This window comes from Trachurus trachurus, assembly GCF_905171665.1.
Source record: "Trachurus trachurus genome assembly, chromosome: 4".
NCBI classification, from domain to species: domain Eukaryota; kingdom Metazoa; phylum Chordata; class Actinopteri; order Carangiformes; family Carangidae; genus Trachurus; species Trachurus trachurus.
Window position 1 is genome coordinate 17,198,923 of NC_139898.1, and position 134,739 is coordinate 17,333,661.

The 134,739-nt window shown below is 42.4% G+C and overlaps 6 protein-coding genes across 10 annotated transcripts; 4 read left to right on the top strand and 2 right to left on the bottom strand.

Moving 5' to 3' along the window:
• Positions 1-498: 498 nt before the first annotated feature.
• On the top strand, positions 499-4,912 carry loxl5a (lysyl oxidase-like 5a; the record flags this gene model as incomplete). Its single annotated transcript, XM_083969842.1, has 7 exons — positions 499-1,501; positions 2,626-2,734; positions 3,387-3,524; positions 4,024-4,180; positions 4,367-4,462; positions 4,580-4,695; positions 4,804-4,912. 7 exons carry the CDS (start codon positions 499-501, stop codon positions 4,808-4,810), a joined length of 1,626 nt encoding a protein of 541 aa, XP_083825968.1. The 3' UTR covers positions 4,811-4,912.
• Positions 4,913-11,114: 6,202 nt separating this feature from the next.
• Positions 11,115-20,574, top strand: mydgf (myeloid-derived growth factor). The gene is made up of 6 exons (XM_083969492.1): positions 11,115-11,357; positions 14,212-14,262; positions 14,367-14,428; positions 14,722-14,803; positions 16,892-16,955; positions 18,564-20,574. Exons 1-6 carry the CDS (start codon positions 11,205-11,207, stop codon positions 18,641-18,643), a joined length of 492 nt encoding a protein of 163 aa, XP_083825618.1. The 5' UTR covers positions 11,115-11,204; the 3' UTR covers positions 18,644-20,574.
• Positions 20,575-35,483: 14,909 nt separating this feature from the next.
• On the bottom strand, positions 35,484-50,808 carry tnfaip8l1 (tumor necrosis factor, alpha-induced protein 8-like 1). 2 transcript variants are annotated; one of them, XM_083969500.1, is made up of 3 exons: positions 50,581-50,808; positions 39,338-39,617; positions 35,484-38,033 (listed from the first exon to the last, which is right to left on the bottom strand). In XM_083969500.1, exons 2-3 carry the CDS (start codon positions 39,607-39,609, stop codon positions 37,745-37,747), a joined length of 561 nt encoding a protein of 186 aa, XP_083825626.1. In that variant the 5' UTR covers positions 39,610-39,617; positions 50,581-50,808; the 3' UTR covers positions 35,484-37,744. The 2 variants fall into 2 exon arrangements, with proteins under 2 accessions (XP_083825626.1, XP_083825625.1); XM_083969499.1 differs by having other exon boundaries at positions 50,508-50,808.
• A 1,279-nt stretch (positions 50,809-52,087) lies between these two features.
• cope (COPI coat complex subunit epsilon) lies at positions 52,088-58,200 on the top strand. The gene is made up of 10 exons (XM_083969679.1): positions 52,088-52,205; positions 52,386-52,448; positions 52,567-52,667; positions 53,008-53,160; positions 53,507-53,560; positions 53,787-53,868; positions 54,317-54,472; positions 55,920-55,988; positions 57,070-57,144; positions 57,877-58,200. Exons 1-10 carry the CDS (start codon positions 52,104-52,106, stop codon positions 57,928-57,930), a joined length of 909 nt encoding a protein of 302 aa, XP_083825805.1. The 5' UTR covers positions 52,088-52,103; the 3' UTR covers positions 57,931-58,200.
• Positions 58,201-59,246: 1,046 nt separating this feature from the next.
• Positions 59,247-87,995, top strand: cers1 (ceramide synthase 1). The gene is made up of 7 exons (XM_083970181.1): positions 59,247-60,575; positions 78,273-78,432; positions 80,759-80,939; positions 81,725-81,886; positions 82,138-82,285; positions 82,426-82,580; positions 84,377-87,995. Exons 1-7 carry the CDS (start codon positions 60,315-60,317, stop codon positions 84,417-84,419), a joined length of 1,110 nt encoding a protein of 369 aa, XP_083826307.1. The 5' UTR covers positions 59,247-60,314; the 3' UTR covers positions 84,420-87,995.
• Positions 87,996-89,595: 1,600 nt separating this feature from the next.
• On the bottom strand, positions 89,596-99,821 carry ncln (nicalin). 4 transcript variants are annotated; one of them, XM_083970180.1, is made up of 15 exons: positions 99,506-99,821; positions 98,576-98,766; positions 97,975-98,119; positions 97,706-97,800; positions 96,814-96,894; positions 96,497-96,600; positions 95,071-95,159; positions 94,424-94,563; positions 93,860-94,038; positions 93,141-93,228; positions 93,002-93,040; positions 92,376-92,536; positions 92,081-92,134; positions 91,738-91,816; positions 89,596-90,730 (listed from the first exon to the last, which is right to left on the bottom strand). In XM_083970180.1, the coding sequence occupies exons 1-15, from the start codon at positions 99,678-99,680 to the stop codon at positions 90,668-90,670; spliced, it is 1,683 nt and encodes a 560-aa protein (XP_083826306.1). In that variant the 5' UTR covers positions 99,681-99,821; the 3' UTR covers positions 89,596-90,667. The 4 variants fall into 4 exon arrangements, with proteins under 4 accessions (XP_083826306.1, XP_083826305.1, XP_083826304.1 ...); XM_083970179.1 differs by having other exon boundaries at positions 92,376-92,539; XM_083970178.1 differs by having other exon boundaries at positions 93,812-94,038.
• Between the last annotated feature and the right edge of the window lie 34,918 nt (positions 99,822-134,739).

Consider the following 134,739-nt stretch of genomic DNA (forward strand, 5'->3'; position numbering starts at 1 on the left):
TTGTGGGGTACAGTTCATTCATTACTGCATTCCCTTAAGATGTAAATATATTTTATCCTGGGCAGGACTCACGTGTTAAGAGTTTATCACATGCACCCCCACATGGATGTTTCTTATTGTTGAATAGCATTATTTCATCAGTTAATGACATAGGAGATATGGGGGTTATGGTTGTTGAATTCAATGCTTTTAATATGAAACTCCTCGTGGCTGGAGGCCATGCTACAATCTTGCATCCTAATTGGCTTGAATACAAAAAGAGTGCTGCAGAGGTTTAAAGGTGGCACCTCTCCTGGTTGGATAAAAGCTGCTTCTTAGAGGAACTCATATTACAAACTTTGGGAGTGATGCTGTGCGCAACTGCATGACGGAGGCAAGTGCATGGAAAACACCTCCTCATCAGAAACCATCACCTCATCACACATGTCAAACTCCAATGTTCGTCCTCAGTGTCTCAGTGCTGAGGATCTTTAGACAGAGACACGATCACACTGAACCATGGAGAAGTTTTCCTTCCTGTTGATTGTTCTACTTGATGTTCTGGTGCGTTTGAGCACCGGTCAACAGCATTTACGCGCAGGTGTCGGACCATGGAGACACCGGATTCAGTGGGAGAATAACGGGCAGCTGTACAGTTTACTGAGCACGGGGACTCAGTATCGCTCCCCCGTACAACCGAGAAGACGCACACAGCTTCTACTGACATCTAGGAACAGTTTCAATAGAGTTGATCCTCCTGTTGCGTCCAGTAGAGCCGCCAGAGCCAGATTAGACCTGGAGGAAGCACCTGGGGTTCACACTCAACAAAACGACCTCAGTCCAATGGATGCATCAGTTCTCGGTGCTGATGCTGGTCCCTATTTACTCACCTCTGGACGAGCAAGGACACCCACTGTGTCCCCGCCGCGTGCCACCTTCCCTGCGGCTGTGGGATACCGGTCACGCCAAGTTCCGACAAATAGCAGCGATGCCGGTCCCTCTGCCATCCAGGAGTTCTCCGGCAGCGGAGTCCAACGAGGCGGCCGGAGCGCAACCGGAGATGAAGACGGTGCGTCGCAGGCCGCGGCTCCAACTGTAAGATCACCGGACTTTACGCACATCCGAGGCGGCGGGATCAGATCTGAGAACTCGGATTCACTTGCTCGGCCGCCACCCGCCACATCCGGACGGCTCACCGGGGCTGAGGATAGTGAGAGCGCGCGTCGCCTCCCGCAGCAGACCACTGTGGGTGACGCTCGCGGTGCGCAAAGGGCGCAGTCACTGACCAGAGTCGCCCCGGAATCAAACGTTTCCCCTACAGCGCTGTCCAATAATGCTGTAGAAATACACTTTCCCCGCTCAAGGCAGGATGCAACACGGACGGAAACGAGCGACCCGCGAGATCCACACAGTATTTATCACAGGAACTCAGTTTTCTATAATGTTTACCCACCAGACCGCAGGAACAGGGTCACTGCGCGCCCTCCAGGAACCGGCTACGGCACCAGGTTCTTCCACAATGGTGAGTCAGGCAGAGAAACCAGAGTGTGCACTAACAGCACAGTAGATTACACTGCCTAAAAACGGCCTAAACCCTTTAGTCATAAAAAAACAAGCACGTCTAACTAATCTTAGTGGACCCTGAGTGGAGCTCCGAGGTACAGATGCCTCGTGTTCATTTTCACATTCATACGTTTAATCCATCCTATTTATGCGAGTTTTAATGTATTTTTGATGAGAGCTGGATTTAATAGCCCCGATGATAGACGTAATGTCTCCGGTATGAGAGCCTCTGTGCAAAGTTAAAATAAATAGCTGCCTGGGAGCGAGTCATTAGTGCTTATCCAGTAGTGATGGAGAAACTACATCAAATCCTGGCAGTGAACTCCACGCATCTCCATGTAGATTACTGCATGCTGTTTATGAAATAACATCTCATATGTGCACTCGTGAATGTTAGAATTTCGTTTACAACACTTAAAGTAGCAGCTGGTGTGCACAAATCCACAGGAAAGTTTAAAGCAAAGTTTTTTTCACATTATATTCTCTGCCAGTTTTTTATCTGAAAAATTAAAACTCTGCTGTTTTTTTCCCCCCTATCATCAGTTATTGACATGTGCAGATCTCACTGACACTGTCAACATTTTTTCGGTGTGATGAACAGTGTGTTTATGTGTCTGACATGAAATGAAAGACAAACTTAATTTTGTGATTCCAACCCTAGGTCTTTTCATTTTTGGAAAGTCTAATTTATCTGTCAATTTAGGCAGAATAAATCACTTGTCATGTCTAGCCACATATCTTGACAGGTTTCGGCATACTAAACATAATGGTTTGTTATTAATGGTTTAAAGTATTTGATATTGAATAGTCTGGTTTAAAAACCAAATTATTCCTTTAGAACGCACCCTCATCAACATCATTGAGGTGTTTTCATAAGTAAAAATGTGTTATATTTTTCCCTGTTTATAGGCCTACACATATATCACCATATATCATATATCATCAGATCTTATACTAAGCAAAAGATACACAGTTGTGTCTAACATAACAACACAATGCCCTGACTTTCATAAACTTTTAGAAACCACCTTAGTTCTCACACATATCAATGACTCATCAATATCCATTGATTCTTCCCTGCAGGTCTCCCAGACTTGGTACCAGACCCTTTTTACATCCAAGCTGCCTCTTACATCCAGAGAGTGCAGATGTACGCTCTCCGCTGTGCTGGAGAGGAGAACTGTCTGTCCAGGTGCTTGCCTTCATTTTATCTGTTATTCCAGCATCTGATCACATAATCTACATATCAATCAGGATTTCTTTGTTGATTCTTTTGTATCTCACTGTGATATGACCTGTGCTTAACATTATGAGATGCATCAACTCTTTGCTGTGACAAGTCATATTTTTAGAGATAAAAATCAATGGGGGTTCACATGTATGAATAAAACACAAGATAACCATTAAGAATTCCTTTGAGGTTGACACATTAGGATGTGTGTTGGCCACTGTCCCGTTTGGAAGCTACAGCTGAGTGACAGAGTGGCTGGACGCAAACCTGGCAACCGCCCGAGATTCTCTCCTCTGATCTGAGCAGCCACTCCGCCAAGTAAAATAAGCCCTGAAATGAAAAGGCAAAGCATTCCTGAGGTGAATGCAAAAGCTTGTGAGGCAAGACCAGAAACCACCTCTGTCACTTTGACACTGGATCATCATTTGTCTAATGGCCAGTGAAAGGGCGAGAAAGAGCCCAGTGTGCAGAGAAGCAGATGCAAGGTATAGATGCCACAAACAAAGTGGTGACCCCGGCTCTATGTTCAGCAGCTCAGGTTCCTTCACATCGTCATTTCAGCCCAGAGTGAAAAAACCTGCCTCATTCCTTTCCTGTTTCCTTTTCCCTTCAGGTCTGCATATCATCCAAGTGTGAGCGACCTCGACTACAGGGTCTTGCTGCGGTTCCCACAGCGAGTGAAGAACCAAGGAACAGCAGACTTCCTCCCAGTGAAGCCCCGGCACGAGTGGGAATGGCACAGCTGTCACCAGTGAGTTACCACAGCCCTGCACATTGCTGCAGACACTTGATTTCAACCACATAAATAGTTTGAAGAACTATTTAAACTGAGTTGATGAAAGGAAATTAAAGTTTATACTGTAGTTGTATATTCTGGGCTTTAAATCAGTGGTCCTGAAGAGGAGCTGGGTCGCTCCCCAGCATCTGTTGAATAATTGAATACAAGCAGCCTTCATGTGGTGCTCAGAAAATGAAAAATGAATGGTTGATTTCTCAAAGACAAAACATCATTGAAATATATATCTGAAGAAGTCACATTGTGTTTGATAACTCGTAGCTCTGTTTTGTGACAGTTACACGATGTTCAGCTCCATTTAGATGTGAGCAAATAAGCAAGTATAACTTCATTCAGAATAGTAAATGACATAAGAAACACAAAACCTCACCATTTAAAAACTTTAAATCATTTTAAGGCATCAGCATGATCCGACCAGGACGATAAGACAATGACAGTCTCTGTGTCTCTCCAGGCATTACCACAGCATGGAGGCCTTCAGTAACTACGACCTGCTGGACGTCTCCACTGGACAGAAGGTGGCTGAGGGACACAAGGCCAGTTTCTGTCTGGAGGACACTTCATGTGACCCAGGAGTACGACGGCGCTTCGCCTGCACCGCTCACACACAGGTTGGGGTGCACTGCTATGATTTATTTATTTTTCAATCAATCCATTCATTCATTCTCTTTTATTATTATCTTTTTATAAGTTTTCTTTTTTTTTTTTTCATGTGACTAGATTATTCATTTGTGTTTTTTCCTATCACTGGCATATTAAGACATATATTTAGAATAATGAGTGTGCATTTTTCTCAGGGGCTCGGTCCTGGTTGCTATGATACATATCACGCAAATATTGACTGCCAGTGGATCGACATTACTGATGTACCTCCTGGAAACTATGTACTCAAGGTGTGGAGCAGCTTTATGAACAATACAATTAAAAAAAAAAAAAAAATCTTATCTGTAACAATAATAAAACAAACGTTATTTTTTAACAATTTAATGGCTATTTCTCCTGTTTTTCAGGTGACAGTGAATCCCTCTCAGCTGGTCCCAGAGTCGGACTTTTCCAACAATGAGGTTCTCTGCGACATCAGATATACAGGGCTCTACGTCCAGGCCAGAAACTGCAGGATCACTACGTAAGTGAAAGACATTCGCTGCTCTCACCCTTTAAACAGAGACATGAGAAACACAAATACACACTCACATCACATCACATCGCTCATGTCTGTTCTTTGTTTCGACAGAAGCTGACCTGACTGAAGACAAATATTTTCCCACATAATTATATATTTAATAACTTGTTGCTCTCAGCGCACAGTTGCTACTTCTTCATGCAGCTGTTTTACACTTAAATGTTTACTACCTTTATTTGTTTGTTCATATTTATAACATATAATATATTGTACTTACAGCCATGCTGCCTATAGTGTCTTTGTTGTAAGAATATCAATTTTCACTGGGTTTTAAGCAATGCAAGATTTTAGCAAGTTAACAATTCAAAATATTGAAAAAAAAAATGATTTAAAAAATCCTTTCATTATTACTAAATGGACTGGACTGGTGCTTATATTGAAGGAAACTGTGGTGATCTTATCCTCTAAAATGTCACAAAAATGTCATTATATAAAAATTCCTATGATTAGCACAGAACAAATGGTTTAGTGCTATCACAATTAACTAAATAGTTTTGAAATGCTTGAAAGTTTCTCTGCGTTTTTATTGTATTTTATAATAAAGTTGGTTTTTTGAAAACAAAAGTAACATTGAAGACTAACAGCATTTTTTCTTTTCTCGTGACGTGACAACCTGTCGATCAAACATTGGTTTAAATAATCACCAGCAGTGGGATAATTTGAACAAACACATGAAGTCATTCTATGGCCCTGCCTATTAAAAACAACTTGAGTTAGTGCTAAATGTCTTAAATGTTTTTGGAATAACACGCCTTGGAGAAATACGTGACAACGATTCCACTTTGCATGTTTATGTCGCTCAGAAATAGCAGCAGGAGACGTACGAGTTCACATTGGGTGCCTGCTGTTGTTTGTCATGTTGTGTTACAGCAGATGAGTGATCAGGAAAACATTTATTCACCTGGCTCCATGTGAGGTGTCTGAGAAAGTCTCGTTCTATTTTCACTTTGTCAACAGACTCATTAGAGGCACTGTGTGAGTGGTACATGAAGGTATAAATATTCACAGCTACATTTTTTTGAACACAATTCATCAATTCATTTTGCTCTTTTACAACAGTAGGCTACTTTTACAGCCCAGCACAAATACATCGCCTCACAGTCTTCCCATGTTAAATATGCAGTAAACCACAAAAAGTAAGAGGCTTGTCTGACTGTTTGGACTCACATTTGTTTCAGCGTTTTCTTTCTCTTTCCCTGTAAAAGATGTCAGCTTGAATCATTCTGTGTGAACAGACGAAAGAGCTCCTCTAATGTGTTTCACTTAGTGAAGCTACAAGGCTGTCATGGTTGTCAAAACGAAATATAACAACTGGAGAGATTTGTGCCTCGACAAAAAAAAACCTGTTATGGTGTTTTGGAGAGTGGGAGATTTCAGCAATTTCTGTGAAAAGCCTTGATGAAAAATGAATTGGTTTCAGGATGTTTATGGAGGCAGGTGGGAGCAGAGGTCATGGAGTCTGTTCTCTACCACGCAGCATCTGTTACTATACAGCTATAACCACAGACACATAGACATGATCTCCACTCTCCTGTCACAGCGATGCTACTCTGTCTGGCTTCTTCGACCACATGTGCTGTAGGAGTTGTTGACCATCTGTTTGTTTTTCATTATCTTTATGAAACCATCCAGAAAACCTTCCAGTGGTGGAGGAAGTCTTCAAGTCTTTTACTTGAATAAAGGTCCAATAAAATAAAAAGCCTATCATCAGCAAAAAATATGAACTCAAGTATTAAAGTTTAAGTATTTGTTGTGCAGAAATATTTCCATGTGACTGAAATGACATCATCCAAAAAAACATTTGATTACTAATGCTGTTGTAGCTAGATGAAGTGAAGTCAGTTTAACCACAGTTGTAGTGGTTTCTAACCATTTGGTCGGGCTCGCACTCCAGATGACTGATAAGGCACGGAAGACAGAATATTAATGAAATACTGGATCATTTCATTTATTAAGGCCTTGAACAATTATTTTGATATAATGACACACACATTTAGAGAAATGAATCTAAAACATGATAAAGAGCTTTAATACTTTTCTTGAAAGAGAGCCAAAAAAAGTTGGAAACCACTTCACAAATCTTGTGTGGTATTTTATAAGCGTATTACTCAGGGAAAATTTTAATCTGAAAAGTATTCAGTGACTATAGCTATCTGTTATAAATGTAAAAGTCGAGTAAAAAGTATATTCCTCCCAGAGGGTTGTGGAGTAGAAATATGTGTAGCATTATAAATTCTCTTTCCAAGATGCATGAATGTAAAAGTATCAGAAATTCACATCACACGGGGCTTGAACCCATTTAACAAATCCCCAGATTTCACTCATCTCTATCCAAACATGGCCTCCCTGTGGAGCAAACACTATCTTTGGTCAGAGAGCCTCGGAGGCGAGGCCCCCTGATGTGAATTTGAGTGTGACAGAGGGTCAAGACAGAGCCTCCTCTGCCGCTGCAGGTGCTGTTTGCTCAGGGCAAGCCGACGTGCTAATCCTGCAGGGCGTGCAGGATGCAGCCGAGCTGTCAGTCGCTGCTGCCTGCATCTTGTGGAGATGACGAGGAGGAGCGAAATTCCACAGATCCGCAGACGGCCAGCGAAAAAACCCGACTGCAAACTGCTGACATCAGCAGCACCAGGGCTAAAGCGTCCTTATCACGGGCTGACTGTGTGTGAGGCCGTGCCCAAAAGGCCTGACTGTCTGAGATTCCCAGTCAACAAGTGTCAGAGCCAACAGGCGAGACTGCAGTGACACATGGTTTGTTCCATGTACAGACACAAACCACCAACATTGACTGTTTTAGCTCACGCCTAATGTTTCCCTTTATTTTAGCCCCCAAATAAAAAGGTTTTAACACTGAAACTATTTCACCTGAAAATCGTTTTTATTGTCTTCAAACACTGAAAGTGGCCCCCTGTCTTTTACACACTGCGCCCAGCTGGACTGGTAATGCACTCTGTATTGCCTTCTCACACACGCAGCAAAACATCACGCACCAACCTCAACATCACTTACCCAGCTATAAGAAGCTATACTAGTTCACTGTTCCCAGTATGTTCCTCATGTCAGTGCTGTCGAAGTGACAAAGGAGGGCATTGTTGGAGGAAGAGAAGAAGGGAGAGTAGCCGGACAAAGGACCGGACAAGGATAAAGACTTGTTGTTCCACTGTCAGTGAGTGGGGCTCAGTTAACAACTTGTATTTATGACAGTCCTGTAAGAGGGAATTAGACTTACACACTACAACTGGCCACTATGAATGGCCTTAAAGCTGCATTCATTACAGGCCCTTAATCACAACACTTCAGCATCTTATGATTTCCCATTTACAAATCTAGCACACACTGAGGAACTTTATTATTTTGAGTCATATTTCTGGCCACCTGAAGAAAATAAGTCCAGTATTCACTCTCTCTGTTTTGTTCTTCATGAGGATCATACTTGTCTCTTCAGCGTGTTACATCTCCCAGAAGCTTTAGTCACAAACTTATTCTGTCTGCTGTTTGGAGGTGGGCTGACACTGTCCAATAGGTTATTTTAGTTGCTGAGAGAAACTCCAGAGTCTCTGGGGTTGGAAAAGCTAATCGAGTTCTGACAGTGTGATCAACATTATGCCAGTGTTTGAGTCAACATCCATCAGAGTTAATTTTACACTTTGGGAGAGGTTTCAGCTCATCACTGCTGCGACTAGATAAAGAACAACACAATCAACATTTTGTCATCTATGACTAATCAGCCAGTGATGTCACACCGTGGTTTTTATCAACCAAATAATCAGAGTGTGATTTTCCAGTGCTGAGTTTTCATCAGTGCTTTATTTTGGGTTGACAAGAACAGATTGGAAAGTAGTTTTCTCCCCACAGAAGCTGATTCAGCTCCGCAGCAGCTGCTTAGGACTAATAAAAGTGTTAAATTAACTCTGATGTGTATAAATCTGCACATATATCACTAGTGACACACTGAAGTGTTAGTTTCAAACACTCCCTGTTGTGTGTGTGTGTGTGTGTGTGTAAAGTCTGGAATATGAGCTTGTATCATTAGCGAAATGATTTGAACGCCTCAGCGCTAATGTGTTTCACTGTCTGGATACATGGTCTGTGTTTACTTTTTAGATCACTGTTTGTGTATAGCAAAGAGAAGAAGCTATTTGTGTGAGCACAGTGGAAATGACTGAATATTTTTCTCTCCTCCTTGGTAATAGAAGAAGGAAGAGGAATCTGTGCTTAATGACCCCTGTACTTTCCCTCCTGGAGCTGCTGTGTAAATATTAAAAGAGTCAACGGCCTGTCTTGGTGAATACATGCTGTTATTAATCCTGTTATTGTATTATTTTTGGGCTGGGAAGTGGGAATGGGCAGGGAGGAGGTCCGGATGAGACTGCAAACACAGGAGGAGAGGGGGGATGAGGGCGGACAGGTTATTCAGCTGAAACCCTCCAGTTATTTTGGGTCTGAATCTGGTTCTAAATGCCCGTATTGTTTTATGGTATTTTTACACCTGAGTGTTAGACAATGTTTAGGGGTGTCTCCTCTCGTAGCAGACATATGTTCATCTGTCAGGCTGCACGAGGAGGATGCTTCACGGCTCCAGACACATATAAAAACACACACACACATACATTCAGAAGTGCAGGAGCAGACATGAGACTGTCGTTTTCTCCTGTAACACAAAATGTTATTCTACTGTGAAAACAAGAGGAATGTACATGTCAAGTGGTTGTTTTTAAGATTGGACAAGATTGGACAGACATGTTCAAGACTTGCCAAAGATTTCCATGCTGATTGAGGAATTTTAATAATTCAATACCAGCTAAAACCGCAGAATTTTAAATTTTCTCTGTATTCTCCAAATAACACTAGTTTATAATTAATGTGTGGTGTTATGAACATTTAATATGGTCTATTTAATAATAATCAAACCAAGACTGCAGATAACAGACTGTGGAGGAAAAACTCAACACCATATGATGAAGCCTTCAGTGCTCTGAGAACAACCTCAATTTATCTGTTTTCATCCAAACCATATATAATATAACCATATAATCCATATAATACCATATAATATATTATTTGCACCTCATTTCAGTGACGTTACAATACACCTCATAAATGTAGGAGGACAAGATGTGACCTCTCCACTTTACGCCTGCATATCACATCCTGGGCTGCAGCTAGGCCGTAAAAAGGAGAGAAGGAGGGTGTGTTTGTGTGTGTGTGTGTGTGTGTGTGTGTGTGTGTGTGTGTGTGTGTGTGTGTGTGTGTGTGTGTGTGTGTGTATGCGTGTGTGTGTGTGTGTGTGTGTGTGTGTGTGTGTGTGTGTGTGTGTGTGTGTGTGTGTGTGTGTGTGTGTGTGTGTGTGTGTGTGTGTGTGTGTGTTATTTTTTGATTAGTACGAGGCTATATTTTGTATTAATCATTTGAACTAGCAAAAAAAGAGAGAAAAGCAGTTAGGCTATATAAATATGATAGAATAATAAGTAGAATATTGGTCCCCAAAATGCAGTGTACATGTATAAAATAGCATAACATTTAAAACTCAAGTAAATTCAGATCTATTTTCCTCTCATGTTTATCAATACATAACAGCTTAGGCCTACCTACTTCAAGATTTCCAGCCAAGCCCATTTTCAGTCCCGGCCTCAGTCTATCCTGACGACCTTGCCTATAACCACAAACACAAACTTTAAATGTATCTAGATTCAGCACTTGAGTAAATGTGTGTAGTCAATTTAAATACAAATAGCCTAAATAAATACAAATTTATATGCTCCATTAGTGGTCATACTGCCCTGTCACTGTAACCAAGCCCACTGCATAATATTGGTTGAAAGGGGACGACACTGTGTGGCCGAGAAAATTACTGCACGGTGACAATCCGGTAACAATCAAAGCTTTTCACGATTACACTTTTATTTATAAACTCCAACAAAGAGGGGCGATTTTTCACATGTCAAATCATAGGGGAGAGATTGTGGATGCAATTTTATTATACGTTAGTATTTTTGTTTATTTTTATTTTATTTTTATTTTTTTATTTTTTTTATATTTTTATTAAGGCAAATTTTATTGACAATTCAGGTATTACATTTAGTAAAACATACAAAACAAAGAACAATACAATGCCAGGGGGTCGCAGTATTCAAAATAGCCTAGTATACAAAACATTGCTATTAATCCAATAAAATATATAAAATGCATAACTCAGTGGTTTTAATAGCTTTTTTGTTTGATGAATATTGAATAGTTGTTAAGTATTGTTTGAGTTCCTTCTCAAAAATTAAAAACAATGGATTGTGATTAGCGAATTTGGATTTAGTATTTTTGTTTATATTTTGTTTTTGTTTGCTGTGTGACGCGCGGTGTGACGACATTCTCGGGCGACGAAGCACCTGAAAAGCAGGAGCTGCCACTTTCAGTCAGCGCTGCCTGCACCATCTACCAACCAGAGCAGGAAGGAAGAGATGGCGACTGGTTTTAACTTCAGTGTTGTTGTGAACCTGGCGGTTCTGTTCGTGCTCGTCTCGGTCTGTGCCTCCGACCCGGCCGAGCAGGTGAAGACGGTGGAGTTCAACGTCAAACCGGGAGGAGTGGTGCACACCTTCACCGAGGCGATTGTAAGTGACTGAGTCAAAGTAGGCAACACATTTTACATTTTACACTGTTAGCTCACGTCTTTAACCACCTGCTCATTGACAGCGGCACTGGTGCTGCTCAGTCTGACTCGTCACCGTCCTTTTTAAGTTTTAATATAGGCTAATGCAAACCATGTTGCTGTTGTTGCTGTGCTCGCACCTATGGCTCGCACCAGTGTTCCTCATTAGTCAGCAAATCTAATTCTTACAACTGCAGCGAACATATTAGGAGTTGCACAGTGTTTAACAATTGAGTTTCTGTCATTCAGTTGTGGTAAATTTGATATATTGACCGTGAAAAAACGCATAAAAGGAAGAAACTACATTCACTGTGGTCGCAGTGTGATGACGACACAGCCCGTGAGAGGCTGACACGTCGCTGCCACAGCGGCTCCGCTGATTGGTTCACGGTTCAGATGAGTGAGAGCTGCTGTGTTTGATGCAGTCTATGGTGTGATGGGATGTTTGTGCTGAGACTGATTACTTTCATTTTTATTTTCTGAGTGTCAATTAATAATTAGTATTCACGTGCTGTGTAATTGATAATATATTTGTCCATATAGCCTAATCTAAATTAATTAGAAATCTCCATCTAATTAAGCAGACATTTTGACTTGACAAAGCAAACATTAATGGTGGCACTGGGTAGGGCTTCACAATATGGTGTAAGACACTATTATCATACTAAAAAAAAAATTGTACAGTCAGAGTTAATCAGACAGACACATGATCATCTCTCTCTGAACATTGACATTAAGGAGCTGTCAACCTGTGTGTGTGTGTGTGTGTGTGCGCGCGCAAGCCTTCTCACACTTGCAGAACTATGTTGTGTGTCTTATTTGGTAGCCTACATTTTTATAGGAGATTGAAGTTCACAGTGGGCCCCTCTGTGCACTCCGAGTGCTCTCAGTCTATTGTCACAGCTACATGGTCATTAGACCTGTTCAGGTGGTGGAGCAGGTCTATCACATACCCTACACACCTACACTCAGGTATAGGACAGTACGTCACACTCACATCCTCTGATTGTGTCAGCCGATAGCGACTGGATGACATGATGGCTGCCTGTCTCATAATTATAAAACAATTATCAGCAACATTTCCTATAGTAGTAGTACCATCCTTTATGCTGCAGCAGTGCAACCATTAGCCTACATGTTGCCTCTTTGCTGGTGGTTCTTTTCAGTATAACATAATTACCATGAATAATAATAATTGCCAAGATAAAAAACAAACTTACAAAGTTTTTACAACAGAAACTGAAATGTTGCCTAACAGCTGTCATTTTGCCGGCAGTGAGTAACATCTGTCTGTCTAAAACACCTGTGTCAGCCTGCCGTCAGAGGTTCTCATGGTGATTTTACCTGCTTAGTTTTTACCGAAAACTCAGGCTTACAACTTATCCTAACTTTGATCACAGAAAGTTACCCGTGTGTGTGTATTTGTAGGTCTATGTGAGTGTTTGTGTGTCTGGTTGTGCTTCACAGAGACTTAATACAAATGTATTGGGGGGGAAAAGGGGTCAGAGATATCAGAGGAGTTGCTGTTCACTGGGCTCAGCTGCCTCTGGCCTGAAGCTCAGAGGTTGCCAAGTGGAGAAAGAGGGTGATTTTCTGCCTCGGTGAGGGTCACATTATGATATATATAATTTCCCTGGGTCCTCTTAAAACTGTAGGAGTAGCGAATTGAAATTTGGTACAGAAGATGAATAATAATAAGAAAGAGGAGAATAAGAAGAAACACACAGGATACCAGTAGTGCCTTGGAGCAGAGCCCAATGCCACTGATTACTGGTAATAAGGATGTTTTGTGATACTGATAGGCAAATATATGCAAAATTAACCTAACATTGGAAGCAATGCCCTTCATACCCATTACACCAGACTAGACTAATTTACATCAGACTTTGTGGAAGTTTTCAAAGCTGCTTTCAAAAACAAAGCGAGGTTTTTATTTTATACCAAGTGCAGTAACCAAAAAGGAAAATTGAATCAATAGTTAATGTGCTCAAATTCAGAACGACCACTCCACTCTGTATACTTGTTGGTTATTGGCTGGTTGTTCCAGTGTCTCGCTGAACTTTCCACAGTTGTCTGTCTGTGGGTTTCCGCTGTCTCACTGTCTTCTGTCTCTTCATGTGATCCCAGACCGACTCCACGGCGCTGAGATCAAGGCTCTGCGGGGGTCAGACCATCTGTCACATGAATCCTTGTTCTTCTTGTCTCTGAAGATAATTCTTTATGACTCTGGCTGTGTTTGGGGTCATTGTCACTATGATGAATTTGATGCTAATCAGACGCTACCCTGATGGCACCAAGTGATGGATAAGAATCTAAATCTGATTGATTACCCAACCCTGTTTTAGCATTGATTCTTACTCACGATACCAGGGATGTGAAACTGGCACACATAAATTAAATTTGCACTGCGACTAACGACATATTTAATTATAAAGTAATCTGTTGAGTATTCTTAAATTATTCAATAAATAATTGAATCTACAACATCTGTTTGAAAAATAGCTTGAAAAATTCATTAACAAAATATTATTTTTCTGCCAAATGATTAATCAGCTAATCATTTCATTTCTAAACAAAATGCAGCCATGCAGAGTGACGGTGGTTATTTAAGTCGTTTTTAACAATCTACACTCACAAACACGCACACACTTGTGAGATTGAGCAGCAGGCTGTTCAGGTAAAGCTGTGTGGCACAAACCAGAGGTGAATGGAAACTACTACTGAATACCATGTCAAATGGATTGATATGTTAACAATGGATTTAATACGCAGGCTTAACCACTACCACCATGTTATGTTGCGCTCTTTTATTACAGGGGGACCATGAATGCTCATTCACTTACGCTTCACAAGGGGGAACCAATGAGGTGAGTCTATCTCACTGTCGGGCGATTAGTGACTCATCATATCATTGATTTTTAATCACGGCAGGTTTGAAGCATGAATGTTCCTTTGCTTTTGTGTCAAACAGCAATGGCTGATGAGTGTGGGGCTGAGTGACGATGACAGACTGTTTTCCTGCTCTGTGTGGAGGTGAGACACACACACACACACACACACACACACCACACAGAGAGAACGAGACTCTCCTTCAGTTCAGTGACCCTGATGTTCAGTGTCTTCATTGAGAAAACTGACCCATCTGTCTCTGTTTACACTGCGCTTAGCTCTTTGATTGTGATTAATTGTGACAGTCACAGGAGTAATACAAAGAGAAACAAACCAACAAAGTTTCCAACATCAAATGTATTCAAGTCTGCTTTAATAAGTTAATGAATATATGCAAATAACTTAGTTGATAACATTTTTTTTTACCTTTCTGTCAGGCCTCAGGGGAAATCCTACCTGTTTTTCACTCAGTTCAAAGCTGAGCTGAAGGGAACCAAAATTGAATATGCCAACGCATATGTAAGTATAAAGAAACACTGTTTTATGCAAATGTTTTTTATGGCCTCAGCTTGTCCTCATTCTCAACACACAGTTTGACCGAGCACACAGTTCGAGCTGAAAGCTTTAGTAGTTTGGATAAGTGGTGCATTCAGAATAGGAATTAAGGTAACCGCACACAACAGAGCTGCTGCATGATTCAGTTGAGTTTATGTTTTTGCCTCTTTCTGCTGACTCAAACTCAAACCTCCATTTTCAGTGCAGGTTCCTCTTAATACCAGTCTGACCCACTAACCACTGTGTAGTGTATCTTTAAAAAATGCATATCCCTAGTCCTCAGTGTTGTAATTTGTTGGAAGCCAAATTGCACCACATGCCTGCACAATATAGTTATTAATACTCCTGGTGTAACGCATGATGAACGCTCTCTTGTGTTTTTGCTCTTCAGCTTTTCTCCCACTGAGTGATTAGTTGGAGTGGAGCTTGTGTTAGACAGCAAAAAAAAAGAAAAGCTCACAGGACTTTTACCACCAAACAAAGACAAAGTGTGGTAAAGCGTTTTTCCTTGATATTACCCTGCAGTTTCTGGCGCCCTGTCAGAGTGGAGATTAAAGCTTCTTCAGAGCCCAAATGATTTTAGAGGGTAGAATTTAAAGTGTCTGCACAAATGTCAGAAAATCAAGGCAAGAATATTGTTGATGATCATTTTTTTGCATAGCCTGCAAGTAAAAATCCCCCCACCTATGCACCAGCAATACAGGAATACATTTACCACTAGAGTTAAGGGCTAAAACTCATGGCAGATTTTTTTAGCCGTGCAGTTTCTCAAGTAAAAACAGCTGTCACCATCTTATCTCGGTTTTTGAGACAGAAAAAATTGATTAACATATTACTCATTTTCCTGATGCTGATTCTGTCCTTAAAAACAAAACATGCATTTTAATTTCCTAACGCCCAAGCAGATCTCTGCTGATTTCTTATTTTATGTGTTCAACCAGGGATATTCAGTTTACGATCGTATAAATCAGAGAAAAGCAGCAAATGTTCCCATTTGAGAAGCTGAAGCCATGTTAACGTTCACACTTTTCCCTGATAAATGTCTAAAACAATTATTCCCTTATCAGAATAGTTTCATCTCTAGATTTAGATTTAATTGAATTTCTTTTTTTTTTTATCCAACCATATATTCGTGTTATCAAACTCACAACTTGCCAACAAAGTGTCTGCCTCTAAAAGTTTTTACTTTCCCAAATTATTCTGATTAAATTTTCTGCAGACGTCTGGCTCTGGGACACAACGTGTCACTTCACATCATCGTCTCGGAGACGGAGCAGTGCAGAATCTGGCTGACTGTAACGTCCTGAGCAGAAATGAATAAAATTCGCTGTCACTTGTACTTTGGACCTGTTTTTTTTTTTTTTTTTTGCTTTACCACAAGTCCCCTCCGCCTCTATACTCATGTCTCCATGGAAACCATGCGAGCGAGCGTCACCCGTCCTTGCCCCATTTAAGTGGTGCGAGCTGCACACCCCAGCCCAACACATCAGACACAACAGAACAACCAGAGTCAGGCAGGGTAACACCAAAACTTTTTTATTTGTCCTGGAAGTCAAACTCAGAATCGTTGTGTCTTTGCACATAATGTTTCATGGAAGGTTAATGTCTGAGCTCCGTCGCTTAGCGGAGGTCTGCCGTGTCTGATGTGGTCGTCGGTGAAGTGAAGCACACCTTGACACGCCTCCTTCCCCCAGCAAGGACAGTCCTGACATTCGGTCATTAGTGAGAGCACATGTTTCCTCCTCCCGCTCTGTCTCCATGCCCTGCAAGAAGAAGACAAAACACACAGAAAATAACCTCACCAAATGATGGGACAGGAATAACCTCGCATACACAAACGGAGACACCTGCCACCCCCACGCAGCATCTCCTTGACCTTGTCGTCACATCCTCCCAACTTTTCCTGGCCCGTCTGCTGTGAAAAAAACAACAACTAATATATAAAGAATTGTCATCTGCTGTGCCGTCTCTCATCCTGTTTATTTTTCTCTCTCCTTGTTCCTTTTTCCTCCCATCCTCCTCTTTATCTCTCCTGCTTGTTTGTGTCGCCAGTCGCAGACAGGACAGAGTGATGTGCCTTTGAAGCCGGAGGAATTTACCGTAGGAGACTCAACAGGTGAGAAATTGATTGTATTTCCAAGTGTTCAATCAGCTTTCTCTGCTTGTCAGGTCAATCTGTCACCCCCCCCCCCCCCCCCTCTCTGCCTCCCTCTGTCTCTCTGCCTCCCTCTGTCTCTCGTCACGTTGCGAGTTCCCTGCTGGTTCCCTCTAAAGCATATGCTCCAGCTGCGAGTGGGTTGCCATTTGTCCCCGTAGCGTTATTTGTTGTTATTCAGTTTCGACAGAAAATCCCCACGGTGGCTTCGGTTCCAGACTGTGATTAGCAGCAAGTCACACCGAAACAGCAATTGACTGTAACTTCCATTTTCAGCAGATTAGACTCTACGGTGCAGAGGGCTCACATACTCAAAACCTCTCCAACTACGGCACTTCATAAAGATAATCCCACCTCTGGAAAACAATACCAGTCATAATTCCTAGGGATAGACTCCTTAACATTTGTGCAATGGATACGTTGAAAAAAAAAAAAAAAAGATGCGATAGAAGTAACACCAGGGAACAAACTGTTATTAGGAGGTTGCAGATTGTCCACAAGGGGGAGCTGTTTAGTCATGTACAGACTGGTTTTCCCACACACAAACCAGCACCACCAATCGGAAAGAAAAAACTTGTGCGTTTTAGAGCCGACAGATTGAGTTCGCCACCTACAGGCAAAGAAAGTCAGAGCTGTTGAGTATGTGTTACGACAAAAGATTTTAGATCCAACACCACGTCAAGCTAATTGTTGAATTTAAGGAGTTGGTAGCTGTTTTGCTGTTTTGCCTTGCTCCTAGCCGTGACCTAACCACGATTGATGCCGATCTTTTTTTTACATCACTCTTGGAGGGCATCGTATGATGCCGGTACTAAAGGGTTATCACATTGCCCTGGTACAGTGCTCTGTTTTATCAAGACTGGTTGTCTGAGATTGAAGGTTTTCTGAAAAGAGGTGCTGTGTTTCCTGAGCTGCATCAGTGTGTGACAGTGGGGCAGTGTGTCTCTGCTTCCACTAACCATGAAGGTGACAAAACGGGAGCAATGGGTGCAGGTACAGATGCTCTTGCCAACCGTTCACAGTTTGTCAACAGAGCAGCTGCAGGAAATGAAATATGGGGTTGTTAGGCAGGTGTCGTATCTGCTCGGAAAGAAAGCAATTAAGTGCTTCTCCAAAAATACTGAACTATTCCTTGAGCATTTCCTAGACCAGTGTTGTTGTGCTACTGGAATAACCATCCATCCACAGACAATACCCAGTTCCTCTACTTAACAACAGATGTATATAAGATAATACAGAACTAAGAATAACATAGTCGACCTGTGCTGCTAATTTCTTTCTCTCTCTATCACACACACCTGTTTCTCTTTCTTTGGACAAACAGTCCAGAGTAATAGAAAATTCACCGTGAGCAGAATAAAACCCTCAGGTCCTCTTTAATCTGCTGGTACTTTTCTTGCCAACAGGCAGTGCAGGTTGGACTGAACCGCTACCTCTGCAGCTTCCAAAGCTTCTGCAGTCAGACAATGCTGTTTGGGCTCAGCTGCTTTGCATCACTGTCAATGTTTCTATCTATTCTTGTTAATCTACTGTCTGTGACAGCAATTAACTCTGCCTTCTGACTTCTAGTGACCCACAACGATGGAAAGTTCAGCGCTCAGCTCTCCAAACTGACCGCCATCGGACGGACACGACACGACGAGCTGTAATTGATCAGAAGTCGGACTCGGCTTCGGGGTCATGTTGTGACCAATCAGAGCAACTTGTTGAGCCGAGTCGGCCCACGTGTTCCAGCTCAGTAGCCAATGAAGGATGGATGTCCGAGACTTTTCCCTGAGTGACAACCACAATTTGAAGTAGGATGATACTGATATCACAGCACAGAGTCAGTACCTTAATAACCTGGTATTTTCTTACCACAATGGATTTATGTTTCTTGGGACAAAAAGAATAAAACTGCAGGGTGTTGGCTGACTGTTATGTTGGGTTTTTAAAAAAAAACATATTATCTTAGTTTAATTCCTGCCATAAGATAAAGCGCTTCCATAGTTATTTCTTAGTTTCTGAGGCTCAAAGATTTACAGAGAATAAATCTGCCCTGATCAAAAGGAGTCATATGTGAATGCATAGGGGATTGGTCTCTGGGGGTTTTACAGTATAGATAACATATTTAGAGTAGGGGGGGATTTAGCCATCTTGTGTAATCCTGAGAGGAAAGTGAGTAATCCCCAATATCGTCATCGCACAAACATAAACAATTACATTTTTTCCTCAGTCTCATTCTGTTGTGAGCTGCTGTCAAGAAGTCGCCATCTTTCTCTGTTTCTCTTCATCTCTTCCACATAAGTCACAGCACTCATCTGATCCTCCCAAATCACAAATCGGTATTATTTGTGATAAGATTTTGTGGTGTTCTTGTTTTTGGCCCGAAGCAACACTTGTAATTGAGCAGATTGCTGCATCATCATATGGTGCTAGGAGAGTAATAATAAACAGAAATACCCTTAAGATCATGTTTTTGAACACACTGTATCGTATACTTGGTCAAATCTCAAAAAATAGCGATGGAAATTAGTTGTAAAAAAGAAGGAATAGTCCTGAAAAATCATATATTTTATGTGCACACAAGATAGCAAACTGAACACAGCTCATACACATCATAAAGTCTTATTGATCATCACATCAGATCAAAGACTCCGATTGCACAAGCAGAGAAACCAGTCCCTCTGTTGATCACATGTACTCATTTTATGTTTTCATCCTTAGACCTTTATGAAGAGTAATATGTACATTTCACAGAAAATCTGAGGACTCCAAATTGATTATCAATACAGTGATCATCAGCAGTGTGTCTGAATTCCTGCTGCTTGCACATTATATGAAATGTATTTTTGACACAAGGGCAAACATGAATTAGTTTAATTTAATTTAAAACATCAAAACTCCCATATAAACACAAAACTCCCTTATTTCTCATATCGTTTTTGTTTTCCAATTTTAGGCTATTTGAGTGAACTTTCTGTGGCACGGTGTAAAATGTAAAACCAAAAAGCTAAAAGGGTGCGTGCCACAGACGTGCCTCTTGAACCCTTTTGCTTTCATCCCTCACAATCACATGTGGATCAGGGAGGATATTGTGCATGTTTCAGAAGTGCATCATCATTATAGGTCTCTCTCCTCTCCCTGCTCTTATGTAGCGAGTAGGATTGCCTTTATCTTCCCCACACTGATCCAACCCGCTTAGATCCACACGAGGTGTCCAGAGGATGAGTTCTGGGGATTGATTTCAGATTTGAGGATTGTGCTGATTTGATTCTGCGCTCGGATTAGTTTGTGTGATTCGTACCTTGTTTGGTCTTGGTTTGATTTCTCTCATCTGTCTAGAGGTGATCCTCTGGAGTTGGGGGGGAAATGCTCATCAGGGATGTTTGTGTGTCCCTTTTGTCACCATCAAGGGTCCCTCTGGGATAGCAACAGGAAATAACCACGTCTAGATCCTGACCCGGAGTGGAAAGAAAAAAGATGTTACTTATTTTGTACATGTTTTCTTTTTTTTCTTTTTTTTTTCTACTTCTTGATTGTTTCGATTCATGACGAAACGTGATGGATGTTTCAATAAAGACATGTTGTCACTGTTCTGGAGATAAGTCAGTGTTTTCTGTCTTGTTATGTCAGTCATAATCTGATTGAACCACCCACATGTTCGTTAAAGGGTAAACATGAAAAGAGGAGAAATCTGAGTGCCAGCAAAAAGGCATTAAATATTCTGAGCACTGACAGAGACAGGCCAGAGTGAACATGGCGAAGAGCATTTTTCTGCCCCCATCAAAATAATCTGTCCAAAGTAAGAGCAGTATTAGTACAAGCACTAATGTATTCCTCAGTTTGTGTACAGAATAAAGCCAGGTTGCCTTCCTTTGATACTTAACATTTAAAGAAGCATCCTGATACATTCACTTGAAAACGTATTCTGTGAGCGTACTCAATTAACATATATTGTCCTCGGATAAATGTTTGCATGAGATAAAGCGCTTCCATTGTTTCTTCTTAATTTCTAGGGAGGGAGGCTTTTCAGGGAGGATCTACTAAATCCAGAGGCACATATGGGAGTGTATAGAGCGGTGATCTTTGAGGGCTTATGGAGATACAGAATCAGGAGGGATTTATTCATCTTATGTTAAGCCGAGAGAAAATCAGTATTCTTGATTGTCCTCAAATTGGCATCAATGGTTTGAAATTTGTGATACAACTACATGCAACTTGACGGTGTTTCCATGATGTCAAATGTAGCCGTGACTGAGTCTACGAAACTATGAATTTTATGTCATGAAAATCTGTTTCAGCAAGATAACAACGAGATGAGTTCAGAAACTCCCACAGACTCTCCTGTTTGTAATTAAAGCATCTCATGGCAAAGCTGTGACTATTTCAAACTCTCACTTCCTTTTTCGTGGCCTTGTGGAGGAGAAAAAAAAACATTCACATTTTGTTCTCAAGATGGTTGTTCCATTGAGTAATGAGCCTCTGTAGCATAATAGTTCTTTGTATAGTATCAGTTCGGTCTGCTCAGAGACTCGGAGCTGCCTCTGTGCTTTCATCCAAACACTAAACACACATCACTACTGTTAACCATCTGGTGTCAGTGGAGATGTTTGCTTTCACTTTTCCCCCCGCAGTATGACTGGTAGGAAAATATATAGGCTACACTTCATGCTGCAGGCTTTAGGCTACGATGCCGTGCATTAAACAAGCTTTGATCAGAAACTGTTTTTACAGTGCCTGTTGCTCAAGTGGTTCAACTAGCCTATTGGATGGATTTCAGTGAGACGTTATGACACTCATGGTTCCCAGAAGACGAGTCCCTGACTTTTCATATTGGATAAATGTTTGTAACTTTTGGTGTTTGACTATATGAAAAATAAAATAAAAAAGCTTTTGTGGCATTTCCTTTTCTGTCCATCATATTAAAGCAGAAGTAAGTGGAATGTGTGTGTCAATATAAGTCCTAAATAGTTATATCTTCCGACGGCAATCACTTAGTACATTGAGTGTTTGGTCTGAAACACGGGTCTGTCAGTCACTCTGCTCTGCTGTAAGCCGAGGAGAAAACTTTCCTTGTATCCTACAAGCTTTATCCAATGAGGAGAGAGAACGGCATGAAGGGCTGTGTGCGCAGCCAAGGGATGCGCGTGAATGTGGTGACGTAGGGACGAGGACCAATAGATCCAGGCAGAGCGATAGATATTGCTCTGGATCCATGACGAGGGCGGGGACTACTAACTCCATCGGCTGACAGAAAGTTAGCCAAAACGACCGGATCGCTTACTTCTGCTTTAATCATCATCATCATCAGGTAGCCACTTTGCTTTTGTTCATAAAATACCTGCTAAACTGACAAAAACTCCCATCAGGCTCAGCAGCACTTCCTGTTTATTGCCAATTACACAACAGTTAGTTACGACCAAGTAGTTTGATTGGATGAGAGTCATTACACGAGGCTTATAACAGCACAGGGACTTTTAACTACATGTAGCCTATCACTCCGCTTTACAGGTGTTCAGTTAACTGTTAACTAGCGTTAGCCTACACTGATGGTTGTTATCTAACTCAGACTGTACCATGTTTTGCAAAGATAAATATATTTTCAGAAATAACATTTGAATTAAATTGGATTGGATTATGTGTGATTGTCAGAGGAGGATGAAGGGAAGGACCGAAGCCTGGATACTTCAGCAAAACACCTGAGGTAACTTGTGGATGATGTTTATGTTGCCTGGCAACAGTCCAGTTGTGAACCTATTTGTGTTTGCTTTGCCCAATAAATTATGAAATAAACAACCTGTAGCTAGTCATAATAGGTTTTCTTATCACTGTTAGCTAACATGGTGCTCATTGTGTAAAAAGCAATATGACACTCCAGCCACTAGCATAGCTGTAGACCTTTACATATCCAGTACATTTTTAATAATTTACCTAATGTCAACAAATCCCATGAAAAGACCAGAGCTAATCATTTTTTGTTGTTGTTAGTTTCTTTTGTTGCTTGGTGCCTGATACAGATCATTTCCTCTGGCCACGGGCTTGTTGCTGTCCAAAAACTATTAAAAACACATCAGTGAGCCACACCATTGCATATTGCTTCCTTTCAAACATGAGCACTGTGATTAATTTCGAGTCAATAACCACATACACCGTCCTGCTGCCAGAAATTCGCAAGGGTATATTGAATGTGTATTAATCCATAGTTGAAAATAGCCCCAATGAAAATGGTAAGGCTCTAAATGGATTTGACGTCCAAACACGAGTAAGGAAAGTCAGAGAAGTAATGAAAAACAGACTAACACATTGTTGGTTTTGGTCTGTGGTCTTTTCATTTGATTTGTCTCCAGCCGGTAAGACGTAGTAATAACACTCACTTCATCCTTTAAGGAAGACATAAAAGTGCGCTGAAATGCTCTTCAGTAACATTTCCAAGAGAGGACAACATCATAGCAGCAAAATGAATGAGCCATCGATCTGCTGTGCTCTATTCATGTAGTCAATCTGACTGGCTCTGCAGTGGTGTTTTTTTTTTTCTCTCTGTCTCCTCGCTCTCTGTTACACACACACACCTGCCCCCTGTTTCTCTCTCTTTGCATCTCCTGACATTTGGATGGGAACAGATGGAGATTGTGGCCGGGGCGGTCAAGCCAGAGGCAGCAAAGGAGATGGGATTTTTGTAACACCAGGGGCCCCGGTGAAGGGTACAACGAATGGCCAGCTGCCCCCTGTCTCCCCTGACGTACACCCCCGATGCCGGGCCGGTGACCCAGTCAGCGCAGAACCGCTCGGCCTGTTCGCTTCTTATCAGGCTTTGCTAAGTTTCTCATAAAACGAGACCTTTTCTGTCTGCAGGTCTATCACAGATCTCTGGCCTCTCTGCCCCCTGCGTGTGGCTTTCTCTCCTCTGAGCCAGAGGAACCCGCTGAGCTGTGAGTTCTCGTTATACCGTCAAGAGCCCCGACAGCAATTATCTGACCCAGACGTTGCTGATACATGTGAGTGGAAGTGTCTGGCTGCATAGGACGAAGTGCACAAAAGCAATCAGTTCTTACTTTGTCTTGTCGTCTTGGAATAATTACAATTTGCCTCATATTTCTATCTAATTAGGCCTTCTCCTTTGCCCTTTAACTGTGCAATCTGTGGGAATCTGAGAGCTGGAGTGCAAAATGAGCATCTGCATAGAGGCTCTTGTTACCACAGCAGTAACCCAAACAGATGTTACGATGCCCTGTGTATGTTCAGCTTACGCACTCGAGAGGTTTGTCTAGAAGGGGAGAGGGAAAAGGACGTCAGCAGAGCCAAGCTGCTCCTCCTGACATACTCACCCCAAGTTGCATTTACGTCCTGTCACCTTGGAAACTTGGTCTCAGCTCAACTTGGCGAGCCTTAAATCACTCTCCACTCTTGCTGACTCGCGGCTGGTGCTGTGAATATGGCTCTGTTCGATCGGCCTCCTCCCTCCTGCTGCATTGTCTCACACTGTGGTCGAGAGCAGCCTTCTTTTCTCTGGGTACGGAGGAGCTTTGCGGGGCTCCTTCACTTTCTTTGTGTGTTCTGAGAGTCTGTGGTGGGGGTACGGCGGGGGCTTGCGACCTCTGCGGCCTTTTGCCGTCGGTGGCTTAGCTGTGGCTGCAGAGGTGGCACACACTTGTGAGGACGAAGGAACAGGTGCTTCAGAGGATTCTCCTGTCTCTCTCTCAGGGTTGGACACAGTTTGAGTTTCTGAGTCGGTGGGTGGGCGGCTGGCAGACGGAGGCTGGATCGATGACGGAGAGTGCGAGCCAGCAGATGGGTGGTCACTTTGTGAGGTCTGATAAGACCCGACTTTGGTCTCTATGATGACAGACGGGCTCAGGGCGGGGGGTGCTTGAGATTTCAGGGGCAGAGGAGAGGAAGGGGAGATGGGGCTGACGCTGACGGGTGAGGAGGGAGCAGGGGAGTAAGGCTGAGAACCAGGACTGTTGGGGGGATGGAGGTTTACTGTCAGAGGGGAGAGGCCGGGAGTGGGAGGCCGAACGGGAAGGCTTCTTTGGGGAGGCAACGTGAGTTCATTGGAGGTGAGGTTTTGAAGTTGAGGTGGACAAGATGTAGGGAGGTCATTGCATGGCAGTGGTCCACCTTGTCCGGGAGGAGACCCTAGACTGCAGGTGAACCGGAGAACTCGACTCCTCTCTGATGAAACCCCAGGGGACACGGGGCACAACTGCACACTGAGTGGCGATTGGCTCCTGCCATGGAAATCTCTTCTGAGGGTGCCAGACGAGCCTGTGGTGCCTGGCTGGTCTCCAGGCTGTGAAGGCCTCTGATGGGTGCCGCCTACGGTCGCTTCACTGGGACTTGAACCTGAGCTGGAGATTCTGTTGCTGGGAGGTTTGGCACTGTCGCCTCCTCTGGCCCCCTGCTGCTCCTCCTCCTCATTCAGATCAATGGACGCAGTGAGATGGTCAATCTGGTGCACAACCTAGAAAACATACAAACAACCATGGATAAATAAAGACAGCATGATGACGAATAAAATCCTGGAAAACACTTGAAGATCAGTTTACTCCTTGTGAGGAGAACCACTCATTCTTCAGATTTCCAATCAGACCTGCTTCACAAGCTGGAGATGTGGAGTGTGTGATGAGAGTGTTTACCAGGCAGAGAGGCTGCAATCATTGAGTTGCATTATGGGAAATGTGGCATTCAGCATTTCTGGAGCTTGACCTTATAGGGCCTAACTAAATGCTGGGAGATTTTAATGCTGCTGCTTTGAGCATTTTGTTTCTAATCTGCCATTTTTAGGGTTTCCCAACAAGTTCAAAATCACTGGAATAACCATTGAAGATATGGCTGAGATTTGAGAATATTTCCATCAGGTGATTTATTCCTAAATCAATAAATTGTGAGAAGATAATGAAAAATGTCAGCCATATATTCTCAGAGCCTTCCTCGGATGTCTTGCTTTGTCTAACGAGCAGTTTAATTTGAAAGATGTCCAAATGCTCAACAGATAAAGGACAACAGATCCTCACATGCGAGAAGCTGCATCCAGAGAGTATTTGGCATTTTTACATGATAAATGACTCACATTTCTGTTGGTTGATTTTCAGTTGATTCTTAAACACTGTATTATTAATACAAAGAGTTTTCTTCCAGTGGGAGACATGAAGGAGCCAGCGTTGTAGCCTCTAGTTAGGAATGAATATCTAAAATGTTCAAGTTTTGAGTAATTCATTTTTCTGCATCAGGCAAAATTCATAATTTAAAGCATTTTTAGCAGTGAACTCTCTCCGTATGTACAGCTCTAATCTGTAAGTGTGTCACACCAGTTTGTACTACTTAGTGTAAAAATGTTTACCTCAGCCTAGAAAGGATGAGATTACCATTACGGGAAGTGTGTGAGCTAAAATTAGGTGGGTTTTCCTTCTAATACCTCTCGCTGGGCGACTGAGAAGCACACTGGATAATATATCACACAGGCATATATGACTGCATGCATTTATTCAAATGAGTGCAGAGTGTGAAGTGTGCGCACAACACACATACAGTGGCACATTCTTACCACAAAAGACACAGTCAGGTTGCTACGCACACGTGCACACAGACACACATACACACATACACACATACACACATACAGACACGTGGAAAATGGACAGATTGGAGAAAATTACACTGGGGAAAATGTTTGACCTATCTCTCCACCTGCTCTATGTGCACAGATAAATCCTCAGCCCCTGCAAGAACAGATGAATTATTGTTTTGTTCTCTATGTTCAACAACATCCTTGCCGATGTCAAAAGATGACCTGGTTTGTCTTTTTATATATATATATATTTTATGATGTAGCTTTTTGGGTGAGGCATTTCATATTACTTTGAAGTACAGCCGGGTATACGCGCATCAAGTGACTCTGGGCAGGTGCTGCTTGTTAATGTCAGGAATCAGGAGATAAAAGAGCAGAGGACCCTGGTTTTCATGTGCTGCTCCCAAGAGTGTTTATTAAAAAAAACGCTTTTTGACCCCTCAGGTCTTCACATATTGTACCGATGAGTGCTGAGGGATGTTTTTTTTTCATATCACGCTCAGTCATTTAAGTTTCTTTTAACTCTTTCCATTCAGCCCTTCTGTTTTTTTCCCCTTAAAGTGCTCAGTCATGAAGCAGTTTTTTTTTTTTTAGATCTGCCAAAATGCATCAGCTGTCACCGCTGATGGCAGCAACACAGACTGACACATGAGCAGGTTCAGTAAAAGGAACTGTAAAATGGCAAACTGAGGAAAAACAAGGTGCACGCATGCACCGGCAGGAAGCAGGCACATTCATAGCTACACTGCATACGTTAAGGCTGTTGATCTGACAAGTAGGCTACTGTAACGCTGCATGGCTGGGAAAATGAGGAAGCTGCATGGGAACAGGTGTGTCAGTGGGCAGGGGAAAGTGAGCGGAGGCCGGTGAGCAGGTGGATGTGGCAGTTGGGTCACTGGGACAGGGAGGAAAGTCTGAGGACATCTGGTGGGCGGATGGAGAGTGGCAGTAAATGGAGGCCAAAGTAAACAGGTCAGAGACAGGAATCCTGGAGGACAGGAGGGGACGCAGGTCCAGGAGAGCGAACGGCAGCCCAGAGACTAATCATGACGTTATGAGAAGACGACTATGTGCAATCTCTTGCTGTGTGTGTGTGATAGAGAGCTTGTAAGTGCTCCTGTAATATTTGTATTGCCTGTCTAAAATGCTTTAAAGGCTCACTCCAATTTCTTTTTATAACCATGATTGATTATTAAATAAAAACTGAGGGTTGCTGCTCATGCAACAGAATGATAAAACAGGGCTTTGAAATAAATATGCGACCAAAGTCTTGTCTGGTGCCTTATCTTCCTTTGATCTGTCATCACTGTTGTGAAAATTTGGGAATTTCTATCACAGTGGCTGCTCTCTCTCTCTCCTCCCCCTCCTCCCACCCCGCTTATTGTGTAGCCTATGTGCTCTTTCATCAGCGTTTTATTAATACTGTCACACAAAAAACCTCACAGGCAGGATGACGAGGTTAGTGCCGCAGGTTTTTGCCACAACCCCCTGTGCATGCAGATCAAATGCCAAGAGGCGAGATTTTCGTGTCACTTTTGCTGGATGAGGAACGCGAGGCAGAGATACTCAGACTTAAATGGATTATAAAAAGCATCGGACGCTATCCAGCTGTGCCTGGAGCAGCATCTGTCCACAAGGCGGGAGAGTGGAGGGGGGAGATGAGAGGGGATGTTAGAGGAGCGAAGACAGAGTGAGAGATGCAGAGATGAAGGCTTTGCCTAATGTCACACAGCATCGTCTCAAAGATCTCTGGATGCATCAGCCAAATGGGGCATAACTATTGTCTGATTCACCTCCATGACAATGTGGGCCTCGACTTGAGCATGAGTGTAATGTAAATTCGGAGAGGGATGACAGAGAAGAGTTGGAGAAATAGTTTGCAGACTGTGGTGGATTCACACAGAGCTGCCGCAGACTTTTTTAATGCATGTTAAATTCTGCTGAGGATGTGCATTTGCAGCCTGCATTGTTATCTGTAAGAGTACAAGCCCTCCAGGTTTTTTTCAGCATGAGGACGAACATTTCCTGCAAGAGGAAAATGTCTGAATGAATGTGAGAGGACATATTAACTTCTCTGGCTTTATTAGGTGCTGATTTGTTTTTGTTTTCCCCCATCAGTCCTGGGGAAGACGTGCTGATTTTGAGACACTTTAGCTTCTTTCTTGTCGTATCTGTCTCATTGTTTTTCATGAGCTCAGCAGAATCAACAAATAATGTTCAGCCTTACCTCTTTCATTTCCTGATGAACATCTCTCAGTGCCGTGAGCACCTGCTCCAGATTGCTCATCACCCGTTTGATCTGGTTTCGGACCGCCTTCCTGTTGCAGCCTCCCTCTTTCCTCTGTGACTCCTCCTCGCTGGTTGGTCTGTGCTCTGACGCGGGTCTGTGCTGGACCCACGTCTGGTTCTGGCCCAGGACTGCAATGCGCTCCGAGCTCGGTCTGGGTTTCCTGGGGCCTCGTAGAGTGGCGGTGCAGCCCGGGTCTCTCTGAGGAACTTCAGTGGAGAAGATGACTCTACTGAGGGGCCCGTTGAAACCATCCACAGCTGGTTCCCTCAGCACCGTCAGGTCTCTCTGGCTCTGGGAGTTCCTGCTCTGCTGCTGGATGTAGCTGAAGCCGGAGCTGAAGCCGCGCTGCCTCTCCGATAGTCCCTGAGTGTCTGGGCTTAGCCAGCTGCATGAATGGAGGTCTCTCTGGCGGTAGGTGGTCTGGCTGGCGTAGTCCCACACCTTCCCCTTCCTGTCCTCCATGCTCACCACAACAGGCGCCTTACAGTTCGACTCCTCAGCCAGCAGTGCTGGAGCAGGAACGTGAGGCGGTCCCACCAGTGGGCCATATTTCCTCGCTGAGGCACTAGTTCTGTCTTTCTGTGAGTGGAGGAGGCTCAGGTGGCTGCTGCTGCTGCTGCTGCTGTTCCTAACAAAAGTCTGATTGTCCTGGGCAGAGCTGGAGCTGTTCACCAGAGCCTGTGGCCCGTCTCCCAGGTTGATCGGTGCGCCCGAGTCCTGGTCCAACTCTGGAGACTGGTTCCACCTCACGGGACTGTCCTCTCGTCTCTTCCCCAGACTCCCTGGCAGGATGTGGGGTCCCCTCAGCATCACCGGCAGCATCCTCGCCACCCCCATGCCATTGCACCGAAGGTCGCCTTTCTTGGAACGGTCCTTGCCCGGGATGGAGAAGAACCCGATCCCTTTGGCTCGCTCCAGCGGGGTCAGGTTGTTGCGGCCCTCGGAGTTGGGTTTGTACGGTCCATTGAGCCCCAGGTCGCTGCTGTGATGGGACTTCAGACTATTGCGCAGCCACGGGATGAAGTGAGGGGCGTGGGGCTTGAAGCCTTTCTGCTCCCCAGGTGCCGGAGCCTGGCTGTCAGAGAACATGGTGATGGATGATGTCCAGCAGCCTCACGGAGAGAGGGAGAAGAAGACGTAGAAGAAGAAGAACAACAACAGGAGGACTCCTGAGACACAGAGAGCTTCCTCCTCCTTTTCCATGAATCCCCCCTGCCTTTGCCATTAACATAGACTCTATCTACCCTGTCTGTACTCCCCTTCCTCCTCTCCTCTCCGTCTGCTACTCTTTCTCCAAAACTTTTATCGTCTTCTCCCTCCTCAGCTCAGATCCCACCTTCCCACTCCCCTTTTTCCTGCTGTCTGTGATTTTTTATCGCCCCTGCCCTTCTCCCTCTTCTTTCCTCTCAGTTGCTTCTCCTCCCACGATCCTCTCGGTCGTAGTGCTCCTGAGCCCCTCACCCCCTCACTGGGCCGGCCTTGGAGATGCCGAGGGCCCCGCTCGCTCTCTCTCTCTCCTCCGTCTTCTCTCTCTGCCTGCCTGCGTCTCACTGGCTCAGTAGCAGTGGAGGCTTCCTGTCTCTACATCTCTCTCTCTCTCCCTCTCTCTCTTCCTGTCTCTCTCTCCCCCCCGCACTGCACTGCGCTGCCTCCTATCCTCGCTCTTTCTTCCTCCCACTCCCTCTACTGCTCTAACTCCCTTTCTCTATTTCCCTTTCCTCTCTCCCCATCTCCCTCTCTTCTCCCTGTTACTCTCTGCTCTCATCTGAGAATCCGTTATCGTCCTCTGTCTTTGTAACTCTCTCCTCTTTTTCTCTCCTCTCTGTCACTCTCTTTCTACCCTCCTATTCCCACCTCCCATTTGCCAGAGAGCAGCTAAACTTCAATCAAGACGCCAGTGTTATTAATCCCCGGTTAGCCAATGTATACCCACGTGATTCCCTCTGCCACTGTTTTCATCTGATTACTCCTTCCCCGGCTCAGCCCTTCACAATTAAATGCTGCTTAGGATACCAGAGGGGGTTTAAAGGAGTAGGGGAGGATGGCAGCAGGAATAGTAGGGGTGGGGGCGGAGGGGTACATAATTGCGACCTACAAGATCAGAGATCAGCAGCAGTTTGACAGAAACTATAAGCTTGCCCGGCTACAAACAACAGCCTGCCCGTGGCACGGCTCTCCCCAGCTTATTGTAACTGTCAGCAAATAGTGTCACGTTACATCCCAGTTGTTTTCTTGTTTTATTTTCTGCTGCATATCCAACTTCCATTTGTTCCAATTACGCCAAGACAGCTGCTATTTTCGGGGGGCTTCTCATTCAAATTCCAATTCTTGGCTGTCTGGATTAGATTTCTTGTGTCTGACAAGCCCAAAGATGCCTCCTAGGTGCCTTTTCACTCAGCTGCGGCTGCATGGATGAGTCCCTCCCTCTCTGGCAGCATCCGAAATGAAAAGGCGGCAGCAGAGCCACACAAAAGCCCTGACAGTTTGCTGTCACTCAGCAGTGAGACACTCAAGGCATCTGTCTTGCTGTTTAGTCAGCACGGCAATCTATTCCTCTGGTAGTGCCCTGTTGAAATATGACTTCATTCACTGACATATTCTACTACACAGGTAGGTAGGGGGAGAGAAAACACACAGGCTAAGAAGAATCCTGCCAACAGGTTGACACACTGCTGTCAGCCTGTAATGACCATTAGTCAGTAAATAAATGAAGAGCAGTCACAGAGCAGCCACTGTTAATCCTCATGAGCGTCTTGTTCCTCAAATACTGGTGCACATACCCAAGATCTGTACACACCATATATAGTATATATATATATATATGTGTCTGCATGTTAATGTTTAAAAGGTTTTGCATCATGACAGTGAATTTCACTTTGAAATAATGGTTGATCGTTTGAGTTCACTTTAAGTGAAGTTTACTTCAAGAGCTCAGGCTCATGCAAAAGTAATTCAAAGTGCCTCACAGAGCGCTAAAAGATATAAGATTAAAGTACAGACCCACATAAGCATGCACACACACATGGTGATGTAAATCTGATGACGGTGATGATGACTGACCATTGAAAACCATGTACCGCTATGTGTGTGTGTGTGTGTGTGTGTGTGTGTGTGTGTGTGTGTGTGTGTGTGTGTGTGTGTGTGTCAAAGACCTTGACTTCATGCCTCTTAAAAGTCACACTTTTCCTCCAATCAGCCACCCACTCTGTGAGCTCCATAAATAACATGGCAGCGAGACGCACAATCATTGCTCATTTCGAAGTCATTGTGGAGTAATACATAGCTGTCACAGCTGTCCATTTAAGGCAGGCAAGGGGCAGCCTTTTGAGTCCTGTTGCCTTCACTCCATCCGTTATATTACACATTGTCCTGAATATGTGTGTGAGTGATTGAAGGACAAAAACGGTCAGAGAGGGAGGACATGATCCTTATCTCCCTGTTTTCCTTACTCACAACCTCTTCTGCTTTTCAAACAGGAAGCCTTTTTGTCATGCAGGCTTCAATATAGGTGCAACTGTCAGGCGCAGGGCGAAGACAGATCGAGCATATGGCTTCATTATAACCCTGTCCGCTGCCTCCTGTAGTGCTCCCTCTCTTGTTTTGAACAGTGTAACAGGCCGACTGCCCATTGAGAGGCAGCAGAGCATGTAGGCCAGGGACACTTCAGATGCATGCATGTGTGTTTGCTGAACTCTGCTGCCGCTGCAGATACAGTTTCCTGGTTAAATTTCTTCAAGGAGACACAGAGAGAGGCAGAGAGGGAGTTGAGAGATCACGCCACTGAACACCTTACATAACGTGGTTGAAAAGATAGATGTGAAAGCAACACTTTGAAAGGCAAAAGGGCCTCGTGTCTGTCAAAATTTGCCACACAAAATGGCTTTTAAGTCACTCTGTGAACGCCTCCGGGCACTTTGGGAACTTTCTGTGGCCACCTGGACAGCAAAAATGTGGCGTAGTATGGAGGCCATTGTGTGTAGTGTTCATTGTATTTGACACTGTACATACAAAAAAAAAAGAAGTGAAAACGAGAACTTTCCTGAGGAGACAATGTTCTTTTATTATGGTGTAAAAAATGGAAGTGAGCAGATGCTGTCTTCCCTAAAGTGTCCAGTGTCACGCTGGTGATAATCCTTAGGGCTTTGCCAGGGACTTCTCTCTCTTTCTCTCTCTCTGTGTGAGTGTGTTTGAGTGTGTGCCTGTGTCTACGTGTAACGCCGTCTTTCCCAGCCTCTCATGTATATTTTTGTGTTGTTTGCTTTTTGGATTCCCCTCCGCCGTGCTTTTCATCCTTGAACAACACGTCAGTCAGGTGCTCTCTGAGGACTAGAGTGAGTGAGGAGAAGAGAAAGAGAGAGACGTGGGGACATGAGAAAGAGTAAAAGAGAGAAAGAGGGAAAAGGGGAGGAAGACAGAGAGGAAGAGGAGGTGGTGCGGGGGGTGGGGGAGTTTTGAAAGACTTCTAACTTCGAAGCTGACTGTCATAGCTGTGCTTGCCAGAGGGGAGAGCACCTTTAAGCATACTGGATGAGTAACGATGTACAGGGACTACAAAAGCAAAGCAATACATAATAAGCAGCGCTCACTCTGCTCTGCCAGCTAACCTACATGAGATTGGTGATGGGAGAGAAACAAAAATTTTTTTTGGAAGTGCTCAAAAGGTCAGCAAAGGCCTCGCGTGAGAGCCTCTTGTGCTTTGCCGCTCTGCACGCGCCGCAGTAAGATTCAGAAAGCGTGGACATCCCTGTTAGACTGGGATGTCAGGCCTCGACTCATGGATTTCCATAGAGATGAGCAACAAAAAAAGCGACAATGTGGGGGTCTAAATCAAAAACGTGACAAAGTGTTTTACATACTCTCTGTGTAAGCTCATTTACATTCAGACAATAATTCACTTGTCTCTGCTTCAGGTAGATCTGCTGCCGAGGATATAAACCCATCGCACATTTATGCTGCAGCATAAATCAACAAACATATATTATTCTGCTGGATTTGTTTGAAAAGTATAATAAAGATATCATCGTGGAAACAGCTGCATCATTTTTTGCAGTTTCTTCTGTAGTGCCACTCATCCTTTGGCAGCAATCCCAGCCCTGTTTCACTCATTAGGCCTGAAAGGCATTTGTCACTGGCATCCACGGTAAAAGAAAATCTAGAAATATGACTGTGTGCTGTACAAGTGTGGAACGTTGCCTGCTGTTTCAACACAATGCCCTGTGGTTTGTTTTGCTGCACCACCCAGAACTCAAACATTAGGGTGTTTGTGCCCGTACTGACAGACAGCCAGACTTTGCAGTGTTATGCCAAAACTAACTGCCTGTATCCTTGCAGGGATGGACCGTGAAAAATTAGACTCGGTTTGTCCTTTTCTAGCAGCGTTGTGCATAAACACAGCCGAGCAGAGAGTCCTTTCTTTGTCATATTTGATCCTAGAGAAGAGAAAAAGTACAACAGCTCGGCTCAGCTGTTGAGCTCAGGTTAGAAGTCTAGTGTTACGAATCCTAACTCGGTAATCTGTGCATTTACACAAGTGGAAAGAGTAATGGGCCCCCGGCACGCTTCATCTTTTCAGCCCTGTGCTTCTTAGGATGCAGGACAGCTCCTTTGTAGTCTCTTCATTATGTGGAAATGATAATTATGCCCCAGTGGAAGCTAGCTTCACCAAAATATATTAGAGCCCTCATTCACATCCACTGATAATCAAGTCGTGACTGTCATGTTGAAATTTTAATTTTCTGAAAGTGTTTGAGCGAGACATACTCACACGCACATAGAGGAAAATATTCAAAAATAATAAAACTCAACTTTTGCCGCCTGCCCCTCCAAAAAGAAAAAACATTTACGACCTACAAAACTGCCCTAAAAAGGAAGACACGCACAAATGAATCATTCAACTTGATGTTGGTGTGTTCTGGCTTTATTTGACATCACAGATAAGTCAAATGAGAGGAGGAGGAAGCACACGGGAGAGAAAACAAAGACGAGACTGAGCTGAACTTGGATCTCAATTTAGTCAGACCTCTCTGAACCCGAGGGTGCATTTACTTAAAAAGAAAAAAAAAATGCATGTTGAGATAATGACCATTAGAGGATAATTGGGCACTTGGTGCTGCAGTAGCCTTTCAAGTGTGCTGCAGGGAGGATCTGCAGACGTGCTACTGGGCAAATTATCATTCCAAAGTCTGAGGAGCAGCACAAAGTCAATGACAGATTAAACTCAAACTAAATTAACACAGAGAGTTACTCCATATGGCTACACATGGAATTAAACTACAGCCAAGCTCAATGTTTGAGTTTCTAAAAACAGAAGCAAGAAGTCTTTCCATCTTACTAATTTCCTGTTCTATCTTTGACCGCTTGTGGGAAAAAAGGGAAGAAAAAAAAACAATCTTGAATTGTTTGTCTGTCAGATGGATTTTGTGTTTGCTTTCATAGCTTCCTAACAATGCCGCGAGCGTGGAGGAAGGGATTTGGCTGACTAAATCCAGGTCAGACATAGTCAGATTACCCTCCTGATCTGTCCAGAAAATGCCAACATCCAACGTACAAAACGGACGGTCTCTCAACGCTCCACCATGACAGAGAGAGAGGGGAGAGAGAGGGAGGGGGAAAAAAGGAAAAAGGACAAGAAATATATTGTTTTAAAAAAGTAAACTGTATTATATTTGTCGTGTCTGGATATGATACAAACAGAAACAATCATATGTACATACTGTAAGTGAAAATAAAAACATCACAATTCACAAGAGTAAAAATGCAAAGTGAAAGGTATGCTTCATTGTAGAGCTTTAGTATAAGTGAGGCTGTTGCAGAGGTTCCTAATCTTTCAATCGTCATGGACTTTAATCGGAGAGAGATTTAAAGTAACCCTGAGTTGTGGAGGGATTGGAGAAAATGGCATCCAAAGACAATTAAAGTCAACTGTTTTGAAGGACTTAAAGAAAGGGATTTGCTTCAAAGCCTCCCAAAACTACGTGGTCAGAGTCAAATGGAAACAAGAATATATTCGGGAAAGTCGTTTAGGAATTAAAAAGGTGAGAAATAATAGTAAAAGGACCTGAAACTACAACAGCCACTACTTCTGTCTTCATGATCACCATCAGCGGGGTTATAATAATCAAGTGCATTCTGTTTTCTGAAGTGTTCCTCTTGGAGAAAAGACTGCATTTTAAGTAACATCAGTCTTCTTTTCTTTGGCGGCGGTGCTGTGGATGAAGTTAAAGTTTCAGCAATCCTATCTGGAAAAGCACAGCGCTTATTACACAGCTCAATTTCCAATTCTCTCACAGGTACGCACACAAACACACACACACACCCAGACACAGAATACAAAATGAGGCCGCAGCACAAAACAATCTCCCAGACAGACTCAGTGATACAAAAACACATAGACAAAAAGGAAAAGGCAGACTATTATGTGAGGCTGCAGAGGGATAGTAGTAACTATTCATACGGTCCTTTATAAGGAATGAGCAACACCATCTTTCAGTCCATTAAAGGACATGCGTCGCACAAACAGAGATGGTTATCTCCATCACATTACACGAAGCTGCTGTGTGGTGAAATGGAGTGGCTGCTCGACAGAGGCAGGCTCCATGCCATTATACCACCCCAGAGCGGGGAGCTATAATTGCAGTGGGAGAGTACAATCAGGTGCTGTGTTTGTCTCTGCTCTAATCTCTATATCCTGCCTGGCCCCTTTCATACACACCAAGCTGCCGTTTTTCGTCCAGCCTTTCATCTGACTGCTCGTGGGGAGTCTTTTTAGTTCATATCTGTCAGAATTCAAACCAGAGTTTTTTTTTTTGTGCTTTTAGGATAAACCTGAGGCGAATAAATCTGAAACATAGCTGACCCACGGCTCCAACATCTATTGTGACGAGAGGTTTTGTCAGTTCTAGTGCTTTATTCCCATCTGATAAAATGCCAGAGCAACCTTTGCACCTGGTGTCACATTGTGTCGCCTCCTTGCTGTGATTCTGACATTTACAGACACAAGCTACACGTTTTTTGTTTTTTTTCTGAGCAAATGAGAGTACAGTCAGCACACAGCCAATTAATAATGCACCGCACAATCAAATTCCTTCATGTTTATGGTCCCGTTATGACCCAAATACTTCATCTTAACTGTGTTAGCTGCAGACCAGACTCTTAAAGGGAAACAGGGTTTATAGGACCGTCTCAACAAAAGCCTGGCCTCTATACAAAGTGGAGTTCAGTGCATGATGGTGAGAGCTGTAAAATGCAGGCTAAGCAGGATTACTTGCCTGCCATGCTTCACGTGGTTTCACTGTTGCACGAAAGTACAGTACAGCGCTTGGTCAGGATTGAGTGCAATACTACTTTTAGAAAAAAAAAAAAAACATATAAGAAGAAGAAAAAAAACACTTCTTTATGTCCTCGGGTATTTGGAAAAGACGGAAATTCACTTCCTCTCCTGGTGCTCCCAGAAACATTTTAGTCCATTAAAAAGGCACCTAACAGAGAAATAACCGGGAGCCTGTGCCTGGATTCATGTCTCTCTGATTAAGTAAGAGAGCAATCATAACGCTCCTGGAATGTAACCAAAAATATATTTGTTTGTTTTTTTCCAAGGCACAGTTGTCAAGACTCCTACCCCTGCATATACTGATTAGAGTATGGAGTTTTACATTCATTTAAAAAAAAAAAAGAGCTTCAGCTGGGTTTTGTTTCCTGTGAGACAACAGAACAGGCTGGGGAAGAAACTTTGGACTAACTAGCCAAGAGAATTTCAGTGTTACAGTAATATATCTGAAAGGCACACGCAAACACAAACAACAAATAAAAAAAAACAAAAATGTTGATTGTCACCTTTAAGAATAAAACCTATAAGATGGTACATGAAGGGTGACTACAGGTGAAGGCGTCGGATGACGAGGCAAACGGAGGTCAGAGGTTGCCGTCGTCGAGCATCTTGTTGACGCCGTTGCAGATCCTCTGCAGGTGGGCGCGGTAAACCTCCGAGGGCCCGTAGAGCGTGGCCAGGAAGTCACAGTCAGCGAAATGATTAAAGACGTGGTTGACTCTCGAGTGGCTCTTGGCTGTCAGGTGGCGCTTGATGGCCTGGTGTAGTAGTTCACGGCACTCGTTCAAAATTGCGCTCATGACGCGGCGGTCAAAGGTGAACTCGATCTGATGGAAACTGACTGCCGTCATGGCCAGAGTGTGGACTTTCTTCCTGTGAGACACCAGAGAGAGAGAGAGAAGAGGCTGTCAGTTTCTAATTCTGGCTGGAGCAGCAGAAGTATGTAAAAATAGAAACTGCTGTCTTATGATTTTCTTTAGAAAAGTTTTACTACCCCCATATATCAGTTATGGTATTGTCCTTCGCAGCGATACATCTCCATGCTAATATAATCACCATTCTCCATACAGAGCGCTTATGTCAGCTTCACATGCCTCCAAGCTGAGTTTCACTATTTTAGAGGGAAATATATAAACTGATGTAAAAACCAATTTCCTTAATTTGCTTCCATCAGCAGGCAAAAACTGTTCTTGAGCTGCAGTCGCCTCCACTTGAAGCTCTAAAGCAGGATAAGTCCGTTTTTGTTTCTCAGGGGCTCTCATTCTGATATACTATTACACTATTCAATTATAATGATTAATTAAAACTATAATTACAATGAAAGTTTGATGAAAAACCACTCACATTTGTGTGTTAACTATAGAGGACTACACAAACCTTAACCTTTGCCCTCTGGCCAGCGTGAATGTCTTGAGCAAGTCAATGGAAATCCATACAATAGTTGCTGAGATATTTCAGTCTGGCCACCTGACCACCACTGCCTCCCCTAGAGACATACCAACACCACAGCTTGGTTTCAGTCATTGTTTTACAGGAGGAAACACAACTATTTCTTGACAAACACCAGCTGTGGCTGGTGCAGTCACTTCCTCTTCAATGACTTAGCAAGTTGTTAGGTGGATTCTGGAGCTGGCTGTTTCCCTCCGCTTCGACTCTTATGCTAAGCTAAGCTAAGCTAATTGCCTCCCAGCTCTAAGTGGTATAATCAGATTTTCCCAAATCCCATAAAAGGGACCCATTATGCTTTTCCTACTTTTCTGATTTTTAAATAAGTTTGAAAATTGGATACTTGCTTTAGAGGACGTGGAGCTGGAAGTGCTGTATCATGAGGTAGGTGCGTGTTGAGGTAACCCCTGGGGGCAGTTTCAGGCAGCTCTGAACCGCTGCAAACACTTAAGTTTGGAGAGTTTTTTCTCAAGTCTCATTTTGTAACGTCACAAGTTCAGAGGAAGTCCCTATATATAGTTTGGGGTTGAGGGGTGGGGGCTGAATCTCAGCGTTTCAGAGCGAAGCAGGAAAGAGCCAGAATGGAGGAGTACACAGACAGCTTGTATGCAAAGAGTATGGAGTTTTTTATTGATCAAAGCTTTCAATAGTGCCCCACTGGGGTCCAATATCATATTAAAAGTCCCTGAAATTAGCATAATAGGTCGTCTTTAATGACTGTTGCTGCCTACCTGAAGTTCTCCACCAGAATCAGCTCCTCTGTGTTGAACTGGTTGTTTCTATAGAGCACTCCCAGCTTCACCACCATCTTGATCAGGTTCTTGATGATCTTCTGGGACTCTTTACGGTTGCGCGTGTACTCCTTGGTGACGCGGTACAGCTCGTCCAGCACTTCGCTGCTGGTGTCGTCGATGAAGAGGTTGGCCACGCTCTTGGTGGCCATCTTGCTCATCAGCTTCTTCTGCGCCTGCAGGGCCAAGCTCTTGGTGCTGAAGGAGTCCATGGTCAAGTCTGGATCAAGATGAGATGGAGAGAAATAAAAAGAGGCAGTCAGCCTTGTTAAATACTTGTGAGTGGCAGCAGACATTTTTCATGCAGAAATATTTTGAAAACATCTTTGTCTGCTGGTGAACTAGAGATGAAAAGGAGCGGAACTTTTCCTCAAATATCCATTTAAACTTTCCCCTCCTCAAAGCAAAAAGGGCCAAACATATATTACACTAACAGCCTGCAATGTGTGAGGTTATTGCAAATAACATCTTCACTAATACCGTTTAAACTCCAGGGCCAAGAACTGTCCCCTTTATCAGATAATGAGCCGTGGCAGCTGTCAAATTAGTCCCAGAAACCCTCTGGCTCAGAGCCTACAAGGTAGTTAGCGAGGAAAGTGTCATTACGCGAGTAGGAGTAAAAGTCAGTTACGGCACGACCATGTGAAGCTGACGATGTCAACCCGGACATCTCGACTCCTGAATACATTCAGAGAACAAGGTGTGCCTAAAAAATAAAAAAATAAAAAAGTAAGCAGCAGACAGACGGCGGCAACTCATTCACGGCACGCGTGCGGCTTGATTTATGTATGGTTCTGTGTTTGTGTTCCTGTGTTGATGAGGTAAGGCGGGGGTGACTCAGTGAAACGCTGCGCCCATGATGGAGGCTCATAAATATTGGTGGGGTGGGGTGTGGGGTCAAGTCTACAAGCATACCACATCTCAATGCACGGTGCAGGTCACTATGGGCTTATACTTTCTGTTTTTGAAAAATGAAAATAAAAAAAAAATGAGAAAATGAATCTATTTTTCCCCCATACTCTGTCTCTCACCTTCACACGCCTCCAAGGATAACCTGAGAGTAGAGGAGAGTAAACACACAGCAAAAGCAATGAAATTTGCTAAAGATATTCAAGGTCTCTGCAGGACGAATTCTAACAAGCACCGTGATCCCCCTGACTTCTCCTATAGTGCCATCATCCGGTCAGAGTTTTCACTTATGGTGCCCATACTGGGGGAATGGATGCTGCGACTGATCGGTCGATTCTCATTAAAAATACATGATCAGCAGCAGATTGGAATAAATTCTTCTTGTCACGATCACCTGTGGTTGATACGGCGCTGTCTGTGGCTGAGGGAAGCGCCGTGGTCCGTGTAGGGCAGCAGCCTCGCCTCCTCCCACCTGGATTCACTGCGCCCAGACACACACGACGGGTCACCAAAACATGACATCATGTCGACCGTGTGTAATGTGCGCCTTCTGCAGTGCATGCCAAAAATGATTGAGCGATATTGGCTGATCTCTGGTTGATATCAAAGATGATTTGGTATCAACATCATCCTGGTATCCCTATAGCCCGTACAATGAGTCCTATATATCCCCAAATGTTGACAATACCTGTTCTTCACAAAAACAGCACACAGGAGAGAGAAGTCTGCATTATGATTTATCAGGTGCTGCTCTTCAAACTGTGTCATGAATTGAAAACTGTGAGTAGCAAAAGCTGGCACTGAATATATGCACCAATTTAGCAAACATTTAATATTTGAAAAGTTCAGCTTCATTTGTTCCAGAAAAAAATGGGTTTGAAGAAAAACATGTTTGTATTCCTCAAAGTGAGCCACTGGATAACATCATGTGTCTGTGAGAAAAATGGTACCCAGTTTTATTGGGATGATTCAGAGGAATCATGGAAACACATATGCAAATATGTAAAAAGGCGTTTTTCAACCCCGGGGAGAAAAATTAGCATAAAAATCAGGCTCAAAAAGTCGGATCTTATTTCCTTCATACATCTCTCTGTCACTGAAATGCTAAATGTGGCCTAATAGGCGACTGCCACAGTGAAAACAAAATAATCGTGTTTAAGCAAAGTGTCCCATTCAAATCACAATAGGGGATTAATCTTAATACAATATCCTTCCAACACTAAAGCGTCTCTCTGCAAATCTGTTTGACTGGCAAATTACCCATCTCTGTGCTGGAGAATAATAAAAGTGCAGCAGACAGAATGAGCAGTGACATACCCCTGCTGGGTGACGTGTGACTTTTACTGTTGTTGGTACTAGAAGGCAGCGCCACTATAGTGTCTGACTTTCATCCAGCTCTCGCTCTCTCTCTCTCGCTGCAATGCCATTCTAAGAATATCAATAAGACTCCTTGGAGAGGGTGTCAGCAGGATGCTTCCCAGGGAGGAGACACATGAGGAGAAAGAGAGCAAAGACCGAGGCAGGGAGAAATAAAAGGCACCGTGTGTGTGTTGTATGTGTGTGTATATATCAATCCTGAAACATTGGGGAAATGTAGGTGCTGAATGAGAGGTCATTTATATACCGGTACTGCCTCCTCGTGCTGGATCTAGTTTCGCCGCCTCTCTCTCTCTCTCGGTGCAGGTGCTGGATGTTAAATTGGGCCTCTCGCTGCGCTGATCAAGGATCACTGGCAGATCCCCATCCACTGTTTCGCCATGATTGTAACTCTAAACTTGCCGAGCCGCACTTGTTACAGAAAATCCTGCTCTGATGCAACGTATGTGAAATGGATAAAAAAAAAAAAAAAGGAGAAAGACACTAATGATCGGGCTGAAAAAATAAATAAATAAATACATAGAACTCTGCAGATATTTCTTTCTATATGAGGGGCAACTGAAAACAATGGGTAAGTCCTGCCATCACCCTGTAATCACAACAATCCTCTGGAGGAGAATCACTTACGGCAACAGGGCGAGTCTGCTTTTACCTCCCTTTCTTCCCTCTTCACGCCTCTGCTGATGGATGTACAGGAGTTTAGAAAAAGTGCAAATGGGTAATGGGTACATTAAGAAAAGCAACCTCTTTCTCAGATTGGGGTGGGGAGGGAGGGAGGGAGGGAGGGAGGGGGTTGATTTCACAGTGCTCATTAAAATCCACTCTCGCCTGGGACCACAGCCATCATAGCTGTCAACCCGCATGAACAACAAAAAGGAGAGAGAGAGGAGGAGATAAGAATGAGACGGGGAGGAGTGCTTGTCTGTCAAGCCCGTGAAAACAAACACTTTAAAACATGGTTGCACTTTGGATTGTTTGTCTGATATTTCACTCAATGCTCAAGTGTGACATAACAGCCCCCTGGTGCTCTTATCTCAAGGATGGAGGGAAATCCTCACTGTGCTCTTGCTTCCTCCCCCACTTCATCTCCCCAAGGCAAGAAAACTAAAGGCTTTGTGAAAAAAAAAAAAGGTCCTCCAGGGAAAAATGCTCTGCGTGATGAAACAGTTTTTGATCAAGGAATCATTTTTTTTGGTAACTTCGCAGCATGAGAGTGGTTAGTGCCGAATCTAAACAACCTGTGAAGTCTAGCGCCCGGGGACATTGTGGGCAAAACCCTGACACAATGTCTCCATAGTATATACACAGGCGATATTTTAACCAATTTAAAGTAGAATAAGACATGACAGCAGCAAATACTACTGAGAGCGGATGCAAAATATACAAGCCACAGTCATCGCAGCACGTAGAAATCGCACAAGAACAAACATCTGCGCACATATATGCATACACATCATCACTGATGGGCCTGCTTTGCCGAGCAGCTGAAAACCAAAATGAAAAACAAAGACAGACCGAGGCATAATAACTCAGCGTAATTACAGCAGTTAGACGAGCTACAAACTCATCGGCTCACTTAAAAAGCCAGCATGCATTCACACGTATGAGAATGCCAAAGCTCAGCAAACATGACTCATGGAAATTAAACCAGACCCTGCACAGTGCTGGATGGATGTCTTGTGACAGTGGGAGAGTCCCTGGGTAATGTACCCTGGGACTCTCTCAGCCTCCTGCAGGTGCAGACAGCACTGTCAAGCATCACAGCATGGCTGAGGTAAAAAAAAGAAAAGAAAAAAGAAAAGAGTAACCCACTCGTCCTCTCTAGTCCTTTGAGGATTAATGAAGCAGGGTCAGATGAAGCTGGATGGGTCCTTTATTATCCAAGTTTCATTTGCTTTGCCTCTTTGGACTTCAGGGCAGGTAAAGCTGATGTCAGGATTGGGGACTCTTCAGCCCAAAGCTTTTCACAATCCATTTGGGGAAACGGGAAAGAGTGGGATGACAACTCCTACTGGCTGTCATTTTCATTTAATATTACTATGATGTGGTCACTGACAAGACCTTTGAGACTGATGCAGTGAGTAAGGTCTGCAAAAATCTTCAGGGTTTTATATCTTAAAACCCACAAGCTAGATTTGGAGTGTAACATATCTAAATGCCACCAAATCCCACTGTTTAAATTCTGTTTATTTATGAACCAACATCGAGGTGATTGTACAATAATGAAAAGTATCACAGATTATTAATGATTTATACATTAAGGCTGTAATAAATAGTTTTTTTAAATGAAGAAATTAACACTTAAGTCATGTGGCTTCCAACTTGTGGATCAGGACCCAAAGGGGTCGCAAGATGAGAACGAGTTTAGTATTTCTGACTTATTGCCATATTTCCTATCTTTGTGAAATGACAGATATATTTTTATCTGTCCAGCCATCACCCCCCTGGTAGACGTAAAGAATGAAAATACTAAATTCGTCGATCACACATAAGGATACAGTCACCGACCGGCCAGATTGGTTTAGCACAAAGACTTGAAACAAAGGGAAAACAGCCACCCTGGCCCATCCAAAGTAAATGACATTCAACTACTACCGTTCCCCTGACTTCCAGCAAACAATCTGACAGGGAAAATCAATCTTTGGTTGGCCTGCTCTCTACTAATGCCTCTACTAGTTTCATTTAAAGTGGTAATACTAAAAAAAACTGAGATTCACTAGTTAATCCTATAAAACATCAGAAGATGTAGAGGACAACTTCTTATTGATTTGTTTTGTCCACACAACACTGTAGGAAACAAAGTGATGCAAATCACAATTGAACCAAATGAGACTGAATGAAAATTCATGACAAGCTGGAAACAGTGAATGTTTTACATTTTTAAATCATCAATATGAAACTAACAATTAATCAAATTTAATCAACTAATCAATAGTTTTAAGATTGTACCATTTGATATGTTCTGTGACATCACTGTTGCTGTGGTTTTTCTCATCTGTATTGGCTCATCGATTCAGAAAACCAAGAGAAACAACATAAACCTTCCACACTATACTTGACAAACATATATCTCCTTTCTTCCTGCTCATATTTAGGGTAAATCCAACATGATGAGAGCGTGGCATTGGTTTTCCATGAGGGGCGTTGAGCAGAGTCCAGTACTCACTTGTCAGTCAAAGGTGTGACAGGTGAGAACGGGCCAGAAATTGGATACACCTGTAGCTTCCGCCCACTCTAAACTATGCCATCATGCCTCGTGAGGAACAGGAGGCCACAGCACCCAAAATATCATCACTCCAGTACCTGCTGCCAACTCAAACAGCTTGGTGGATACTGATAACAGCCAGCACAAAGGGAAAATCAGCAAAGAATGCGTTTCTACAGTGCTTGGACACCACAAGTTGCTAAAAAAGCTTTGGCAAAGATGGCAGAACTTTCCATGACACTTCATATTACAAGTGATTGGTTGATGGCAGCAGAAAATGTCACGACTTTTGTGCTCTACAGGGATCACTAGTTACACGGATCAGGACATTGTGACCGTGAAAGAGACGACTCCATCAGCAGACACAATCTTTACTGCTACAGAGACTGAGAAAAGCTCTGTATTCTGCTATCTAATCAAAAAAACATGTTAAGGCCTGATTAATATCATTTCTTTTTTGAATCAAGTCCCTAACAGTCTCAAAAGCGTAATCCTCGCTGATCCAGAGATCTGAGACACAACCCGTGTAACTGAGACGTCCCCAGTTTGAGTCCAGTCGATGACCTTTACTATACAGTATGTCCGTCCCCCTCTTTCCCTCCCCACCAACTCCCTCCTGCAGTTTCCTGCTGCTGCCGACTGTCCAACAGATGAAAAACACTATAAATAGAATATTTTAGAAGCTTAAGACAGTTCAAAAAGTACACAGGTTTTCAAAAGCCTTCGTGCTCTTGAATTGCCCCTCGGGGATAAATAAAGTTTTTTTAAATTCAGTGATCTGCTTGTTTAGTCCAGAACCCAAATTCATTTTGTCCAGTGTCAAAGAAGACAAAGAAAACCAGAAAATATTAAAATATACAAAACAAAACATTAGAAACAGTTTTTTTTGTGTGTTTTTTCCTAAAAACTAACAACTAACAACTAATGAAAAAAAAAAACTACAATCAAATTTCCTACCAATTGATTTTCTGCCCCTACTAATAATTTCAGCAATAAAACTATTAAACGCATGTTTTAAACAGTCCCTGTACAGAAACATTGACACTGAAACTCAAAATGTTACGTTTTGTTGATTCGTATATTTTCCCAATTATTCTTTTAGCCCTGAACATACGTATAAAAAAAAATACATCACCATTTCGCAGCGCCCAGGGTCATGTCATCCTATTTCTGTTTATGGAAACAATGGTCTAAAAATAAAAAGATATTGATTTTAACACTTTCTAACACAATATACAGTAATGAGAAATAACATACCGAGATAAATCAACACCTCTGTGACACAGTGCTAGCAAAAAGTAAACATGACAAATGTTTATTGTAAGGCTGCCGAACTGGATTGGATGATGATGTGCTGTACACACTTATTGCACACATATTGTATTTGCTTTGCTGCCTTTTGGTAGAACTCCCACAAGTAAAATGTAAATAGGAAACAGCCAACGCGTGAAGGCGGGGAGTCTACGGTACCACTCTTCTACCTTTTCCAGTGCCAATTACAATAAAAGTCTCACAACATCGCACTGTTGCCAAAACAAAATGACAACAAAATTGTGAGTTTGTTTAGAGGCAGGGGCGGAGAAAAAGCGGATGTCATTATAATGAATTCCTATCAGGGAATCTTGAATGAGAAAACTTCTCCCTCCACAGATCCTCCTGTGCTGTATGATATAATCCGCCACTGATTTGAGAAACAATAGACAGTCCTGGTTGTTATATAAGGTACATCCGTGCTTTGTGTTCAGAGAGGACAAGTAACCACTCAAATGGGCTGTACTACTGGAGCCACTCCACTGTTAGGGAATCAACAGCAGGATTTCAGGACAACAGAACGCTGCAATTTCATCTTTCATCAAGTTTTATAGTGTTTGTTTCACTCTTCTCTTGAGATGTTGCATAACAGAGGAGGTGCTGACTGCTAATAACAGAGGCAGTGCTGGTGCTGGGAATATTGTGCGTGTTCACAATTGTATATGGCAGGAAATCTATGTAATGGTCTATTCGTACATACACTCACTTGTCCAACATGAGAGCCGTAATTGAACGCAGATCAGATGCAGTGCACATACGGCTACATACTACATACAGACTTTCAGATGCGGTCTGTTTTTTTTTTTTTTTTTTTAGTATGATGGTTTATGTGCCGTTTCGTTCTCATCTTCCCACACAGTCATCATCTGTGAAGATGTGCGCAGATGTGCTGAGAAAGGAGGCAATCAGTGCCTTTCGCTCAGACACTGTGCCCCTTCCTACCCCCTTTTTTTTTTTTTTTTTAAACAGTTTTCTCAGATCTGCCAGAGCCCGCAGAACAATTAATAATTAACACATCGGCATATAATGGATCGGGGATAAATAATTCAGCCTGCCGATTTGGACTAAAATAGACCTGAGGCTAAGAGGACTCTGCTTCAGTGCAACAGGTTGGGGCAGAGATGTGAGGCGAGGATAAAGGCCGGACTATCAGTACATTAAGAGGCCGTGGCTGCAAGCCGATGACTTTAATTTAGGAACATCAGTCAGACTTACGCATGCATAATAAGGCTGGGAATACAGTAACTGCTGCTCTGCCTAGGGGCCAACACAACACTCACTGACAACATTTGTTCAAGCATTAAAATTCATAAATGCGTTGTTTTATGGTTACAACTGAGCTGATTTTAAAGAGTACATCTGTGAATGAAGAAAGCATAATATAGAGAGAGTGTAAAAAAAAGGCCATTCCAGTCTCATGTGATTTCACTTTGACTGCCATGTTCGAGTTTTAATTACATATTATTTACAATATAATTAGCATCTAAAACAGCACTGCAAACAAGGCAAGACATAATAAAGGTGCTAACCGGTGCTTGAGCTATGACTGATGTCTGGGCCAATGACATTTTAATTAAGGCCACCATAAGAGCAGGGCATATTATGACTATTTTTTTTTTTTTTTCAGTTCAAGCCTCGAGAGCATAATTTGTTAACTTAGTATGTTAATGGAGTGGCAAATACCAGAGCAGACCAAGAACAGCAGGGATGGAGATGGAGAGTGAAAACATGGGGGGGCAATATGAGAGGACATGACTGTGACTAATACATGACTCAACTGGGATCTCAAATGAGTTTAGTCTATTGGCAGATAGCACTGTCCCTCACTCTCTGTTTTAAACAATGCCATCATATTTGCAGCAGGTCATGCTGCTCTGCTCTTTCAGACAAGGCCACATGCTCCAGAGTGTTTCGGGTTTCCAGGGAAACTGCAGGACACCTGCGTGCTCGGCTGAACTTTGCAGCCTAGTAAAAAGCAGGTCAAACACCTCTCTTGTCTTGTCAATGAGTTACCATGGATTCTCCTCAGCAGGAACTACTGTCTCTACCACTATTGCTGCAATTTCAAGCTCTGCCCTTAATGAAACTGCATGGGGAATGTCTGGCAACGTGACTGCATTGTCCTATTCTAAAAGACTCACAGAGGAGGGGATCTGCACAGATACAGTTACACTGAAAAATACATAGGCCCAGAAGCCTGGACTTAATCCTGCTGGGCAGATATTGTATATTATTATTTATTGTCTCTCAGAGTCATATTCTGCTGCTGAAACTATTATGAAGCCATTGTGAAGCACAAAGCTATGATTAATGAAGAAAAGCAAATACTCATTAAAGTCAGTCATGAGTGAAATCTAAAACAAATGGACTTCTATTGTACTGTATTGCACTTTCACTATTATTCCACGCTGCCCAAAGCAATGGATGCCAATTTTTTTGATTGAAGGGCTGTAAATCACAATTATTATTTTCAATCACCATATTGATTAAACTATTCATCTTTGATACAACAAAAGGTCAGATAATAGTGAAGGTGTCCATCACAAGCTAAAGATAGCTCCCTTCACATTGTTTAAATCCCTAGTCAGTCACATGCAAAAAGTTTAGAGCAACTTATAATGTCAGAAATTGCAAGTGCAAGAAATGCCCATTTAAATTTCCAAGGGAAATAGCAACTAATTGAATCAGCTGTCCCAAACTACAAGGGTATAGTACAGAGAAAAAGCAGAAAACACTCACAACTGAGAAGCTGCAACTATGATTTATTTCATAATTATCAAATTAGTTGCTGGTTAATTTAAGTTACCTCCAAGTCCCAGATCTACATTTTGACGGCTGCAACGGTAGCTATTCTAGTGGTCCCACATCTATTCTGGGATATTATGTTTTGCCTTGAGTCAGCTCGCTGCTCCTCAGCTGACGCTACCAACAACAAAAGACACAAAGGAAGCCCTGGCAACTAAAACAGGGTAGGTTGGAAAACGCCAAATTATTTTACCACTGATACAGCTAATGCAAGGAGAGAGGCAACTCCAAGTGCTAATGCAAGGCCATAATTTATTTGACATGTCTGTTGAGGCTATGCATGATAATATGTGCTACTACCTGCCATAGCCCAGGCTTGCACAGTGAAGCCATTCATCCACACTCAAGCCTTGTTCTGGAGAGGAGCTTTACAATGTAAACACAGCAATGTGTTATAAAACATATCACTGTTTGCAAAACATATGTCGTCACCCTTTTCAGTCTTGGTTTGCAGTGGATTACACTGGGACAACAGAGGCTTACTGTGTGTTAAAACAAGCAAGGATAAAACCATCGTCTTTATCTATATTTATTTTCTTGCTTTTCTTGCTTTAACACTTCCTGCATAGTAGAGGCATTGTGCATTCATAATAAATGCAAAACAAATTGTCTGTGTTGACCACTTATTATGCAGTCTGGTTGGCCAACAAATCATTTTTAGTTCTGATCCAATTTCTGTAAAAAAGAAAAAAGAAAAAGAAAAAAGTAGGCTACAAGATGTATTACATCGAAAACAAAATAAAAAACACAGGAACACATTTTTAAGTGTTGTTTCTCGAGACATCCTCCACTTAATGAGGAACTCAATCCACACTGAAATTACATTGGAGCAAATGGGTGTGCCACCTGACTAGATATCAAATGTTCCCTATGTTCTGTGTTTTTCCACTACTTAATGCCAAACCATATGATTTGCAAAACACAAAACAATTTGTTCAGTTTGACCTTCTACTCACTTTATATGGCAACTGCTGAACAGCAATCAGTTTCTAATTCAAACTTAACTGTCAGCCAATAAACCCTAATACCGCCAATGTCAATATCTCATTAAAATAATAATCACACACAACCCACTGTAATGGGCCCGTCCACCATACAAGGTGAAATAAACATGTTTGTTGCCAGCTGCTGCTGCTGCTAGCTTCTTCTTCATCATCATCATCATCATCATGCATCAGTGCTGCATCTGAATCACTTCCTAGCTGATCAATTCTAGAATTATGCTACTTCCGCTGACTTTGTTAAAAAAAAGAAAAAAAAGAAATAGAAACACAACCAAGCTTACAAATAAAACTAAATGTTATTAACTTAATTTAGTGGGGGGGGGGTGCTTTAAATTTGATTTATTTTTCTACTTATCTTAAGAGTGATTTGACCACAGGCCTCCGATAAGGAGAAGAATAAGAAAAAAAGAAGTGACCGTTGCTATGGCCGTCACTGCGCCTCGGTGTTTGATTTAAAACCGGTCGACCGTTAAGTCAAAGCGACGTTAGGTGGACTCACCTTCCTCTCTCAGCTCAGGGACTCACACAGGAGTGGGCAGCCGACAAGATGACAAGTTAATCTGAACCAAAACCTTCTCAAGTCTTCATCCTGGCAGCGCAGGAGGAAAAGGGGCTTCACAGCATGTTTTGTTGTTTGTTAGCTTGTTTTGTTGGAGCTTCTCGATGTAAAGAACAAGAACCGTCCTCCTCTTGTGCCTCCCTTTTTTTGTTCTTCTGTAACCGTGTATCAGGCACAGATGTGTGAATTATTGAAAGAGTGTTTCCTTGTCTCGGCTGCTGCTGCTGCTTTGAGATCGGTTACAAGAGTTTGTTGTAACCCGATTCCTCCCTCTTGTAAAAAAAAAAAAAAAAGTTTCAAACTTGAGGGGGACCTGGAAATCAACAGATTGATGGGGGCTTGGGCCAATGAAGGAGCAACAAGGGGGAGGGCACCGCTCCAATCAAGCCAAAAAGAAAGGAGCGCTTTACAGCCAGCACATTCCCTGCCCCCATTTAGGGTTTCCAGTAATTATCCTGGTCCACTCCACGGTACCAAGGCTGAAAATTTCCCAGAGGAAACGGTGTTAAGGGAACAATGAGCAGGAACTCTGGGGAGCAATTTTTCTGTCATGAGTCAAATGATATATTGGCTCGTTAAATTACATATCATTGTGATATAGGCTAATAGTGACAATATAATTTTTATATTTCATCATCTGCATGACATTTTCTAACATTTAACTCGCACCCAGGGTTGTCATAACTTTGGTGTGTGTGTGTGTGTGTGTGTGTGTGTGTGTGTGTGTGTGTGTGTGTGTGTGTGAGAGAGAGAGAGAGAGAGAGAGAGAGAGAGAGAGAGAGAGAGAGAGAGAGAGAGAGAGAGATTTTGTCGGCGGATGTTTTCAGGACAGGGGAAGTTTTTCCTCATTGAGGACACCGGAATTCCCGAGGTCAAAATAGTCTTCATGCAATGCATTGTTATTTCAACCATGAGGTAATGTTATTGTATGGATATTTTGCACGGCATTCAGCAATATAGATACAGATTATATACTCCATTGTGCATCCAACTAATTGGTTGGACGTCTCTACCATAATAAAAGTCAACCTACTGTTAAACACCTGTAGTGATGGTGGAATGGATCTGGTGCGTCCTCTAGTGGTAACATACGATGAGTCCTGATGTCCCACTAAATGCACAAAGGGGATAGAGCCAGCCTGTATCAAACACACAAAAACAAATAGCAAGTATAGTTTATATTGTACAGTTTATAGCATAGTAGTGTCAGATACAAAAAGAACATAGAAAACGTTTTTTTTTTTTTTTTTTTTTAATAATCTAATATTTGTTTTTATTCTTCCTTCCTTCAACACCGGCGATTTGTTTTAGTGGAATGCTTTTTTAAATGATTGGTAGCTAATATTGATGGTAGTAGCTAATATTATAGTATTGACCAATCTACCAAATGTTTCCTTCATAGACTGTAAAAGGTTTCCTTGCTTCATCTACATCTGTGTTTTTTTTTTTTGTTGAACTCCACCTCCCACAATCCTTAGGGTGAAGCAGGAAGATGACGTATTTTTGCTACGTGTCAGGAAGTTGTTTGCAGTCAACATGGCGGCGCAGCAGGGAGATGTTGATGAACTCTTCGACGTGAAAAATGCTTATTATATCGGTAGTTATCAACAATGTATTAACGAAGCTCAGAAGGTGAAGGTAGGTAAACGTGTGTCAGCAGCTGGATGTTGTCGAAATGTTTTATTTTGTGTATTATCTGCCCACCCGGTTCACGGTAGCTAACGCTGCTCTCGCGAACAACAATGCCAAAATATTATTTAATATTTGGGTGACATTTCAATGAAAATCTTTGTTGCACCTTGTGTTTTGTCACTGAAGCCGTCGTCACCAGAGAAGGAGACTGAAAGGGACATGTTTTTGTACAGAGCATACATTGCCCAGGTAAGCGCGAGTGCTAACATTACATTGAGCCCAGTTTCTTGTCATTAGCTGAGTGCATGTCTCCCATCTCAAATTAAAAAAACATAACCCCCATATGCTGTGTGCTTTTCTATGGCAGCGGAAGTATGCTGTTGTCTTGGATGACATCAAGGCCAATTCTCCACCTGAGCTCCAAGCTGTCAAGATGTTTGCAGAATACCTGTCGAGTGAAAGCAAAAGGCAAGAGTTTGCACTTTACATGTAGTTCACCAAAAAGCTGAACAGCATGCCTCACACAGACATTTTGTTAGTATGATGTACAGACTGTAAAACTCATTGTGCTAGTACTCAAACATCCATAGCTACAGCAATGAATATTGATTAGACTGCGCACCAGCCACCAGCTAATACATATTATGACCTACATCTGACAATTAATACAACTACAGATCATAGAATATACTGAAACTCTTAAATGCTCAATGTATCACCCAGTTTCAGCTTTTACAAGTTAAAACATTTGCTTTGTTATTGTATTAGAATTTATCACCTTTTCCTGAAGTTTTCTTCTTTTGTGCAGGGATGCTATTGTTGCTGATCTAGACAAGAAGATGGCTAAGAGTGTGGATGCTGCCAACACCACCTTCCTTCTCATGGCTGCCTCCATCTACTACCATGAGATGAACTGTGATGCTGCTCTTAGGACTCTGCACCAAGGAGAAAGCCTGGAGTGGTGATAATTGAATTTAAAAAATAGATAAAAAAAAAAAAATACAATCTACTTTGATTGGAATTGCAACAAAGATGACAGATAGTCATGTTTCATCCATGCTCCCATCATCAAATGTCATCAACAACCTAATGTGTGCACGCATCTAAGAACAGCTAAAACTGCTCCATCATTGATAATGGACGTGACTAAACAGGTTGGCCTTGGCCAAAAACCATTGCATGAAGGGTGTCCCCAGCCAAAAACACTCGGTAGCAGCATCTACCACACCTGCCCCACAGAGCTCTCTGATAAGACGCATGGTTTTTATGAGGTGGTAAGATGACTTAATCATTTGTTTATTTTTCAGCATGGCCATGACCATTCAGGTGTTGCTGAGTTTGGATCGTGTTGACCTGGCAAGGTATGGCTATGCTCATAAACAGTGGATGACTTTCATCACATTGTTTAGCCGGCTTCTTTTATGTAAAGACTCAAAATGAAACTGAACTGGTTCTTCAATCTCTTTGAAAACCTACAATATGTAATGTTAAATTTAAACCTGCATTATAAAAAGAGACTTTTCACACAAAGTCACAGACTTCATATTTGATATTATGACATTGATATCTTCTTTTTCTTATTAACAGGAAAGAGTTGAAGAAGATGCAAGAGCAGGATGAGGATGCTACTCTAACCCAGCTTGCCACAGCCTGGGTTAACATTTCTGTGGTGAGGACACAGGCATCCATTCATTTGTAGAACACAGCTAAAAGAGAAATTATGAATAACTTCTGTATCATGAATTATTTGTAACATTCCTAGTGCCCGCCCCCCCACCCCCATACATAATGAAGTGAACTGCATAATGGAAATTGAATTCCTGTTAGTGTGACTGACACAAGTGGCAATCAGGTTTGAAGTAGCTGGCAGACAGTGCAGTATATTACAATTCTTGCTGCAGTGTATAGCTATGGAAAATCATAGCAGTGTAAGAAGGACTAGCTTTGAAACTGCTAATATAGCAAACTAAGTGGGTAACCCTGCCCTTACACCTCATAAAGACAAATTAAAACAAATTGAACACCTGGGTTACGCACTTGTCAGCATGGCCTCTGACTAGCACACGGATTATGTTTCTTCTTGCCCACGTTTGATTGAATTCTGCTTGTTGTTGCAGGGAGGAGAGAAGCTGCAGGATGCCTACTACATTTTCCAGGAGATGTCAGACAAGTACTCATCTACTCTGCTGCTTCTCAACGGGCAGGCGGCCTGTTACATGGCTCAGAATAAGTGGGAGGAGGCCGAGGGAGTGCTACAGGAGGCACTTGATAAGGTGAGATGACAGTTGAGTCTTTTGTTTTTGTCTCCTCCTCTCTTTGATATTAGCTGACACTGAACACACGGTGGTGTGCATGGACAGTTGTTTATTAAAGTTAAATCTCTTAATGGCTTGTTTCAGAGGCAGATAATAGTTTCATATCCTTCATGAATGAATGGCTGCTAAACAGGGGGGGGTTGTGCCCGAGGCGATAGGGTTGAATCTCATTACAAGCGGCATTGAATGATTTATTGTAAGGAAATATTAAAGAGGAGGGATTATGGAAAACAAATGTCTAGTGTTGCTCAATATGATGGATATATCATCTCAGGCAGGCAAAAGCATCTTGCAAAGTCTAAATCTTAATAGTCTGTGCACTCGACTGAGGCTCTCATTTGTACAGTTTGTCATGGTTCCTGTGTCAGTAGTAAAGAGGTTAGTGGTGTTTGAGTCGTTGTGGCAAATGATAAGTGGCCTAATTTGTAAAGTACTGGTCCATGTCACAGTTTAGATAACCAAAGCACATCCATATCACTGAGTTATCCCCTGCTTCGGTACATTTTGTCCTGGCTTGTCCAAGCCCCTCTTCTGTTCAGAATGGCGCAGTTCTGTGTTACGTTCACTGTCCTCCACATTTGTTTGTGTTAATCCTGTGCAAATTTCCTGCCCGCATACCATCCATGTGGAAGCCTTAGGCATCATCTAGATAAGAATGTTTATTCTATCATTTAAATTTATTGTACAGAGTACAAGTGTGGGAGATTCTGCTGTTATACCAAACAAACATGTCCGCCTGAAGAATATGATTTGTAGAGTAGGCAGGTCTGTAGCAATGCAAAGCCCTACTATAAATAATGCTATGTTGTTGTTTAATTGTTTTATTGAAAAATTGCCACATCTACAAAAGAAAATGTAGGAAATTGTGTGTTTTATGTATTATCATTCTAAAAACGGGTGAATATGTTGGATCCCTGCTTGGACATAGACCCTGGGTTAATGATGCCATCAGTGAGGGGCATACTACAGAATGAGCTGGTTAAATTTTCACAAAGTATTGGTTTTCCATTGATTTTTATCTCTCATTGAACACACAGAACATAACTGAACTTTAATGTTAGAGCACAATAATAATGCCAGAGCTATCTAAAACAGTTAGATTATTATATTATGATAAATGGAGTGACTAACAGGACTTACAGTGTTTGACACATACACGCAGAAATGTACTACATGTAATTTTCTTCCCCTTCCACTTTCATGGCAGATGTTAATGTTAGACTGGATCACTGCACTAGAGCTACTTGCACCACACTGTTTGTTCTCACGACAGAAGAAATTAATCATTTCTGCTAAGCACAATGTACTGCTCTCTCTCACTGTCCAGTATCCAGTTTTAGCGGTTTAGTGGTTTTAGCTTTCTGACTTCCTCACCATCTCTCTCTCTCTGTCTTCCCCCTTTTAGGACAGCAGCCACCCTGAGACGTTGATCAACCTCATAGTGCTGACGCAGCACCTGGGCAAAGCTCCCGAGGTGAGACTTTGGACCCAAGGCTGTTAAGGACAGCACTGCTTAACAGCCATCAGTTTTCTTATGGACAGACTCTCCCTTGTTTAAAGAAGTCTTGAAAAATCTTTGTCCAATAACACTCTGCCTCTGAGCGAATATTCACATCTAAGAAACTTCATATGATATTGATTCAAACCAGGCAAATATGGTCAAGCAATTTCTTGACTGTGTTTGTTTTCTATCATTGAAAGTGTCATCTGTGCATATTTGCTGGTTTAGTGCTGTGTGTAAGTTTTATACCATTGGAACTCAGAGTTCACGAGATAAAGACTCAATTATCTTTCTACGTTTTGATGGACGTGATAGTAATGCAGTATAATGCTGACCATTGACTCAAAGCCATCATTGAAATGTTACCAGCTGTGATAACCACTGATTAGCGCACCTCACCCAAGGTTAACTGGAACCAAGTAGACGTTTTTTCTTTTCCTAACAAATCTAATCCTCCAGTATGTCAGGAAAGAGTCAGCTTTGAAATGAGTTATTTTAATGTTGTAAAAATCTAAGTTTGTCAGTCCTTGTGTTAAATGGCTTCCCAAAGATGGAAGATATTATTAATTTTCCTAGTCAGACGATTTTGTTCCGTCTCCACTCACTGTCATCATTATGGAAATTTAGTCCTGAAATCTCAAAAGAACTCAGCACAATTCAACCACAACTGCACAAGATCAGCAGTATCCGAAGTACATCATGGTCTGAGCCAGAGTTTGAGACAGGAGGATTTAGTTGTGGTTTGATCTGCCAACAGACACAAATAACCCTTGGAGTTTGAGTGAAACATCACCTTTTTTTTTTTTTTTTTTTACTAATGAGCCTCCACCACTTCAAACTAGTGAATAGAGTACAGGTAACAACAACACAACTGCAGAAATTGGTTGTGAGAAACAAACAAAACAAAAATGAGCAAAACCGCATAAATATGTGCCTCAGTTCCTGATAAACAGGTTTTGTTGTTTACAAGCTTTTATTACCCTCGGGAGGGTTTTTTCCTGTCATTTGTTGTCACTTAATAACATTAGTGTGATGGGTTTACTTCTTTCTTCAGGTGACCAATCGATACCTCTCCCAGCTGAAAGATGCACACAGAGCTCACCCATTCCTCAAGGACTATTTAGCTAAGGTAACTTGCTTTTTGCCCAGTGTGCTTGGTTACACTAGAATTGTAATTGTTTTAGATGTTTTAAATTGTCTGATTTTAACCATCCGTTTTGACTGGTCTACAATGCTAAAGCCATGTTTACTTATGAGTGTTAAAAAAAACAAACCCAACACAAATTCATAGCATGTAAGAGGAGAAATCAGGTTCACCTTTGACCTGTGTCCAGTGCTATTTCAGTTCACAAGGATCACGCACAGCTGTTGACAAATCTTCATAACCTTTACTCTGCTTGTAATTTCAATACCTGGCTTGATTGTTTTGATGGTCGGCCAGCAGGTGACCTTGGAGTAAAGCCAATTAGAACATTCAACTTCATCTGACCTTTGTTACATATTGTGTCAAACTTACACGTCTGCCGGGCGTCAAGTGGCGCAGTGGGTTGAGCCGGCGCCCCATATGTAGAGGCTACAGTCCTCACTGCAGTCGGTTCGAATCGCGCATCGGGCGGCCCTTTGCTGCATGTCATTCCCCCTCTCTCTGCCTCCCCATTTCCTGTCTCTCACAACTGTACTATCCATTAAAGGCATAATAAGCCCAAAAATATACTTTAAAGAAAAATGTACGCGTCTGTGCAGATAAACATAAACATGCTGCAGCAGGGTTACAGTGTTACCAAACAAACCACAGCTGTTCCTATAGTCAGATGTTTTGCCTGGTGTTCAACTGTTTCCTCTGTTCTTTGTGTTTTTCCAGGAGAATGAGTTTGACAGACTATCCATGCAGTATGCTCCCACTGCTACAGCCTAAGACACCTGCTATCACTCAGATGAGTCAACAGTGGATGAAACCCTTCTCCAACTCTGTCACATAACCATTCTTGTTTTGATATTTTTACTAGGAAAAATGTGCTTAAATAAAACTATTTAAACCAGACTACAGGTCACAGTTCCTGTGGGGATAGATCAAACATGTCTGATTTGGATTAAATTCTTTATACACTTTAATTTCTCTTATGGAAATCAACACATCTGTTTAATGTAAGCATTCCTTTAAAATGATAATAAATGTTTAATACGTGTCTTTGAAGTGTGGGTTTGTAAACAAACAGACAGGCTGCACATGCAGACATCATGAACTTAAGCCAAGGCTAGATTTCCAACTGGGCAAAACAGGCAGCTGCTCAGGGACGCCATATCCACAAGGTAGCAACTTCAACTTTGCTGTGTTTTTTATTTATATACCTCTGAAATAGAATATAGATTTTGTTGTAAATACAATGTTGATGGGTCATTAACGAATCGCACATATCGCCATTATATTTCAAGTGATCATATGTCTTGTTTCCTGTCACAGACCAACAGGCAAATATTCACATTTGAGAAGCTGGGCAAAGTGAACAATACTACAGGCCCCCAGAAATCTCTGGTTTACTCCTTACAACTCCTGTGGGTGAACACAGTAACAATTAGTAGGAAATTTGCACTGGTTGAAACACACTATCTCGCAGCATTTCCTATCTAGTTTTAACATAGTAATTGTCTGAGTTTATATCATAGTTCACGATCAAGTGATTTATCAGTGTTTTTATTTATTATCAGAGAATGGAGAAACATGCCATCAGGGTTTGTTTTTGTTGTCTGACCTAAAGTCAAAAAAATGTATCAAGAAATTACCGAGTTCTCAACAAGTCATGTTTTGTTGACTAGCCTTGTTGATTAATTGCAGCCGAGTAGTGGCTATTTTCTTGGTGTCTGGAGAAATACTACAACTACACTGTACGGTGGGGGGCATCTCTCAAGGGGAGTAAATTCAACCATAATTTAATCATCCAACGATGAAATTAAGAATAGGTGTTGCCTCCTGTCTTGTCCTCTGACATATTAGTGCGACGTTGTGCGTCGACGCCTTGTGTTGTTGGGCCTTTCTTTCCCCTGCGCTGTCTCTTTAAGTCATCCTCCTAATCCTCAGCGGGTCAGCAGGGGGTTCAAAAAGAAGAAGATAGCGGTCCTAATTACGTCACGCCCCCTCGGCTTTTTTTTTCTCCTTTTCTCATAAACACGCGCTGTCCCCGTTTCCACGCAGCAGTTGATTTCTATTGAAAGCGGTTACAGAGGGAGCGCGTCTTGTCGAGAGAGAGAGAGAAAAAAAACGCAGCCTGAAACACGTTGACAAGCCGGGAGCAGCGCAGCGGCGGACGAGGAGGAGAAGCGGCGGAGAGAGAGAGAGAGAGAGAGCGCGCCTTCTTCTCCTTCAACAGGATAATAATCCCTCCCGTGTATTTTCTGCCTTCTCCTTCCTGCTGGAATAACTCGTCTGGTCTAGGATCTGCCGCGCTAACCCATGAGGCGGCACAGAGACGTTATATAATAAGGCGAATAACGGACAAGAGATGAAAACCGTACGTTACGGCGGAGCGGCACAATAACCGCATGTGCTGCCGCTGCTACTGGCTTGGGCTCGGGCTTTGGCGCTGAAAGAAGAAGCAGAGGAAGAAGAAGAAAAAAAAAAGCGTCAGACCTCCACTTGAATTTGTTGACGTGAATGCGTGTGCTCCATCACGTTTCGGGTTAATTAATTCAAGTGGCGAGCTAGCTTGGGGGAGCTGCTGCTGCTGCCGCTGCCAATGCTGGTACAGTCACTATTGTGTGCGTTTGATTTAACTTAGCTTAGGCGGCTAACCAGCACCAGGACGCCGCCTGCCTGCCTACCGCCGCTGATGATCCCGTGTGCGTAGCGGAATGATGGTCAGAAGAAACCTCAGACAACAGACAGGCGCTAATGGCTCAGATTAACGCCGAAAGCCCTATTTACTAATTGGTTTGTATGATTATCAAATCCAGCCACAAAGGCGGTGTTGTCTGGTTTGGACCTGGTGGGCCCTCCTTAGCTATCATTCATAAAAAAAAAAAAAGACTATCCTTTTAACGCCAAGAATGGGCCCCATGTCGTAAAATAGGAAAACAAAGAATTAGGCTACTGAAGAAGCGTAAGCTGGTTAGATAAGCTTATTTTGTCGTTTTTAGGTGAGCTAGCAAGCCGGTTGACAGATTAGTGACACATAGCCCTGGACAGTGCTGCTGCTTCCTGGACTCGCTCTGGTCTGGTCCCTCCGTTGGAGTAATTTTTTCCTCCCGGTTTCCACGTTTTTCTTGCCTCTGCGCCGCCGCCGCCGCACCACCACCACCACCACGATGAGCGGTCACAGCGGAGACGCCGGCTCCGGCTCCGGCTCGCAGGAAGTGGAGCCCATGCCGGGGTATCTGGACCTCGTCACCAGAGCCTCCACGGTCATGCTGGGCGCATGGAGGGACTGTAGCTCCTGCGGTCTGGAGCTCTCCAAACGGACTCTCCTGGATAACGCGTACATTACCTGGACCGAAATCGCCCTGTTCTTTTTTTGCGCCTTTTTGTGGACGCAGGTCAGGCGGGGACTGACAGAAAGTCTGTTTAAGGTGAGTGAGGCAGACACAGACACACGAACACGTACAGGTATACAGGTCCCCCTCCCCAAGGCATCACAGGTGTATCTTATTTGCATCCCTAATCAATGGGTTTAGTGGCTAATTGTCTCCAATTAGAGCCCCTGTAGACTGCAGGCTGTGGCCTCAGTGCCTCCCATCTCATCTCTCAGGGACTTGTTACTGACAGCACATGCTCTGTGCACTGTGCACTGTGCAGTTGAAAATGTGAGGCAGTGAGTGTAATAGCACGAGAGGGAGACTGTAACAGATGTGAAAAAATAATGGCTCCAGTTGTAGATTGGAGATATAGGAAAAGTCAGGAGGAGCCCGGTGTCAGCCAGGCAGCTTAACCACAACCACAGAGTCAGAAAAATATTAACCTGATCCAGAGTCTACCACAAACACAGCTGGTGTATACACACAGTTTTCCGATTCTCCGGTTCTCATTTGGGTCTTCCGAGTCATTCAAGATGGTGGCAGGTTCAAGTAGGGTAAGGAAGTGCTCACATGTAACCCAGCCAGCCCTAACAATATTGTGTACTGTAGCAGCCATGAGGTTCAAGTCGGAAAACCCTGGCCATGCTCTGTCTGTATGTCTGTGTCATTCTCTCTTTGTCTCTCTCTCTCTCTCTCTGTGTGGAGGGGGGTAACGGAGATGACAAGGTCTCCTAGGGGAAGAAATGTGTGCAGCATAGACAACACCCTTATCTACACAGCCAAACATTTGACCTGATAATGTGTATCAAATAAAAATGATAAAAGCTAAACATTCTTTTATGTACTGCAGTCCTCACATTTTTTGCTCGAGCTGTTTTGGAAGAATATTTTGTAGTGCATGTGACTGGACTGCCGGCTGAATTACCCACATAATAATGTCACAAGTTAAAGCAGCATCTATTTCTTCTTTGGTTTCCTTCTTTTTTCTTCTTTTTTTTAATTCTGATAATACTCAGTACAACCCAAACATGATTTTCTACATTGCTTTCCATCTTGACAGTTATACTAATATTGATGCTTTTAGATATCTGCTGGTGCTTTTAGGTACTTTTTGGAACATGGCGGCCAAATCATTAATCTCAATTATGTCAAATTACTAATGATGCAGATGTCTCTCCTCTCTTTCAGTTTACCCCTGTCTATTCTATAAGGTTAATCCAAAACACATAATTTTTTTAAATTTTACATCCCGACATTAGTATCTTAAAATAATCAATCACATCAGTCTTGTGCCTGGATTTGCACCATTTCAGCTTCATACACCCAGCAATATTACATCAGGGAATGGCTACCTTGGTTTAAATTGTCTGGAAGATCTCAGTTACCAGTACTAATATTGTACCAGCTGATTTACAAATTTGCCTTTATCGCATCTCCATCATTTTACTACCACCATGATTTTTTTGGAAACAAGACTCTGTGAGACCTTTGATACGCTGATAATGCAAAACTAAAGAAAAACATTGGCATTCTTTCTTCAGGTTATTAAGGACCTTAAGAGTGCACTTACAAGACTGCAGTGTCTCTAAAAGCAGCATCACTATATCGTTTCTAACCACAATATGTCACAAAGAGGCCAGATGCTCCGGCTATGCTCTGACAGATTGGCCTTATGCCCGGGTCTCCTATATTCGCTCCATCCATTCAACTCCTGAGCACCTCCATGCAGTTGGTGCTGCCAGGGAGGGGCCGTCTTTCCACACATAGCCAGGATGTGGCCTCAGGCTCGTTATACTGCCATCATCGTGGGTGGGGGTGGAGTGTCTACACGTGGTAGATGTTACGATGATGACGCTATAGCAGCCTGCCGTAGCTCAGGGCCCCATGTGTGAGGCCAGATGTGGCCAGAGAATGCAAAGAATGAGGCCTGTTTCTCCTTTTACATTACATATATGTATGTGTGATGCCTTGACTCCTATAGAACAGTATGGGACTTGGTTCAAGGCCTGTGAAAAATTACGTGATTTTTTAAAAATCTAAATGAATTAAGAATTAGTCAGCATGCCCTTGGTTATTTAGTGCATGTGTAAATCCACATCTACAGTGCTTACATTAGGGATACAGGGGATGAGTTCAGTGTAAGGTCAGCCAAGCTGAGTTAATGCAATATGAGTATAGCTGTTATACATCACAGAAGCAAGGGTGGGCTGTCAGAAGTGTACAACCTTAGTATTTGAGGTCTTATTTGAGTACAGCCTATGCCACTGACTCACACAATAGTATGGTCTCCCACTTGGCAAGTTGAATACTAAGCAAACAACAATTAATATAGTATTGTGTTGCCCATGATTGAGTATGGGGGTTTCACAGCGTCAGGGAACAATCACATTGCAGAATGGTGGCAGTCGAAGCTCACAAGACCATATAATGCTAAATGTTTGCTCAGACCACAGTGCACATGTAATCCTATACTGTTGTGTTTTTGTTAAGACTGTGGTGATCTAGTAATGTGAGAATGTTTCCTCTTCTGACATGCAATAAAGATGCCACTTAAGTACTTTGAAGAATGGTGCACCAAAGAAATTATTTATACATCATTAGTGCTCTCACCTAAAGAGATGGATATTAGTTTGTCGCATCATCATGGTAAACTTTGTCTCTTTACAAATTTGTTTCTCACCCAAAACCAAGCACTACTTGTAAAAGTTGCTGGGGCAATTAAGAAAATGTCTGCTGTGAGAGCTGATGGATAAAAATAATTAGTTTCCTGTTTTGTTACTTACAGGACTCGCAGTCACGTTTGAAGAATGAAACTTGACCCACTTAAAAACTGCTCTCACTCTGGTCTGCATTTTCCACTGTACAGATCCCAGTTGTGGGAGCAGCCCAAGATTTTTTACTTTGTGTGTTATATGCTGGAGTTGCACCATAGTGACAGTAGCAAAACAGTGGTGTGAAACATGTGACTATTAGTAATGCCGATTGCCGACCTTCTGCAAAATATATTTATTCATCTGTATTTTAGGAGGTTTATCTTTAGAGGTGGGACATCTATCACATCTAATGCTATCAAGCACCCTGTGGGCTCTAGGTTCATGAAAAAGGCTGTTGAACATCTAAGAAATGAGGCCAACATTGCAAACCTGGAGGTCGTATAAATCGCCTTTTGTCCTGAATTGGACTCTGTATGTCTTCTACCTTTTATCTATTCGTGTTGCCCAAAGAGGGAGAACCAGATTCCACATGACAGCATCATTTCACATGTCAGTGAGCATGCTGTAGAGTGAGGTAAGGTGAGTGTTGGGGGTGGGGATGACCCCTGTGTGCAATCCTGTGTGACTGAGTGAGTGGTTTTCATCACATTTTACATTTGTTTTGAAGCTTGAGTGCACAAATTACAGCAGAACTGTAAATTAAACACAACTTGTTGATAAAACACTTGAGCTCTGGTTGTTACATAAAGACATTGTGGTGCATCATAATATCCTGACTCGTCCATCAGTGGGAGTGACACTTTAGATTAAAAACAAAGGCATCTTTTAAGCGAAACTGTACCATTCATCTCAGGAAATTGGATTGAGAAATGTTGAAATGTTGCTACTAGTACTTAGTAATCTTCTAATATGTCATGACAAAAAATTAGGAAACTGAAAGTAGCTGTACTCCTTCCTCATTTTTTCAAAGTGCCTCTGCACAAACACAACAGTATGCAGAGCATGAGCAGGCTGGTGTCTCTGTTTGCCTGCACAATTTAAATAAATGGGTGTTCATCTGGTGGTTTATGAGTTGTGCATTGCATTTATGTGCACTTGTTCGCTTGAGTGTGTGACATCCGATACATGTGTTTGTGTGCTTAATATTTTGTCAGTCAAAAGCATGCACAGCCCACTTTCTTCTTTAGGAGCACAGGGCCTTCAGAGGATGAGGGTGGATCAGTATGAAAAAGAAGGTTTTTTTAAAAAAGCATCTAAAAACATCTGAGACAAAATAAGAGGATGAGAGTGGAAGAAGAGGAGATGGGGTAATCAGAGAGGGTGAAGGAGCAAAAAAGGAAGGGGGGGGGGAGTCGGAGGAAAGAAGGAACTGAGGAGAGAAGTGGGCTTGTCTATCTTGGCCTGAGCCTGCTGACTCAGCATGCAGCAGCCAATCATTAACACAATTTGCACACACTCTCACACATGCATTTGCTGGTGAAAGGACATGTGCTCTGTCTTTCACACTCGCAAGCAACTTCTGCCCACCGTGACACCGTCCGACTCTTAATATCCAGCAGCGTCGGACCACATGTTTTAAAAGGCAACTCATATCTGCTCAGCACAGACAAATAAGGCAAGCTGTGGTCAAACCCTCTCAACAGCAGCAGCAGCAGTTTATAACGGCTCTCATAAATGCCTCCCATATCCCCCTCACACACACACACTCACTCAACACTTGTGCACGCTGAAGCAGTCACTCAAAGAGGAGAGCAGCGGTGTGCTTGCCAGCTCCAGCCATGTTGCAGAGCTTATCTTCCTGCAGAGAGCTGAGCAGCGCCTCATCCACCGCTGTTGTTCTAAATGTGAAAGCAGCCCGAGGTTTGACAAGGTCCCCGACCACAGATCCCAGATCACCTTCCACTAAGCTGCTGCTCATTGTTGTGCATTAGAGCCACAGAGAGAAACTTGATATTGGATTTGTGGTTAAGGGGAAGTGTTATCCATTCAGCCAAAAGTGCCCACTCAGGTGATACTTGCTTGTAATTTTAACACTGATTCCCTGAAGCTATTTGAAGTTTGCTTGTTATAAGAAACACACTGTCCTCTCCTCTCCTCTCCTCTGGTGACTCCACTATCTAATTCATCATCACATGGCCTCTAGGCGAGCAGCACTTTTGCCATCACCTGACACGTGATCTATGGCTCTATGTGCTTCAAACTGTCATACATCATAAATACAAAGCACTTAAGGGTCCACAAAACTGTCAACCCCCCTGCTACCGAGACAAGTTGTGCTGCAACTAATCACCCTGATAGATGCAGCTTAGGAAGCCTAATTATATCTATCATGTTTGTTTACATCAATGTCATATGCTATATACATGACTTTTGTCTATGTATACATTGTACTATGTGTGTCTGGATTCTGAAAAAGGTTGAAGTTGATGTATTTCTGCACTGATGCTGGGCTTCGGCTGCCCGCAGGGTTGTTCCAGCTTATAATGCACTCAGCATCAAGCTGACCAGTTCAAATTTCCCAGTGATGTAATTGGTGGCATGCTGTTTTCCCCGTGTACCTGCCACTGGCTGAGACCATTAGTTTGTTAATTCGACTGGTTGATCAAAAGAAAAAGGCAACTAATGTGATTATTGACCATTTAAGTCATTTAAGCTATTACATTTTATGGTTTTGACTTTGACTGAGTCTTGTTTGTACAAAACAAGCAACTTGATGAAAAGACTTTTGGGTTTAGGGAAACTTTGAGAGGGATGCGTTGATGCATTTTATATGTTAGTTACACAGACAACAGCAGTGTTACGCAAGTGTTTGTTCTGAGTATAATGTGCATTAGGAAAGAAAGAAAGTAGATCAATCAATTTGACAACAAACAATCAAAACAACATATAATTAAACAGTTTGTAGAATCTTCTCACACACTATAATGTATGAGCCTGTTGTTTTTGAAATCTTGCACATAGTGAAAGCAGAAATGTGGAGTGGTTGGACACTACAGTCTTTAACATGGTGAATCATAGCTGAAACAGCCATGTATACCACTAGCTTCAGAGCAGGATCATGAATCAGCTGTGTTTGCGGACTGTGACAGTCAGACTCTGCTGGTCAACAGGAATGTGCTGCGAGGCCTTGACTGCTAAAGAGCCACTGTGGCCAGCCACTCAATCTTTTTCCTCTTCCTCTCTCTTTCTGTCTCACTTACGTATTTCCCTCCAGAAAGACACAGTGGACCGACTGTGATAAGACAAGAACACACTGTCACTGTAGGCTTCACACTTGGCAGCTGTCTCTGTTCTAACAAGGCCGCTCTATAACTGTATGTGTGTGTGTCTCAGGGAAAATCAAAGCTAATTTTTTGTCTGCAAAATCACACATCATATCTCATGCACTCTTAGGCCATATCGCTCCCTCTCTATCTTTCTGTGTGCGCTTGTGTTCATTGAAGTCCACATGGGTGTTGATAATGATGTGGATGCTTCTATATGCTTTAGATTTGGTTGGATATCAGGAGCATCTTTGGATTCAGTTAGACCAGTGTCTGTCTGTCTCTCTCTGTCTTTGGAAGAGACGGTTACATACGCATGGTCACACAATCACAAAGGGAGCACTTTCCTTCACTAACTGTGATCACAATAGTTGCCTGTGGCATCTTTTCTTCTTCCTGTTCCCAAATTGCACGCCCATCTCATCGCTCCATCTTTCTCCTGTATATCTGTCTTTCTCTTAACGCTTGACCTAATTTTTAATCTCTTGTGCTATGCCCTCTCATTTCTTTTCCCTGCCTCGTCCCCACCCACCATGTGGTATTTGGCTTTGCATAGCCACATTGTAGCTAGTTAGCCCAGACACGTACGTTGCGAGTGGGAGCCAATGGGTGAATTTGTTGATGACTATTACTGAGGTTGCCTTGACAAAATGACTAGAGATAGAGACTACACAGACCACAAACTGTCCCACCAACGCATGGCGTTGTGGTTAAAAATAACAAATATCTTCCGGTGGAGATAATGAATGTTTAAAATGTCTGATCCAGAACAGTGTCATTATTAAAATCTGTTGAAATGATCACATAATTGTCAAACACATAGTCTTTGAAAGTCTGTGAATTTAGATCATGTGAATTTAAGGCCATTTGAATTAAATTGAGAGAGACAGAGGCAGAGAACATGTTAGGTTGTAATTACTAACACATGAATGAAAGTGGAAGTAGATCCAGCGTGGCATTGTTTCATATATTGCTCAGGTGTAAAGTCCCTCTGTGTAACCACACCGCACAACTCTCAGGGTTGTACATCTTCTTTATTCTGGGTGTTTCCCCAAACCAGAACCAATAGCCTTACCTTAATCCAAACATCCGATCACCATTTAACTTCATTACACCGTTAGTGTAATGAGGCTTGTCCGCGATGTGGGAGCCTCACCCAATCTTCTCTCTCTGGTAGAAGCACACACTCATGGTATCACCTGTAGTGTCATGTGGGCTCGTAAGCAGTGTTAATAGTATTAATGATGAGCAGGGAGGGAAATCAACACAGAGATATAGATATACAGTGCATATATGACATTAAAATTCAGTATCACAACTTTGACTCAATGTTTGTTTGATTAATTAAATGTCATCAGGAAGAGAAATCACAGAATTAACAGGCAGGTTTCCATGATTCACTTCCATATGGTGTTAAACCAGTGTGTTGTTTATATTGCAGAAATATAGTCACATGGTCATGGTTTTACAACTGCCCGATCATTAAGAACTTGAATACAGCACAGTCAGCTGCTTCTTTAAGATGAACATTTGTTTTCACTTTTCATCCCATGTGTTGGAAACTCGTAAACAAAACAGTCGGCCTCATTTTACCCTCTTTGAACTTTGAAAAAAGCAAAAATTACACGACTGGAGACTCAAAGTGTTAGTTATAGAGTCCGGTGTGAGTGTCTTCTTATGTGTGCGCGGGTTTTAAACCAGCTTTAGATTATCTGTGGGTGACTAATTATGGTGAGCTCATGAACCACCGCCTGTTGTTGCATAGTACAAAAGATTGGCCTTTTGAACACACACACACACACACACACACACACGCACACATTTATACTCATACATGGCCCTCATTCTCTGTGTGTTGCCAATGGCATAGATACTACATTATGAATGACAGCCATATGTCTTCTGGCGGTCAAATTGGACAGGAAGCAGCTTGAGTGAATATGTTCACACTTCACTAAGACAGCCTCTTATACCCTTTGTTGTTTTTACAGCTCACATGTAATTTTTGTATGTATAATGACAGAGACAAACACTGGGACACTGCTGCAGTTATAATATATTTAATTACAGTCACTCCTTTTCGTACATGTGAACTAAAGTCTGCAAAGTACAGCAGCTTGCTTTCATTGTTTTCTCTCCTTTTGTATACTCACTCTGTTTACATGTTTGAAATAAAGATTTCATTCATTCATCCATCCACGGTGCTAATCAGTCACAGTGCATCACAAGCCTGATGTAAACAGACAGTAGATGTTAAAGCACATGACTGTATGCTTCTCATCTGCTACAGCACGTCTTCACTACTGTACACCCAAGGGCTCCAGACTAACTGACCAGCCTCCTCACATGGTTGCATATGATTCTGGTCACAACTTGGTCCATTGTTTCCATAAGGCTCTGGGCTATCTTAAAATGCAAAACTGTATCACTAGATTTTTTTTATAACAAGATCCAGCAGCATTCATGATTTTTGTAAAAGTATACAACCTAAAAACATAATAAATCATGACATCCATCCTCTTATCTATGGGCACAAACATTCACTAGGACTGTTAACATTTTGGGAGAGAAAGGCCAAGGGTACGGTGACCTCAAAAAAGCCATTCAACAAGAACATTTTGACAAAAGTTCACAGAGAGACTAACGTTTAATATAATGATGTGAACTGTGAGGTTGTGATTATAGTTAGTAAAAATGATTGAATCTTTTTTTTTTGTCTTATGTCTAATGTGGACATTATAAATCCTGTCCCAATGCTATGGCATAGTCAACAAAGCTATGAATCTGTGATACATTTGACAAAAAAGCAGGTTTCAAATTGTAGTGCTGGAACTAAGTGTTTGTTTGAACTTAATCCAGTGAAAAGTCTTTTGCTGTGACGTTCATGTTCATTATCTTTGATGCTCCAGGAGTTAATTTGAGAACCAAGTGTGGTGTTAATACCTCCACTGGGATCAACTAATAGGCTAGACCAGGTGCAGCTGCTCTTTCTCTCTCTCTCTCTTCCTCGCTCTCTCACACAATCAAATTATGACATGTGTCGGGGTCACATGAGTTCCCACGCAAAGGGCAGAAAAGCTTCAAAAGTCACAACCTCATTGAATATGTGTAATGTATCTGTGTGGCAGGAACTGAAACCAGCAATGCAGGTGCAGTTGTAGTTGTAGTCGTACATAGTTCTTTGGTTCATCTCGTACTATGAGACAAATTCTTTTCAAAGTTCTTTCATTATTTAAGATATTTTAAGAACATCAGTTAAATTCACGACCAAAGGTTATCATTATCTGCATGAAACCTTGACTTTAGTCGTAGCAAGTTTTGATTAGGTCACTTGTGTCGGTCTGAAAAATGTGCTTCATCTGTGATGAACAGTGGTAACCACCAGTGAGGTTGAGCCAGCAAAGTCAAATATTTGAGTGTTTTTCTAATGCCCACAAGAGACTACACCAATCTACAGTACATACATTGACACGTAAACTGTGCTCATCCACTCACTCGTGGAGGCGACGCAAGTCATCAGCCCTTATCCCCTCACGTACTGACGTGCAAATAAAAAATGCTCAGTGGCGACAGTGGCTGTTATAATTGTGTTTTTAATCAAATCAGCTTCCAATGTTCAGCTTGAGTCAACATCAGTATGGCAGCAGGTGTTGGACTGACCATATGGAGTCATGTGAGTTTTCCTGGTGGACCAGCAGTTAAAGGGATAGTTCATATGGAAATACAAAACATATTACCTGCTGTTTGATCATGTATTCGGATAACTTCATCCAAATGTGCTTTATGAAATATGAAATCCCATGATACTCAGGAAAAGTTTTTCTCTCAAGTTTATTGTAAGGGGAAATTTTGGTTTTAGTCTGTTTAATCATTTTAGAAACAAAGGAATGATCATTTAATCAATAAGGGTCAGCTGCTACTCTGAGTGGTAGCTGATGTCGACAGTCACTTCGGACTGTCTTTTTAGACAATGGTATTTATGTACCTTGAACTGTTTGTTTATCTGTAACTGTCATGTATTTAAGGCTCAGTCATTCTGACAGTAGGGGTCCAGCCTCTTGATACCTTTGTGGTTGAGAGACGCTGCACCCTATTCGGCCGAATAGTACTGTATGACTCGTTTGTCTTTATTTTGATGATCATTGTTTATTATTAACTGGTTATTCCTTTGGTTAGACAAAGGATTGTAATAAATCCCCAAACCGTTGGTAGGTCTTTGGTGTTTCTTCCTCAGCAGAGGGCAATGTTTTTGCCCCCACATTCATGACAGTCATTACAGTGTGTTTCACCTTTGCTGATAATGAAGTATCCATTTCATGTTACCATGTCAAATTAAATGAACATGTGGGGCTTTGTGGATATTTCCTTTCCATATATGCACATCAAATATCCCTCTCTTCTACAAAACTGTTAAACTGTCATTTCCTGTGGTGAAAGCACACAAGATTTGGCCTGATGACAAGGAACAGCTGGGACTATTATCTGCATTGTAGGTGCAAATTATAAAAGAAGGCCTAGAGATGCTTGTATCTCTCTTCCTCTCACTGGGAATTTTTTAATGTGCAGAGGGAGCCCTGGAAACTATGTTTAATATACAGACTTCATCAAGTTCATTCTACCTGCAGCTATGTAGCTAAATCAAATACATTTAAATGAGAAACAGGTTTTAAACCGTCGGGTGCACTTGTCAGCAAGGGCAGAGCAAACATACAGTATGTGTGCGTGTGCGTGTTCTTCCTGAATGTGAGATACTTTTTCTGTTTTATTCATGGGTTGAATTGGTTAAAGCAGAAGTAAGCGGAACATTTGTGTGAGTCTTAAATAGTTATATCTTCCAACAGCAATCACTTATATAGTGTGTTTGGTCCGAAACACGGGTCTGTCAGTCACTCTGCTCTGCTGTAAGCCGAGGAGAAAACTTTTCTTGTATCCTACAACCTTTATCCAATGAGGAGAGAGAACGGCATAAAGGGGCGGTCCTCGTGTGTGTGCAGCCAAGGGATGCGCCTGAATGTGGTGACTTAGGGACAAGGGCGGGGACTGCTAACTCCATCTGCTTCAAGCATGCATCATAACTGTCTACCATAAGCCTCAGACACTTCCAGTGAGTAGGCAGAATATGGATACAAAGGGGTCATGGCTGAAAAAGCTGCCATTATTCAACATTAATAAGCTGGAGAGGTTAGGAGAGAGGGGGAGACATGAAAAGCACAATACTCGATTTTTCACAGGACTCGGCTCTGTTTAATATGCCTCATACTTTTAACGCTGAGACTTTGCTGCCACATTATTGTTTGTTGTTGCTGCTTCGACTTGTGAATAAACTGCTTGACAGTTTAATAATAATGTAGCCTGGATCCATACCTGAGGATGTGTTATACAGTGACTATCTGGCTGCTTAGGTACATCAGTGAGTTGGAGGAAATGTTTCATCGCCACCTGTTTATGAAGAAATCACATTCATTTTTCTTGAAAATGTTGAATTTCCTCTGCAGAAACTCTCCTGGCCGAGTATAAGTTCTGATCCTTTGATAAGAAGGGAGAGTTACAAGTTGTGTGCATAAAGTTTTAAGGGCAGAAGGTAACTCTGACTCCCACAATGCACTTTGGGAAGAGTTTTTTCCCCAAGTTTGCATATCCTCTGCTACTGCTGAAAAATAAAAACGTTTTTTTTCTTGAGTCTCTCGTGGTTGAATTCAGCAACCATGGCATGATAACAACTGTGATGATGAAGTGTTCTTCACCATGGCAACAGCAGTTGAGGCTCATGGGTATTGTTGTATTACAATGTAGAGCCATGCACCATGCCAGAATAATGGATACAACATTATTTCTTAGAAACAAAGCAGAAATGATTCAAACTGGTCGCCAGAACATAAAGATAGAATAGATAGGATTTTTTTTTCTTTTTGAACTAGGTTCAGTTGTTAACACATGTGAACTGTAAATGACTTGACAGGATGAATAAATTGTCAGCTATAAATCAGGTAGAGCAAACAAAATAAAACAAACCAGCCTCTTGGGATAAGTAAGCCCAATAAAGTTCATAATCTTTTGAAAGAGGAATTGTAGAATAAAAAGAAGAAGCATAAGTGCTCACTTGACAGAATTGCAGCAGGTAACATGTTTTGTTTTTATTATTGAATTCCTAGTGAACCTAAAACCTGCATCACATCATTTAGACAGTGTCTTTTCTACCACATGGAAGAGCAGCAAAGGAAGAATCCTCTGGATCCTTCCTCCTCTGTCTGAGGCAGGAGCTTCATCCCCCATGACAGCTGTCCACTTGTTAAGACCAACTGGGTAGATGGCTGGGGTGTGGTGGGTGAGCTAATTTTATTTATATAGAGGTAGATATTGTGTTTGGGGACAAGTAGTATTAAGGGTATATTTGGTTTGGAAGATGGCAGACTAGGGTAAATACTATTGAATATAGTAAAAAAAAAAAAAAAAAAAGTTCTACAGGACATCTCATACACTGTGTCTATGAACTATTGCAACAGATTATCACGCCATATTTATTCTACATACATATACACAGTCTGGAAAGTTATGCAAAAAGAGTGTCCATCTCCAGAACTGATTTAAAAATGTCACCGAGATGGAGAGAATGACGTTCGGTCCGACCCAATAAGACAGACTGATGCTAGACAGAGCTAAAGGATTGAAAAGAGGGTGAGTGAGAGAGCAAGCCTTATTGAACAGATCCACACATGAGCCAGCATCCTGACTCACTGGCCCAGTTTATCTTCTTATGCAACAGGCCAATGGAGCCCATTCTCTCCTCGCTCGTCACTTGCTTCCAGGAAGGGCAGAGGAGAGGGAGAAACAAAACTTTTTAGAGAGTGTGTGTGTGTGACTGTGTGTGTGTGTCTGTCATGTGGGGGTGGAAGTGGGGAGGGGTGAGGGAGTGAAAGAGAGAGCAGTGTTGGTGCAGCTGCAGATTAGCAGAGAAAGAGGGGAAAGGACAGATGAGCCAGGATTGAAGTGAACCAATGATGGAGGAAGTTTTTATCCACTCTACGGCTTTGACAGCATCCCTGCATGGTTGCTAGGGGAACCACTCATTTGTCGTCAAGTCCCTTTCACAGCGGCTATAATTTTCTTAGCTGTCTTTCTTCCATTTTCTTTTTCTGCATCTCTTTTGAGGCAGTTTCTCTTAGCAGGGAGAGAGAGAGAGAGGCAGTGGTGGTCAGTGAAATGAAAGCTAGTGATGCTGCCCTGAGCTAGAGAATGAGTTCAGCCAGCGTCTGTCTGTCAGAGGCAAAAAGGAAGAGTGCAGGGGAGCTGCTGAATGGTCCTAGGTCCCAGCTGAGTGTAATTCAAGGCCCTGTCATCTATCCAACAGAGGACGAATGGATTATCTCAATGTCCTTGACCCACTATACCCCCCCCCAACTCTGTGTTGCTGGCATAGAAGTCTACGTGGTAAATAGAGTGGGTAAATAGGACCAAGAGGGATGGTGGGTTGTGTGGCACATCAAAACAAGACTGGATAGCAGGCTGTAATGTAATCTCAGAATCTGCATTTGAAACAAAGACTGTGTCCCTGCTGTGTTGCTTTCAGGCAGGACCAAAAGAGGCCAACTCTATCCACAACTAGGAGGGGGGAAACTGTCACATTTCCCCAATATACACCTCAAGTAACTAAACCTGAAACACAGATCTGCTCGCCTTGGTGCCAGGTCGCATCACTCACCCCAGAGTGGTATCACCTGACAGCGAAGCCAAGCCAGTGAAGGAAAAAAACAAAACATTTAAATATTTAAATATAGTATCCTCTTATTTGCCTGGAATTATCTTCCTTCGCTCAGATTTGACTTTCTAAAAAAAACAAGGCTTGACATGGTGGTTTAAAGGTTCACTGCCACTAGATGTTGCACTACTAGACTACCAGCACCTCAGACCAAAATAAATGCTTTGTCAGCTCCACAGTCTTAGTCAGCAGGGTCCAACAAAGGCCCTCATCACACACAAACATTAGCCTGCATTAGTATTCCTGGAATATGCTCAACAGCTATGCAACAGTAAGCCAACTAGCTATAGCAACATCTGTAACTGGTCAGTGATGCAGCTGGTAACAACACTAACAACTGGTAAAAAAAAACGCAGACAGATCTGGGAAACACACTGATGGTGTCCGATACACTTTACGTATCTGTAAACCACACACACACACACACACACACACACACATATATGGTTTATTTATTGTAAAGCCCAGACTGCCTGTACTCTTGTAGCAGCAGTTTAAAAATAGTATGAGGAAAGATTTCACAACTCTGAGAGCTATCACAATGACAGAGTAAACTGGAGAATTTCTTATTCATGTTCCAAGGTAATTTATATACTTGTGTGTGTTTGATTGGCCGCTGCGGTGCTGTGCAGGGATGACGTCTCACATTTTGCTTTTGGTCTGTTGCAGTAGTTGTGCTGGGTTCAGCAGCAGCTCACTGGTTTCCTGGAGCTCTCTGTGTTGGCACACTCACTACTTAAGTGCAGTGCTGCTAATGTCAGTCTGCACATGGCCTCAGGCTGCATCTTTAGTGATTGTTTCTGGGACTTTCAGCTAGGATTAGACTAATGTGAGTTAATAGCAAGTGGAGTTTATCTTTTCACTTTGGGTTTTCTTATTTTTTTTGTTTGATCATTTTTCTTCTATTACCAGTATTTTTAAAACACTATTTTTGAACCCCTCCCTCTGAACACAGAGAAAGCAACATCTAGCAATAGTCAGCATAGTAAACGTCATACAGAGATGATGTGGCCAATTGCAAGTTCCAACACAGTCTGGAATGGAGCTGAATTGTTACCATTGTGCTTTTGTGCCAAGCCATGTTTCAAACAGGAACACCAGGCCAGAGGATTTCCTCCTCTTCTGAATATCTTTGAGTTGTGGACTGTGGTTCAGATACGTATATAAAAAAGACATTTCTCATTATTTTCTGAAACCAAATGATGAAGTCTAACGTGTAGAAAGGCAAATCTGCATGACTCTTTGCCGTAAAACAAGGTTGAAACTCTCTCGAACAGTCACTTCTCACACAAGTTCACACGTTGAAACTCTCTCGAACAGTCACTTCTCACACAAGTTCACACGTAGCGTAGACGTAGCCACAGAGATAGTTTAGATGACACAGGCGATAGCACAGATGTGGTGTCAGAAATAGAGAGAAGATAGTTAAGCAGTCGGTAAGGAGAACACAGAGGAACAGATAGGATGTGGATATATGAGCAATAGTAGGAAATGTAACTGCGGTGAGACGACAGTACAGATGTGAGCTGCAGTGGCATGGCCTCGATCAGCCTCTTCTGTATTTCAGTCTTTCTGAGCGTCCATGAGTGTGCGTAGGCTTGTGTTTTTGTGTGTGTTGGGGAGGGGGGGGCAGATGATGTGGTGGAAGACTTGAGGGGGGGGTATGCTGTGTGCTGACAGCTGGCCTCTATAAATAAATGTCGCAGGCAGGGGGGGGAGACATGGGGGCGGATAGAGAGAGAGGGAGAGGGAGAGAGATGGAAGGAGGGAGCTGGGAAGAATGGGGCAGAGGATGGGAGGGCCGTTAGAGAGCGACTGATACAGATGTACTGAACAAGGACTTGAAAGAATGTGGTGAGTGGCCTGCACTCCAATCATGACTTACTCAACACACAGCACATGCTCCCGCGGCCTCCACCAATCAGCAGCCCTCCGTAGGGTCATGTGCTCTCTGCATGATAGCCTCTCTTTCTCTAAATGTGTCAACGACCGAAGACTGCAAAGTGGTACATTTTATCTCACATCTGTGTTGCCGTGTCAGCTTCCTTCCTTCTCTTGTGTTGAATCCTTTGTGAAGCAGGAACCTCATCAAATCCAGAAAACAACAGAAGGAAAAGAAAAGAAAAGAAAAGAAAAGAGAGGCAAAGGAAATATAATTTAGATCAGAAAAAAATGAATTAAAGACAGAGTACTGGTGTTTTATTTTATTTTATGAACAGACAGGAAAAGTATTAACCTGAATTCCTGTGTAAGTGACCGTCTTAATACTACTGGTTTACATTTAAGCCGTAGCCACGCTCTCCTTGATTAATTTGTCATGCGTTCAGCCACTGAGCCTCGTCGGATCGTGTCCTGTAGACGAGCTGCTTAGTAACAAGTGATTGAGATGTATCACTGACACAGGCCACTTTCACTTTCCTGCCTCTAGTTACACAGTTTCATTGCTTTCCAAAGGTGTGTGTGTGTGTGTGCGTGGGGCATTTTGTTTACGAGCTGGGTTTGGTTTCCTGTCTGGCACAGTGAAGAAACACTGAACACCTGCCTGTCTCACTGCCGAACCAACGTACCTGTGTGACCTATGGTACCTGTCTGTCAGCTCGTCTCGTCTTTGAACCTCCTTTAAATGTTTGCCTGGCCTTCAGATTAGTTAGTTAGTTATAATTGTCACATTCTCAGTTGCTTTTTTCCCCCCGAATTTCTTACAACTGAATGATTATCCACTATGGAGAATATCTGCTGTCACAACAGGGAGGGGGAGGTGGAGGGAAAACTAAAAAGGGAAGAAAATGGAAGAAGGAAGAGGAGGAGGCAGTAAGACTGGGGAGGGGAAGGAGGTAGATAACGTAGTCCCATAACGAGTAGGTGGGCGGGGTCACGTTATCAGGCCGCATCAGCACGTTTGGAGTCTTCTCTCTGACTTCCTCCATTTCTGCTTGCATGGCAAACCATTAAGCAGACTCGTGAAAGACATGTTTCTGTGGGCAGTCACATGCTCGTAGTGAAGGCTACTGTAGCTTTCTGATGATGACGGATGTTCACAATCAGAAATGAGAATGCATGAAAGTTATTATGCATGATAAATACACATATTTGTGTGTGTGTGTGTGTGTTTAAACATAATCCTGACACTGTTAGTAACACTGGCAGCAGCCCAGACAGTGGGTCAGCTTACACTTTCTATTGGCATCGCAATAAACCACACTATAAAAAATGAATAAACAATCAACTTAAGTTTTTTCTTAGTAATACAACTGAGTCAGTAATCCGTTTTTCGCCGTTTCATTGTGTGGTGTCATCTCTTTTTTTTTTGTGTGTGTGTGTGTGTGTGTGTCAGCTGTCTTGTGTAGTTTACTTTGTGTCTTGAACGTTGCGTGGTATTTCATTATGTTTACTTGAATACAGAGACCAGTGCTCTCATGGTGTCAGCTCCTATTTGGCCCCTTTTGTTTTCCACCAACAGTGTTTATGAGTTCAGAAAAAATGTTCCCTATAACAGTTACAGCCCCTCTAAAAAACATCTGTCGTCCAACCAGCCTTCTCTCCAAGACCTCTCTCTCTTAATGTCCCTCCTCTTCAATCCACAGAATGAAATTTGAAAAAGCCTAATGTGAAAAAAATCTATGTTTTTTATTTTTTTTTATTCATGTTTTGTCTTGGTTGTTCAGCACAAAACAAAAGCAGCTCTTTACAAGAAAACAGACACGGCTATTCCTCTCAGCTCAGAGGCCAGAAAAGTACATTAAGCGTGTGTGAGCAATATGCGCAATGAATTGTTTGCTTCACCACACAATATTGAATTGAGGGCCTCATATTGAATGTACGATCGTGTGAGAGAGCGGCATCTAAATTAATCAGTTGTTCTGTCCAGAGACTTCCCTGCAGTTCCCCCAGCTGCAGGCCTGTAGAAAACAGCTAAATGAATTCCAAGTGTGACTTCCTCACCCCCACCCCCCACCCTCTCCCCCTCTCCTCACCCCCCCGCCTGACTCTTGTTCTTCTCTCTGCTCTGTTGCTGCAGCCTCTAGCACAGTGGTGCAGGCTGCTGCCCAAAGATGCTGCCAAGATGCCGGAGAGCGCGTGGAAGCTGGTCTTCTACACCATGTCGTGGTCCTACAGCACCTACCTGCTCTTCTTCACCTCCTACTCCTTTTTCCATGACCCGCCCTCTGTCTTCTACAGTAAGACACACAGCAACAGATAATCTATTAATCCGATGTCATTCAAAAGTCCATTTATTTAGAACTTTGTGAACTTCGTGTTAAGGATCTGTGCAACTCTGCTCCTCCTCCTCACTTTAAATAAAACACATGTGTAAAATCTATTTCTGAGCATATTAGATTAAAATTGAACTACTGTATTGACTTGGTTATTTGAGGCTGCTCCATATTAGATAAACATCTACCTCAGAAAAGCATACCTTACAGCACTCTAACGGAATAATGTTCTTACTCAACCACAAAGGGTGGGCAAGAATGAAAAAGCAGCAGGCCCGAGCCTATAGAGACTCTGGGGGTGAAATGCCACTTTGACTATTCAAATAGTGATAAGATATTTATAGCAGTATATACAGGATGTACACAGCCTTGTGGTTTCAAGCCTTTGGGTGTCATCAGTGTTGCAGTTATTGATAGAAAACACTTATTTTTACTAAATCTAATTGAGAGTAGTAAGTGTATTTTATAGATTTATATGTATTTATATTTTCTTCATTTGTTATAGAAAGGCATAGACATGATCTAGAAAGAAACAAACCCAATGGGAGCAAAGGTTTATGATATGTTACATTAAGACAAAGTGATCTGTATAATTGTATCTAATGGGGAATAGTCATTATTTGAAAGTTGTGTGATGACTATCATTGCATTGCTAATGGAAGATAGATGTGTAATGGGGATTTCACTTATAATCCAGAGATGTCTTTTATAGTCTCTCCCATCAGACAAGGAGGGCTCCCATCCAGCGCCACTGCTCAGAGTGGAGCTGGCAACAGTGCCAGGTTCATCTCTCATAGCTGCAGTCAGCCTGAGATCTGTGCAGTGTAATGTGGCCGGACGGTTAGGGAGAGAGAGAGGGAGACAGAGAGATGTGAAGCTACAAAGAAAAGGTGAGAATGTGGGGAAATGAGGCAGGGGGGGGACAGTGTGGCATTAGTGAGGGGACGGGTTGGGGAGACCTGAGGAGAAAAGAGGGAAAAGAAAGCGTCAGTCTCTGGATGAAAAGATGGGGCTTTGGTTCCCATGCATCCCCTTGGCAGCGCTTTTGTTGTGATCCATCTAGCAGCCCTCTTCTCAATGTTTAATGACGGAAGGTCCAATCAATAAACATTGCACGCAGTCCAAACGTAACCCCATCCCACAAGAGACAAACCTCACTCAAACATCGGAGGAGAAAGTTTCCATTCAACATCTGATAGGTTTCAGAGACATGAGCTGCAGCCCAGTAGCCTTAACACACATTTAGCCTGTCCCCCCCTTACTACTTAAGAGGCTTGCTCGGACTCTCTGGAGGGTAAACCTGATCCCTGCAGCCTCCTCCCACACTAACCCCACCACCAACGACCGGACGTCACTGTATATAGTTCACTATCTTGAGATAATGGTTATACTCTACTCGTTTAAATGGGTGTATGTAACAATGACACTGCTGTATATACCGTACAACATATCCCTCAGTGTCAGATGAAGAGTGCATACCTCTGCAACTCCCTGTGCATATATTATGATTATAACTGTTTCATTTTAATCTGAATCTGGTGTCAGATCTGTATCAAAATGCACATATTGGGTGAAATTATAGTGTGAGGCTGATGGAGGCCATCATTTTTTGGAAAGCACAACCACTGCACAATTTGAAAGCCTGCTGAGTTCCAGCCTAACTCTGTCACGTTGCTACACTGCCACCTATAGACAGCATACTGCCATATTTATTTATTTTTATTAATATGAAATACGCCATGATTTGAGCATAAAGTAAAATGAAGCGGCTGGCCTGACCGCATCTTTTATTTACAGCCCTCACATTTGTAAATAATTGATTTAAAAGACAAATAATGATATTTCCTGTACACATATTTGTCTTGAGGGCAGGAATCTAGATAAACGTTTTGCTTTGCAGTCCACATGTTCTGTGCTAAAAATAAAGTGGCTTACAAATGTCAACATAGTAGTGTGTAACACTGAGTCAGGACATGTCTCAAAAACAATTGCAGAGAGGATGCTCTCCTGAAGCCGCTTTATCAGCTGATTTTAGTTCAAGTTTATATGTAATTTACACCATGTTGCAGTGAAACACATTTTGCTTTGACTTTCTCTCACCTCTTAAAATACAATATATTTATGAAAATAAGTAACCCAAAATAAACTATTAAAACTGCCAAATAATAAAGAAAAAAAATAAAAATAAAAATAAAATAATAAAATAAAAATAAAAATTTAAGATTAAAACAGAAGACAAATTCTGTATCAGCTCCTAGCATCTCATCGTGTCCTCTACTCGTTCCTCCAGACTGGAAGAGTGGTATGCCAGTGCCTACAGATATCGCCATAGCCTACCTGATCCAGGGCAGCTTCTATGGCCACTCCATCTATGCCACAGTCTACATGGACGCCTGGAGGAAGGACTCTGCTGTCATGGTGGTCCACCACATCATCACACTGGCGCTCATTTGCTTCTCCTATGCCTTCAGGTATTTCTGTTCGAAAAAAAAAAAACTACTCTCATCAGAAACAACAGAACTGTAATGCAGCAGCTGTTCCGTCAGATAATCTCTAGACTTTATTTCAAAGCGTCCTATCATTCTATTTATGCTTACAGTACATTACCACATCTTGACACAGAGCAGACACACAGCCAGGCCAAGGTTGCAGATGCACTGAGTCTTATAGTGATGAATTACTCTCTGGTCATTGTAGTTCATCAACACGCTGTCAGCACCTGGCAGCATTCAATCTTGTATCATGCATCACTGCACCCATGAACAGAAACTTATTTGGTTGCGTGATTTTGCATTTTTTTTCTGGGTGCAAACATGCAAACATTCAAACTGAAACATCAATAGAACACAAAACCGTGTATGTGTGTGTTTGTGTGTGGTTTTCAGCTTGCAAATACAGGGATTTTACAGAAAAGAGGAGATCAAAGCCATAGCTGTCACAGTTCAGCAAGAAGTAGAACAGAAACGGGGAAAACTGATAAAGTCAAAATCAAAATTGCTCCAGTGGCTTCATGTAAAGTAATTAAATGGAAATAAAATGCAGAGCAGCTGAAAGGAAATTGATTGTTACACCAGAGAAACAGCTCAAAATAAACTGCACCGCTCCTGGTTGTGTTGTACTGTTTTGCGTCTTTTTTCCGCTGACTGTACACAATGTGTTAATAAACCATTACAGTCACTGAAAAGCATGTAGAGCTCGTGTTAGAGATAAAGTCAAATGCACAACGACTGTAACTGTATGTTTCCCTGCCTCTCAGATACCACAACGTTGGGATCCTGGTGTTGTTCCTCCACGACATCAACGACATCCAGCTGGAGTTCACCAAGCTCAACGTCTACCTGAAGTCCAGAGGTGGAGGCTATTACCTGCTCAACGACATTCTGTCCAACATGGGCTCTGTCAGCTTCAGCATCACTTGGTGAGGCTCAGTACACCCACACACACACACACTCACACACACACACACACCCACACACACACACACTGATTTATTTTCTGTCTCTTTTCCTCTCTTCTTGCCTCATTTATTCCCCATCGCCGCTGAATGTTTTGCAATCTTGACAGCATCATCATCTTCCTGCCTGCCTCTTACTCACTCATGAACATAGAGAAGATGAATAGATAATGTATAATATTTCTATTTCTGCTCTTTCGCTGTGTTTCTCTCAGGTTCTGGTTCCGTCTCTACTGGTTTCCTCTCAAAGTGCTGTACGCCACATGTGTGTCCAGCCTTCAGTCTGTGCCCAACATCCCCTTCTACTTCTTCTTCAATACTCTTCTCCTCGCCCTGCTGCTCATGAACATCTACTGGTTCCTGGTGAGTAAACACACAGATACTCAAGCACAAAGAAGGACTCCCAATTTTCCAAACATTTATGATGGATGTTCTTTTTTTTTTGGACGCAATCTGATCCCTTTGTATTTCCCATATTTTCGCCCCCCCCCCCTCTTTTTCAGTTCATTGTTATTTTTGTAGTGAAGGTGCTAAAGCTGAAGGAGGTGAATGATGTCAGAGAGTACGAGGACGAATCAACAGCACAGAAAAACCAGCACAGAAAACCTCAGGCAGCGAACGACAACGATGATGCTGGACATCACAACTCTGCCCAGGGGTGAGCTGCACCTTCACATGCTGACGTTTGTTTCATTAGGCAGAGAGGCTCCGGCTAAGCGTTGAGAAATACCAGCAGCCAACTCTTGGCAGGTTCTCACTGTAAATGGTGAGTTTGTTTTTAGTAGCAGACGGTTTGGCAGGAAAACCAAACCCGGTGTTTTGAGGTGGTGATGTTTGTAGAATTTCCTCATCATTTAATTATTACTCGAGAGGTAATTTACATACAGACATGAGCTGCACAGAGTTGGACCACACCAGAGCACTGCCTGGTACTAACAGCTGTATTACTGCTACCAGATGGAGACTTATCAAACTGCTAAAAGCAAAATAGGACTTCATCAAATTAAAACAAGATTAACTCCTACTCACAAAATTAGAAGCACCCGTTGAAAATGTGCACACGTGTATATAGTTCAATTTTCCATATATTTCCATTAGAACAGGCTTTGTCTGAGTGAAGTGCTGTATACAGTATACGAACACAGACTGTTCGTCTGTGTTTTAGCTGCTCATTACAAGTGAAGTTGGCAGACACGATAACGTAAACCGCAACAGATCTGAGAATACAACAACAATGTGAATCCAGAAATAGTTTTTAGAAGTGTGCTTCTTTTAATGATATCTCTTGCATTTCTCATCCATACAATGCCAAAGTCTACACTGCACTTAATCGTGTCATTAGCAAGACATATGCCAAGTTTGACGTCAATCAGGTGAACCGTTAGAGAGATACCGTGTGTGATTAATATACCGACAGACACAAAGACAGTCCTTGCATTTATAGATATATAAACTATTCATCAGACTTCTTTGAAGTTAACATTTTCTTGAATGTAAGAAGATATTGGAAAACATTAAATAAGTATAAAATCTTAAGAAGAACATTTTGTCTATCTAATGCAAAATCACAGACAGATTGATGGACAGTTAGCACACAAATACTTCTTGTTTATGTGAAATGATGAAAGACACGGTGCTATGACACAGACACTACTGAATCAGCATGTAGCTAATGCAAATGTAATGTTTACTGTTGTTTATATTTGCTAGTCTGCTTATCCAACACTGCAACTGCTTGTCCTTTTTCTTCTGGCTTGTATGTGCTACCAATGAAACCAATGCGTTGTGTAAGGCAGTGACCTTTACTAATGCGTAAATGAGCACTCGGCACTTTTCAATAGTGAGCTTTAAACAAGAAAACGCTAACTTGACTGAAACCAGAGTGTACAGTATCTGTTCCATCCTTTATCTTAAGTTGTGGATTCATCTGGTTTTATCTGTGGAGCCGCCCCTTAGCCTGTCATGTGTAACCCCTCTATCGTCTTCTGATTATTATCACAGTAGCCTTTGACCACTGCATCACTGAAGACCCTGAAACCGCTGACAGCTTTATCCCCTAGTTTAGTATAGTAGTAGTAGAGTAGTTATAGGCAAAAAACCTGTCCTGTGGTGGTTGAATTTGGAAATTTGATAACTCCAGCCAGGTGAATAGATAGTTCGTCCCTTTTGGCTTTTCTGTCCCCTCCTGAGGGCAGATGTAGATGCAGAGAGACAGACCGACGCCCACTGAACTCGTGTAACAAGCAGCTCGTACAGACAGATGGGATCAAAGAGCCTGAAACCGTATGGAGATGTGATTATGTGGCGCTCCTTATCTGCCTGGCCTTGAACACTGCTGATATCCCCTCGGCCTGCTAATGCCTCACATCTGCTGATCACCTCACCAGACAAGATCACTCCCTCGCTTTCTCACTCCCTCTCTCTCACTCCCTCTCTCTCTCTCTTTCTTTGCAGGAAGCACGTGCAGAACGGGGTCACCAAGGAGAAACATCTATAACGGGCCCTCCATCGCCACCACCTGGCACTAGGCTACAAGTACGAGCAAGACAAGACGCCTCCCTGAGACGGCTCACGCTCTCAACGTGGCTCCGAAGGGAAGAGCGTCACTAACAGAAAAGGAAAGAAAATACAAAGTTAGGGCGCAATGAGTTTTTATTCTTCTTTTTTTGTTTGTTTTTGTTTTAGAACATTTCATTACTGTCGTTTTTGTTTGCAGTCTTGTTTTTATTAGAGCACTGTGAATGTTATTTCAGGTGACTTTTGTCTTATCGTTGCTAACTTTACATTCGATAGATTCAGTAGAAACAAACCAGTTTTTTGAGTGAGAGTTAGACTGTGATCGTCACATACAGTTAGTGCGGGGTGTCATTCATCACTATCACCCTTCAAACAGCAGCACAGAACCAGAACGAGGAGAAGGTTTAGGCCTGTAGTTAGTAACCTGGTAAACAAGCAAATACTCTGATTCGGTCGGGATGAGCTGTGTTTGCCGTCAGTTAAATATAATCTATCTCCTTCCTCCTCCCTCCTTCTTCAAAGTCCGTCCATTCTGACTCAAAGACACAAGGAGAAGGAGATTTAAAAAAAAAAAAGAAGAAAAAAAAAAAAAAAAAGGAACCAGAGGGAAACATTACATTGCTCTGAGTACTGCTCTAATGGCTGCAGTGATGCTGGAGTCGAGCTTGTCCGGCATCGTCTGGTGCTGTTTCACCACATGTATTGATTTTCATATCATTGCACAAGTCAGTGGCGGCGACCGCATAGCTGTGGCCCCCTGCGTCCATTAGTCTGAATGGAAAAGCCACATTGATGTGTGTAGGTATGTACCTGTGTGTATGTGTGAGTGTGTGTGTGTGTGTGTGTGTGCGTGTGTGCGTGTGTGTGTGTGTTAGGTGTGAGTATGGATGTAGCCGAGTCTTTTAAACTCACAACATTTCACCTCTCAGTTTCTCTTTTACTGATGAACAACAGACATTTCAATATTCACTTGGCATTCCTGTATGGGAAAAAAAGAAGCTTTTTATTCTTTCTTTATTTTTGTTTGTGTTTCTTGTCCTTCCCCAGTGCGTGTTGCAAAGCGTCTGTTGCTGCACTGACATGAAGGCATACAAGCTGATTGCTGGTTTAATGACGGCAAATAGCTAGAATTGATTGACTGGGTTTTAGTGTCATCATCATGGTTTAATTTGTTTAAACAATATGGATCTGAATTACCTTTAATAACCAGTTTATGGGTGGTGGCGGCTATTGTGGCGATAATCAGGATAATAGCCCAGGATTTGTGTAAAGATAAAAATCGGTATGATGAAAAACAATATGTATGCACACATTATGGTATTCAGGAATGCATGACATCGGAATGATTTTGGAAATATGCTATGAAATTGTCTTACAACGAAAACAATGAAGAAAAAAAATTAAGTATGTAATCATAACGTCTTTATAAATGTCTAAAATCCATCCTAAAAGTGATCTCTTTTGACACGTCAGCGACCACTGAACACACAATAAGTGTTTGCAGACAAAATACACACAAAAACCAGTGGGTGACAAAACTATGATCTCACGTACGGGAAGATATGAGAGGGAACAATTTCATTTGACAGCTTCACCAGGTTCCACTGCTTCACTGTGTGTGTGTTTAGTGCAAAACAGCTGCTGCACCTGTAGACAAAAAAAAAGAAAAAGAAAGATATTTCCATTCTTCCCACCTTCTCGATCAAATTCAAGCTTGTTTCGATGAACAGCATGCTTGTACTGCTGGAGCAGGCCGCAGATGGCGTCCGTCCGTAGGAGAAGCGTACGTTCTTTGCTTTAGTTTTATGTTTTGTCTTCCACACTCCCTGTGCCAGCAACATGGGGAGTTAAAACTAACTTTTCATTTTACATTCAGCTATCCTTATTATTGCTGTAGTTAAATTTATAATTGATTTGTTTTTGGAATTGCTGCTGTTTTTGTTTTGTTTTGTTTTGTTTCTCTGAGAGCACTGCTTGTATTCCAGTTGTTGATTTTTCTGCTGTGTATGAATTTCTGATAGTCTGTTCAGATTGGATATTTCCAGGGACCAGGGAGAGCCGTTTTCCATCCACATTACGAACATCTGGATTTAGCCACAGATCTCTTCCATTTTTTTTTAATCTGAATGCTGGCTCACTCCCATTTTACTGTAGTCTTTTTACACATCCGTACTGTAAGTACAATGGTTTATCAAACATGTCGCTGTGTGTAATATATCAGACATTCAGAGTCCCGTGGCTGACTGAGTTTTACTAGCATGGTGTTCTGTGACCTCTGAGGTCCTGCCTGCTCAACTGTGAGACTAGAGCATCCATAGTTTGCTGATATCTTTTGTTATATGATGACAGGTGACAGGTGAGGGAAGTTTGCAGTAACCACACAAAAGAACTGTGATTTGGATTAGGTGCCAGTCATCCAAAAAAAAAATCTGGTATGGTACTAAGTGCTGAAAGTTGCACCTAGAATTTCTCCACCTCTCTCCCACTGTGTCAAACTACAAACAGTGCTGTGACGTGACGTGTGAACGAGTAACTACTACCAGGGGTGGGCGATATGTGAATATGTAGCTCATGATCAGACAATATATAATAATATATTGTCTGATCAATCAGCTATTTTCAATCAGCTGTTTCCTGACTAGATTAATCAGCAATCATCTTTTTATTTTCAATACGAGAGAAAAGTTTGAATTCCCATAAACTACTACAGTACTGAGTATATTAGAGATGCGTGTCTTTATGGATGTTTCACAAATGTCTATGACTGAAATGTATCTTAATTAACCTCAGAGCAGGTTGTGTGTATGAATTCAACCTTTTCTTTTACATGAAAATATGTCCTGTCCTAGCCACAGGGGATTCAGCTGATATTTAAATATCATTACTTCATGTATTTTGAAGCCTTATCGCGCACCCCCAACTACTACCCAGAACTGACAAAACTATCCGAAGTTGAAGGAAGATGTAGAGGTTGTCAGTTTATTTTTCTTTTCCACCTGGATTTGGCTGATTCTTATTAAAATGTTTGACATTTGCAGTTTTGACATTTGAGGTCATCTTTGGTTTGACTTTGTTAGAAACATGTCGCCTGTGAAGCTCGCTTCAGTCAGACAACTCAAACCCGGGACGGAGTTATTCTGTGAATGTATTCCTCAGAGTTGATATGTGATGTCACTCTCCATTTGCATACACTAAGCTCAGCACTAAGAATCGGGGGAGTGGCGCTTATGTTTGCTAACAGTAAAACAGCAACGGTGACAAGACCACCATCACTGCAAAGGCTGGATTGGATTTGTGTTGCAGTGAGTGTGACGCATTCAGTGGCCAGGCTCGGACCTCGTCACTCCCTGTTAGCATACACTAGGCTCAGCACAAAGAAAACCAGGAAGTGACTATAAAAGTACTTAAAAAAACACCAACAGACTACAGTAAGTAAAAGGACCATGATGTTGCACAGGCTGCAGTGGATCTGTGTTGCAGCGAGTAGAGTATGACACAGTCGGTGTCCAGGCTCTGACCCTGTCACACCCTATTTGCATACACTAAGATCAGCACAGGAAACATCAGGGAGTGATGAGAAAACTAAGCAGCATGGCAACAACTTCACTGGTGTGACGTTTTCTACCAATTCGAAGAAGGTTGTCTGTCTGAACCGGCTCACAGGCGTCAGCCCATTGTGACACAAGAATATCTCAATCAGTGTGTCAATTGTGCCAAAATGTCTACCCAAATAATGAAGCAAGTTTGTGTTTGTGGGAGCTGTTGACGAGTGAAGAAGAGAGCGAGTAGAGACTGACGGGCGGAAAAGCCCTGCAGGTATTTCTTATTAATTGCACTGTAATTTATTAGTATTATTTTTATTGTTCATTAGTAGATCAAAATTAGAAAAGGGAAGGGAGAATTGGGGAATTTTTATGACTTTCTGGGAAGAATCATTAACCAAATCTCTTTAATTAAGTGTATTTTAATGATACAGATTTTCTTGGACCACTGCTATAAACTGTAAGGTGTACAAATTGCCCCATTTGTTTTCCCTTAAGCTGTTTTAAAAATAAATTTGATCACTTTCTAAAAATCTGACCACTTGATAAAGACGAAAGCTCTTTTGTAATACAATTTTAATACCATTCAGCCAATGTTATCGTTTCATTTTGTTTCCCCATAAAATAAAACATGTCAGTAAACAAAGAGACGTGTTCCTCGTGATTTCTTTTCATCATTTATTGACTTTTTCTTTTCTTTTTTTCAATCACAACTGATATCATTTTCATTGCAAAGATCAAGTGTTGTGGATGAGGCGAGACAAGAGTTCAGACCAGAGGAGAGTTCATCTCAGTGCACAAACAAAAACGGCTTCAATAAGTTAAAAAAAGAAAAAGTTATGTGCACCACACAGTATTTCCCTCCCGATGGTAAATAAAATATCTTGTCACTGTTGCCATGGTGACACGGGGAAGGTTACAGGTATGCAGTATCATCTGGAAAATAGAAAACCGTGAGAGAGGGGAAAAAAACACCATTCACCCATAACGAAGACAGAAAGATCAAGGAAACACTACGGTATCGTTTTAATATTCTGGATGTGTTTTATGGTTTTTCCCCCATTAAATCCAACACTCTTTGTGTGACAGCCCATTTTAAGACATCCACTGTGTAAATACTGTAGTGTTGGCTTGACCAAAATCTGGACACGGCTCTAAAAAGGTTTGATCAGGTCACAGTTTTGCCGCAGTCAGCAAAGGTCTATGCACCGCGCATATTTTCTACTGATAAACAGGAGTAAAAGGAGAGTTTTTATCTCGCCACGATGTGTTGGAGTTGAACTCTTACACACTCAAACACGAACATGCTCCTATTAGACAAGAAAACATGTTTGTTGCATCTGACCTTTTTTCGTAACACCAGCTTTCAGGTGAAAGCGCTTCACCAGCTTTTATTTCAATTCAATCAAATCAGGATTTAAAAAGACTTCAGTAGTGAAAATAAGACACAAGTCACAGCAACGGAGAAACAAACCTGAACAACAGGTGACTCAAAAAGCAAGAAGGAAAGATTTTAAGGTGGAATTTGTTTACATTTATAGAACTATATATATTAAATGTGGAGAAAAAAGGGGAATTTCACACGTACAATAATTATTTGGCAAGGATTTTTTTGTCCCATTCAGCTCAATGTTTCTTCTATTTAATTCACTACCATTATGATTATACACACACTACTTCACATTTTATTTAGACAACTTGTCCGTAAACTCTATGTGTATTTGTGGAGTCATTTTCACTCAGTGTTTAAAGGATGAGTTCAGGATTTTTTAAAGTCTGCCTCAAGAAACTGTTCACATCTGTAAATCTACATCCACAGAGTTTTTGGATGCCCAGTGCCGATCGCTTATTTGCTGGTTCCAGTTTTTTGAGGATTTATCAATGATACTGGTGCAAATTCACCTTCAGACTGTGAACACAAAGGAAATGTGAGGACTTCACTTCGGGCTCTGTCAACCTGCGGTTGGTGTTCTTGTAGTATTTGACATATTTTAGTTGCGAAGTGAATTGTCAAATGATTTAGTAATAAAAAAAATAGTTATTTGCAGTCATAAAGATACAATAGGCCACAGTCAGCTGAGTGGATATCTTCTGATATTAGTCTTTAAAATGGGGAAGTCTCTCAGTGTGTTTCCTGAATGAGAGTTACTGCACATAACTATTGTTTTTAAGACAGACTTGTCAAAATGTGAACCTGTCCTTTAACAACAAGGTCGCCTTACACATCTCAAACGAAATAAATCCTGGGCTAAACTCTGCGTGGTCAGTTTCTCCCTCTAGCTGCCCGAGAAAACACGTGACGTTGGTTTGTCTGAATGATCACTCACACAGTGTTTGTACTGAGGAGGGGAATGAAGAGCAATCAGTGGTATTGCAACATCACAAACTCACTTAATCTAGTCTAGTGTCTGAAGTGTGAACAAATGGTTCAAAACTCAATCACCAGAGTTGAATAAGGACACTTCTGATGCAAGGGATTATCAGAAACGAGGGACGAGACGTCTGTGGGGAGGAAAATGATTCCTGATTATTCTGGTCGCTGGGACCAAATGGATTCAGTTGGCAGCAAGACAGGATCTGACATCATAGTTTGTGGATCGGGATGAAGGAAATGGAAGTGGTTCTGCTGGTTTAAAAACCATCATGACAACAGCAGGGTCTGGAGAAGAGAGGGTGTTGTGTTGGTTTAGTGGGCCTTTGCCTTGGGCTGGGTGATTCTACGGACAACACTGTAGAGGATCCCGAAGTTCTGCAGAGAGACCACAAGACCAGAGACCAGTTCATTTCATATCTCACCACAAGACTACAAAACATCTGCATTTTCAAACGCTGGCAACAATGTTTAGGGCTCAAACATTAGTCTCAGTGACAAAACATGATATATGTCAGATGGTGAGAGGGCGCATTGAGTTTGGAATGATGATATTAAAGAAAAAAAGTGCTTTACATGTCAGGAATAGATTTTAAAACTTGGACATTAACCTGAATGATCACTATGATAGGTTAGGATATACAGATATACAGATTTCAATAGACTGATCTGACAAGCCTAGCCAAGCTTCATGTGCGGGCCATATTCAATTATATTTTCAGAATTTGCTGCGAGCAAATAAAAACTGGAGAGCAGGGGTGTCCTAACTCCCTGCTGCAGTGCTTCAAATTTAAATCAGCTAAGGGTGTAAGAAAATATCAGTAGATTGAAATATCGCTATCTTCGCAATATTTCGTTTTGCAATACTGTGTCGAAATGTACATGCAAACATTCAGGGCGGTGGTTCATTTTTGTGTTGCATTTAAAACTCTGACTCCTCCGCTCCAACGTAGTAATGAGATCTCGTCAGAGTACAGGTCTGTGGCTGATCACATGCTCAAGCGATGGCTAACTTAGCCCAGTCAAGAAAGGGAAAAAAAACACAATACATTGTTTTACCTATAGTATCGCAATATATCGTATCGCATCGCCAGATTTTTGCCAATATATACCCCTTAAACCAGCTCATTCACAGTCTTTAATTTAAGTGAATTTCTTTACTTTGTGCATAGGAGCTGATATTTAAATGAAAAAAATCATTACAGTGGCAAAACAAGACGTGCATTCAACCTCGCGACTTTAACCTGACAACAGTCACTTAATCTGCCACCAAGACTTTTACATAGAAGGGAGTTGGGCACTTCAATCAGACACTTTAGAAGTAGAAAAGTATTTGTGCACATTTATGCAACATGGAGCACGTCTCAAAGGAGCTGGTGACTTACCTGGATCGCCAGATACATCATTCCTAAGTAGGCTGCGATGCAGACGGCCAGCAGCAGGTCAAAAATAGCAGGCTTCACTCTGCAGGAGAGGAAAACCGCCAGAGTGAGTTAAAGAGATAAGAGGCCAGATTAATAAAAGAGTAAAAAGGAAGTCAAAAAATTATCTTTCTCATTATGTGAAGGCCGCTTTTACTCTAATCTAGCTAAATTGAGGATTAATTGAATCAAGAGGAGACTTTACAGATAGCCGTGAGCTGCAGAGCTTTTACAAAGCTACAGTAAATCAGCATGAGCTTCACTAAAACGTCTCAGAGGAAGGAAGAGGAGGCTCATTAAAGCATACCTGTAAGCATTCATCGTCTGCTTCAGCTGGTCGTAGAATACAAACTCTGGATCCCTGAGGAGGAGAAGTGGAGAAACTGTCAAGAAACCTGATCACAATCCAGAAGCTTTATTAGATCCGTCATTTCTGGGGGGGTTTACTGGAAAGACTTCTTACTGCTTCAGGCTTTATGACAATATATATTTTTAAAGCATCTAAATTCTTATGTAACTGGTTTATATTATGGTGATAGAAAAAATGCAAATGGAAAAACTTCTCACAGTAACAAATGAGCGCCAGTGTTGTTGTGTTTTACCTTTTGTCAGCTTTGACGTAGTGTTTCTTGACGTCCTTGAGGTAGCGTCCGAGGTGATACTCCAGAGTGGACACCACGCTGCTGTCTTTGTCCACCAGTTGGGCGGCTCGTGGCTGCGCCGTGAGCCAGTCTACTACCGCTGATAACTGCTCCTCCTGCACCTGCTGATCCAATGCAAACATTACAACATACAGCAACATTATACAGCATACAGCAACATTATACAGTATGAACACAACCGCTTGCACAGGGCCTAGATTCACCAGCACTCTGATAGAAAGTGCTGGACATAGTGAAATGAATTGGAAATAATACACTGAGCAATAACTTTTTGGATAATCTGACCCATTTGTGTTCTGACCAACTTCCGATATAAAATTAAATTAAAAATATTTTTGAACAATACAATTTATGTCCCAAAAAGAAAAAGAAAAACAATATCAACTGTTGGCGGTAGGAGGTAAAAGAAATAATGACCTTAATACTACACTGTCTTTTGCTGTTAATATACAGGAGACATCTCAAACTGTCATCATTCATCGCCCTGCTTCACCTGCTAGAACCAAACAATAAACCTGCATCCCTGCATCACTCATTGCTTGTGCGTTGTTAGTTCAATAACTCACCATTTGTTCGGTGAAGATCTGCAGGTCTCCGGGGGCGCCCTGTGCAGCAGAGAACATAAACAAAAACATCACATCACAGGCAGGAAAACAGACACAGCGTGTTGTAGTTGCTTCCATAGGTTCCTCCTTCTGTTTATACCTTCTCTGTGAGGTTGTAGATGACCCTGGCCAGTGCTTCTGCTACCACCTTAGTGTTCCTACTGAGTTTCTTCACATCAACGTGAGGTCTGTAAGACACAAACACAAGTTCCCAGACAGTTAGAGAAACGGGAAAATCTCATCATCAGAGGAGAAACCAGAAACCCTGAAGAGAGACGGTTCACAGATCATCCAGAGCTGCACAGGCAGGAGGGGGAACGTCCTTGAATTAATCATTAAATAATACTATACAGTACAACTGAGGAATATATACAGCTCTCTGTCTGTGCGAGTGGTCAACATGGCGGTCTTTGCCAAATGTTGCTTCTCCTATACACCAATTAAAGACACAGTACTCATAATTTAATTACACAGAAGCAGAGGAGGATGAAAGAATGAAGAGTGGAAAAGAGAGAAAACACAGAAGGGACTCCAAATGTAAACCTTATACACCAACAAATCCTCCAACACTGCCACGATGATAAAAAAAAAAAAAAAAGTGTGTAATTATTATCATTGATGATGGAAACCATACACTGGTCAGGCCTCTAAAACACTTCACTCCTATCATGGGATTGGTACAAACAGGTAACACCTGAGACATGGACGAAAGCAGCTGAAAAACAGAAACTTTTCTTGTGGTGCTTCAGAGACTTGCAGTAATGAACCCACCCAGCAGGGGGCTCTCCCGCTCCGTGGCGAGAGGAGGGGGACACTGACCGCACGTCCATGATGCTGGAGCGCTGAGCCAGGCGGTGCGAGGGCAGATGGGACAGAGTGAAGGCCGGCAGCCGGCGGATCCCGAAGCGCTCGTGCTCCCAGGCCAGCATGTCGTCGGCCAGGTTGATTTTCTTGTGGACCATGGAGAACTTGACCTCCGGGTACTGACTACTCGACACCTGGGAGGAAGCGAGAGGGACGGAAAAACACAGGGGCCGTTAAAAATTATACACAGCTTATCCGACATGTGAGATGATTTGCCTAAGACTTTGATAATGATTCAAAGAGCTTGTGCAGCGCATGTGCTCCGGTTCACGACGAACATGAGGCGACTTCAGAAAAAAGTAAAACCACTGTTGTGTTACAGAAACATCTGCAACTTTAAAGGAGCAGGTGCTGTGTTTGCATGACCATTTACATATGTAGGTTATGAATGCCGCCAAGTAAAAGTGTATTTTTTGCTGTTTTAGGTTCTGGCGAGAAATAAAGTCTTGTTATCCAAGTGAGGCACTGACAGGAAACTGGCAGATCAGCCTCAGGTGTGTCAGGCCTCACTGTGCTTACCATCTCTAGCTCTTTAAGCAGAGAATACTGCGGAGATCCCTCTTTAGGTGGCTTGGATACATGGAGGTGCAGAGAGTCTCCGTTCCCCAGAGTGTCTAGACACAACACAAAGGCCACGTTGTCCTGCAGCAAACTGGAGTCTGAGTAAGAAGTAGGAAGAAGTAAGTCACAAATAGATTGACAAAATAAATAAAGACAGAAAAAGAAAAGAATTGGCATGTGGCACATTCAAACACAAGCACATAATCAAATCTCGGACATACAGATTAAGTAGGACTGAGTGTATCAAACTGGAACATGCAGGAGGAGTCTATAGTTATCGTGTCTATTTGCTCTGTTCTACTTAACATGTAACAGTTTGGTCTACTTTCTAGAGAGGGACTGGTTCTTTAGCAGATGTATTTTCACATATCTTCTCAATTTTCATTTTTTCAGACTGCTTTGGGAATAAGTTGGTGTTAAGTTAAGTTTAATTTTGCAATTTAAAAAGTACTGAAATCAAATAAGTGACTTAGTTTAGACTATGTGTGTTTTATAAAAACTAAATCAGGGACGCAAAACTGATTATTGAACAAAATCCAGCCACATAAACATTCCTTAAACCTCCTACTTTTCTGCAAGTTCTGTGTAAGTATACTGTACAATACCTGTGTGGTCCAGATTCTCCTCCAGCCAGCGTTTGGTGCCCTGGTAGTTAAACTTCCCTCCACCAGACACAAAGAACAGCAGGTTGTATCTGAAAACACAACATGATTCACACAAATGAGGCAAAGCTGTGAGAGAAATCACCGGAGAGAAGCAGACAGAGGAGAATATGTGATGTGGGAACTGCTTTCAGACCCTGAACTTATCTAGACACTGCCCGGGGACGTTGTATGTGAGAACACAAATGTCAGGATGGAGTTGGACCAGACGGGATAAAAGACTCTACAATATAAAGTCTGTGTAATGTCCGATTGAGCTGATGTGTGAAAAGAGACGGTAACTGTCAGGAGAATTCACATTGAACAGTGTTGGTTATGTTTCTATTAAGAATACAAAAATCTGAGAGTGAAGAAGATGCCAGCAAAAACCTCTAACTGAAGAAACAACAAGCGTGGGAACTTTGGTTTAGACAGACACCTAAATCCTCACACACATTGAAGGAACATCAAGAGACTCTGTTGTTTATGTTGTGATTTCCCAGCATCATGTGTTGCCTCGTGCATCCTCTACACTGGCGTCAACCACTGCCCTAATCTATACTTGTGGTTATAAAATAATAACCCAAGGTAAATGTTGAAAGAGTATTTTCAGGGACAGCAACTTCTCCAACACAGAGAATCTCCTGTTGTGTGCTACATGTTTGAAAATGCAACTGTGGACAACATCAGGCCGTAATGCTCTGGACACTGTCAAAAGGAGTTCAAAAGAGAAAACAGCTTAGCATAAACAGATGAAGGGATTGTCTGTGTCGGTGGAAAATAAAGAACAAGGCCTACTTTAAAATGATGCACATGAGGAGTAAGTAATGCTGACTTTGATCACATACAGATACCTTTATCTAATGCAGTGCTGTTACAGTAAAACCCATTAATCCTTTAGTAACCACTTTCTCAATAACAGGTTCATTCCTCCTGCTCAGCTACTGTGAGGTACAATTAGACTTCAGAATGAGCCTTTACCTCTTTACTGACCAGTGCTGCTGTTAAACCCGGCCAAGTGTGAATCTCATAGCCAGCAAAGTGTGCACATAATGTTCAACTAAGCTCTCAAAGCACATGTCGAGCAGGACACTTGGAACAAATGCGATCCACATACCAAATAGACTTCTGTTCAGATGAACCACTGGGATCCGCAATCAATACTGACTCCACTGTTTCATCATGTACGCAATGCATAAAGTGAGTGTGCAGCACGTCGAGTTTCACCGAGGTGTCTGTATTAACATGAATGAGTAAAATAATGGGATGTGGTGCTTTTTATGCAGCTAGAACACTTGAAAAAAATCTGCTGCGAGAGCCGTTTGAGATTCATGAGCCACAAAATGATCCAAAAACCCATCAGTATGTGAGTGTTGGCGTCATTACTCACCCTGCGTGAGTCCTCTTGTAGGTGTAGAGTTTCGAGAAGAGACGAGCCAGCTCTAGTAACATGGACACTCCACTGCCGTTGGAGTCGGCTCCGTACGACAGCCACTGGACACAGGAACATAGTCAGATTACATTTCTGGCCTGCTCTCTTTTTACTGACAGCTATGTGATGTTCTTATTTCCTAAACTATTATTGTACAAAGGCTGAGTTTATGGAGGCTGAAATTGTTAAGCATATTAACTGAGTTCTACAAATATTTGCAGAGAAAATATTTCTGCTGCTAAATTTCCAAATTATTTTCGAAACAGCGAACATACTGGAGCAACACCGAAGGAGTCATAGTGAGCAACCACGACAATGGTAGGCAGGTCCTCTCCTCCAACTCCAGGCAGACGACCCTGGTAAACAACAACAGAGCCGTTAGATGAGGCAGAAATAAACAAAGCAGAAAGAGAAACTATGGATTCAGTTGAATCAACACCACTGTAGGTCGAAAACTGTCTGGCAGAGTCACTGTGCAGAGCTGAAGCGGGTTCCAGTCACAGTCGACCTCCTGACCGCAGACCTCCGAGGGAAAACCCTCAGTCTGTCTCCTAATCCGCTGCAGTATGACTAAACCACTTTTTCCCCATTCTGGTTTTCACACAAAGCACAGATTAGAAAGTCCTGAACTAACACTTCTGGTGCTTTTTATTGTGTCGTGCTGACGGATTTCAGTCTATGTTAAAACTGTGAGCAATTCCATTTAAATCCCTTTATGAGAGAAGAAGCTGCTGCAGGTTGTCTGTAGGTTATGGGGTGTGTGAAAAAGTTTGTGCCTATGAATAAAAACTTGATTTAATTATTTACAGTAGAACACAAACACTGAATACACACTTAGGGTGGATTTGATTGATTCTGACTTCAAACCTGTAGACTTGAAAGTTCATGCATTCATTTATAAGATATTTGAGTCCACCCCTGAATAAACATAATACACACTGAGAAGTTAGATATTGCAGCAGGCAGCACACAAACTACTACTTTAGCCTAATAACATAAACCTCCATCTTACAAATGCATAATTGTTGATTTGGACACATTGTAATTTGTGAAACCATTTTCTAAGGCAAAGCCAAACCAAAATGTCAATGTCACTCAGATTCGTTTATTTAACCTACTACAGTGTTTATGTACTAAAACACAAAAATCTCATGCTCAGTCTCTCACCTCTAAACTGGTGATGGCCCAGTCACTGATGGCTTTGCTCTGAGCTCCACTGGTGACCATCTGGAAGCCGTTGGCCGTGGCCGTGTGCAGCAGCACTACAGGAAACGCAAACAGCAAAATTACATTCATATAAATGTTGTTTGAATGGACTGTTGTTGTATTTTCATGTCAACCAGAGCACCAGTCCCACATGTGCTATCCACTTGTGTGTACGTTGCAGACAAATGTATCGCACCAGGCAGGTGCGGTCTGGAGGGATCAGTCGCTACCTTCAGCTGCTGACAAGGCGCCCTGCGAGGAGGAGGAGGTCTGGGTCTGCGTGTAGATGGATAGGAGCTCATCATCCTCCATGGCGAAGTACACGGGGACGATGGTCTCGGTGGCCAACATCTCCGGCTCCAGCTCCATGAACTGCTACTCAGCATGCACAAAGAGAGGAACATCATGTTTAACAACAAAAGACACAAAACGTATTATGTTATTGGGCAGAGAAACTGATGGCTATTTGAAAGTGGAGTTCAGTATTGCACACTCGTGTTTTGAGTGGAATATGAAAAGCCTAAAACATGGTTGTAACTTATGTAACCAAATGAGTGATGCATCAAACTACTGCTGCCTTACAGGAAGATGAACAAATCCCACTCGGAGTGGGAAGTTGCACAAGTCACAGTTTGTGTGTTGTGGATCATTGAGGTGGGACTAAATCTCTGTTAAGGGTCATTAATCGTGAAGTAGTACATCTCTCGCCTGTTTTTAACATTGTTAACGTGCTCCGGATTTAGACACTTATCCTTTATAAATGAACTCAGAACAGATAAAACTTGTGTTTGGTGGAAAACAGTCAAGAATTAAAGAGAAAAACATCAATACCTGCACTATGTCCTGAGGTACAGCAGACATGTTCTTGGGAAGCGTGATGACCACGGCTCCCGCTGACTGGCGAAGGGCTTTCTGGTACTTATCGTAAGAGAAGTCTGCCAGTCGCATGATGACACAGCGACGACTTAGTACCTCTGCCTCCACAGTACGAGCCTCAGTGTTCAGGATGGCGTTCCTGGTACCTGAGGATAACACACACATACACTTATTAACAGCTGATCTTAAAGTTAACAAGAACTGGCACAAAATATAAACATAAATGTAATCACACCCAGGAGCTGGACAGTGATTTTAAAAGCAAGGTTAGGGTTAGGCCTATTCATCTTTTATTAAACGTGGTAGTTTCCATTCTTTTTTTTTTAAATCACAAACACTTGACAAAATGAGACTTACTGTGGACTGAGAAAAGAGGAAGAGGATACTGCTTTCTTTCCCAACTGTACCTCAGAAAGGAAAAAACTAACTTATCTAATCTATAGCAGTTATACAGCATTCAGACTGACAGATAAAACAGAATAAACTGTCATCATGTCCTTTCAGAGAGGAGGCTGGAGTGGACACACTAATCTCTTGATATTAAAGTATTTTTCCCGGTGTAATTTTGATTATTCATTCAGTGTTCCCCGGCCAAACGATGAATTATCAACCACTGCTGTATTACCAATCAGTACATACTTAAGCACATACTTTAGGTTGACTTCATTTAGAGGAGTAATAATAACAATCCTGCTGGTTTTGGTCCTTGTTGCTAAGCTACATTAGCAGCTAACTACCCTTCACTGCTGTCATTGGCTAACGAGGCTAGCTACAGTTAGCTGTAGGGAAACTGAACTACTCCTACTCAGTGACCATTTGGTGAATAATAGTGACGCTTTCACAGGCTCTCGGGTGATAAAGAGCAGAAAGAAAGAGCCGACTCACCGTACGGCTGTCCCTGCAGGTCGTACTGCTGCATGCGGTACACGGTGAACTCATGTGCCGCCTCAGCCGGGAGCGGCGACACCAGGATGAGCACGGCGGGGATGAACACGATGAAGGTAAGGGGGAACGAAGACTTGAACATGTTGTCAAACACCTCGCTGGCCTCTTCGAACATCTTGGCGATTATATTTAATGTACAGCTCGGGGTGAAACGGGGGGAAAAAAACACTTGGCTGTCACCACCGCCGCTCTCGGAAACTGACAGACAGCCGTGGACCGAGTGGAGCAGCAGCAGCTAACCGACCGAAGCTACAGCTGCCTGCGGGGTTTTGATCAGGCGCCCACCCCGGACAGCTCCTGGGACACCGACAAATCAACACTGCTCATAGATTGCGAAAATTGGTCGAGATGATTATGTTGTGTATGAATAAGTGCGTGCTTATTTAGGATATTAGTGTAAAAGTAAATTATTTGAAGCTGAATCGTCGATGGTCCTTCAGGCGTCTTGTCGGACAGCTGTAACTGCAGCTACATGTCCTACCAGTGTACTGCCACTAGATGGCGCAGTACACCACACTGTCAGCATACTGCCGTCTTTGCTGCTGCTGCTGCTGCTACTAGGCCTACTACTACTACTACCAGAGAATTACTACTACTACTACTACTACTACTACTACTAATAATAATAATAATAATAATAATAATAATAATAATAATAATGATACAATTGCGTAAGATAATTTATTTTAGTTTGTTTGTTTTGTTAGTTTCTTTTGTTTAATTGTTTAATAATTTCTACTTTTGACAAATGAGAAATGTGAAGAGGTCACCTGAAGCTGTGAGACATTTACACTATTTTCAGGAAATAATTGCTGTTTGCAGACTTAGTTTTGCCAAAAACTAAGTTAGGCTACACATTATCACAAGTTGTTGAAACACATATATTTGTAAGTAGGCTATTTGATCCCCTGCTGATTTTTTAAGTTTGCTCCCCCACAAAGAAATGTGTGGTCTATAGTTTTTATGGTAAATTATTATTATTATTTTAAGTATATTTTGGGGGGCTTTTTGGCCTTTAATGGACAGGACAGTTGAGAGAGAGAGACAGGAAATGGGAGAGAGAGAGGGGAGTGGGGTGTGACACGCAGGATAGGGCCGCTCGGCGCAGGATTTGAACCGGGGTTGCCTGCAGTCTACTAGCCTCAACACATGGGGCAGGTGCTCTACCAACTGAGCTAAACACCGCCCCATGGTAGATTAATTTTAACAGAGAGACAGAATATCAAAAAAAAAAAAATCCAGTGAATGCGACAAATTATTTTCCATTTTATCAAGTGAAATGAGGACAAAAATCAGCAGGGGATCAAATACCTATTTTCCCCCACTGTACATATGGCTTGTCTGTTGCCCATCCTGTAGGTTAGGTTAGCAAAATATTTTTGCTGACTCATCTTGCATTTGGGGGGATGATAAACTCGTCAAATCAACAAGTTATACATTATACTTCTGTTACTTAAAGGTAAAAGTAACAGGATTATTAAATTACCCAAATGACTCCTCTTCTATTTTTGGGGAGCATGCATGTTCAGACAAACAGATAGATTTGAAAAAGGAGGTTGTGGCCTCCTTGTGGCGCTAGAAGAAAAGTACTGAGATCACCATCAGGCCCTCTGACCAAAGTTTTATATAGAAAAAAAAACTAATAAAAATTAAAAGCCTGGGTCCAGCTGGGAAGAACTGAAAATCATATTGTCTCTTCTCTCCTCCTTCCCTGTCTCTCTCTCCTGGGGCTGCTCTGCTAAGTAGGAGATTAATGCTGATATGATGTCCTGCCATCCCACTTAATGGACCTTGGCGTCATTATTTCCTGTTGTATGAGTAATCCATGCCCAGGCTGGTGAGAGGGCAAGCAGCACACAAAGCACAAAACCAATTTAGCGTGGACGTTGAAACTCATTGTAATGATTACACATTATTGAGATCATTTGGAGATCCGCTCAGATGACTCCCCGTCTGGTCTGAGGGAAGCACACAGCTCGACACAAAGACACATGCAGAAAAGAATAATTGTTTCAAGAAGAAAAAAATTGTTCCTGTGCGGATGGTGCGCGCGCGAGTGGCACGGGAGCAGATTGTGTCACATGAATCTAATTCCTCAAAATTCATAACATCCTGTTATCGCAGAATCATCGGACACTGTGGCTCACCAAAATGTGTGTCACATTTTTTAACATGATGTCCAAAAACCTATCATAAACATCCTGATCAAACATGACTGAAGACTGTGTGATTAAGAAAAACAGTCAGAGGTCACCACACATACAAACACACATACACATACACAGAGAGACACGCGCATACACACACACATACACAGACACACACACAATGCATGAGCTGTTCAGTGTCCTCATTTCTTCCCAGTGCTCCTGGGAATGTCCTGAATCAGACCAGCCTTTGCTCCTGACCCCCGGCCACAGAAAAACACTTTCTCTGTGCCACCACACAAAAGGTGCAGTCAGTGTGTTTGTGGGTAAGTACCATGGATTAACGAGAGATTAGCTACCTAGCAGTAAGTAAGCAATTTCTGTGTAGCATGCCTATGTAAGCAGCCCCTGCTGCTCACCTCCCCACCTCCCCCCGTCTCTCACTCCTCCTTGGTTTATTGCCCCTTCCCATTCTTAGAGGATGCTGTCATTTTCTCACCACTCTGGCAGGTTGCTCAAACACTGGCCACACTCAAGTGCTCAAACCGCTCGACGACACTTTCAGAATCACAGAATACCAAACTTATACTGTAAGAGGGAGTGCTCTCTGGCTTGAGCCTCCCCCACACTGACACCACTGTCACCACACAATGGTGGTCTTTCTAACCAAGACCTATGGAGCAGGTCTACCGAGTCATTCACTCCTTAAAAAACACCACCCACCCTAGATAATGAACAGAAGCTTGGGAAACAACTAGATCCTGCTCGATGGATGGATCTGTGAATAAGTGAAGAGTTGACAGGGCGGTCAGACGACACACTATCTTAGTCTTTTCAATGAGAGGGTTTTTTTTTAAAAGAGTAATTCCACACTGGATCCAGGTTTTGGGGGTCTGTAACTTATAAGAACAGTCATTTGGATTCTGGTCTCATTATACTGTGTTTTCATGAGGTACTAAGTATGGAGGGCACAAATGAAAGCTCATTAAAAAGTTTTGTGTGTTTCGTGCGCGTGTTTAAACAGTGTGTATTACATGTCCTTTATGTCCAAGATGTACCAAAACAACAAAAGAAACATTTTTTTCTACTTGTTACTGATATTTTAAAGCTCCTATAAAGGTATTTTAGGTGCTAACATCTTGGAAAAAGACCCCAAAAGACACTCCAAGGTAAAGAATCTCTGAACTACAGACACAGTTTCTGCATTCAAATTCACTAAAGAAAAAGTGTGTAATCATTTAAATTCACTTAATCCTCATTATAGAGGCAAATTGGTTCCTTAGATTTTTATATTTCAATGCAGTATTTAAATTCTGTAAATGGAGTTAAATTTATTGTAATTGTACACTGTACTTTATTAGTTTTGTGTAAAACTATATGTCCTTATGTATAAAAATCTATACATGTTTTGCCAAATAAAATTAATGGTTTGTTTGTGTTAAATGTAAGGATGAACACCAAATTAAAATACCCATGTTAAATGAAAATACCTCAAAAGTGTCAGTACAGTGTGATAATAAATGTATTTAATTACCTATCACCACTCTGGCGTATGTAGCCGTTGATATAGGATGTTCAACAACACACTGATGAAAGCACAACCGGAGACATCGCTATATGTTTTAGTGGACAGTTGCTATTCATAAAAGAAGTTGCCAGATGAAGAAAATGTTATTTGTGAGTTCTTAAATCTCATTGGAAGATCCAGTCTCAGGGTTTGATGTTTTCATGACCTGGTCATGATATATCTGGTGTGTGCACTGAGATGGCAGCTGCCTCTCAGTACAATGTATGGCCATCCTCCTCCTTTCCTCTCTTGCTGATTTACAGTGATTTGTGGCCACTGGCCTGGTGCAGGCAATATTACCCCGGCTTCTTTACGTACCAGGCAATTGATTTACCAGTCTTTTTCATTAGGGCCAGTGGAAATAAGACAAAGAAGAGGGGAGAACATAGTGTATGACAGCTGAGCTGCAGCCGCTGAGACCGTGAACCTATTTGGTTGCGCAGGGCAACCGTCAGATAATGGATGACGAGGCCTCGTGGAGCCAGCCGTTCCATTAGGTTTTGTTAATGCGGTCAGAGGAGGTTGGCGTGGCTCATCCGCCTTCATATCCACTTTCAGAGACGCTCACTCATGCTGGCCACTGGATTCAGCCTATCTCTCACTCCTCCATTTGCTCTCCCTCTTATTGTCTTGCTCTTCACTCTTAACTTCCTCTAATGTTTTGCAGTATACATCTGTTTCTTATTCCTTTTTTACTCCATTCTTTCTTTCCTTTTCTCTCCCATGATTCTTGGGAGGTTTTGAGAAGATCCATTTAGCCCTCATGTTTTAGATTAGTTTGTGGTTTGCTTGCACTATCATCACAGTCTTTGCACAACAGTCATAGGTACATATTGTCTCTGAATTATTGCCCAGGGGGATTTGTGGCGGATTCACACTTTTGCAATGCTGAATTCTTAGAAGCTTATGTTTAATTCTGTGTGCTGCTCCAATGCTATATGAGCATGTCAGTGCAGCGTGTGTGGCAAAACTGGGAACTTCAGGCTTGTGAAAGAGGTGCATGTGCTAGCACTGAGTGCACAGTACATGTAGTGGGCGGGACACAGTGAGAAATTCATGAATGGAGACATGGGTGTGTGCTTTTGTGTGTGTATGTGGCAATCACTTTGCTGGGAATGTAAAAGAATTATGAGAGGAAAGGATCTTGCCTAATGGTCTATCTGTCTGTCTGTCTGTCTGTCTGTCTGTCTGTCTGTCTGTCTGTCTGTCTATCTATCTATCTATCTATCTATCTATCTATCTATCTATCTATCTATCTATCTATCTATCTATCTATCTATCTATCTATCTATCTATCTATCTATCTAGATCTGACTGCAGGCCACCAGTAGCTCATATCTGGTTGAGATTTTAACAATTACCACCACATGTTTTTGCTTTGATATCAGGCGATTAAGAGGCTTTGATAAAAAAGAAAATTCTGGAAACTTGCAGTAGAACAAGAATTTGAACGCAACACTGACATATTATCACCTTATAAACTTGTTGTGGAAAATGTGCTCTCACACAGTTGGGCTACTCGACCAGCCGACAGCAGAGCAGCGTTATGATTCATCTGGTGCTTCTTTGTGGTCACTTTGAAAAGGTTAGCTTCTAGTTAGCTCTCGTTTTCTGCCTGGGGTACACATCTGGCTTTATGAAACATGTCGCTATATTTACCAGGAAGCTGGCAACCCTGTGCGTTGGCTGCTGGGCAGGTTGATAAGTGAACCAACACAGCAAAGTTGCAAAGAAGTAGCCTAAGCAGAAAAAAAATGCTAAAATGCTAACATGGAGCTGAGGGTGACATTGCATTACACAAATTTGATTCATTTCTAATAAAAAAATATTGACTGACCCAGCTTCTAGACTATGTCAGACACAAAATAATGAAGTTGCTTTGTGGCTGATAATGTTTTAAGGCAATCTTTGCTATTTAAAGCATGATTAATAATCATACCAAGCAATGAGATACTCTGTCTTGCTTATCGAGGTATATTGGTGACAAATTATTCTAAAAGTTTCCTCCACACCTTTTTAAGTGATGTTCACATCTTGAGTCAACACTGTGTCTGACCTTCCCCTTATTGTTCCTTCACATCCACACCTGAGTGACCCTGATTTCTCCTAGACCGGCTAAGGCCTTGCACTTCTCATCTGCACCTCCCTGTCAAGTTTTCATCTGCCCGGCTGGTGCATCACAATGGATGCCTGTGCCTGCCGGGCTCCCCTCTGACCTTCTCCCTCACACAGCCCCCCCACCCCCCACCCACAGCTGAGTGGGAAGCTGCCTCTCTGCCAGCCTAATAAATACAAAAAAACAAATTGCAGCAGGTTAGAAGTATGCAGCGTGGGCCGGAGCTGTTAATGTAATGAACTTGGCTTCATGGAAATACGAGGCAATTAAACTCCCACGGTGCCTCCCTCTGGCCCAGACAGGCAGACTGAAGAGTGGGGGGTGGGTTACAGAGATAGGGAGAAAGAGCAGGGAGGTAAAAGAGAGAGAGAGAGAGAAATAGGGGAGGTTGACAGAGAGAATAGAGCCATTTAGCAGGCTCACAGGAGTAGGAAGCGTGCAGGCTGTGATTGAGCTTAAACACCAATTACTCATGAGGCTGCCTCATCCAGAGGTCACGGCAGGCCCACAGGAGCACCGCACGACCATCGCTCACCCTCCTGCTGTTTGTTTTGGTTGTTTGCCGCCCTGATTGGCGTGATTGCTGACTGATTGCCAGCCAGGTTCAGGTCGTTCAGAAGGCGAGAGAGGGACCGGAATCAAGAGGGGGCTTAGTGTCGTGTATGTTCTCGTGTTTAAAGCTGGTCACACATCATTATTACAGTAGACTGTAGTAGACTCTGATTGCAAACAAATTGTTCTTCGACCAATCTACTTCCATCTTCCACATTTGATAATGTCACCTCATCTCAGTTAGGCTACTGCTCTTCATGCCATCTCAACGAGAATGTAACACCAACACCTGAAAGGCATCCATTGAACCTCGAAAGGAGCTCTGGGATATGAAGAACGTAAAGGCAAAATCAAACTTTCTTGCTAATTCAGTTTACAATACATTTGAAAGGGGTTTACACTAATCTCAAAGTGTTTTCTGCTCAAAGGAGCAGTTTGACAATTTGGGGATATATACATCACACCACTTTTTTTTAAATCTATATGTTCACCATCTGAATTCACAGCCAAAAACCAGTTAGCTTAAAGCTTACATACAATAAAGACAGGAAGCAGGCTGGCAGCTCGTCTGGAGAAGCAAGTTACTTCCTGTTTGATTTTTGTGTCTTACGTGTTGAGAATTGTATGTAGTGTTTTGGAAAAGGGTTGCGACATAGAAAACAGACACAAAGGCTGGTAATTAGTTCATGTTTTTGCAGATGTGGGTGCAGGTGCAGGTGTGTGGTTTTGCTCGTTGAGTGGTGGCAATAGTGTGATATATGAAGTTTTTGTGTGTAAGCAGTGTGTAAACTGCAAGAGGGGCGAGAATGACGTTGTTGAGGTGGGAACTGCATCAAAGCAAATGAAAAGAAATGAACTTTAGAGGTGCTGGTGGGTTCATATTGTTAGAGGGGACCTGAGAAACGCCTCATTTCCAGTCTTTGTGCTAAGCTAGGCTAAGCATATTTACCATAGAGACACGAAAGCAATATCAATCTCCTCATCCAACTCTCCCCAAGTTTATTTACCAAAACATTAAACTATTTACTATTCCCCCAACATGTTTCTGAGTAACATAAGAGCACAACCATACAACATGTTGACTCTTAGAGAATTATTATTCTCTCTTTAAGAGCACAGCTCAAATCAAGAGCCAGCATCATTCTCTGCTCAAATCAGTATGGCCTAATCCCTGGGATTTCACCACATCTGGTTTGTAATTGGCCGTGCTGCTGTTAGGATGATGCAGAGGGTTGAGGGCTTTGTTGTCTTCTCTGCAGCCTGCTGGTGGAGGTTTAGGAGCTAAGTCCAATATTTGCCAACAGCCCATCACAGCGTGGTTACAGTGCGGTATCTGCCTCCTGGGCCACACTGTCTGAGTTGTTCTATATCATTCTCTCTTTTCCCGTGTGGATTCTTTGCTTGTTATGAATATAAATATTGGCTGGCATTTTCCAGATGCATGAGTGAGGGAGGGAGGAAGGAGGAGGAGGGGAGTGTGTGTGTGTGGGGGGGGGGCATGATTGAAATTCTAGTGAACCTTCAGGAAGTAATCTGGACCGGGGCACGCAGGAGAGAGCGAATGGTTTCCGTCTGCTTCTGTTTGCACTTACATTTGTGTGAAATTAGACTTTTTCGCCACATGTCTCACACTCACTCTCTATCAGTCTCAGTGGATATCTCAGTACTGACCCACAGCTTATCGATCCAGTTGCTTACACGATATCAGCACGGGGCGTTACCTTATCCCTCCGCACAAACACAAAACATCTGTGCTTCTGACTCTCATAAAGCCGACTGACCACCTCAGTGAGAAACCGTATATTCACGAAAGCAGAGAAGGAGCTGAAAGAAATCTACTGGCTTTGAAGCTACCAGGGAGCCCTCCTCTCACTCAGCACAGATAACACTCAGACCTTAGCCAAAAAAACTCAGATCCATCTGCTTGCTGCACACAGGAAATGAAGAAAACGTGATGAAATGAGTGAGGAAAGCAGAGAGTGTGAATTTCAAACCGGGGCTGACCCCATGAGTGAACAGGGCTTGTGTGAGCTGTGTGGAGTGATGACTCATTTTAACCAATTTGAATGTACAGTATGTGACAGTTTGCTTATGTGTTGACTTTACACAACTGAAAATGTTGTTTCAACCGTCCTTCAACGGGCAGATTTTGCAGTCACAACAGTGTACAAGGATAGTGAAAACATCACATGTAGACAAAAGAATGCTATTTACGGCGTGTGTGTGTTTGCACTGTATTCATGATGGCATTAAGCTTTCAGTCAAGAGATAACTGGCCAAATATCTCTTGAACGGGAATCTCAAAAATGACCACAAATACTCTGCAGCCATACATGGGAGATGGTGTGATGAGAGTGGGAGTACCTGTTTGAATGGATTGCAGGTAGATGAGACTGAATCTAAGCAGCAGCAGGTGGTAGAGATCTTTTCACTGTTTTTACTATTTGGATTCAACCACAAGAGGCCATGTAAAGCATGTGTTTTTATCATATGAGACATGATGCTGTTGGCTTGAGAGGTACTTTGTTTACATGTCGTGCAGAGCCATCTACTCAAGCTGGCTCACAGGATGCTGCATGGGCCATTTTATGTGCAGAAATTGAAATGGAAACCACAGTTGAAGGGAGCACTGTGCCAGGCCAGCTCTGGAGTGCATCTAATGTATAGCCTGCTCCAGAAATACAACATTTTACCAAGCCTGAGGATAAATCAACACAGAAAGCAACAGGGGGAAATCTAAATAATGGAAAAATACATCCAGAGTAGTACGAGAAAGAAATATTGTAAATATTGCACAAAACACCAGGAAAGGGGCCAGAAAAGGGCAGTATCTACAAAACTCCATCTAATGCTCACATTCCACAATCCACATTTAAACCCCTAGGATGTAAAGAGCCTAAATTTCATCGATTCTGAGAAATCTATATACTGTATTTATTTACCTTCATATAGATGCACTTAATGTCCACAAGGGGTGTTTTTAGTAGATTTTGATATATTTTCACAGGCTTGAGGAGACCTATGACAATCCCACAACATTCACACTGTACTTCATTACAGCTCATAATACAATATTCTGTAGGAGCAGGAATCATACTCTGTGCTGTCGGGATAATCACCCCACCTCAGGAGATGAGCTGTATTTAAAAGTACAATGCAGGCCGAAGGTGAAGCTCCTCTCTCCATACGGCTGAATCCCAGATGAGGATGTGCTGAGGACCTGACAGGAGTCGATTCATCATCCCTCACAGGTCATCCATCACCAGCAGCAGGCGCTGGCTGGGTGAAAGCTCCGGACTCTGCTCCGAGTGCCCCACTGGGTGCTCAGTCCAACATGTGCTTCAGAAAGCTTCCTGCGGCGCGGTGATTAGTTCAGCCTGTGTCGTGTCCACGTGTTAAGGTGATAGACTGGTAAAAAGAAAAAAGCAGGCAGCAGTTACAGCATGATCTATTAATGTCATCTCGCAGGAAGAAAAAGGTGCAGTGTGAAACTAGGGGGGAGTAAAGAATCTGACGGTGAAGCATGATTGAGTTTCAGGGTGTGTTTGATTATCTAACTTTGATCTAAGATATTGAATAAGGCAAAGTAAGATGATAAAAAGACGTTCAAAGCAATAGAGGAGGCCTCATGTGAGGAGCTTGTGTTTGGATTGTCAATATCAGGCCAATAATCTTGATTTGTTTACTTCTATTGTCAGGTGATGCAGCCACTCTCAATGGGTGGTCCTTTATCCACTTGCCTTTATGTGCCTGTTCTGTTTGTACTTGATACCAGTACACAAGGTTGATGAAAGCCTCTGTTGACAGTATCTGTGAATGCACATTTTTGTCACACAGGTGTGTAAAACGTGTGTGTATGTATGTAGCATAATGTTTCTATATGGATATACAGTACGTGTGTGTCCCACTTGTACTCCCCAGCCACCTATCTGTCCGTCTGCTGTGTTGTTTCCTTTGATGCCGGGCGGTGGTGTGTCATCCAGATGTGGCGGCAGAGGAGCGAAGAGTTCAGTTAGTCCCTGGGGATTTTCCCCCCTGAGCCCCTCGCGCAGGCAGGGCCGCTGGGATGAGCCATACAGCTGACATATGTGTGTGTGTGTGTGTGTGTGTGTGTGTGTGTGTGTGTGTGTGTGTGTGTGTGTGTGTGTGTGTGTGTGTGTCTTCACCGGCTTACCGCTCCCCCCATCTCCATTCTCTTTACCCTTTCGTTCTTGCATGACTCCTCTGTAACTCTACTTTGCGTTTCCATTTTCTTGCTACTCCTTCATCTTACCTGCTGTTCCCTTCTGTTTCATCCTGACTGCAGCTGATTTGCAATTTGTTATCATATGATGATCATCATCCACCTTCAGGAACAACCTGAACCTGCATGGCTGGCAATGCTTCACTTAACTGTGTCTTTCTTTGTGTCCTATAATTTGACGTCAACATTCATATCTTTGTATCATCTTCTTGCCTTCTTTTCCAATCGCCCCCCCCCCCCCCCCCCCCCCCCCCCCCCCCCCCCCCATGTCACAGCAGGAAAGAAGCACTGGTCTAATCAATAACATTTATAATGCCCACAGCTCTGGTACCTACTGTGCATAATGGCTCACTGTCATGGCTCACAAATGTAACTGAGCAATTGTTACTTACACCTGTGCTTCTCCTGCTATGACAAATCAGAATGCCTGTTGTGGAAAGAAAAATAAATGACTGAATGAAAATGACCTCATAAAATATATAAAGAGGTGTGTAATCCATTGCACCAGACAGAGTGGAGAGGTGAAAACAAACACGCATGTAGCTGTTATAAGCCGAGCTACAGATGACCTTGTGCTGGAGAAGTATGGGAAAGAAGAACAGAGTGAGAACTCTAACAGAGAGCCCTCCAGGCAGCATGCATCACACACAATCCCTCTCTTTAACGGCTTACAGCAAAAAAAAGTGCCTGAGCTTTAGGGAACATATGTGTCTATTTTCACTCAGGAGTGTGTGTGTGTGTGTGTGTGTGTGTGTGTGTGTGTGTGTGTGTGTGTGTGTGTGTGTGTGTGTGTGTGTGTGTGTGTGTGTGTGTGTGTGTGTGTGTGTGTGTGTGTGTGTGTGTGTGTGTGTGTGTGTGTGTGTGTGTGTGTGTGTGTGTGTGTGTGTGTGTGTGTGTGTGTTGGCTCTTATTTGAGTTACTTTTCTCTGGTTATATCTGGCCAACAATTGAGGGCAGCTGCGGAGAGGGTGCTCGAACGGTCACTGAAGCTACTGATGCAACCAGAAGGTGCAAGGCTGTTAAAAAAAAAAAAAACCTGGACCTCCACAGCAGCAGAAAACTGCCTGTAGCTATATGATGAGAGTCCTGTCTCAGCAAACCTCTGCTGTGCTTAAAGTGCCCTTGAGCAGCAAGCTAAATCAAACTCTCTCGCCTCAGCAGGACATGGAGAAGAGAAAAAGTATCGTAGGCCGACGCGCAGATGAGGTGGAGACGGGCTCATTTCAGCAAGGGCTTTGTCCCCTCTGCCATCGCTAATCTCCCCCATCTATCTATCTATCTATCTATCTATCTATCTATCTATCTATCTATCTATCTATCTATCTATCTATCTATCTATCTATCTATCTATCTATCTATCTATCTATCTATCTATCTATCTATCTATCTATCTATCTATCTATCTATCTATCTATCTATCTAATCATGCAGACAAGCTATATAAACTGACGTTTTTATTTTAAACATAAATGTGAAATGAAAAAAACAAACAAACAAACAAAAAAACAAACAGACTAATCAACCAAATATTTAGCCATCCCCCTGTAGTACCTCCATGGACCCCCTGTTGAACACCTCTGATCTAGGGAAACATCTAGTTTACAGTAGGTAGATGGCCAAGATGGGTCTATCTATCTATCTATCTATCTATCTATCTATCTATCTATCTATCTATCTATCTATCTATCTATCTATCTATCTATCTATCTATCTATCTATCTATCTATCTATCTATCTATCTATCTATCTATCTATCTATCTATCTATCTATCTATGAAGTTTCTTTCATCAGTGTCATTTTGCATCTGTGGCCATGTGCCATGCTGCTACCCTGTGTGAGGAGGCGAACGCTGGTTCGGTCTGGAAACAGGATGTGGGCAGGAGACCTGGGTATCTGCCACATGCCATGGAGCCTCTGGAGCTAATTTGCATAGGTTATGTGTGTGTGTGTGTGTGTGTGTGTGTGTGTGTGTGTGTGTGTGTGTGTGTGTGTGTGTGTGTGTGTGTGTGTGTGTGTGCGTGTGTGTGTGTGAGAGAGAGACTGTTTGCATAAGAGTTTAGTTTGTGGCTGGGTGCATGGAAATGCTTGTGTGCATGTGCGTGTGCATTATTGTCAGTTAGTGTGCAAGTGTGTGTGTGTGTGTGTGTGTGTGTGTGTGTGTGTGTGTGTGTGCAAAATGTGGGTTCATGCCCTTGTTTAGAGAAATGTCTGTATATAACAAGTATTTATTGTGTGTGTGTGTGCATAAATGTGTCTGTAAGTGCTCCCTCCCCCCCGTTTCTTGCGTAGGCTTCTTTTCCCGGCACAGCACCATGCATGGCATCCCCGCTGGCACTGTCTTCAGCCCACCCTGGAAAAGTCAAAGACAGGCAGCCAGGCTGTCTGACTCCTTCAGTCTGTCATCAGCCTCACCTCATGATCTTTCCGCTCTGGCAGTGTGCGGTTCAATATCAAAACATGAAGACGGTCAGGATAGGAGTAACATGCAGCAAAAATATTTACCCTAACAAGTGCATAAATCTTGTTCTGAGACTGGCAAGCATCATGTGTCTCCAACCAGTTCAGCAGTGACTGGCAAAAAAAATCAACCCATTTGATTATAGAGCTTAGGTCAAGATACTGGGACTGGAGACAGTCTTATAAAAATGAAGACTTTACTGTTGTGACTTACTGAAGGTTTAAATTTAAGTTTTGCAAATTGATTATTTAATCATTGTGGCTATCAGCATTTAGATGACTTTATCTCAGGTACTGTGTGTGAAAACAACAAAAATACCCAGTTAATCGAACATGATGAAATAAAAAAGTAAATCCTTTGTTTAATTTGTGTTATTCATCTGTCAGCATTCAGGGATCTGCTTGCTTCTTGACTTGCATTTGGACAGAGGACTGAAGCTGCTGCCACTCTTTTTTGTCACTGTCAGTCAGGACACTCACCTTGAACTGCTATGTCCCCGTTTCACGACCAGCCTGGGACCTAGTTGCACGTCCCTTCCTGTCCCTCTAATTTATATAATTTAGGCTACATCTTCAATCTTCTTGGGCTGATCACAGCGGCACTGTACAGGTCAGTGTACCACCACTATGTAATTATATATACGCTTTATTTCAGACACAGGTCCATATCACAATCAAACAATATAAATAGTACAAAAATTGTTTGCCAGGGGGCATTTAGTACTGTATGTAATAGTAGTAAGTATGCAGTATAACATATACCCTGCACTACATCACTGGATGTGAGACCTGGGGTTAACATTTTAAGACTTGATTTGCACCTCCAAAAACAAAAGACCTTCACAAAGGCTTTAGTAAAAAGACAGGACACAATGTCTCTAGTGTCTAGCTATACATAGTTATGTTGGTTTATGGTGCAAAAAAAAAAAAATCATATACAAGTATTTTCTTTCTCCAAACAAGGCCACATCACACAAACAGTAAGTGACAGTAAGTGTGAACATACAAATGTGAAGCAGAGTAAAATGCATAGCATGTGGTGAAAACACTTGGCTTGGTATTTCGTGAATGTTTGGTCTCAGTCACTGAGAAGAAGGATATGATCCCAGTCGGTCACCCCTGCCTCTTTGCTTTATCCTGGCTCAGTCTGCTGGAAAGTCTGAACGCTTCAGACTAGTTTAAACAAACAAATAACCCCAGAGGGAAAATATGAGAAATACGGGCAAACATCAGCACCTTGGCTTGAGTAATGAGCACCCATTACTGCCTTGAAAGACGGCTTGTTTTGTGCTGAGACGGCATCATATAGGCCTACCACATGATCTATGATTAATGTTGTCATACCACGACTGTTTTCATCGTGTGAAGCTTTTCGCTCATTAGGGAGTGAACGGTAATTTCTTACAATCGGGTTTATTTGCCCAAGGTTTAAGATATCCGTCTCTCAGATAGATTCCTGCCTCCTCTCCAATACAGTGGAGCTTAATAGAGTTGTATTTACGGTGCTCAAACTGCTAAAAAATACTTTAATTTCTCTTCCCAGAAATATTGTCCCTATATTATTTAGATTATTTTGGAAAATTCACTGAACGAGCTGTTCGACTTCTTCAAAGGGGCCTTTTCTTTTATAGAAACACCACTCACGTCTTTCTTTCTATTTTTTTTTCTCTCTCTTTTTTTTCTAAGTTTCAAATTTGTCTGATGTGGTGCCTGTTGGAGGCTGTTTCCTGCCACCACAGCACTGACAGTACCAAATATGAAGCTGTAGTTTTTATCGTCAACATGAACATTCAGTTGGAGTTGTGTGTCTTTCCACCTGATTTACTCTCCTTTTTTTTTTTAGTTCTGTTTTTGGTCTCCACCAACTCCTAAAGATAATGTCTATCTATTTAGCCCTTGATTACTTCACTGTGTGTCCACCACCTGGAACATAATGTTGTCTGTCTGCTGTTATCTAGTTAGCTAGCGTACAAATACAAGTGGGATTGATGAGCGTAGTGAGAGTGAACCACAACAGTGTTGCAAACCCAAAAGATTATGAAATGCTTAGTGGTTTCAACACTATAGCCGAGTGCTTTCTCTTTCACAGTCATTTGAACCAATGTTAAAATCATATAATTCATTATATCTAATTACAGCCTTAAGCACCACAAACAAAACCCCACTCACCTTGATTTGTAGGGGCAGCAACCGTAGAGATGAATATCCTAATGCCTGCAACACCTGAACCACAACATGGCTAGATACTATCATTGTATTTGAGAAAATGTTTTTGTGTGTCTGTATAGACTCAGGTCTTCTGTTGAGAGAAACTCTTGCATCATTAGCCTCCTTTGCTACGAGCCCAGAAACAAAGAGAAAGACAGTGCAGTATAATTTTGCAATGAAATGATAGATTGCACTGATAGAGTAGCTGTGAGTTATGAGATGGACAGACGGCTCCAAGAACATTGCAGGGGCTGCAGTTCTCGTCCCCCCAAACTGCTTTTGTAAGATATTATCTAACTTCAAAGAGAACACAAGACTTTAATTAATGAATGTTATGTCTGGACATGTAATACTCTTTGAAATACAGTCTAATCTTTGCTGCTGCCCTCTAATCATTTTAGATTTATAGCAGGGAACAGTTGGAGCCACCAGGAGCCATGTTTCTACCTCAGAGGGACATCATTAGGCTGTCCCTGCTGAGTGTTTTCTTTACGTTTTATTCACGTATCCTGTTTTTTTATATTTATTTTTATTCAGACTGTTACATTAAGTTTGAGGGTTCAGCATTTTCAAAGATCTCAGCACGACAGATAAGCTGTTTTGTTGAGGGGATAAAATCTGTGGCTTTTACAGGGCGCTCTCTCCGCTGGGCCTCCTGTCACTCTCCAGTGTCAGTTTTAAAGGCCAAGTCCAAAGCTGTCGCAACGTGCCTGGTGCTGAAACACTGCCACTCCTCCGCTGGCTTTGTTGACACAGTGATTTTCTGTGTTGAACATATTGATGCCTCGGCTTTGAAGTGGATAGGACATGGTAACTTCTAACATTTGCTTTTTCATTTCTTTGCTACAAAATGTTTGTGAGATGAATAACATCCTCCACATCACCGTCATGTTATTTCTGAGAGCACGATAGAAATTGCTCTGCACTAGACCCTTCGACCAAAGAGCAATAATTAGATAAAGTTAAAGCCCCTGTCCAGACTTTTCATTTAGTGTTGATTTTGGCGGCCCCTGTGGATGAAAGCGGTGGTGTTTTGCCGGAATGAAGACTGCATTTCCCACCGTCGTGAAGATGTTTGTCTGGCCGGCGCGTGTAGATTTGTTTTGGAAACGTCGGAAAGAAGACGGGACTTGCTTTTTTTTTTTTTTTTAGCAGCTATCTGCAGCGTGCATATGGATGAGGTAATGTATCTATTCATATCGTTTGTCAGTGGTCCGACCCGACCATGCCTTCCAGAGGTATAGCGTATCTTCACACTGATGGGCTCATTTCAATCAGTCAATCAACTTTTGCTGTTGTAGGTAACAGAGACACATCAGCAGAAACCAGAGACTTTTGCGTATCCAGTTAAAAGCTCTGTACCAGGGCTTTAAACGTGTACAGAAATGGCCGTTTGTCCTGTTTGTCGCGCCGAGTTGTCACGAGCTGCAACACGAGTTTACCCGAGTAAGGAAAATGAATTTGATTGGTCGTTATCGAGCGGGCGGGATATTCAAAGCTTGGGGCGAGCCCGAGCTCCGTATGTGTGTGCGTGTCTCAGACGTTTGAATGACGGATGACGGATCCAATATCAGTGGCTGATGAATCGTGTACAGGCTGACGTATAATCCGTGCGCCTGCATTATCCAATGCGAAAAAAAAAATACACACTTTCATCCCGGATTTACTCAAAAATAGAATTTTGCACAAAGTTTGGCCTACAACGTCTGAAAGATGAGTTATTACATTAATTTTATGATCCAGAGTGGGCTTAAATTCAGTTTTCTTTTCTGTACACCTTTAAAGATTTTTATTTAAAAATAATGGTGCTTTCAAATAAAGCGAAAGTATCAAAGTGTTCTGTCCACAGAAATGCTCACAGCCATTATTCAGAAACTGTGCCTCAAAACAAGCTGTCTGGACTTCTGTTACATTGTGATGTCACAAGAACTTACCACTCTCAGACACAGTGAGCCATTCAGAAGAGAGGCTCTTAATTTCTCTTTCACATGTTACTAGAGCTCTCGAGAGAAGATTAAAGGCCCCCGCATACTTGGGCGTACTTGACTCCGCGGACGTCCGCGCGTACTCGAGGCTGACTCAATGCGGACCCATAGGGGACATCCACCGGACCCGTCCGCGCAAAGCTCTATTTTTACAACTGCACGGACTCCGCGCGTCCTCGGTGTCACAAACACACTACTATGGGATTGTAATTTGGTTTAATTTTGGCATTTTGTGAACTGATATGTGCTGCTCTTAAAGAAGTTCAGAGTTCCCCTGGTAATAGGCTTTTTGAAATAAAAGTGTTAAAATTATTGTAGCTAGTCTAATCCAAGGACAGCGAAACATGTTTTAGAACAAAAGTGCCTTGTGTTGAGAACTTGCATTTCCATCATGATATGCTGTGATAATATGCCTCTTACTGTTATCATGGCCATACACTAAGTGGCTAAATGTGTTTTCTGCTGTTTCATTGATTCTACATAGCCTACACAGTCCCACTGTAGCACAGTAGACCATTAGTTCTGTAATGGCAGGTGAACATTTGAGACAATCACAAGGCAAACAGAGAAACACAATCGATGCCTCTCAGCCTCAAGAAATGTGATCCTGCACCTGGACTCCTTCAAAGGAGCCCAGCACCTCCACCAGTGGAGCTAAAAGAGAGACAGTGTCCCTTTAAGGGATAACTCACAGAGGAAGAAGAAAAGCTGCAAAGAAGGAAGGAGAGGAGGTGTGTATGTGTACGTGTACATGTCAAACTGATAGACACTTGGGAGAGAGACAGAGAAAGAAAGGGAGAGAGGAAAGAGAGATAAGGAGAGAGAAAGACAAAGATGGAGAGACACAACATTGCATTAGGCACTAAGAGCCATTCCTCACTCGCTAAAGGCTAATGCAATTGCCACAATAAGAGTGTCTCAGCGGAGGCTGTAAAAAAAACTAGAGAGGGGAATGAAAGAGGAGAGGCAGGGAGGGAATGAGGGAGGGAGGGAAGAATGGAGGGAGGGAGGGATAGAGAGAGAGGAGGGAGGGCAGAAGGAGAACTGGCAGCCCTGCCTCTAGACTCTCATGTGGACAGTGGATCTCTTGGGACAACTGGCTGAAAGTCTCTCTCTGTCTCTACTGTTACTCCTGGCTGTGTGTGAGTGGCTGAGTGGGTCGCTGCTCTGCTGTGTCTCCAGAGTGATTTGTCAGGTTTGCAGGGAGGAGAGACAGAGGGAGAGAGGGGGGAGACAACTCCGGTAGCAGTCAGGCAGCAGTTACCAGCCAGCTGGCTGGGTGTGTTAACTCCACAGCTGACCTCTATGGGAACAGAGCAGCCTCCGCTCCTCTCCTCCTGGCAGGCTGTGGGAACAAGGGTGGACAGATCTTCATTTTTACCCCTCACTCTGCTTCTCGCCGGGCTGTCGAGCTCAGGGAACCAACCCTGAATAGAGCAGGACATGACAGGACAGGACAGCTTTGGCAGGGACACCTCAGCGGGAGACCTCGGCTCTGAGGATTGCACTGCCGACTGATTCTTGGATGTGAAATGGCACAGTTGGCACAGTGTGGTTGACGGTCTAGGCAGCCGTGCAGTTGTCAAGTCAGTCATTAGGCAGTCAGATGTTCAGTTAGTCAGCCAGTAAATCGGTCAATGGGGTCCTTCCCCAAAGGGTCAACTCTTCCACTTTCTGCATATCCTCATCCGAACTCTGAGGTGACTCAGACCTCCCGAGTAGCAAAAAGCGGACCTGTGGGCATGGTGAGTGGCAAAGCCTCCCTCTCTGTCTCTCACATGCTTTTTCACACACATTTTTTTCCTTTGAGTCTTTTCCATTATGTGGGTGTAGCATTCCATTTCCAAATTTTATTAGTTTTGCTCTGTTGTGCCTCTTTATTTCTCCATCCTTTCTTCTGCTGGCAGCTGACTCGTCACGACCACAAGACAACAGATTTGATCAGAGCATCAGTGTGATGTTATGGAGTTTACACAGTTGTCAAAGACTCACTTTGATCCTTTGGGAAGACAGTGCATATGCTTGTATGACAAACAACTGGATGTTGTTTTTTTTATACAGCCATCACTGGCTCTCTGAAAGATTTTTCACACAAGTCGCTTAGTCTCGTTGTTTATGAGGGTCAAATCTTCAAATCTTTATTTACCCGAGGCTACTGAACATTGTGATTTTTGTAGTGCCAAATCAATAAAGACCTCATAAAAGTTGAATAAACTCATACTTGATTTTGATCTCTGGGAACAGAAAAACAGATAGCATTACTCACGCACACACATGCACGCACACACACACATACACACACACATGCACGCACACCTGCATGATTTTGGCTGCTGCACCAGCACTTTTTCTCAGCAAACTCATGACTGTGGGGGGTTTTGTAGAACGCCATAATCTCACCACTGTTTGGAAAAGGAGTTTGATTTGATAAACTAACCCTAAAGTCAAGTGCAACAGAGCATTTTTGGACAAATAGTTCAAATATTTGAGCGTAGTCCAAGGCTTTATCTGGGCCTGCTAAATCAGTAAGTTGTTCCCATGTGTAGGAGACATTAAACAAGAACAGGCTAATGCTTTTAGGAGAGGTTTTATACTCGTGGGCATTAGATGCAGCAGTATAAATAACACGGGGGATCCTATATGCATGCTTGAAACTCCATTTGGTGATACTTTGGTAATAACATTTGTCTGTGTAATGTGAAAGGATCCATATTTATGACAAACAGACAGAGAATCGCATCCATCTCTGTAGCTCTGTTCATCTTCCTCTGCTTCTGCTTTGTGGCACTGATACTAGTTGTGTCTCTTGGCTCTCATCATCTTTTCAGTATAAAACCATGGGTAACCACTGACAATGCGTCAAAGCTCCTTGAATGTTGTTTTGTGTTTTCTGCTTTGTGGCCCTCTGATCTCGATGTACTTGTGTAATGACATTAAAGGCCCTTTATATTTGTATCCATAATAACAACTTAGTTCTGTTTTCTCTGGAGCCAGGAAGTCAGTCCAGAACCAATGAGAAGTCAATATTGGACTTGGGTTTGTTGCTTCACAAGAAAATTGGCCCCGTTTAACTGTAACAACTTAATGGCTACTTCAGGTGTTTTGATGCTGTTTTTCCACCCGCCTGTGCAGCGGTCCCTCTGCCCTCTAGTGGTCAAATAACACGTAATCCGCCGTCGAATAAAACACTGCGTAGTCGCTATCTGTGGCAGATGTTGATATGGGCGTTGTCTTGAGTACAATGAACAGATGTTTGTTATTTAGGTTTGGCTGCTAATTTTGCTGTCATCGATCTCATTTCTGAGTGTTAGCACATGTCTCTTTGTGTGGTTTGTTTTCCCCGTGAGAAGTGCACCTGTGTGACTCAGTAGTTGCCTTGTGTTGTGTGTCGGTGTCCTGCCTGTGTGCGGCCATGTTGCCTCCTTCTCCCCTCTCATGGTTTTCCCTGCACTTTGTGTGATCACTAGTTCCCCTCAGATCAACTGCCGGGTGTTTAAGTGTACGGGACAGCATGGTTTCCCTCGGCTCTTTCAGCCCGGCCATGCGTCCACCACAGAGAATTTCTGTCTGAGCCGTGGCAATTACAGCACACATCCAAAGCCATGGTAGCCGGGAACCAAATGAAGGAGCCTTTGATAGGCCCCGGCCGATGCATATTTACTTTTTACGACCAACCAAGTAGTAAACAGCTTTCCTTGTTGGCGCTGGAGTGAGACTTTAAATATAGGTCTGTTCACACACAAACATGCAAATAAACACACACACACATACACAGCATGAAAGCATACGCACACACACATAAACGGACAAAGACTTTTCAAGGAATAAAAAGAAAAGTACACATTCATTTTTTTCTTCTGCCAAGTCAGTGAACACCACAGAAATACCCTCGACTTAGTGACACTGCCAGCTCTGTTTGCCAGTGACTGATTTCATAATCAGGTTTGTCGAGCTTTTTGTTTTGGGTTTTTTTTTTTTTTCCTGAGCTGCAGACACAGCAGCAGCAGCAGCAGCAGTAGCCTCCAATTGAAGCCATGTGTGGTGGAAAAACAGGCCTCAGTTTGTGGAGAGATTGCATGCTTGGAGTGGGAGGGAGCCTGCCGGTTACAGAGGTCACAAGCCGAACACGCCAACTCCTCCTGGCCTTCTCACACGCCATGCTGACGGATGCATCTCAATAGTTGGTCAGGAATCTCTCCTGAACCTCCCTCCTCATCCTTAAATGAATTAAGTGCTAAGCAGGTCCAGCTCTCTGCTGCAGGTATCACCTGTTGTTTTTATATTTTTTATTTTAGTACTGCTTTTACATGACAATACAGATGAAACACAGGCGACTGGAAAACCCCTAGCTGGTTTTTGTTCTTATAGATAGTGTATAATAAAACTTGCAGGAACACTGTGTTCAGGGTGTGCCACAAAATAAAAAAAGTGGTTGGTTTAGTTGAGTCTGGTATGGGACTTTATTGGAGTTAAGTCTACTAATTGCAGAGCTGATACATCTCTGTGTCCTCAGATGAACCAGGCCGTCTGTTCGAGCTTCCTGTTCTCGGCTTTTCCCAGGTTCTAACTGAGTGTCTTTCCCTTCTAGACAAAATGTTATCAGCATAGCCACAGCTATTAGCTAATAGCTGAGATATCTACAACTATCAGATTCAGAGATAGCCTATGCCAGGCTTTAATGTAGCTGTGCCATTTCCTCACATGCATTACGATCGATCATATTCCTGTCAGAGCAGAGAGCCAGCTCTTTTTTTTTATTTCTCCATTGTTCCTATAAGAGTTGAGTCGGTGCCTCCATAAAAGTAACATTCATATGAATCATATGATGGAGTACTTTTTGACATAAAATTCCCAGATCCCCTTTGTCTCATATGTCTCATTCATTGGTTCATTTCTAAGAAAAGGTTGGTAGTGATTGATTTTGCATGAAATTACATCCCCGCCAAATTGCATTAACGCTATGCAAAGTGGATTATTGTTAATGGGACATGTGAAAAAGCTCCTGCTTGATGCCTGCTCGGCTGCTCCCTTCATCAGTCACATGTGAGGGCTGGTTTATCGAGACTGAGCAATCTAATGAGCTAAATAATGAAGTCCAGGCCCAACAAACACTGGTAATGACTTTTTAATGCTCATGGGATCTTTAGTTACCCACAGAGGTGTGATTGGTTGACATCGGTTCATGTTTTATCACTTTGATCAAGTGTGGTTTCTATGGAGGAAATGGTTGCCCATATTATGTCTTCTTGATGGCACTGTAAAGGCGGAGGTATGGGGAGGACTCCAAATACTACAGTACAATGGGGAAAATGTTCACTTCTGTGAAAATAATAATCTTGAATAATGGTGCACATTTTCCTCAAAGGTAATGGGAGTAAAGAGTTAGAGATCTTATAGGGAGGTTCAGTCCTGGGCTAATTTCTGCACAGCTGGATAATCATCACATGACTTCATGTGATTGTGATTGTCAGTTACAGGAAGTTGCAGAAATTGTCGGCTGCAGGCCCTCAATGTATGGCATGTATAGGGCAGGAAGCTTTAGCTACTGTTTGACGATCTGTCTGCTACTTAGGTTGAGTGATACTGACATGTTTAAGGTGATGGTATGTTAAAAAGAGCTTGGTAACATTTCCAGAGGGGTATTAATGGGGGGTTTTCTTGGGTTTTGGGTGAAGAATAAAAAAGGAGAGATTTAGGGAGAAGTTAAAAAAAACCCTGCCTTCTTTTTTTTTCCACCTCCACACACCTGACCTATCACTGCATGAACTGGGCGTGATTGGCGGATTTGTAAATTCACAGAAATTGCCGACTTGAAGGGGTGGGGGTTTGTGTGTCATTTAGCTACCCAACATGCACTGGAGCATACTGGCGCAAATATTCAAAGCCTTTCTTCTTAAGATTTTCATATTTATTTATATTTATAAAAGAGCTTTGCACACTTGCCAGACTGAAACAGCTTGATGTTATGGCATGTGTAAACCAAGGCTTTGTGAATGCACTTAGGCTGGATATTGATATTCTTCTCTCTTTCCCACACACATGTTCTCACACACTTCCACTGCTCTCCCCATCTCTTGTTTCTCCTTCACTCTCTCAACACTCTGCCTGTGTTTTGTGAGAGCAGGGTAACAAATGACAGTGGCACCCATGTGTAAGATGCAGGTGACGTCAGCACTGAACGTCTGGGTTCAGATGCGAATCTTATGCCCGAGGTCAACACCACATACTATATCACAACATCTCTTGTGTAAACACTGCCAACTGCCAAGAGTGGAATTAACATGAGAAACTGCTTTTCAGCAAATGGTGTGTGGCTTTTGTCACCTCTGTAAGAAAGTGGTGAGAGAGACCAAAAGGACCATTCCTGGATTTTTATCTGGACATAAAATGTTAATTTTGTGTTTTTAGGGCGCCAAATGCCACTTGTGCTCTGTGTTATTTCCACGCCTGCTCTCCTTCGGCCTTTTGCCCAACAAGCAGTTCCTCCAGGCTGCGTGAATGAGGTCATTTTATTCGGCTGAGAGTGCAAACCATGCGCTTTCTAAATGCGGTGACTTGTTCGCACCTTCATCCCTGTGTACAACAATAAGTTTCCGTCAGGCTGTAAAATATGTTCTCTCATCTGGACTCACACAAACCGGAGACTTGACATTACGCCTCCACAAACCACAAGCAAATGACAGTGAAAGTCGAGCTTAGTTGCTATGGACATATGGAAATGATGTCAAATGAACTTTACCTCCTATAGGTTAGAACATCATTTTTGTTCAGATGCTGTCGATAGTTTAAAAAGGAGTTGATCCATATTCTGGCTCATTCTGCTGCAGAGCATTTATCTTATATCGAATTTAATTGACAATTTTTTTTTTCTGCAACTGTCTTGAAAATCAGTCATTGTGTTTTAGTCTTTTTTGTTTTGTTTTTATTGTGCCTTGGATGTGTGACAACTTTATAACAATATAAATTATTTCTGAACCACAACACCCTGCAAACAAACACTGACCACTCCCTTTGATTCACTCACCATTTTCTTCTTCTCTGCCACAGACGGCAATTCATGCATGCAATGAACAACACACACACACACACACACACACACACACACACACACACACACACACACACACACACACACACACACACACACACACACACACACACACACACACACACACACACACACACACACACACACACACACACACACACACACACACAGCAGGCAACAAGCAGGCAATCCCTCATTACACTTTCCTACAACTGTTCAGCGAAGCACAACTTTAAGTTCCACATCTCGCAACCTAGACAAACATATTTATTCATGATTCCTGTGCAGGGAGGGGCAGACTGCTAACGCTGCTTGACAGGACAGGCATATTTCTGTGTCTGGATGGATTCTGCATGCCTGCCTTCAGTTGTACAACATGTACTGTGGCTCTGCCCATAAACACCAGGGCTGTGGTAGACACCCAGTTCCTTTATAAAAATGATGTTTGGATGCTATTGAGATCCTGTCTGCAGACATTGTAATATATTTTATGTACATTCAAGTGGAGACAAGAGCAACTCTGTGACTTGAAATGACGGCCTCTGAGCATTTTCTTTGTAATTATCAAGATTTGAAATGCAGTGATGATAGTGCGTCATTCTGCCTGCACTGTGATTATAGACAGATATCTTATTCTCTTTTACTCTTATTCCTCAACCTCTTACTGGAAATGGCACACAAGCTGTTGGTAAATCCGAAACACACACACACACACACACACACACACACACACACACACACACACACACACACACACACACACACACACACACTACAAAGAAATATGACCCAAAAGAAAAATACACATGAGAAATACACAATTGATGATTACAGCAGTAGTTTATCAGTATGGCAGAGAGTTATACTGTATGAGAAGATTGATGCAATTCTTCTGTCTGGTCATATAGATAAAGCTGATTGAATTAGTTTAGCCTTGCGTAGCTTAGCTTTGCATTGTACTGAGCTACTCTCAGATGAGAAAACCTGCCTGCACCATTCAGGCTCACAAGTGAACACTTAACCATTTTGTGCAAGGTGCAAAAACAAGAATTTTGCCATTTTATTCATGATTGTGTGCTGCACTATAGTCTACAATGGTCAGACACTATTTTGTTTGTTTTTTGTGAGTTGTAGTGTTTTAGTCAGTGAGTTTTAGAGGTCATCCAGAAGGATTTGTTTCCTTTGGACAGAGCCAGGCTAGCTGTCTGCCTCTGTTTACAGTCTTTGTGCTAAGTTAATTGACTTGGTTCCAGGCTACAGATTCATTTTTAACAAACCAATACAGTATGAGCTCTCTGTCGGAAAGCAAATGAAATATCAAACTGTTCCAGAGATGTAAGACAACGGCTGCATGTAACAATATCCGATCATGGTGTTTCAAAATCTGCAAATGGAAAATATTATTTAACTATCTCCTAAGTTACTCCAAACAAAACAAAGCAAAAATAAACTGCCCTTGTGACAGACAGAAAACTATGGTCCACCAAACATTTTGACTCTCAAATGAAGGGAGGGGGGAAGCTGACCATGTATGAGAAGTGATCAAGGATAGACTGTTGAGACCCAGCCCGATAACCTCCTCCTCCTCACCGCTCAACAATCCTGTCATTATGCCTTGCCCACCATGGTGGGTCTGGAATTTTCCCTGCAAAACAGGACAAAACAACAACAACAAAAGATAATAATACACGGTGACGTTCTCATTTTGCAAGAAGGAAGTTGTAAAAGGAGTTTGTTTTCTCCATGTCTCCCTTTGTGATCCACCCAGCAGCATCAAGCCTTTTACATTGGGGGGAAAACGAATCAAACAGACCTGCAAACTGTTCATTATAATGGGAGACAGAGACACAACAGAACCACGTCCATTTGTCATAGTTTGCTCATTATTTGCTACAAAAGAACAAAGATCTCCTTGTGGTGCCTGTTCTCCTCGGCTGACATTTTATAGTGAGAGTATTGACGTCCAGGAGCACCAGACAGTTTGCATTTCTCTTGCCATTTCAAACAAACCGTGTTTTCTTTTTGCCTCTGAGTTGCTTTAAACAAACTGACCAGGTAGCTGGGGCTGCATGTTCCAGCTCGGCTCTGCTGCGTCCTGCTGATCTGTTCAACAGAAATGTCTGCAGAGTCATTCCTCTCACATCGCACATATTTAAAACATTTTTTTAAGATAAACCGTATCATCTTTCGTCCAAGGGATCCAGATTATTATCAGATCGGTTCAAGTTTGAATATAAAGATTCTGTGTAGGTTCTCTGGGGAGTAATGTGCCTCACGTGTCTCTTTCTTTCTCTTTTTCTTTCAGGTCACAGGTGCTCCACAGCTGCTTGTGGAAGAAAGCATCTGAAACCCAGGAGGATGTTGGAGAAGACACAGAGGGCAGGGAAGGGCAGAGAGGTGCAGAGTGGATCCAGCCTCTGCACCGGCTGTGGTGGGGAGGGTTCCTGGCACCGTGATTTGATGCACAAAGAGAAACAAAAATCACATTGCCAGGGATTTCCACTCCTTCACAGCTCAGCAGATGACCCCGGCCGCATCGTTATATTTCCATTGTGGGATGCTTTTGTCTTTAGTCTCCCTCGCCCGTTCTGTTTTTTTCAGTTGATATCTGACACAGGATGTTGCTATGGAGTTGAAGGAATAAATATTGGAGAGGTTAGACGGATATTGTGACGTAGTTTCTCAGTGGACTTTGAGAGGTTAACATGTGGGATCAGACTGTCACATGGAAAACTGTCAAAGAATACATGTCTCCATTAAAGAGTGTCAAAATGTGTTTCAGGCTGCACTTAAATGCACAGCTGATGTATACTCACTGCTCTCTCCTTTCAAATCAGCCAGAGAGTCGATATAAATGCATATGAGAGCCACACAGCATCATGTGATAGAACATACTTTTGCAGAGAGATCAAATTTTAAGGTTTTCTATTTTCTATTTATGAACAAAAAGCCTACTTTGATGTTTAAAATGAAGGCTCAGATCCTCCACTGGCAGCACATCTTGAGGGCGAAGCAATCCTGCAGCTTTGTAAGCATTGTAGACTTTGAAACCCACTAAACTTCTCCGCTGAGCAGTCACGTAAAGGTCTGTATAAGTCTCTATTTCTTCAAAAGCCAGCCACCCACTTGCTAAAGGCACAGAGCTTAGCTAATTGGTGAGCATTGATCCCTGCTATGTGTTGTTCACAGTGGCTAAGTTCAGTGCCTGAGGTGAAATAGTTGATTCGACGGAGGGGATTTGTTCCGGTGAATGGAAAGAACCTGATGATCTCGGATATGAAGAAAGGAGGAGGAGAGGAGAGAAGTGACGAGAGATTAGGTGGAGAAAGAGGGAGGGAGGCTGGGAGGTGAGAAGACAGAAAGACTGAAGACCAAGGTCCATTGTGGAGTTGAGTATACTTCTGTGGACCAAATGCAGGTTTTGATTCTTGCAACACACTTTGCATGTGAGATAAACTGTATTTTTTTTTTTTTTGCCTGCCTGAAGCAACAATTGTCTTATCTAACCTTATGCATCTGGAAAGCATCATCATGCATGCCAAATATATCTGAAAGCAGCTTAATGAGACAGTTTGGCTCAGGTTTAATGTGGACTTAAAAATGCCACAGGTTGGGCTGAGATTTTAGGAATGTGGTGCTAAATGTCAGCTCTGTGTGAGCATGCCCAATTTATATCCTACTGAGTTAGCTCAAGATAGGACCAGCGGATCAACTGTGCCACATGGCAGCCTGGACTCATGTGTTGGAGAAGAAACCTGCATACACTTAAGTTACCTTCTTTTGAAAAACCAGCCTTTTCATAACTACCCGGTCTATTATTTCCTCACCGATGTTAGCATTTAATGGTAGAGAAAAAGATTTTACATTATCCTTTATCACATTTTGTGAGGGCTAACACTGCAGCGCAACCAATTATGTTACTTGGACATCAAGTGGACGAATGGATAAAGATTTTGGACATGATTGTAGTTTTAAAAGGAGTCACATGGACACATAAAAATCAGCTGAAAAACAGTTTTTAGGACAAATGTTACCTCATTTAGCTGCGTAGCTATAGTTTATAAATGTTGATATAAAATGCACTTACTGACAGTTATTGGCTAAATAAATCTGCATTTGTATGTCTCTGAAACTAAGGAACCAAAGTTAGAAAAATGGCCAAAAATTTTAAAAACTGTCATGGGTATCACTGCAAACTGTTAATGTGCAGTTCAAGTTAATCACAGTTAATCAGTGACGATAGGACAATTTATGAACTATTGTTAATACAGATGCTTATAATCTATAAGTTAAGTCATCTATGTGACAACGGTGTTACCATCGCCCTACCCCTGGTGCAATAAAATGATGTAGCTGACTGCATGACAGGGAGGAGGCTGCACTTTCATGATAGTTTATGAAAATATGCAGTGTGCTCAATGTTTTATCAGTGTCCTCCAATAAAATCTAAGATTGTTCATTAGAACAATGCCTTTTTTGTAGGTTATTTCTTGCTCCAAACTATCATTATTCTGTTGGTCTTTAAAAATCCACTATCGGTCGACCTCTACTATGCATTGTCATCTCTATGGGATTAAAAGATGTCTTCTGTTTTAGCACACCCACGGTGCCACGCATCGTTCACTGACGTCTGGGCTGCGCCCTCCCGTGCCTACTGAACTGGTATCAGTGTTTTACCTGAAAACTGGCTCAGTTCAGCAGGAACAGGAGTGGAGCCCTCTTACTGGCAAGATCTATACCCCATGTTCCCTCATGGACTCTCAGTGAGAAGAACCAAACGCAGCAAAGTCAGCTCAGCCTGAGTTCGGAATTTCGGTTGCTGTGTTCAATTGACCACGCCCAGCACAGAGCCGCATGGGATGTTGGCCTCGAGCCACTGGCCCTGATGAAAATCAAACCCGAGCCCTCAAACCTGTCAGACAACACCACTGAGCCCTGAAGTGTATGCAAAGCAGAGCAGCTTGGGTGCGATGACTGTCCCTTTCTTTGCTAAAATATGAATGTTTCATAAGCAGATTTACCATTTTTGCGTAATAGCCACGTCCCTGCGTCCCGAGCCGTTGTGTGAATACTGTTACATACTGATGCAGTCGCTCTTATTCTGCTCAGCCTTCATGTTTATTTCAGCATTCTCCCTTCGACAAGGCTGCAAACACGTCGCTCACTCTCTCTCACGCTTATACGTCTCTCTCTGACTCCCTCTCCTTTTTCCGTGTCTCTGTGCTGTCAAAGGCCAGACTGAGACTGGAGTTCATTGTGAGGTAATCCCAGTGAAATGTCTGCTATGCCTGTGTAATTGATGTCACCCAGCAGCCCCCATTATCAGTGATTGGGAATGTGTGCAATGCTGCTTCCTCCCCACTCTCCAGATAACTCACAGCCACCAAAGGAGAAGTGCTTCATCTTGAAGATATTCATACTCAGAGGAAAATGGAAGCTCATTAGAAAGCGTGATGAATCTGCTCTTATCCAACAACTCTACTGATCGTAGTTGGCGCCACAAAATTATATTACTGTTACTTTCTCTTTCTGCAGATAAATGTTCCATGAGGAGATTACCCCAGGAATTGTTAGAAAGTTGTTTTTTCATTGTGTCAGCGGTGTGATATTGTCTTCGGGGCATTGTTCAGCCAGGTGCTGCCACTGACAAGCTAGCCATGATTTGTGTAAGCATTTTAATTTTAACTGAATGTAGAGGACGTCGGTGCATGAAGTGCATGGTTTTAAATGTTAGTTGGTTTCTAAATACGTCCGCCCGTTTGGAGCATGATTTATTTCGATGATTCAGGTGAAACCAATATTTCATTCTATCACTTAACCAGCCACAATTTAATACAATAAAGTTCATGTGAGCCTGAGAAAGAAGTCTACAATTGTTGTTTTTTTTTATGCCATGCATAAGAGCGCATCATTTATCCCCAAGAGGTGAACATGTTGCAGTATAAGATCAAATATGGTAGAGATTAAACAGTCAAAGGTCATCAAAATGTGAGAAGGTCTTAGTGATACTTAAAAACGGGTTTAATTATAGCTTTGTGTTTTCAGGTTGATACTAGTCAGGTTCAAAACCAGTATTGAGAAGACTGAGGTCTTTGAGGCCAGTGGGGGTTAACAAACTGCTAATTTAGTGTATCACTGGCAGATATTTGATAAGATCATTGTGTTATTTTACTCTTATAGTTACTTTTTTCCAAATTAATTTTAGGGGGGCATTTGACAGGGCAGTGAAGAGAGACAGAAAAACAGGGAAAGAGACTGGTCAAATAACATGAGAGTCTGCTCTGTCCATTGAAAATCATGTATCCCCAAATCTGGTTATTATGAAATTTTGTAGGTAAACTTATTGTGAGAGTGCACTATGGATTTAACATTACATTACAGTCTATAACTCTGATTAACAAAGATCAAATTTGATGCAGCAATTGTTTCCCCTTCCTCTTTCTTCTTCTACTTGAATATTACCCACAATGCAACTCCAAATTCAAACTCGTAGGCCTACCCAGACCTGACAAACATCTAATCAACACAGTTAATTAGATTTCATGCAGCATCCTCTGGAGCCACAAAAGGTTTTGTACAGGTAAGACCTACGAACAGACAAATGCATCAAGTGTGATTTGCAACTTTAATGATGAAATATTTATAAAACTGGACATTCAACATCAAGAATTTGTGCAGGGTTTTAATACTGGAACATGAGATTTCCAGACAAAGCCAATGGCCAATAAAAACACAATTTGTAACTTGGGACTCTTAACTACATTGCAGCTTTTTGTCGCTGTAAGAAACAAATTGCAAGTGTAAATTAAGGTTTTGACCTTTTGCAATTACAAAAGGTCAAAACCTTAATTTATGCTTGTTACATCCTGTGGCCTGGATTATTCAGTGAAATCAAAATGTGACGGTACACAGTCTTTAGTTTTCATGAATACACACTCACATATCTGCAGAACCAGAGATGGGTACCCAGAGCAAAGCCTCCAGTTCTCCTTTTAGTCACCATAGCGATGTCAATATCCCTTTCATCTTCAGGCCTCAAAGGCTGACCAGATTTCATGATGTAGCTGCTTTATTGAGCCTGATCTGCTTTTGTTGCCCGCTCTGCCATTCAATCAGCATCTGTGTGGTTCTGGCCCGTGGCTGTGAGCTTGCGTGCGTAATTTGGTTTAGAGCTGAGCGGGAACATCTGTTCTACAAAGCCTCAGCTCCTTCCGTTCCTCAGGCCTCATGGAAAAAAACTGAGGCCGGCGGTGAGGCCACTTCTGCAGCACAGGTCCTCCAAACCTGCGAGTCATGACCTCCAGTCCAAATCCTCTCACTAACAATCTCAGCTGTGATAGAAGAAGAGTGACAGGTCTTTGAAATGCAGAGTTTGGATGTGTGAGGTGACAGTGATTAAGAACATGCTTTATTGATTTCACATGTACATTAAAACTGGGAGTGTTTCATTCAGTCAGCCCACTCCCATGGAACAGATTTATGATGTGAATACATACTCAGTACAGTCGTGACATTTAATAACGTAAGTGTTCAGTGTCATTCATTTTGGCAAAGTTTTAATCTCAAAAGACAAGTTATCACACATTTTTCACTTGGGAGTCATATTGACTTCCATTGAGAACAAGACATGTTGACCTACTGAAGTCTTATCTTTACTGTGACGTTTCCAGTGGAACAAGTGGAGGGTAGATCACACCATCCGTGTATGAAATTACCTCCTGCAGTATGCAGTAGACATTCATATATTCAGTATTTACCGTACAATTTTATTTGAGTGTCTACATTTTGAGAATGTAAATGTATCCACCATATAGGTGCCCTCAATAATTCTACAATGCATACAATGCCCATTGTTAACAATCCCATAATGCAATGCTCTTCGGTTTGGCAAAAATTAAAGTGGACATGTACCGACTCATACACATCACACCCATGTAGGCTTACTGCATACACTAATGGAGTGATCAGGGAATATAAAAATATATTTATTGTACAAATTTTGTTTTTCAAGTTTCAAAATGTACCAGTTTTCTCACATTAATAACACTGGGCCAAAAGGAGGAGTGGACAGCGGTGTGCATACCTGTTGTTTTACAAGAGGAAACATGCGCCAAGATGATCCGCCACACCAAAGAGGCTCCACCACACTCACAGAGACGCCACAAAGGCTCCAACGCCTGCACCGGCTCTGCCACGCCAGGCCACAGCCACCACGGGGGACAAGCAGAACCGGAAAAGAAGAGAGGGGTCGCAGATGTGACCAGACCAGTAGGCCTATAAAAAACGTACGCAGCGCTGGGCTGGCCATCAATCAGTGCGCCAATCCACACCTAATGTGGATGGAGCAAGGAGGAGGGGGAAGGGAAAGAAAAGGCCATCCTGCCACAAGAGGATGTCAATGTCAGGTCTGTCAGTTTGTTGTTGGTCCACCATCTTTAGTCCAGACTTTAAGATCTCAACAACGTCTGGATGTATATTGGTGTACAAAATTGTAGCATATGATTAATGATAGTGACCATGAACCACAAATACCGCAGTTCAAGTCACAGACCTTCCACCTTTACTCATAAAACTACTGGATGGATCGCCATGATTGCACATGCACAGATGTTCTTGGTCCTCTGAGGATGAATCCTGCCGACTTAGTTCACTGTCTAAATTATCATCTGGCGGACATGCTAGAAGTTTTACCTGCTTAACAGCAACATGTCAGCACAGCCACTGTGAACCTGCGAGCATATGTTAGCATTTAGCTTAGAGCAATTCAGCGCCTAAGTGCGGTCCCATGGAGCTGCTAGCAAATCTGTCATTTCTTAGCCTTGTCCCCTGCAGAGCCCGTCTTCAAGGAAACCTGCGTCCTCACTTAGGAAACTTTTGGCGACCAAAGCCAAATCATCACCCTTGGAACATCTTTCACAACACAATTAGTTAAGTGGTCACGCCGCTCAGCCAAAGCACAGCAAGAATGAGAGAGGGGATTAAGAAAAGAGGGAAAACATGCTCACATACATTCCCAAGGTTGAGAGCAAGTCACTGCAGATGGCTGACATCCAGCCCTAAAAAAAAACAAAAAAACTTGTGTTGTCTTTGGTAATTGTGTTCTACACTCACAATTGAAATGGGATAAAAACATGTTTGTGTCCTTATGGCAATTTTTCATCTTGTTGGAAAATGTAAGACTCTTGATTCATTTTTGTTTTATTTTTTAAAGGATCATAACAGGAAAATTTGTGTTGACAGTGTTTGCCTCCATCACCGCTGGCCTGTTCTCCTTTGTTTCCGCTGTTCCACTATCTTGAATCTGATAAAGAGGAAACAGCTGGACCGAGAGATGGTGTAGATTTTAGGAGCCCTACCTCCTCTTCATGTACCCAAACTGGCATCAGACTGAATGACTTCAGGACAGGAGGAGAAAAAAAAAGATGAATGAGGATGAACTTTTTTCTCAACCTAAATTTTTCTACTTTATTTCTCCACTTCGGGCTGTCTTCAGACTTAAGACATTATCAAAGTATATTCAGGGTATAACAGTCATGTTTGATAAGTGTTTATGCACAGCGATAGAGACAAGCATAACTGTAGCCGAGAGAACATAAATCCTAAATACGATCCATCAGTGCTGCCGGCTTTTTCAGAAAAGGATTCCTCAGACAGGTGCAGCTGACAGATTACGACACGTGAGGAAGACAGGGTCTTAACTTAAAATCTTTGATTTGTTCATGTGGACACGCAGCGGGTACGCCCTTCCTCCTCTTTTGTTCTCCTTGTTGGCAAGAGCATGATGTCAGCTGCCCAAAGGGAAATGGCAAATACACTGATTGATAGGGTATAACTGTAACCACAACACAGAATATTTGTCTGAATGTGGCCCGGGATGCTGTTAGGTAGCCAAATAAATGCAATCTTTTTCTTGGGTTCTTCCTGGGGAGCGAGCCAGCTGGGTTAAATAGAGTTTCCTGATGTTGCCAGTTCATGAAATCATCCTCTGTGTGAATGAAAAAGACCAGATAATGACTGCCTGTCCCAACGGACACCTGGCCCGTTCCTGCCTGGGTTATATCTGCTCTGTTGTGGGAGCACTGTTACTGTACATCAGTGAATGTGCACAGATGCATTTATACATGCACACTTGAATACATACACCATATAGACAGGCTGACGCTGTTTGGTACACTTAAAGAGAAAAAAATGCTTCTACTTGGATGAGTTTACTCATTCACAGACACACACAGGGCTTGACTGTGTTTTTTCTTGTTAGGTGTAAAAACCAAATGGAAAGGACAGCTGCTGATAGATATAACATGTCCAATGTGCAAACTAAATTTATTTTCATTAAGATGCAGTAAATTTTGCAGAAACGTGATTTAATCCCACAATATCTTTCTACAGTTGCATTTTTCAGCTACCTATACATTTTGCTGTGGACTGTAATGCAGCAGAGCAAACTCAGATGGTTTGACAGTTAGACTTTCTCCAACTCTCTACTGCCCTGACAAGTTTCCCCTCCTTTTTTCTCCGTAAGCTACAGGAGGTACAGAACAAAACCTGAACACTATGTCACAGCCTCATTCTTTGGGCCGTTTTCCACTCCCATGCGATCTGCATCAAAGCGTGTCAACATGTCAGTACAACTGGAATGATAATCTTTCCCCCACTGAGTAGTGTGTCACTCATCTGAGTCAATACATTCCTGTAATTTCACATGTTTTTTGTACATTGTAGGTTTGTCATTTCTGTTTCATGTTGTGAGCTGCGTCTTTCATCACTCCCGGCCTGATTTCTTTAAGCGTGGTGACACTCACACGTGGTCACATACACTATGTTCATACCATCTGTGCAGGCTACTGTCT

Bases quoted from the DNA above. Each gene is read 5' to 3' on its own strand.
- mydgf (XM_083969492.1), top strand. From the start codon at position 11,205: ATGGCGACTGGTTTTAACTTCAGTGTTGTTGTGAACCTGGCGGTTCTG. The intron at 14,429-14,721 runs GTGAGACACACA...CCTTTCTGTCAG, and splicing joins TTTTCCTGCTCTGTGTGGAG to GCCTCAGGGGAAATCCTACC. The intron at 16,956-18,563 runs GTGAGAAATTGA...TCTGACTTCTAG, and splicing joins TACCGTAGGAGACTCAACAG to TGACCCACAACGATGGAAAG.
- tnfaip8l1 (XM_083969500.1), bottom strand. From the start codon at position 39,609: ATGGACTCCTTCAGCACCAAGAGCTTGGCCCTGCAGGCGCAGAAGAAG. The intron at 38,034-39,337 runs GTAGGCAGCAAC...GGTGTCTCACAG, and splicing joins ATTCTGGTGGAGAACTTCAG to GAAGAAAGTCCACACTCTGG.
- cope (XM_083969679.1), top strand. From the start codon at position 52,104: ATGGCGGCGCAGCAGGGAGATGTTGATGAACTCTTCGACGTGAAAAAT. The intron at 52,449-52,566 runs GTAAGCGCGAGT...TTTCTATGGCAG, and splicing joins ACAGAGCATACATTGCCCAG to CGGAAGTATGCTGTTGTCTT. The intron at 53,561-53,786 runs GTATGGCTATGC...TCTTATTAACAG, and splicing joins GATCGTGTTGACCTGGCAAG to GAAAGAGTTGAAGAAGATGC.
- cers1 (XM_083970181.1), top strand. From the start codon at position 60,315: ATGAGCGGTCACAGCGGAGACGCCGGCTCCGGCTCCGGCTCGCAGGAA. The intron at 78,433-80,758 runs GTAAGACACACA...TCGTTCCTCCAG, and splicing joins CCCGCCCTCTGTCTTCTACA to ACTGGAAGAGTGGTATGCCA. The intron at 82,286-82,425 runs GTGAGTAAACAC...CCTCTTTTTCAG, and splicing joins TGAACATCTACTGGTTCCTG to TTCATTGTTATTTTTGTAGT.
- ncln (XM_083970177.1), bottom strand. From the start codon at position 99,680: ATGTTCGAAGAGGCCAGCGAGGTGTTTGACAACATGTTCAAGTCTTCG. The intron at 96,601-96,813 runs GTATGTTCGCTG...TCCTGTGTCCAG, and splicing joins ACTCCTTCGGTGTTGCTCCA to TGGCTGTCGTACGGAGCCGA. The intron at 94,039-94,423 runs GTAAGCACAGTG...GCTTCCTCCCAG, and splicing joins TGCTTAAAGAGCTAGAGATG to GTGTCGAGTAGTCAGTACCC.